General features: G+C 40.3%; 30 protein-coding genes across 30 annotated transcripts; 17 read left to right on the top strand and 13 right to left on the bottom strand.

Moving 5' to 3' along the window:
* Positions 1-2,472: 2,472 nt before the first annotated feature.
* On the top strand, positions 2,473-4,974 carry PCOAH_00032530 (Uncharacterized protein; the record flags this gene model as incomplete). Its single annotated transcript, XM_020060048.1, has 1 exon — positions 2,473-4,974. The coding sequence occupies one exon, from the start codon at positions 2,473-2,475 to the stop codon at positions 4,972-4,974; it is 2,502 nt and encodes an 833-aa protein (XP_019915890.1).
* A 1,196-nt stretch (positions 4,975-6,170) lies between these two features.
* Positions 6,171-8,822, top strand: PCOAH_00032520 (Uncharacterized protein; the record flags this gene model as incomplete). Its single annotated transcript, XM_020060047.1, has 1 exon — positions 6,171-8,822. The coding sequence occupies one exon, from the start codon at positions 6,171-6,173 to the stop codon at positions 8,820-8,822; it is 2,652 nt and encodes an 883-aa protein (XP_019915739.1).
* Positions 8,823-9,789: 967 nt separating this feature from the next.
* PCOAH_00032510 (Uncharacterized protein) lies at positions 9,790-15,156 on the bottom strand (the record flags this gene model as incomplete). Its single annotated transcript, XM_020060046.1, has 1 exon — positions 9,790-15,156. One exon carries the CDS (start codon positions 15,154-15,156, stop codon positions 9,790-9,792), a length of 5,367 nt encoding a protein of 1,788 aa, XP_019915595.1.
* Positions 15,157-16,869: 1,713 nt separating this feature from the next.
* On the top strand, positions 16,870-17,496 carry PCOAH_00032500 (Uncharacterized protein; the record flags this gene model as incomplete). Its single annotated transcript, XM_020060045.1, has 1 exon — positions 16,870-17,496. The coding sequence occupies one exon, from the start codon at positions 16,870-16,872 to the stop codon at positions 17,494-17,496; it is 627 nt and encodes a 208-aa protein (XP_019915978.1).
* A 5,052-nt stretch (positions 17,497-22,548) lies between these two features.
* Positions 22,549-25,908, bottom strand: PCOAH_00032490 (Adenosinetriphosphatase; the record flags this gene model as incomplete). The annotated part of the gene is made up of 1 exon (XM_020060044.1): positions 22,549-25,908. One exon carries the CDS (start codon positions 25,906-25,908, stop codon positions 22,549-22,551), a length of 3,360 nt encoding a protein of 1,119 aa, XP_019916030.1.
* Positions 25,909-28,299: 2,391 nt separating this feature from the next.
* PCOAH_00032480 (Uncharacterized protein) lies at positions 28,300-37,674 on the top strand (the record flags this gene model as incomplete). Its single annotated transcript, XM_020060043.1, has 1 exon — positions 28,300-37,674. One exon carries the CDS (start codon positions 28,300-28,302, stop codon positions 37,672-37,674), a length of 9,375 nt encoding a protein of 3,124 aa, XP_019915646.1.
* Positions 37,675-38,956: 1,282 nt separating this feature from the next.
* Positions 38,957-40,501, top strand: PCOAH_00032470 (Exosome complex exonuclease; the record flags this gene model as incomplete). The annotated part of the gene is made up of 1 exon (XM_020060042.1): positions 38,957-40,501. One exon carries the CDS (start codon positions 38,957-38,959, stop codon positions 40,499-40,501), a length of 1,545 nt encoding a protein of 514 aa, XP_019915959.1.
* A 935-nt stretch (positions 40,502-41,436) lies between these two features.
* Positions 41,437-43,959, top strand: PCOAH_00032460 (Uncharacterized protein; the record flags this gene model as incomplete). Its single annotated transcript, XM_020060041.1, has 1 exon — positions 41,437-43,959. One exon carries the CDS (start codon positions 41,437-41,439, stop codon positions 43,957-43,959), a length of 2,523 nt encoding a protein of 840 aa, XP_019915576.1.
* A 560-nt stretch (positions 43,960-44,519) lies between these two features.
* On the top strand, positions 44,520-45,668 carry PCOAH_00032450 (Uncharacterized protein; the record flags this gene model as incomplete). Its single annotated transcript, XM_020060040.1, has 1 exon — positions 44,520-45,668. The coding sequence occupies one exon, from the start codon at positions 44,520-44,522 to the stop codon at positions 45,666-45,668; it is 1,149 nt and encodes a 382-aa protein (XP_019915722.1).
* Positions 45,669-45,800: 132 nt separating this feature from the next.
* Positions 45,801-47,937, bottom strand: PCOAH_00032440 (DNA-directed RNA polymerase II 23 kDa polypeptide; the record flags this gene model as incomplete). Its single annotated transcript, XM_020060039.1, has 8 exons — positions 45,801-46,145; positions 46,256-46,330; positions 46,577-46,660; positions 46,852-46,911; positions 47,049-47,130; positions 47,269-47,376; positions 47,566-47,731; positions 47,766-47,937. The coding sequence occupies 7 exons, from the start codon at positions 47,706-47,708 to the stop codon at positions 46,080-46,082; spliced, it is 618 nt and encodes a 205-aa protein (XP_019915872.1).
* Positions 47,938-48,992: 1,055 nt separating this feature from the next.
* Positions 48,993-50,926, bottom strand: PCOAH_00032430 (Ferrochelatase; the record flags this gene model as incomplete). Its single annotated transcript, XM_020060038.1, has 4 exons — positions 48,993-49,698; positions 49,876-49,981; positions 50,130-50,216; positions 50,460-50,926. 4 exons carry the CDS (start codon positions 50,611-50,613, stop codon positions 48,993-48,995), a joined length of 1,053 nt encoding a protein of 350 aa, XP_019915894.1.
* A 132-nt stretch (positions 50,927-51,058) lies between these two features.
* PCOAH_00032420 (Uncharacterized protein) lies at positions 51,059-52,024 on the top strand (the record flags this gene model as incomplete). The annotated part of the gene is made up of 1 exon (XM_020060037.1): positions 51,059-52,024. The coding sequence occupies one exon, from the start codon at positions 51,059-51,061 to the stop codon at positions 52,022-52,024; it is 966 nt and encodes a 321-aa protein (XP_019916042.1).
* PCOAH_00032410 (50S ribosomal protein L17) lies at positions 51,908-53,330 on the bottom strand (the record flags this gene model as incomplete). Its single annotated transcript, XM_020060036.1, has 4 exons — positions 51,908-51,958; positions 52,269-52,478; positions 52,791-52,878; positions 53,246-53,330. The coding sequence occupies 3 exons, from the start codon at positions 53,322-53,324 to the stop codon at positions 52,292-52,294; spliced, it is 354 nt and encodes a 117-aa protein (XP_019915658.1).
* A 9,689-nt stretch (positions 53,331-63,019) lies between these two features.
* On the bottom strand, positions 63,020-65,248 carry PCOAH_00032400 (Uncharacterized protein; the record flags this gene model as incomplete). Its single annotated transcript, XM_020060035.1, has 1 exon — positions 63,020-65,248. One exon carries the CDS (start codon positions 65,246-65,248, stop codon positions 63,020-63,022), a length of 2,229 nt encoding a protein of 742 aa, XP_019915806.1.
* Positions 65,249-66,673: 1,425 nt separating this feature from the next.
* On the bottom strand, positions 66,674-68,080 carry PCOAH_00032390 (Uncharacterized protein; the record flags this gene model as incomplete). Its single annotated transcript, XM_020060034.1, has 1 exon — positions 66,674-68,080. One exon carries the CDS (start codon positions 68,078-68,080, stop codon positions 66,674-66,676), a length of 1,407 nt encoding a protein of 468 aa, XP_019916043.1.
* A 962-nt stretch (positions 68,081-69,042) lies between these two features.
* Positions 69,043-70,572, top strand: PCOAH_00032380 (Aminomethyltransferase; the record flags this gene model as incomplete). The annotated part of the gene is made up of 2 exons (XM_020060033.1): positions 69,043-69,133; positions 69,442-70,572. 2 exons carry the CDS (start codon positions 69,062-69,064, stop codon positions 70,570-70,572), a joined length of 1,203 nt encoding a protein of 400 aa, XP_019915896.1.
* Positions 70,573-71,429: 857 nt separating this feature from the next.
* Positions 71,430-74,151, top strand: PCOAH_00032370 (Uncharacterized protein; the record flags this gene model as incomplete). Its single annotated transcript, XM_020060032.1, has 8 exons — positions 71,430-72,334; positions 72,527-72,575; positions 72,718-72,786; positions 72,890-72,949; positions 73,067-73,126; positions 73,247-73,351; positions 73,498-73,718; positions 74,019-74,151. 8 exons carry the CDS (start codon positions 71,430-71,432, stop codon positions 74,149-74,151), a joined length of 1,602 nt encoding a protein of 533 aa, XP_019915942.1.
* Positions 74,152-74,500: 349 nt separating this feature from the next.
* On the bottom strand, positions 74,501-76,019 carry PCOAH_00032360 (Uncharacterized protein; the record flags this gene model as incomplete). Its single annotated transcript, XM_020060031.1, has 3 exons — positions 74,501-74,658; positions 74,783-74,839; positions 74,978-76,019. The coding sequence occupies 3 exons, from the start codon at positions 76,017-76,019 to the stop codon at positions 74,501-74,503; spliced, it is 1,257 nt and encodes a 418-aa protein (XP_019915784.1).
* A 4,062-nt stretch (positions 76,020-80,081) lies between these two features.
* On the top strand, positions 80,082-81,673 carry PCOAH_00032350 (Uncharacterized protein; the record flags this gene model as incomplete). The annotated part of the gene is made up of 3 exons (XM_020060030.1): positions 80,082-80,111; positions 80,353-80,991; positions 81,137-81,673. The coding sequence occupies 3 exons, from the start codon at positions 80,082-80,084 to the stop codon at positions 81,671-81,673; spliced, it is 1,206 nt and encodes a 401-aa protein (XP_019915702.1).
* Positions 81,674-85,764: 4,091 nt separating this feature from the next.
* On the top strand, positions 85,765-86,034 carry PCOAH_00032340 (Uncharacterized protein; the record flags this gene model as incomplete). The annotated part of the gene is made up of 1 exon (XM_020060029.1): positions 85,765-86,034. The coding sequence occupies one exon, from the start codon at positions 85,765-85,767 to the stop codon at positions 86,032-86,034; it is 270 nt and encodes an 89-aa protein (XP_019915555.1).
* A 1,355-nt stretch (positions 86,035-87,389) lies between these two features.
* On the top strand, positions 87,390-87,954 carry PCOAH_00032330 (Uncharacterized protein; the record flags this gene model as incomplete). Its single annotated transcript, XM_020060028.1, has 2 exons — positions 87,390-87,497; positions 87,676-87,954. 2 exons carry the CDS (start codon positions 87,390-87,392, stop codon positions 87,952-87,954), a joined length of 387 nt encoding a protein of 128 aa, XP_019915873.1.
* Positions 87,955-89,412: 1,458 nt separating this feature from the next.
* On the top strand, positions 89,413-89,856 carry PCOAH_00032320 (Uncharacterized protein; the record flags this gene model as incomplete). Its single annotated transcript, XM_020060027.1, has 1 exon — positions 89,413-89,856. The coding sequence occupies one exon, from the start codon at positions 89,413-89,415 to the stop codon at positions 89,854-89,856; it is 444 nt and encodes a 147-aa protein (XP_019915723.1).
* Positions 89,857-90,351: 495 nt separating this feature from the next.
* PCOAH_00032310 (Uncharacterized protein) lies at positions 90,352-102,764 on the bottom strand (the record flags this gene model as incomplete). The annotated part of the gene is made up of 4 exons (XM_020060026.1): positions 90,352-99,445; positions 99,614-99,681; positions 100,697-101,744; positions 101,887-102,764. 4 exons carry the CDS (start codon positions 102,762-102,764, stop codon positions 90,352-90,354), a joined length of 11,088 nt encoding a protein of 3,695 aa, XP_019915638.1.
* A 2,824-nt stretch (positions 102,765-105,588) lies between these two features.
* Positions 105,589-108,795, bottom strand: PCOAH_00032300 (Rhoptry protein; the record flags this gene model as incomplete). The annotated part of the gene is made up of 1 exon (XM_020060025.1): positions 105,589-108,795. The coding sequence occupies one exon, from the start codon at positions 108,793-108,795 to the stop codon at positions 105,589-105,591; it is 3,207 nt and encodes a 1,068-aa protein (XP_019916023.1).
* Positions 108,796-110,466: 1,671 nt separating this feature from the next.
* On the top strand, positions 110,467-110,916 carry PCOAH_00032290 (Nucleoside diphosphate kinase; the record flags this gene model as incomplete). Its single annotated transcript, XM_020060024.1, has 1 exon — positions 110,467-110,916. The coding sequence occupies one exon, from the start codon at positions 110,467-110,469 to the stop codon at positions 110,914-110,916; it is 450 nt and encodes a 149-aa protein (XP_019915578.1).
* Positions 110,917-112,088: 1,172 nt separating this feature from the next.
* On the bottom strand, positions 112,089-113,876 carry PCOAH_00032280 (Signal recognition particle receptor alpha subunit; the record flags this gene model as incomplete). The annotated part of the gene is made up of 1 exon (XM_020060023.1): positions 112,089-113,876. One exon carries the CDS (start codon positions 113,874-113,876, stop codon positions 112,089-112,091), a length of 1,788 nt encoding a protein of 595 aa, XP_019915725.1.
* A 1,777-nt stretch (positions 113,877-115,653) lies between these two features.
* PCOAH_00032270 (Uncharacterized protein) lies at positions 115,654-116,508 on the top strand (the record flags this gene model as incomplete). The annotated part of the gene is made up of 1 exon (XM_020060022.1): positions 115,654-116,508. One exon carries the CDS (start codon positions 115,654-115,656, stop codon positions 116,506-116,508), a length of 855 nt encoding a protein of 284 aa, XP_019915944.1.
* A 442-nt stretch (positions 116,509-116,950) lies between these two features.
* PCOAH_00032260 (Phosphatidyl serine syntase) lies at positions 116,951-119,797 on the bottom strand (the record flags this gene model as incomplete). Its single annotated transcript, XM_020060021.1, has 11 exons — positions 116,951-117,025; positions 117,199-117,322; positions 117,470-117,509; positions 117,630-117,796; positions 117,999-118,072; positions 118,191-118,268; positions 118,540-118,704; positions 118,827-118,934; positions 119,135-119,282; positions 119,400-119,492; positions 119,781-119,797. The coding sequence occupies 11 exons, from the start codon at positions 119,795-119,797 to the stop codon at positions 116,951-116,953; spliced, it is 1,089 nt and encodes a 362-aa protein (XP_019915560.1).
* Positions 119,798-123,695: 3,898 nt separating this feature from the next.
* On the top strand, positions 123,696-125,857 carry PCOAH_00032250 (Uncharacterized protein; the record flags this gene model as incomplete). Its single annotated transcript, XM_020060020.1, has 3 exons — positions 123,696-123,735; positions 123,870-124,010; positions 124,212-125,857. The coding sequence occupies 3 exons, from the start codon at positions 123,696-123,698 to the stop codon at positions 125,855-125,857; spliced, it is 1,827 nt and encodes a 608-aa protein (XP_019915640.1).
* Positions 125,858-127,258: 1,401 nt separating this feature from the next.
* On the bottom strand, positions 127,259-127,773 carry PCOAH_00032240 (SICA antigen; the record flags this gene model as incomplete). Its single annotated transcript, XM_020060019.1, has 2 exons — positions 127,259-127,669; positions 127,735-127,773. The coding sequence occupies 2 exons, from the start codon at positions 127,771-127,773 to the stop codon at positions 127,259-127,261; spliced, it is 450 nt and encodes a 149-aa protein (XP_019915788.1).
* Between the last annotated feature and the right edge of the window lie 703 nt (positions 127,774-128,476).

Raw genomic sequence — 128,476 nt, 5'->3', positions numbered from 1 at the left:
ACGAACAATTTTTGCACACCCTCCAACCGTGTGTTCCTGCCGCGTACACGCGTTTGTGCATACGCTGTCGTGCAAAAGAAGGCCCCGAGAGGATGAAAAAAATAAGCAAGCAAGCAAACGAACGAACGAACGAATAAACAGATGTGTACACATTGCATACATATGCAGATCGCCTTTGTTTTACCCATTTATTTATCGGGACAATTTACATCTCATGTGCTGCATTCCATGTTAAATTGTTTCCCATCTTATTTCCACTTTTTTCTTTTTTTTTTTTTTTTTTTTTTTTGCATCCTCCCCCTCGCCGCTCATGCGCATATTTATTATATGACCATGATAATGCATATAATTATACATTACACATTTAGAGAAAATTCCAATTTAAAAAAAAAACAAAAAAGGATTTTTTTAATTTTACGAAAATATATTACAGTTACAAAAGTGGGGTTCTTTGTGGGCCATACGCTTTCTGCCCATTTGTAGAGATCCATTGGGGAGGTTAACAAAAACGGTGGCTGCATTTTGGAGGTGGCCCGTAAGAAAGCTTTTGCTAAGTGAAATGTGCGCTTTGAAAAGGTGCCATTTTGATAAGCATATTTAGTAATTGTGAAGGGAAAAGGGGAAAATATATTCGTGCGCAAAATGGTGCCACCCCATTGGTTATAGAACAGTGCGGTTTCCAAAATGAACAACTTGCGTCAGTTCATGCGCTCGTGTGGATGTTTTTAAGATTCACTTCTTTGGAGAAGGTTTTACAATCTGAGCGAAGTTACCTCAAATTGTGGTTAACTTGCTTCGTACAACATGCATGCACCTATGCATGTTTAGGGAGACGCCGTTTAGGCGTCTCTTTTTATGTACAGCTGGATTGCCAAATAGGATGGAGAAAAAACTGATAAAGGGGTTACACATTTGTCTGTTCAAAAACGAACGGGGAAAAATATCAACTGTTCCACTTTGCTAAGCCTCACCTGGGTATGCCCCCACAGGAAGGTAACAACGGTGGCATAGACTCCCCTTTTTCCAATCATAGCAACGTAAGCTTGGATGGACAAGCGAAAAAAGGGCTAACACTGGGTACGCGCATAACGTTGTACATGAACATATACATACGCATAGATGAGCCCCACCTTTTGTGCGGCTCTTTTTTACCCTGGGCAGCAACACCATTGTGACCGCTACACACCGTTACATTGAGCACCTTCTTTAATGTTCTAGCGGCCGTAATGGTGACAAGCGATAGAACAGTAAGTGCATTTTTTTCTTTTAAAAAATATATATGGCGCTGATTAGTGTGCCATTTGTAGGGACATCTTGTATGTACTACATTTGGTGAACGATTTGTTCCTTTTCGTTCTCCACTTGGCAGTCTGAAAGTGCTTCTGTGTCTGTTTAACCGGTCAGCATACCCACGTAGCGCAAACGGGTATAACTCGTCCCTTTGCCTTCTTTCAGGCGTATGGAGTTGCAGCACTAGGCAACTGCATCAATAACGGCAGAGCAATAATAATATGCGGCACGCGAATTGGAGGGGGTTGCAACTGAAGAGGACGTATGGGCCAACTCGCAAAAGGTATGCAGTACGCAAAAAAAGGGAATACTCAAACGGACGACGTATGCACATATATATGGCAGAGAAAGCGCATGGTCTGAAGGTCGGCATAGCTCTCCCACCCTCTGTAAGTGTACTCTCTCGTTAAAAAAAAAAAAAAAAAATCACAACGAAACGTGACACGCAAAAAAATGAAGCCTAAAAAGGGCAGGAATAATGTACGTACGAATAGTGCACATAAGAGGAGGCACTCCCCATGGGGCATGCCTTAGAGTATAATTAAAGGAAGTAGGGCGAATGAGCAGTTCCATAGGAAATAAAATCCCACATGTGGATTTGCTTGCCCTTGTGGCGGAAAAAAAAGTACATGCGCAAATGCGTACATACGTATATGTACACTTGTTATGTACGCATTTATTCCCCAGTGCGCGTTTCTTCTTGACGCGTACCCCACGCAGAGGAATGCGGAAAGAAGAATTCCCAACGGAGTGAACGGCTGTTAGGTTGACCAAAAGTAGGAAGAGGTACATATGCACAAATTTGAGGAAAGGAACAGGAGGGGGATTTTTTCCGACAAAGTTGCCGCACGTTGAGTTGGTATGGGAGCCCCCTCTGGAGTAACCTGGAAAAAGAAGACAACAAGAAAGAAAAAAAAAAAAACACATACATATAGTATGTATATATGTGTAAGTGTTTTTTTTTCCGTATGTATGTGCCTGCAGCTCCATGTGAATCTCCGCTGGGGGCACCAAATCGTAGACGCAGTTTGGCCCAAGGGGAAAGGGGGTAACATGGGACAACGGCAAAAGGTACATTAATGGACATACGAAGAGAGAAAAGGAAGTGGCATTTCACACGGTGAAAGAAGTGGCAAGTAATTTGGTCGAAAAGGTTGCACGGAAGCAAAAGTGTAGTTTACCATGGAAAACAGGGAGTGCGAAATACGAATTTTGAACGGGACGAGCTGCACATTTTACAGGTATATGCACTCAGTAAAGCATGGCGTCTGGTTGGTGAACCCCCCGGAGTGTTTAAAGATCAAGGGGGAGGAAAAATGCATCGCAAAGTTTACCAAAACGATGGGAAACTTTTACGGCATTCTCCAATACTGCGTAGTGATAAATAACGAAGAGTACATTTTGAACGCCCGTTTTGACATCCCCCTTTTGGGAGACAACACGGCTTCTGCCGTCCTAGGAATGAACATAAAAAATGACAAGGCGCAGATGCTATCCCAGCAGAATTACTTCATAGTGAAGCACAGTTTTGACAATACTTATAATAGCAAATTTTTTATAAGCATTTTGGAGACGGAGGAAGGGAAGAGATTTATCGAATATCACAAGAAGAAATTGAAAAAAGGCTTGCTCAGAATTTTAAACATAAGAATGATAGAAGAGAAGGAAAAGTTAAAATATGAAAAGAGTGTGAATAACTGGGCGAGAAGAAACGAAGGAGGGAATAATTATAGTTATGCTAATGAGGAGGATAGTGTGTTGAGGGATAGGCTGATTTATAGTTCCTACCGAAATGAAGACATAATGGAAAATTTGCCTCTAAGTTTTATAGTAAATATTAAAAATTACGAATGGAAGAAAAGGCTAAGAAAAGCACACAAATCGCTATACATTTTGATAATCAATTTTACCAGGCAAACATTAACCCTATCGGATAGTAAAGGATCCAGGTCATCCATTCTGACGGAAGGAAATTGGGTTGAACTACCTAGTGAGAAAATATCCCCCATGCGGTGCACTGAATTTGGATGTAATAGCGATGGGATGTTTTCCAGCATTAACGGATTTTGTAAATACAACTTCATGAATGAATCTTGTTACTTAAACATTTTTTGGGACATCAACAGTGTGAATTCGAAGATCAAATGCAGCATTAAAAACACCACCAAGTATACTATAATTAAAAATGTGGAAATATTTAACGAATGCACTGCTGTGTTTCACATTTTGGAATATTACTATTACCCGCCGATAAAAATTTTGGAGTGTAAAGCCTTGACAAATAATATTATAAACAAGTATGGCATAACAAAGGAGAACGTGGATGCCAATTTGAGCGTCATTTATCAATGTAGTATAAATGTGATTCGCCAGTTTTGTCAATATTTGCAAAATAATGCATCGTATGATAGTAACTCGAATGAGGATTTTATAAACCCGGAGGATTTCAGAATGGGCATGTCTGACGATGTGTATGGTTGTGATGAGGATGATCTGAGAAGTCACGTTGGAGGGGGGGGCTCCAACTTTACCAATTTGGCCAGTTTAACAAGCTTGTCTAATTTTGGCAATTTGGGAAGTTCAGGACTTCTGGCCCCGTCCCCTTTGTCCAGTTTTTCCAAAATGAAGAGTTCCCTGTCGCTGTACTCCAACGCCGTCGAGGAGATGATGCACAAATCGCAGCATTTGGATAAGGCCCAAATTGCGGACGATATTATAAGTCTGAAAAATAATAAAAGGATTTACGTCCTCGACAAAAGCGGTAGCAATGTTAGCGGTAACGATAGCGGCACTGTTAACGGAGTTGTTGGCGGTAGGGCGAACTACTTAAGGCATGCCGATTTACGGGAGAGCGTAATGCAAGACAAGGGGTTCAATTTGTTAAAAAAGAGAAACGCCACCTCGAACAGTTTATACATAAACCGGAGACACACGTTCACAAATATCAACATCACGGCGGCACGAGACTTCTTCTGCTACATGCACGGAAATAATTACTCCAACAACATTCCTATAAACTCCTACTTGTATATCTCCTGGAATATAGGAAATATAATTTACAGAAATCTGTACAATTCTAGTGAAAATATAATTATTAATGCACATAGTCTGTTAAGCAGCCACAACATAAATGATGACGTAATTCTTAAACTCCGAATTGATGATAATAATAGGAGGATTTATCCGTCCAGTTTAATTCACTCACTTCTTATGAACACACAAAGTAGTATATACATTAACAATGAGTATGTCCTACTAGATATTATTCTAAATATTTTCCACCTTCTGTCAACCCATTTGTCTCCTCTCATAGAAAGGATTCTAGAAGCGGAGTATGGGAACAAATGGCTAGTGGATAGTAAAATCCCCAAAAGTAACATATGGGAAAAATCCAAAGGGAACAACGAATTAGACATAGAAGGAATTATCCACATTATTACTACCTACTGGATTGATGTTTTTGAAAAGAAAATTAAAAATATGGAAATTCTTGATAACCTGCAGAAGGCGTCCATCTTTTGGGCCAATCAGGAGATTGATCAGTTCGACCAGGAATTTGTCAAAAAGCTCATTGAAAGCTCCTCCCTCCTGTTAAAAGTTTTTGGCGACTACAGCACCGCCAAGAGTATTGAAAAGCTCTACTACAACAAGTACTCCATTTTTAACGACATCTGCGTGGAGTGACCGTCTGCGTGCAGGCCCGAGCGAAGCGGGGCCTTCCACATTTCGTCTGCCCGTGCGTACCATCAGAAGCCTTCTTCCGCATCGCATCATCACCGCATGCATTCACCTTTCTAAGATGATGAGCCATTTTTTAAATGCCGCCCCAGCCTCGAGCTTCTACTTTTTTTTTGTGTGAACATTTGCCGCAAATGGATAATTAAAAATGTTACCATTGTTTTATTCTGTTTCTCGTGGGGAAGCATCGCTTTGCCCTCCTCGCTTAATTTTTTTTTTTTTTTCTGTTATGTGGTACCTTGTTTATTTTCTTCCCCCCATTATTTCCTTTTTTTGTTTTCACTCGAATATGCAGTGTGTATCGACTTCATAATGAAGAAGAACCTGAAAAAGTCAGGTAAGAATAATCGAATAATCAGATTGTTAAAGGTTGCGTTAAAATGGAGGAGCCATGAGCACACCCCTTTTGGCGGTTAAAACGGGGGAAAATGACGGAAGGCACTTATCACCATTTGGTGTGAATCCAAAAGTGGAAAAGTGGAACTAAGCAAAATAAGGTGACGCACGAGTGGTTAATTTATTTGCGTAATGGTGCCAGTACCAGAGCGCCGTTCGATTGTTCTAACCCGAGGGAGGGTGTAACCAAGCGATAGTGTTAATGGAAAAAAAAATTGGTAAGGTGCTAACCGGTTTGCAAGTTTATGAGGCTGTCACCTTTCCACCCTAGGAGTAACTCCCCTAATGTTTGTGCATGCGGCAAGGGGAACTTAAAAGGACGTTTCTTTCTTTTTTGAAGCGTGGATTACTGCTTAGTTGATGTGTCTTCACATGGGAGTTAAGGAAACGACTTTTCCGAACAGGTTGGGAAAGCATGGGGAGGGTGAATTTCACCTGTGCACATGTAACACACGTGTAACGGTTGTGTGCCTCCCCAGAAAAAAAGGGAGGTGTATAAAGAGAGCCTTTTTCCATTCGCCCTTTTTTGGATCCTCTGTTCCGTTCTTCATTCCCATTTAGTTATCCATTTTAGGAGGATCAGTGAACCATTCGCACACACTCCTTATTTCACACTTTTGCTAATTTTCCATTTTGAGAGGAACATAATTGGGGGTATTTTTCAAAATGGGTTAACCACCCTGGGAGAATAAGGCTCGCCAGGAGAAGTATATAATTTTTTTTTTTCTAGAGAAAGTATACTAAATATGCGTGTTTTCAAATTTGTTAGCCTTGTACTAGTTTTGCCTTTTTTCAAGGCAAAGCAGGGCTGTGCAGATGTGACCCTTGAAGGGGAGTTCGAGTCTAAACTTGGTTACAATGACGAGCAAATCGTTTATAGTAAAAAACACTTTAAAGGAAGCATTTATGCGTTTGTGCCTGTTAAGGGAAAGTGTGCAATAAACGTTCAGGCAAGCACGGATGGAGTGGAGTGGGAAAATAATAGTAACATTGAAGTGCAGGATGGGGTTGCCGGGGCAACTATTTTTTCTGTGTTTACAACAGATGATGCGGTTATCGTGATTTTTAGATGTTCTAACATGTACTACATTGCAAAGAGGGGGGAAGAAAATTTTTGGAAAAATATAAAACAAGTATCTTTTTCTGATTTCCCTGTGGATGCAATTCCGGCGGTGTACTCCGGGTCTTACTTACTTATGAACAGCGAATATGAGAAGTTCATTTTGGTATGCGCGAGGGAGGACCCAAATGGGAGCTACAGTGACAGTGAAAGTGAGGTGAAGGCGGTCCCCTTTTCAGAACTACAACTGTTGGGTAGGTGCAAATTTTCGTTCGACGGGGGGGACACATGGAGGGAGGGTGTAACTAGGATATACAGCGATGAGTTGAACAGTGATGAATTAAGCAGTGATGACGCATTGGAGAATGTTAAAGAGGTGAATATCCCAGCGGAGGTAGAAGTAAAATTGGAGGTCCAAGCCACCACGGAGGAATCCCAACAAGGAGCGTCCCCCGGTAATGGTATCCACATAAGTCTAACCCAAATGGGAGGAAAGCTAGCCATAAAAGCTGTAAATATTAAAAACGATATAGAATCCACCAAGACAGTGATACTCCTATGCAACAGTCTGTACAAAAACGACCTCTACTGTGATAAGGTGAAGTTACAAATTAACGAGGAGTATGTTTTACACACATACGAAATGGTGAATGGTTACCATATGGCCGTTTTGCGTGAAAAAAATGGGACCCACATTGTACCTTCATTTGTTTACAACTTGGGCGAAACGTTTGAGCCGATTCTTCATTACAAGATTGGGAAGCATAGGGAGGATAAAAGTGATGTAGGAGGAGGAAGCCCCTTGGACAGAACAACATTCGAATTTGTTCTGGCGAAGGGGGACATGATATACCTATTTAGTAACACACTAGGTGAAGAAACAAAAGTCATAAAAATAAACGCCCCAAAGAGGAAGGCAGGGTGTGAGGTACTCCCAGATGAGGAAACCAACAAGAGGTACTCTCATACTTTTTCAATTCAGAACATGCAAAATGATCGTATTTGTAAAATGGCCACATCGGAGCTTGGAACGACGGACGATGGTTTGTTCAAGAGTTTTTACGTAAGTTTGCCCAAAGGGGTGTCCCTAAATAGTGACTGCTTTACATTTTCGTTTAGTAAGGAGCTCAAGGGTGAGTACCACACGACTGTGGTGAAGAAGGCCAACCCTGATGATGCCACCGACGAGGGGGAAGTCCAGTTTTACTTCCCATTGTACTACACCAAGTTCTTGTACAATTATAAAAAAACCTCCTGCACGTTAAGCAACGGCCTTAAGGTGGCTCTCGAGTTTGATTACCTTAGAAACATTTTAGACTTAAATTATTCCGACGAAAATGATGTCATCAAAATTAGTAGGAATGACATTGTCGTGCATGCTAAGAGGAGGTACGTCCCAGAAAAAGGTGGAGATATATTTCCCAGTGGAACTTACATAAACGCTTATCTCCCATTTGAGAAAGAATATGTCATTTCTAATTTTGTCCCAAAGGGTGTAAATCAGATTAGCACTATAACACTACCCCATGGGGCAGTTAGAAAGTTGCATTTTTTACAAGGGGGTGAAGTACTGCCATATGATGGGATCGACTTGTCGAATGTCTCACCTAATTATAAAAAATTGACAAAATATGAGCTGAACAGAAAAACGATAGATGTGATCATTTCCAATTTCAAAAGTGATGAGAAAATTATCGGATTGGTTTGCCCCGTTAGTTCAGAGGATGAGGGATTGACCTGTTTCGATAAGGTGTACCTACAGAAGGGGGTTCTCCAGAACGTTGAATTTGTGTTTGGCAGTAATGACATTTTTGTGATCCCTCAGAGGAGACTACTCCGGCCAGGTGGGAAGGAGGCCATGGAGTCTCTGCTATATTTAAACAAACGCAACGTAGACAAACTGAAGAAGGAAAAACATATTATACATTTTTTCTGTGAATGTAAAGGGAATGAGGACACAGAATCGGTGCATGTAAATTATTACATCTCTGCTCATTACGATGACGAGTTTGTTAAGGCGCAAGTGGGAAAACCGGGGGGAAGTGCCTTCATTAATGGGCACATTATGACCCAAATGGGGGAAGCGGAAAAAGTGGGTACACTACACAAGGTGGACGAGACAGCCGACTCGACCAGCTCCGATTCGGACCTTAGTCCGGAGGAGGGTGTTTTCATGTTAGGGCAGAATATGCTTCTTAGCATGCTCGGTGGTGGTAACTCAAAGGGGAATACCCACGGTAAAAACGCTAATCTATTATACACCGCCATCTGCACCTTTTTGGTTATTTTACTGTTGGCCTTTTTGCATGTAGGGTGGTTAAGCAAGAAGGGGTCTTAGTATATTCCGACGATGAATACACCGTTCAGTTGTAACGATGTGCAACACTCGTTTGGCACTTCCTAGGGAGTCACCTTTTTGTGTTAACCGTCACCTCGGCTGCATTTAACCACGTCGCCGCTGAAACTGGATGGGAATTCTAAGGGGGTATTTTTCTGCATGCTTTTTTGGTGTGCCTCCTCCGTTGTCACCATCCCACCGATGTGCATTCCTGTTCGATAAAACGCAGTTACATTAAAGCGCCAATATTGAACAAGTGCTTACATTCCTTTTTTTTTTTAAAGTGACGGATAGCTCAAAATATTGGGTTTACATTTGTTTATGCTTATTTAAACATATGACGAATTTGGAAAAGAGAAGCATTCGAGTGGATAGACATTCGAAGTGCTCATTTTAAACGTTTGTGATTTATTTAAAAAAAGACACAAATTTTATGTTAATTGGGGTCAATATAGCTAAGTTCGTATGCGTTTTATTGGAAAAAGTGGTTTACACAAAAAAAAAAAGGGGGAAAAGTAGGGCCAGGCGAAGTACGAATGGGTTAGACCAAACGTAGGGGGCCCACGCGGGGAGGGGTCATATTGTCATATATGCAAATGGAGCCATATAAAACAAGATGAATCGGGCGTGTATTCACATGTACGAACATACGTTTGGAGTGTGCACATGTGAATACACCTCTTTTTTTCGCCTGCTCGCGATGATTTAAAATTTTAATAAGAAGCGTTTCGTTGGATGCATAGACCCGACATGGACAAGATGGTGCCGTGCAGCGGAAACGCTCATTCGAAAAGGGCACCCGCGGCACACCAGCCATAACATATGTACGTACCTACGGCAGGTGTGAAAAGGAGCTCTTTCAGGAGCTGCTGGAAGAGCCTCTTCAGAATAATGAGAAGCAATCGCGTGACCACCTCTACAGGTGGCTGCTCCGATTTGCACTTGTCCATTTGAACTAAAAAAAGGGTTACCTCGAAAAGATGGTGTTGCCCTTGTTAGATTGGTTGAAAACTGAGGGGAAGTTGGACGAGTTGTTCTGCTGGAACCGGTTAACGCTGCTGTTGTTGGCCATGTTGGCGCTACCCATGATACCGGCGTTATGATTGGCGAACCCGAAGTTGCCAGGGTTGTTGTTGTTGTTGTTACTGCTGAACGATGACATGGATTGTTTGTTCTGATTTAGGGAAGAGTAGCTACTTTTCTGGAACAAGCTGTTGGACATACTGGATGGTGATGTCATTCCAGGTTTGTTGTTGGAGAGAAAACTGTTACCTGCACTTTGGAACAAATTATTGCTATAGGTCGTAGGGCTACTTATTCCTTTATTTTCACTTGAGTACATGAAGGAGGATTTACTGTTCCCCGTTTGGAACAAGTTATTACTGCTATTGGTGAGAGTGTTGTTTCCGGTCATCATTCCTACAGGTGATCTGAACTGGTTGTTACTTTGTGCAGTCAGTAAGCTATTCGTGGCATTTCTATTGGTGCTATTGTTATAGGATAAACTGTTTGCGTTACTACCGTAGGTTAGACTACCGCCAAACATACTTCCCATGGGTGTATTGTTACTACTAGGGTTATTAAACACGTTGCTATTTTTATTGCTTGAATTTGTCTGAAACAGACTGTTGTTACTGGTGCTTGAGAGGGTATTCGCACCTGTAGCAAAGATGCTACTTTTGGAGGTGCTATTATTCTGGAAGTAGTTCCCAAACTTATTGGCAGAAAGGGAATTATCCATTCGGTTACCAATATTATTGTTACTGTTGTTATTTAGGTTGTTAAAATTGGTGTTCCCAGAAGCGGTTGCCATTTGGCCGGCATACATACCACCCCTATTGAAGAGGTTTCCACTTTGGTTGGTCTGGCTAGAGTTCATTCCTCCAGAGATCATGCCGGAAGTTCCAAAGTTTTGCTTGTTCCCAAATGAATACGCGTTATTGTTTACACCCGTGGAGGTGTTCCCCATGGACGTGTTCGAAAAGAAAGTGCTACTATTTGTTGCCGTACTGAGCGTGCCCTTATTTGCAGAAAAGAAATTACTACTCATCATTTGGTTCCTGCTGGTTGGTTGTGAGGATGAGAACATGCTATCCTTCAACTGAGAGCTACCCCCACTGAGGATGTTTTTTCCAAATGGGGTGCCACTATTATTGTTACTTGCAAACATATTACTGTTGGATTGATTGTTAAGGGAAAGGAACATGTTGCCACTGTTGTTACTTTGGCTGTTCATGTTCACATTCATGTTCATGCCCATGCCGGTCGCTGTGTTGGTGCCACTGCTGAATAAGTTACTTGAGCCGATTTGTCCACTTTTCATGAATTGCGAATTGGACATATTCGCGTTACTTGAGGAGAGGCCACCGAAAAGGGTGGAATTTGTGTTGGCGTTGTTGCTTTGGTTGAACAGTCCCGTATTTGCATTCATCGTGTTGGTCGACATTCCTAACGCGCTGCTGCCACCGGTGCTGTTGAAGAAATTTCCCCTGTTGGCACTTCCGCTGGTTCCAAACAGGTTACTGGTCGAGCCGCCTGATTGATTGCCTGCTTGATTATTTCCAAACATGTTGCTTGACACGTTTTGTTTGAAGTTACTTCCGAACATGCTGGTCGAACTGTTTGTAGTGCCCCCGAACAAGTTGGAGCTGCTTCCTAGCTGGGTTGCATTACCACCAGTGGCCATCGAGTTGGTACTTCCGAACATCCCGCCAGATGAACCCCCAATAAAAGAGTTGGTTCTGTTTTGGTTAAATGTGCTTAGAGAATTGGCGGTGTTCGTGTTAAACATGTTGTTCGTTCCAAACGTGTTGCTTGGGTTGGTGCTTGGGGATATACCAAATTGATTGGAGAGGCTGCCAAACTGGTTTGTTAGGGCACCTGCCTGGTTGTTCATGCCACTCGTGGTAGATGTGGTGTTGAAACTTCCGAACATGCCACCCGAGGAGGACGACCCACCGGGAAATAGACTTCCGCTGCTCTGAGCAAACATTCCGCTAGGACTGCTACTCAGCGTGGAAGAACTATTATTCATCATCGTGCTGTTGTTAAGAAATGGGGAAGAGACCCCAAACTTGTTGGAAGAACCAAAGTTTGTCATTCCGAAAGAGGAGAGGGGACCATTACTGCTAGTGTTAAAAGTAAAATTGTTGTTATTATGAAGGGGAGTATAACTTGCGTGATTGGGAATGGGCGAACTGGTGCTCATGTTGGTTATCGACTCGGGGATGTAGTGAAACAAATTGAAGGCATTATTCGTATCCACGCGGGAGAGGTAATCAAATTTGTTGTTCTCTAAAAGTGACTTAAAACAGCAATCTGAGGCCGTTTTCAGCGCTAACAAATACTGATTTTCTTCATTCCATCGTTCATACTGCTGATTAGGGTGTGCACTATTACAAACGTTTGAAACATCGGGGAGGCTAATTCTGGAGTAGGCTGACCTAAAGTCGTAGGAGGTGTCACTTTTGGTGAACTGCTCTTCTTGTCTGTACAATTTGACAATTTTTTCAACAAATAATGGAGAGTTAAAACCGGCCACAGAACAATACTGTAGAAAATTTTTCTGGTGTTCGTCTGATAAAGGATCCAGAACAAAGGCAATAAAATGACGAACAAAATGGTCACTTAAACAAAAGTGAATAAAGAAAGGATGAATGATTGGTTTGTTTCGGGTAAAATTAATACTGTTAAAATATTTGGAAATATTTTTTTTGTTATCATTAGCGCATTTTATTATGTAAGATTCTTTCGTTTCATCATTTAGATAATTTTTTATATGATTTTCCCCAATTTTTACAACCTTCATATTTTTTTTTGCAAATTTTTCATACATTTCGAAGAGTAGCATCACATTACAGTGGATATTGCATTTAATACGATTTATCATTAGGCTTTGTTTATTTAGCGTGTTGGTGATGTGTTCCTTGTAGCTATTTGTGTGGTACGCATTATACAGCATGGTCCTCCTTATGATATTTTGCATTTGATCCTTCTTCTCTAGGATCATTTCTTTCAATTCTTCTTTCAGCAGATTCATGATGAAGCAGGACTCATCATCCGTGTTGGTGAGAAAGTTATACACATTATCTATCGGCTGGAAACGTAGAATGTCCATAGTTTTCTCCTCTGAGAAGAGTTGCGAATAATCGGTGAGAGAGCTATCCATATATTTTAGCAATCTGTTCACATTTTCTACAATGGTAAAATTTGTCATATTGTTTGTAGTTATATTATGTATCTTTTTCAACTTAAAGGACATGTTATCCAATTTTAAAACACCCTTAATGAGCATTTTATTTTTTTTCTCCAAATTTGTTATCATCGATTCATGCTGTACGGTTTCAAATTTGATATTTTCGAATTCTTTTTTATCTTCTGTAAGGTCTCTCCCCAATTCGTCCAAGTCATTTTGGATATTCTCGATCCTTTTGAGCACATTTTTCATATCTTCTGTGTCTTCTTGCGCTTTCTTGTTTAGCATCTCGAAGGAGTTTTTCCACTCCGGGACAACTTTGTACACTTCGTGAAAATTTGGCGAATCCTTTATGTAGCTCAAATTTTTACCTTCATATATGTTGTTCAGGTGGGGCACAATATTAATGATGTTCCTTGCACACAAATTCCGATGCGTATAATCACACGTCCCATGGTATAATTTGAAAACATTTTCATTTAACTCTATCATGTCGTGATTTAGGTAGTACATAAAATTGGTTAGTTCTGCTTGTGCAGGTTTCGCGTCGGCACTATCAGTGGTGCCTTTTTGCACATCGGTTAAGCTTCCCCCGCTGCTCTGTTGCTGCCCCTTTTCATTCTCCACACCATTTGTTAATCCCTCACTTTTCGTCTTGCTCATAAGATATTCATTTTTTTTTTTCATGTACATTTTTTTCCGATCATCCAGGATGTTATCTACATCGTCGTAGAGACTGTTGGTGCTTTCATCCTCCTCCTCCACCACCTCGTTCGTGCCGCTTCCCCTGCTTCTCTCATCCAGTATGACAATTTTCGAAATTTTTTCCATGTTGCTTAGAATATCCTCCGTATCATTTGCGCCTTTAATTTTCGGGCGGCACATATTAATAGTGGACGACACGAGTTTTTTAAATTCGTAATTTTTTTTGTTTTCAAAATGTTTTTCCTTTTCCCTGTGTCTCTTTTTTTCGTCATGTTCGCTGGGAATTGTGTTCACCCCGGGGGGGGAGGCAGCAATTTGTTTCTTCCTATCCAGCCTTTCCTTTTTATTATTCTGTATCAGCGCTCTAACAACTTCAGTATTTTGCTCCATTTCGTCCTGGAATTTAATCCTCCTAGTTGCTTTTGCGCGTGCAGAGCCTGCACCTTTTTCATTTTCCTCCTCATTGTGGATTTCTTTTCCCTGGCGATGAGGGATTGTTGGTTGGGTATGCTTCATCCCGTTGTCCCCTTTAGACGCTTCCATGCACGTTTTGTTGCTTCTCTCCGTGGCGAGGAAAATTTCGTTGTCCCCCTCGGACCCGCTAATGACGGAGTACAGGTCGTCTTCCTCATCTACGTCATCTACGCCATCCTTGCATTCGTCTAGCTTGCTCGCGAAATCGGAGCTCTCACCATTGAGGTTATCGTTATAACCATCGGGAGGATCTCCCTCTGGCGAACTCTCATTCGTGCAACTTGCACTTTTCGGTTGATCACTGTCCGGTTCCGCGTATCGCGCCGCTTTTTCAACAGGTTCACTACGCTCGGATGATTTATTCCTTTCGTCCCTCCCCGCCACGTGGCCATTTTTGCTGAAGGAAAATAGCCTCTTCCAGTTGTTTTTCTTCCCCAATTTTTTTCCTGACTTTTCGAGCGATTCCAAAAAATCATCATCGTTGTCTTCGTAACTGTTGGTGTCTCTGTTGAGAATTTTATTCACATACTTTTCCTTTTGATCTATGTAAGTTGCATATTCCTCCTCTGACATGGAGTCGTCTGAATTATTTTTAGCGTTACCTTGGGGATGACACGGTGGGCTCGATTGGTTGGTCCCATTTACGGAGTTAAACTTTTCGTCCTCATCGGTACGGTTGGCATTTTTCTCCACCTCTTCCTCATCGTCGTCATCATAAAAGTCGTTTTTGTAAATGGAGCTCACACATGAAGACTGGTCTGAGATGGTGACGAATCCTTCGTACGACTGGTCATTGTCCTCGTGTGCATCAATCTGATCGTATTCTCCAGTGGCGCGATTTATGTCCTCCCCCTTGGACTTCGAAATGCCATTTTTATTTTCTTTGGATTTTTTTTGATTTACATAATTCTCATATTTATTCATACCAAAGAACTTTGCGCCATTGTCATCTACATCCATAGTTCGCTGTGTATTGCGTTACTTGGCGGGTAGGCACAAAACAAAAAAAAAAAAAAAAAAAAAATTGTTTACTCACTCATTTGTATGAAAATTGAAGAAGGGTTAAACAAACATATGTCATGTGAGAAGAAGACTAGGGGAGAGGAGTTATGTAATACAAATTATGAAAACAAGTGTGGGTGGGGAGGGAAATTCAAAAAGCACGCAACTTCTCGGAAGGAAGCATGTTATGTTAAACATATGCGTGAAATCCCATTTTGTTCAATCCCCATTTGTGCATTTTAACTTAGCCTTCTCCTTTGCAGGGATGTACATTCATATATGTAAGCAATTGTTCCGCATTTACATATATAGCATACCCTTCTTAAGCATGGAACACGCACTGCTTTTCTTTGCATGTTTCTGCTTTGAGGGAAGGAACATATTGCTGGAGAACATTCACCCTCATGATGCATTCAAATAAGCATTCCTTCTTTTCATTAATCGGGATTTTAAAATGTTGTGCGATATTGCCTTTTTTTTTTTTTTTTTTTTTCCTTTTACTATAATGAGAAAGTGGGCGCAATTGTTTTTTTTTTTTTTTTTTTTTTTCTCACATAAAAATTGTACAGTACGTTATGGCGTTTAAGGGTCGCAGTGCTCGCATATGTATAAACCAAGGCAAGTAAATGTGCTTACAGGTGGAAAAATTTAATTGGCTTGGGAAAAACCTATTTGACAAGCGAGAAAAGGTGAAATGTGACGTAAACCAAACCAACGATAAGTATGTTTGTAAAAAGAAGAAAAAGGGACATCGGGAAGTATGTTTAATCCCCATTTTTTTGGAAATATAAATGTGTCCATATTTTTCCAAGCAAACAGCTTAAGAAAAAATCCCGCCCCCTTTTTTGTTGTACTGTTTGTGCCATTTTTTGCTTCCCCACTGTTCACATTACGTAGGAGAAAATCATGAATACCCCTTTTTTTTTTTTTTCAAACCATTTTGACGCTTCCACACGTTCGACCACCAACTTGTTATCATGTTATACCACCTGGACAAGTTTTAACAGCCCTTTTATGGAAAAAAAAAAAAAAATGCTCCCTTTTTCGGTCAATGTAGAAACATGCAGTGCATGGAAAAAGTTTTTCCATACGACGGAGGTGGATCCCATTTAACGCAAAACTCCGTTTAAAAGGATCACACTTAAGCATGGTTGCATGTGCAGATCCACGCATAAACGAAATTGTCTAACCGGTAATACTATTTGTCATGGCTATCTTACATAATCCTTTTCCTTCGGGGCAAAATGAACGCGCACATGGAGGTATGCACACGTGGCTTCCCCTGCGGTGGAACATTATACGTGCGGACGTAGCAAAAGTGAAATGGGCCAGACGGGGGAACCCATCCACGAGTAATGATTCATATGTGGCTCCTTTTTTGCTTTCAAAAATTGCCAATCCGTTTGGCGCAATACAGGCAACTGAAAAGGTTTGAATGAGCGTAGTGGTAATTTTATTTTTTCCCCCCATACACACACCTGTGTTAGCAAATAACCCGCGCATTGGCACCCCGTACCCCTTTTAATAGCAACTCTACTCCTCACCTATGAAAAAATAATTCTGTGCCCGAAGCAAAATTCAAGAGCAGCAAATCAGTTCTATACAAATTTCTACATACCTTTTGCAAACAAGCTTACTTTTTTTACTGGTCCCTTTTGGGTCAACAGAAGAATGGGCTCCTTTGAAGAGGCGACTCATTATGAGAGGATGTGTACCCAACATCATGTCATAGTAAATGCCATAAAATTATTTTTTCTAAAAAAGTATTCGCAAAATTGGAGTGCATCCATACACCGTTGGAAGATTGTTGAATCTATCGGGAAGAATAATACGTCTTACCTGACCTCTGCCCAGGGAGGCAGCACATATTCAAATGATGACACAACACAAGTGGGACGAAACACGTCTGAAAAAAAGACCAATGTAAACACTTCAAATGGTGAGTCACAGTTAGACGAAGACCATTCCCAGATTATGCCATATGACGAAACAGAGAAAATCCCAAAAGATGCAGAGTCGCACTTGTTTGAGAGGGGCCCTGTCGTCATCCATTACTTGAAGAAGAAAAAACAAACGAACAATCCCCACTACAACATAGACCCATCGGCCAAAACAGAAAAGATCCAAATCTACTATAACTGCGAAATGACCGACATGGAAAGAAAAATTTGTAAAATTAAAAAATTTTTGCGAAATGGAAATCCCGTAGACATTCTTTTAATTTGTGAGAAAGACAGCGACTGCGACGACGAGGTCAACCAAAAGGGAGGAGTGTGGGGAAAAAAAAAAAATGAATAAAAAAAATGAGGAGAGAACTTCCGAAGGTGGACCCACTTCGATATGCAAAGATAAAAATGACTTTACCAACTCTGCTCTGTCGCTGCACCTAAGTGAAGCGAAGTGTTCCCCACACGTGAACGTCCGAGTGAATTTCCTGATGAGGCACTTGGCCAAAATTGCAAACGTGGAGAAAACATTTTGGCATGTCCAGAACGGCAGGTGCGTCATTCTGATCAAGCTATATCCGAGGTGATCCGCTTCATGGTCCGCTTGGTGATCCCCCATATTGGAGACCTCACGGTGAACCACATTCCGAATCGCATTGAAAGTTTCCAGCAGGCACTTGCATAACTGTAGACACCTCCCCCGTACAAGAGCAGTTAGGTATTGTTTCACGCGAAGGTGTGCAGAGAACAGGGGGGAGTGCATACTGCCTTCTTATCCAACGGAGCAGATGAACGAGTGAAAAACAAACTAGTGAAAAACAAACTAGTGAAAAACAAACTAGTGAAAAACAAACGAGTGGAGGGCAAACGAACGGAAGACTCTTCATAATAATAATGAATGTAGAATGGATACGAATGAACAATGTATACTTCCATAATAACAGTAATAAACATTTAATAATAATGAACGAACGAATAAGCACACATACATATATATAGAATGATTATGGGGGCCATATGTAATACTGGTAGAATGCATGGGAAAAAGCAGTATTCCATGATATTAAAAAATTTAGGGAGAACTTTTTTGTACCATTTATAATGAAATAAAAAAAGGGAACTTCACATTTAATGGTATATCACATTTAATGGTACATTCCACACAATGTGTTACATTACATACGTTTATAACTAATGTTCCTTCTGTTTTCTTCTCTTCTATTGTTCCTTCCTCTGGGTGTTGGCCTACCACCATATACAGTAGTTTCGTCCATAGAACCTATCGTCGAACCAAGTGTGGAGAATTCTGTTAACGTGTCTTCTGTGAGTGCGTCGAAGGTGTTCCTCGTAGATCTTCTTTTTCTATTACTTCCAGAGTTGTTACGTTTATTAAGAAAGAATGGCTTATACTAAAAAAAAAAAAAAAAAAGAAAGGGGTGGTAGGTGGTAGGTGGTAGGTGGTAGGTGGTAGGTGGTTGGTGGTAGGTGGTTGGTGGAAGGAAGGTTGTTAGGGGTGTTATAATGGAGGAAGATTTTTGAAGGAAATGTGCACGGGGGGGTGCACTTTAGGGGTATTATGATGGAGGGAAGAGGAAGGTTGTGTTAGGTGGTAGGTGGGTGGAAGGTTGTTAGTGTTGGTAGGTGGGTGGAAGGTTGTTAGTGTTGGTAGGTGGGTGGAAGGTTGTTAGTGTTGGTAGGTGGGTTGTTAGGTGGTAGGGTGGTGGTGGTACGTGGAAGGAAGGTGGTATTAGGGGTGGTAGGTGGAAGGAAGGTTGTTAGTGGTGGTAGGTGGAAGGAAGGTTGTTAGTGGTGGTAGGTGGAAGGAAGGTTGTTAGTGGTGGTAGGTGGAAGGAAGGTTGTTAGTGGTGGTAGGTGGAAGGAAGGTTGTTAGTGGTGGTAGGTGGAAGGAAGGTTGTTAGTGGTGGTAGGTGGAAGGAAGGTTATTAGGGTTGTGATAGGTGGAAGGAAGATTGTTTGGTTTTACTTACCTTGTAAAAAAAGTATGCCAGTGCAGGTACTCCTATTGTGGCGACGATGGAAGATACGATTGGAGCGGTTACTGATTTGTCTTTAGAATGCTCCTGCACCCTTAACTCAGGTTCTTTTTCAGGCATTAAATTGCACTTCTGTTTCCACAGTTCCTGCGGGTTGCAATTCTTATACACTCTTTCAAATTCTAAACAATACTTATGACTACGATTAGTGCCACAGTGTTCCAGCACTCTCTTATAAGCTTCCGCAGCTTCCTTTACACGTGAACAATATGTGACCTCAGTATCACCCAGATCCGTTAATAACTTCTGTCCTATCTTACTGCTGTCGTGATAATAATCATACACTTTTTTTTCAGCACTAAAAATACTTCTATCAATGCTGTTATGATACTCAAGGGGACATTTGCCCCCCGCATGAATTTTAAACAATGCAGTAAAAATTTTTTCTATAATGTTAAAGAATGAATCATCTCTTATGCTGTCCGGTAATTGACTTCCAATCCAAAAAAATAAAAAATTGCAGCGGTCCGTATATAGGGGCTCAGACGTCCCCATGTCTGCTGCGCAGGACCAAGCTCCCATAATAGAATTCGCCTTACCACTATTATTTAGGAGTGTTTCCAGTTCATTCCGCGCTGTGGTGCTCTGTGACGTATCATTGCGGGAGTAAGTAGCTTGATTAAACTTCTTATACATTTTCATCGAAGGTAAATCATCCGGATCCTGCAGATGCAATTAAAAAAAAAAAAGGGTTCCGCCTTTACATTTTCACTATACGATGAATGTCACTATAAAATGAATGAAATATTACATGTAGACACACATGAATTTGTTTCATTTGAATTCATGGCGAAACACACACATCAATGCATTCATGTACGCACAGCAGAGAGAAAAAGTAGCCACGTGCTCAGTGCTCTTCTTTTCCTTCTTTTCCTTCTTTTCCTGCATACATCACACCACAAACCACTGAGCATCACACTAAAAACACCATTGATTGCACTTACCTCACCAGCAGAACCGTGTCCAGAGGAACCCGGATTCCAGGTACTTGTAGAACCTGGTCTTGGGCTACCAGCGAAAAGTTCTGCGGAAGGTTTCCACTCACATTCTAATTTTGACGATTCCCATCCCTTACAGTAAATTCCATATACTTCCTTAAATTTCTTACAGTACGATTCAGCGGTAGGACTATCCCAATTGTTACCACAATATTCCGCCACATTAGAGGCAGAAGGAACAGTTGGGGGAGTGTCACGGCCTGTTTGTTTATGATAATCCCCATCGCAAGATTGGTAGTACTTTTTTAATTGTTGTTCATTTGGATTTAAGTCCTGCTTGAATTCAAATTCACTCTTCTTACTATAGAAAATACCTCCTTCATCATGAGAGCCCTCCACTTTACAACTGTCCCTTGAGTCCTCTTTCGCCCATTCTGCGTAAATTATATTCATAACATTTGCGACAGAACCATTCACTAGTCTGTCAGATAACACTTTCCACAGCCAATAACGGAAGAAAGGGCAAATTGCACTGTCCCCAGAATATTGTTTTCTTACTTTAGATACATAAGAGCATGCCTTCACAATGTCAAAAATATCTACCTGAACACTATTATATGCACTTAACTCCTTCTGCAACTGCATGAGCAGTCCACTGGTGCCTATGGGGCCGTTACCCTCTCTTAGCATATCATATACCCATTCTGAATATAGAACAGGTCTCTGTCTCTCCTATAAGTTGCAATGATAAGGTATATATATACTTATTCCTACCTTCTGTTGAATTATGCATAAGAAATTACATGTACAACATCCATATGTTCACCTGGAACAGCGAATAGTGCATAGTACACTTACCCATCCCATTATGCTTCACACATATACTCCTGCTTATATGGAAACTATACTAAAATGCATTCCTTATTTGTTCCAATTGAATATATATATGTGAGAGATGCCTGCATCAGATAGTAATTATATACGCCCATTAGGCTCCCATTTCTTCCAATTTCATGCACTGCTCAACCTTTAAAGTAACAGAAGCACACACTATACATACATGAAACCCTTATACATAATAGGAATAAAGTGCGAACAATCATCAAAATCTTCTTCCTGCATACACACTTTTCTCCTTTCATCCATGCGTTATATTATTGGATTGTAATTATCCTTGTTTATACTTGCTTCTTCAGAACACTATATGATTTTGAGTACCTTCCTCTACAATTATGTCGCCCATGGAAGCGTAACTTCCTATAACATAAATTCCCTTCCTTGCACCTTCCCTATTTATGTTTCCATAGTGGTGTAAAAGGAGGTTATGAAAAATGATCAACAGGTGTATTAAGCAGTTCATAGATATAATTTATTGTTCCTTCTTCATTCCCTACACATTTGGACGTGCACATTCATTCGTATTCAACGGACAGTGTGTGGAACCATAAAATAAATGGAACAGAATATAATGTAATATATATGGTATGCACCATATGTTTAAGGTAAATATATGTGTACCTTCATAAGAATAATACCTTTTCCGTTGCACAAGCCCACCAGCCCCTACTTTCTCCCATCTATAACCTCCGCAGAATAGTAGACCCTTCTTCCTTTTTTTTAAATCCTTCGTTTCTAATATGTATATTGTAAATTATATATACCTTTAGGGTTCATGGCTTAATATTCAGACTTTAGGTTTCGAACGTTTAGGGTTTGGGGTTTAGGTTTTAGGGTTTAGGGTTTGGGGTTTAGGTTTTAGGGTTCAGGGTTTAGGGTTTGGGGTTTAGGATTTTGGTTTTAGGGTTTGGGTTTAGGGTTCAGGGTTTAGGGTTCAGGGTTTAGGGTTTAGGGTTGAGGGTTCAGGGTTTTAGGGTTCAGGGTTTAGGGTTTAGGGTTCAGGGTTGAGGGTTCAGGGTTTTAGGGTTTGGGGTTTTGGATTTTGGTTTTAGGTTTTGGGCTATAGAATTTGGTTTTTAGGGTTTAGGAATTAAGGTTTTAAGGTTAAGGGTTTAGGTTTTAGGGATTTAGGGTTCACGGTTCAGGGTTTAGTTTTGAGCTGTCAGCTTTTAGGATTTAGGGACCTGGGGCTGGAAGAACAAAATTATGTGCAGAGGAATCCCCATGATGGGGGGCTTGAAAAATGTTTAGACAATTTTTCAGAAAAAAGCATTTTCAAAAAATGGACAAAAAAAAAGGGGCGATGTGGCGGTGAAGGGGCACCAGAGAATTGAGGCAAAGGTGCGAAGAAATGACACCTGGGATCTGTAGAAATAGGACCACATGGGAGGTATAAGAAAACAAAAAAAAAAATTATGAATACTGCCAAAAAGGTAGTTCGAAAGGTGTATATAGCGAGATGTGGAGCTAAACAAAGCTACTGAGACACTCACAACAGCGCATACACCACATTTACACATTTTTCATGTAAAAAAAGAGTGGCCCCAGTTCGCAGAGCCATTCCGGATCGACCGTAGTCACATTCCGCATGAATTCCTTTGTGGTGAAAACAATTTCTTGATATACGACATAATCAGGGGTGTAGCCAATATTGTATAGAGACGAACTGGGATGCACATGGCAGGACACATTTGTCCTCAAATTGACGTACTCCGAAATGGATTTCAATTTTGCAGCGTTGTGAAAATAACCAGAGCATATGGTTTTTCTGACACACTCCCATTTATTATTACAAGAGACATTTTTCATTTTTAGCGTTTTAATTATATCACTGAGTTGTGAATATACTTCCTTGGCTTTATTGAGGGACTTATATTGAATGAAATTTTTTGAGCACCAACTTGGGGAGTAATTATGGGAACGCCATTGTAGGTAGATATTTAGTAATGTGAGATGGTCACTTTCTGGGACAGTGAATTTTTCCTTCTTCGATTCGATAGCTTCACTGTTTTCTTTGGCTTCTAAAAAAATGGCTGCTGAGGATAGCATACTAACAATGATTAGAATTTCTTTGGTGCATTCGAAGTTTTCACTATATATAACAATTTTCGAGAGAGGTGGATCCAGAGGGAAAAGGATCATTTTCTTCCCAATGTCTGTTAAATTCCCCTCATTATTTATAGCACCCAGGACCCATAATTCGTGTAGCGAATTTATAATGCTTTCCCTACTAGGTATATCAATAAAATCAAATTCAAAAACATTTTCCACATTTAGCGATTTTAGTAACAATACAACATTTGCTAAATTGCTTCTCTGTATTTCTGGAATATTATTTGGGTATAAATCACAGAGGAATGTATTTTCCGTGTATAAGCGGTAGCATATACCTGCCCCTGTTCTGCCTGCTCTTCCTGATCTCTGATTTGCATTGGCCTGCGAGATGGGCGTAATTTGAAGCACATCCATTCCTATTTTCTGATTGTACACCTTCAATTTGCAGTACCCACTGTCGATGACGTATTTTATTCCGTCCAGGGTGAGTGACGTTTCTGCTATATTTGTTGATACGATTATTTTTCGCAAATCGTATTTTTGGAAAATCTTGCTTTGCTGTTCACTGGACAGTTGGGAATAAATGGGGAAGACGTAAAATGGGTAAATCACATTTTGCGCGTCGTCCTGCGTGACGTTTTCTGTATTAAGGGGTTGTGGGCCAAAGTCGCTTTCGTCCCCACTGCAGTTACTATCGTCCGGATGATCGAGTTTATCTTCCCCTGTATTTCTGCCGGATCCATCCGGTTTATCCTTGATTATGCTTCTAATCTTGTTAAGCGTATTTTTCTTATGACTCTTGGATTCCTTATACGACTCGTACACCTCGTAAAACCGCTCACTGAGCAGGTAGCAGGTAGCATTTATGTCCTCCTGCCCCGTCATAAAAATTAGGATGTCTCCAAAATTGTTGTCATAATTATTATCAGAAATGTGAATTTCAATCGCCTTCTGCACAGCACATTCTATGTAGTCATTACATGGGCTTCTTAAATATTCTAAGTGCACCTTGAAGGTTCTACCTTGTATATTATATATGGGGGCATTTCCAAAAAATTCTGAAAATTTTTTCGAGTCGATGGTGGCTGATGTGACTAGCAGTTTTAAGTCGTTCCTCTTTAGACAGATATTTTTTAATATACCTAGGAGCACATCTGTATTGATTGACCTTTCGTGCGCCTCGTCCATTATGATGACACTGTATTTGTCTAAATCCTTATCGGTTAATGTTTCTCTTAGTAGAATACCATCTGTGACGTAGCGAATTTTGGTATCCTTCGTTGTGTTGTCCTCAAATCGGATGGTGTACCCAACTAGGGATCCTATTTCAACGTTCATTTCGTGCGACACTCGATAGGCCACTGAAACGGCGGCAACTCTTCTGGGCTGTGTACAGCAAATGATTCCATTTTTATGATAACCATCTTCATACAAATACTGCACTATTTGGGTCGTTTTTCCAGAACCCGTTTCTCCCACGATGATGATAATGTTGTTGTTGTAAACTGCATCTAACAGTTCCTTTTTGGATCTAAAAATGGGTAGCGATTCTTTCAGTTTTAGTAAATCTGCCTTATCTTGGAGAGTGCTTTTTTGCTTCTTCTTACTTTCTTGGTTGAAAATAGTGCTGTACATTTTGTCCTTCTTGTAGTCGAAGATGTCTGTATTCGTTTCGCCATCTTCGTCTAGGTCACCACTGGTCGCATAGTTTTCCGTCGAGTTCGTTTGCTTCTCCTTGTACATTTTTAGCAGTTCGCCTAATTTGCTTCTCCCAATTTCCCAGTACCTGTCCCTCGCCTTGGAATTCTCATTTTCGTTTTTGAAATATCTTAAAAATTCGCTCCCCTTCTTTGCCGCTTTTACAAAATCACAAGTTTCGTCCTTCACTACAGTAGAGTAGGAAGTGCTGCTCTTTTTCATGTCATGCGAAACGGCATTCCATTGATCAATTACGCTGTTGTGTTCATGGTATTCATTTGTTTCCCCTTCCCCGCGATCTGTGTCTTTCTTTAGTATTTCAATAAAAGACGGCGTTATGTGTCTCGTTAAAACGACCTTCCTAACTTCGTTCGTACTATTCGCTTCGTTAATTTTTTCCAGTTGTAACTTATTGTACGTGGAATGCACTCCCCCTTGTTTTAGCTTATTCAGTTCCCACAAGTTATTATCTAAATTTTTCTGATTTACTTTTTTACCTGCACTGTTCATGCGTGTGGAGAAATTGGCCAGCATTTTTTTCTCCTTCTGGCAAGTAGAATCTATATCCATGTTGTAGAACGAATCAACACAATCGTCTTCCTTGGAATACCATATTTCGTCCATAATTCGATCGTAATTTCTTTTGTAGTACTCCTCCTGCTTTTTCTTATCATCCGGCGTTCTATGGTCACTACCTCTTATGTTTCTGCGCTGTTGGTCTACCTTGGAGCGACGTTCGCCCCCGCTGCTCCGGCTGGACTCCGATTGATCATCACGCGCAGGTTCGTCCGACTGCGAGTTGGTATCCACGCTATTGGCACGCTTTTCATTTTTGTATCTTCCTTCAAAGTTGCTCTTCGTAGGAACGTTTTTTCCCTTGTCCGTTCTGGGAAGATGATTGCTTCCCCTTTTTACAAATACGACTCCCTTATCAACAGCATTCGCATTTTTAAAGACGTTCCCTTGGATGGTGCTACTACTCCCCTTCTGCTTTTCTCTGTTTATTTTTCTACGCTTAAAAGTTAAGTTTTCGCCGCATGGTTTGCTGCTTGCTTTCTCCACTGCTCCGTCTGCGTCATCAGATGAGGACGAGTTGTACAGGTAAGTTTTCGCTATCATTCGGGTAAATCAAGGAGGGCAAAAGAGAAGACGTAGTTACCAGCGTAAAACGTTGCAGCAGAAGCATCTAGAGTGTGCGCAGAAGCCCCACATGTACACTTGTTCGCGGTGGAGAGAAGCGAATCTTAAAAGTGGCTCAGCCGAATTCGCCTCTCTGTATGCTGTTGCACGGAGGTGTTCACCTACATGTATCGCATATACACAGTGCCGCGTGTGCGGGGGGTATACATGATACGTATGTATTTATATGTACATACGTACTATTTATACCCCCTTCGCAATCAATTTCCCACTCACAAAAAACTTTATTTATTTGTTTGTAGCTTTTTTAAATAAAGTGGACGATTATGTAGTGGGTTGGCTTTTTTTCATCGAACGTGTTTTTCTGCTCGCGCGCTGTGTCTGCACAGCAAATCGATTAAGACGGCATGGGGTTGAAATGAACAAGTCTGGAACGTTATTTTCAGAAATAATTTTCTCTTTTTTTTATACCTACATTGTATGACGACTTACCATTTTGTTTTTCTTTTTATGGAAAACTCGGTTTGGTATTCATTTGGTCAATCATAACTTTTGCAATTCCGTCGGTTACTTGATTGTAAGTCTGTTCCGATGGGAAGCAAAAAGGTTTCGCAGTTTGTTTCATCTCCATAAAATGGGGAAGACGCCAAATGAAAGAGAAATTGGAAAATGTATAATAAGGGGGTATATATAAAAAAAACGGGTGGACAAAAAAAAAAATAAAAGGTACTTAATGAGTGGTACTAATGTGAATATATTTATCATACGAACGCGGCTACTACCCGCGCAGCAGGCATGTATAAATGATGCCTTTTCTTCCCATTCGTAAGGTCCTGCAAGTATTTCTGCAAAAACGCATTTGAGTGGACGGCATAGTTAAGAAATAGCATTATGTAGTAAACCCCAAAGCCCCCCCTGTTCTGGAGATACGACGAAACAAGATTAAAAAGGTATTCGCCCGCGTTATTTACTCATATTTGCTGCTTTAAAATTTTACATTTCCATTCGAAAAAAAGAATTCCTTCCTCTTCTGTGAATCAAAATTTTTTACAATTTAAACATAAAAAGATTATCTTCAAATTGTAGTTACAGTTTTTGTTTAATTTGTTCCAGAATCTATCAGAAATGCGCAAATTAATATGTGGTTATTCTGAACTTTTTTTTTTTTTTTTTTAAAAAACGGATATTTTATAACGCCGCGCGGCATCATCATATATATATATATATATAATTGCATCCCGTAGATTATGTATTCGAAGGAATAAAGGGAAAAAATTGTTTATCAAAATAACTGTTAATTATGAATAATTCCTTTTTTTTTTACCTTGTTTCGTGAAAATCAGCCTTTTTCCTTTTCCTTTTTTTTTTTTTTTTTTTTTTTTTCCTTCTCAAGGATGTAGAAGTAGAAGCAGCAAAAAGTAGGCGCGCATATGCATATATACGTATATACATGCAAGTACTACGCATAATTACTACGTATATATGTAGGTACTACGCATATGTAAGTACATATGTATATATATTCTGCCTCTAATTTAAATCATAGCGTTACGTATGGCCCTTTGTACCTCAGCGTTCAATGAGCCACGCGCTTAGCCATCATAAATATATATATCAGTATAATATAAGCATTTTTATGTAAATATGTATTTTGCATATATGTACACCCCAGGTCTAATCGTGCATGCAAAGCGAGCATAATCGTATGTTCTCGCTAGCGCTATGGTATATATTTATATCTTATATATTACGAACCCGTTTTTAGTAACGAGGAAAGTTTTAGCGTTGTGTGCCCTGATGCTACCCGAGGCGCGGTACTTGAGTTAGACGCCGCTCCCTTATTGCATCTATGGCTTACCGCATGTTCGGGAAGAACGCCCCATATCGCTTTTTTCATTTTTACGTATATAAAAGTAGAATCCTTTTTTTTATGTATGCCTCTTTTTTTTGTTTGTGTTCATCTCTTTTGATATAAATAATTGAAGAGATTCTCCATATACCATATGTGGGTGAGGACAGGGTTAACTCCTGTTGCTAGAATGGTGAAGGGACACTTGAAGGTGTTCTATTTTGCAAATGTAACTTTTAATGTGTAAAAATAAAGGCAAAGTTGTACTTATGTTTTTTTTTTTTTTTTTGTTTATCTTTTCTTTGTTATTTTTAATTGGTCTTTATTTCATAATAGTCTGTCCCTCCTGTCACGCACTTTCTTATTTGTGTTGTCACCATGTTCTGATTAGTTAGAGTGCTTTTAGCTCCTTTTGTCCATGCTTTTTTAAGTAAGAGTATATTAGAGGTGACCTCAATTTTTATTCGTTGTCCCTCCTCCCCTTTTTTTTTTTTTTTTTTTGCTGATATAATATATAAGATATGGAAAATGTGTGTAAAGAACAGGGGAAAGAGGATTTGATCACCATAGACATTGTACTTACCAAATACGAGCAATATGTAAGTGGAGTAATACGAAATGAGGAATTGAGGAAGCACATAGAGAGGTTTATGTTCCAGTACAACTGCCTAGATGAATGTGAGAAGAAGTTAATTGACGTCATAAAGAAGTGTGAAAATTTTGAATGTAAAAAATTTCAAGCCCATTATTTGTTCATAACAAATATAGTAAAAGAAATATGTCACATGGAATTGATCCCAATAATATACAATGAAATATTAGAAGAGAGAAATGCCAAAAGTGAAACTTCCTACCTGAGTAGGGAATACTACTTAGAGGCAGAAAATCAGAAAGATGAAGAGGAGAATTTCAAAGCCATCTGTGAAAGGGTTTATAAAAAGTACATCCTTGTGTTTATTAAGTTGTTGTATTACTCATGCAATCTGCCACCAGATCTGCTGAACAACTTAATAAGTGCCCTCTCCTGTATGTGCATATTAATATCCAAGTATGATACTTTTAGAGAACCAAATGAGAAATTTTCAGAGCTTATATATAGAATATTTTGGAATTATTTCTCCAAAAGTTTTCATTTTCCACATGAAAGTTATTTTTCCCTGGAGGAAAATGATTTGGAGGAGGATGACACATCATCTTCCTACTACAGTGAATTGTTAAATGAAGATAGCTGCTTCCCCTACTATAATATCCATAATATTTTTAGCGATAAGAGGAGAAAAAACTCAACGAATGAGTCAGCCTCTGTTCCTGTGAAGGCTCCCGTGGCTGTGTCCGGTTCGGCTGAAAGGGAGGGCAACAATTTGCAGAAAAGAAGAAGAAGAAGGAGGAGGGAAAGAAAAATTCCCGAAAAGTCGAAAGATGCAAAAGGCGAAAGTTGCGCGAATGAACAAGCAGGAGAAAATATCAAAAAAACGGACGATCCGTTTTTTGCAGGCCCATTTCTGCCAGAAGGTGATACACCTGGTGGGGAGAAGCCACAGGGTGATGACACCGTATCGGGTGTGAACTCCACTGAAGGATGCCTTCCCGTCGAAAGTTGTGCCAATTGTGAAATTGAAAACGCAGGTGGTGACCAAGCCAGTGCTGTGCAGCTGAGCGAAACTAACGCCAAAGTGAATAAGCGACTGCGTGCACGCAGAGGTGAAAAAGAGAAGAAAAAAATAAAAAAGGATAATGGGGGGGTGGAATTAGCCAACTCCTCCACCTTGCTGAATGGGGGATGTGAAGGAAGTAGGGAGCACAATGTTCTCCATAGAAGAGGTGAGGACAACGTAAAAAGTAACAACAAGGAATTCCAAACAATGCAAGATGTAGATAAAATGATAGAGGGTCAGAGAAAGGACGCCGATGCTGCACCTTCTATTTCTCCGTCTCTGCATTGCGCTTATGGGGGTGACACAAGTGTGTACCCAATTGGTCACCCCATCGAAAAGGACCTGAATCACGAAAACGTCATGTTCGTGAATGTCCTTCTAAATGTGTACGTAAGTTTATTTAACACGAAAAGTAAGAAGAACTTCCTATTCTACCGTGACAATCAAGTGCCTTACAACGAGTTCCTTCTCGACAACGTGGAAATTGTAATTGACCAGATGAGGAATATGCTAAACAAGATCAGACACAATTTGAGTGAGTCAGTAATTTATTTTTTGAAATTGGAATTTTTAATTCTTCTGTTTTTGATAAAGATTGCCAAGAGGAACGCAGAAAGTGGCAACGCGGAGACGTCCGCCGAAAAGTTGAAGGGGCCGAACGAAACGGTTCAGGGTGTAGGGTTCAACCAACAGCGCATTGGCAGAGGTGGATACATGAACAGCGATAGCTATACTAGTGGTAATAACTATGCGAACGTCCACGGGTATGATAACAACTTTGGAAGCTCCTTCGGTGGTAGCCAGGCTCAGAACAGCAACCCGAACGAATTCCAAAAGGGTTACCAGAACAACCAGGAGTCGGATTTCTTCCCTATGTGGAGACAGAACGAATCCGCGAAAGATAGTAAAATGTATGTGGACCCCCTAAGTAATAGCAACGTGATGAACAATGTGGACACGACATCTGCGCGGAGCAGCATCGCAGGTTACGACCTCGGCGTTAATCACGAGCTGCAGGAAAGTGTAATGAGTGGCACCGGCGTAGGAAGCGACATCACCAATGGCAGCCTCTACCCAAACAGCCACAGTGCCACGTACGCAGATGGCAGTAATAGCACCCCCACTGTCGATAATAACATAAACGAAAACAGCATCGATATGGGTAACTTTTGCGAAAAATTAAATGGGGACTACAACTGTGGTATGAAGGGTAGGAACGCAGAGATTGATTGCCTACACGCCAGTAACAAATACAGTGGTGTGCTTAACGCAACGAATAGTGGAAGTCCAGATAAAGTAATAATTTCACGTAGGTATGCAGCCGCACGTGGCAGCCAAAACGGTGTGCCAAATGGTACTAATGATTGCTCTGTAGGGGGCACTAACCAGGGGACTATCCATTTCGGTAAAGATGCTCCCAAAAGGGGCAGCCCAGATAAGCTCATAAAGGGTGATACATGGAGCAAAGTAAATCGCAGTTATTGTAATGAGAGCGGTGAAGGGGCATATAGCACGCCCAACAACAGCACGTACGGTGCGTATTGCGTGCAGAAGAATGAGAAGAGTATTACACAGGGGAAGGCCCAACAGAGCGGGAATAACGTGGAGAACGACCTTGTAAGAAGCCACTCCTTGCCAGGCACCCTTAACAGTAACGAATCGGCCACAGGGATGAACGATATCTTTCTGAGCAACATGAAGAACAACCTGTCTGCCAACATGGATGGTGTTGTACACCCGGGGCAGGGCTACCCCTACGATGGGAGAAGCTTCCCCTTTTCCAGCATATATAGGGAGGAATTGGACGGGGGGGAAAACGTCCAACATGTAGAGATGGTAGGGGACGAAGAAGAGGAAGAAAGAAGGAGGAGAAAAAGAGAAATTGAAGCGGAGTGGGGAGGAGAAATTATTGCAGGAAACGAATTTCAGACAGAGTACTTAATTTTAAATCGTGATTATTTAAGGAACAGTGTAAAAAAGAGTACATTCGAAAATGTGACTGATATGATAAATAACTTATTTAGTAATAGCTTTTTGGAGATGCTGGACGTGATGCTAAAGTGTGTAGAAGTAAATTTTAAGGATGAGAATCTAACCCTAATTAATCGAATTTTTTGGTGCATGTTGAAGGGGATGAAATATTGCAGCGAATTGAACAAGTACAAAATTTATACGTTCATTTTGAGCAAAATCGACAAGCTTATTAAGAGCAAAAGGTACGAAGAGAATAACTCTACACTGAACAATTATAGCTGCTATTTTTTGCTGAACTTGATTTTTAATTTGTTTAAGAGGGATAGCAGAAGGAAAAGAAGAAACATATGGTACTTTCTGTTCGAGGTCCATGTAAATAAAATGAAAAGGAAGAAGAGTACCATGAAGGTGAACTCGGTCAAGGGGGATGATCAGAAGGCTAGCATGCACCCTCCTCCACATAATACGCTTGACGTGAATGATTATATGAAGAAGAATAAAAGTAAAAATAGCGAATTGGTTACAAAAATGCTTATAACTTCTCTCATAAAAAGTAATGAAAAAAATAAGCAGCTGAAAACGGATCAAGTGAAAAACAACAGCGTAAACACGTCGGAAAATGAAAACGATTTAATGCCTCTATATGATGGGAAGAATTTTCTAATGAATAATATAATAAATTTTTTACTTGAATGTTGTATTAGCAAAGGATGCATTGTGAGATTTATGAGCCTCAGAATATTTTACACGATGACCATTCTGTTTATCGAATTTATAAAAAACAGATCGTTAAGCTATGAAGAGAGGATGCTTAAAAATTATATCGTGAAATCGATTTATCAGAATTTCTTCCTCTGTATTTTTAACATTTTAAAAGAACCAGAAACGAACATTTTTATTTATATGAAGTTCCGAAATTTGTGTCTGAGTTTGTTATTCATTTGTTCAAAAATTCTATCGCCCACTTTTCTGAATGAGTTTTACGATAAGGTTATTTCTTACCAGCTCTGCTGCGTCGACCATTTTTACAGATGCAGGGATAGTGTTTGCCTGACTGATAGGACGGGAGAGCACTATGATGACAGCACGTTGAAAAGCATTTATGCCATGTTTCTGAGCAACGCCAAGGACCTCTACCTGTTCGCCTTCTTGATGCTTTTTAGAAATTCCAGAAATGTTATAAACTTAAAAATTTTGAAGGGCATTCTGAAGATATCGTCGGAGGAGGTTACAACGATACTGGGAAACTTGGTGTCGCAGCGAGATGGGGGTGTTTCCGAGAGGCAGGACAGGCATAACAGACAGGAGAGGAAAGACAAGGGATGCTCCACTAACGGGTCGATTAATGACTCGGTTAGCGGCAACGTTTGCGGTGCTGTTAGTGGTGCCGTTAGCGATGATGTGAACGCGTTGTCCGTGGATGGGATGGCGGATGGGACAGCCGATCAGGAAGGGGAACTACAGAACGGGCTGCCCAGCGAGGCGCAGAACGGTGGGGACTGCCCCGTGGAAGCGAAGGAACAGACTGGCATAAGGAGAAGAAGAGAAAGCAACAAAGTAGAATTGTTTCGAGTGAAAAACATAAACATGGATGACTTCCTCACGAGCGACATGCAGATAAAACTGAAAGTAAAAGAGCAGAATGAAGAAGAAAAGAAAAAAACGGCATACAAAAATTTGTATTTTATCAACATATTCTACATTGGAGAATTAAAAAAACTTAACACATACGAAAATAATTTTATCTACTACATGCTCAATTGCGTTTTTTGCTTTCTGAATATATATACAAATCGGTTCACATTTTTCTTTTACTTTATTAAAAATGAGGGTTACCATCGGAACGGCTACTTTGATCATTCCTTAAACAGTAATAGCAACAGCAACAGCAGCAATGGGAATAGAAACAAAGACATTGGGGAGTTAGGCCAAATGAATGAGCAAAAGTATGTGTTGGAATTTATCCAGGAAATGTTAACCCTGTTCAGAAATTTCTTGCACATTGTTGCGGTGATGGAGGAAAATTTAATCAGTGTAAATGTAGAAACTTTGGTGAAGAAAAAAACGAGAGGAAGCGAATTAACAAATATAAGAAGCCTTAAAAGATTGGTCATCCTAGAGTTGCAGAAGTTTTATTTCATTTTTGTGAAGCTGCTAAAAGCCCTTTTCTTACTCAACAGAATAAATGGCTCCTGTATAACCCCCTTTGAGTTTTTCTTTTTTAAATTGATACAGTCGCTAGACAATGAGCTGATAGGGGTTAACACGAAAAGGCACATTTTGAAATTTTTAAAATATTTCTCCTATAAGAAAAAGTTCAAGGATACCATCATTAGCAGAATTAACCACTTCCATTCTAAGGTGAGAAGCAAGAAGAAGAAAATTTCCGACATTTTTTCGAAAAAGGAATATAAAAGACAAGATCTGTACTCATATTCCATCAGAGGGCATGACATTTCTGCTTCGAACGCCCCCTACGGCGATGATCCAAAAGGGGATGTAAATAGCATCCCCGGAGGAGGACACAATCATCCCTATAGTTACGACAATGCTTTTAAAGCGGAGGGGGAAGTGGACGAGGAGGTGGAGGAGTCCCACGTGGATGCACCCCACCGAGTGAAGGAACCGCCTTCACTGCTACCACCCGAAGGGGCTAATCAAGACGGGAAAAAGAAGTCGACCAGGCAGAGGTCTGGCAACAGCAGCCGAAGGAGCAGAAGCAATGCGAAGAAGGGGCAACCTGGGACGAACAATTCGGAGGAGGCCATCGCGACTGCCATAGAAGCGGTGCCCAAGGAAGAAGACCCCAGTGCCAAAAATAACGATGCAGGTGAAGTAGAAAAAACGGCAAATCAACAAGGCAACGCAACCGGCGATAACGTGACCAGCGCGGAAGCGGTACCCGGCACTTGTGCCATCGAGGCAAACGATGCAAATTCAATGACAACCGTGAGTAAAAGCAAGAGAAGGAAATGCAGTAGTGCGAAGAAGGACGAAGCGAAGATTGATATTGACCCAAGCTGCTTAATCGGCATAGAGCACCCAAAGGAGGAGGAGAACAAATGGGATGCTACGAAAAATTGCAAAATAGAATGTGAAGTAAAAATGGAACCGCAAGCAGAGGTGGAAAATCCAGTGAGTAATACTACTGAGCAGGAAACTAGGAGAAGCAGATATGGTAGAAAAAGTGGCGTTAACACCAAGGAGAAGAATTTTAGCATGCTGATTGAGGAGGAGCATGAGCAGAAAAGAAAAAGCAGGCGAATGAGCAGGATTAAGAATTCAAGTGGGGGGAATGCGAAAGGGAGAAACGTAGCCAAGAAGGAGGAAGAAGTTAAAGGGGTAGGAGCAACCCCAGGAAGTGAGTTTTTGGGCGATATTCCTGGAGGTGCTCCAAGCAGGAATCAACCCCAAATGGGAAATAACAAAACATGTGATAATAACAATAATGAAAAGAATCCTGCAAATGTAACGACAGGTGGCTTCTTCCCCGAAGAGGTCGCAACTCAGAGAAGAGGAACAACCGACATTTTGACAAATGCGAAAAATGACTCAACTGTAAACAAAGTCAATGGGGAAAAACAAATTTTGGAATATACAAATGAGAAAAACTGGAGCTTAAATATTGTCCTAAACTGTAGTAGCAATATGATAGTCGAGATGGACAGGTTAAATTACCTTAGGAAGTGCAGCGCTCTAAGCAGCTACAAAGACTACAAGGTGGAAAAATTCTTCTACGATAACTTGGAGCTGTTCCTAGTAAGCATATTTATATTTGAAAAGAACACCAAATTGAACAACACGGATTTTTTTTTGGAAAATTTTGACAAAATAAATGAAGTAATTGAATTTTGCAAGAGGAATAATATCGATAGGGGGATAGAAAAAATCGTAAATCACTTATTTGTTTATTTAAGTGAAATAAAAAACAACAAAAAGTATATCCACGGATTGATAAGATTAATTACCAACACGTTGTCGTACATTCCAGTGTACAAAATTTCAGAGTCCCCCTTTTTTTTTATTTCCTTTTGTTGTCTTTTTAAACATTCGAAGAAGAAACATGTGAACAAAATAATTATCCAAAATTTTATTATCATTTGCATGAATTATATTGATACTTTAATGAAGCGAACGTACAACAGAAGGAGGTGCCGCATGTGGTTTAGGAGCCTCCTCCAGCATAGGAGAAGTGAACAGACGGAGCAGAGAACGACGCAGGTTGGACAGAATTATAAAAAGGTTGGCTCATCTCCTGTGAAAAGTCCTGGTCGAAAGGTTGCCACTGGGGTTAAGTGCACCGTGGATCAGGCTGTTGCAGGATCGGTGGCACTACCGGGGATAACGCCCACAGATGGAGCAACAGTAGTAGCAGGCGTAGCAGATGTAAGTGGCTTAAATGGCGTGACGCCCGTGGGGGATGCTTCGATCAAGGAGCAGATGAGTAAAAGCTCGAGGAGCAAGAAGGGGAGCAGCAGAAGAGGGGCGAGTGGAAACCCGAGGTCGAGAAGGAGCACCAAGAAGGGGGAGGAAGCGGCTACCCAGGGGGTAACATTGAACGAGGGAGGAACCAACCAAGTGGCCACTGCTACGGTGGATACACAAGGGATGGCCACTGAAGGGGCAAACGCCAAACGAACCAGTAACTACTACGAGAACAACTGCAGAAGTGGCCGCAGGAACAGCGGAAATGGCAGGGTATCCAATACTATGAGCGGTGTAGCGCCGAATGACTATTTCCACCCCCAAGAGGCGCTCCTTTTTCAACGGAACATGCGGGAAGAGAAAGAAATAACAGACAAGCTGCTCCTGAACCTGATTAACCTGTACATAAATTTCATGTGCTCCTTCCATTTCTACTACTTAACTTTTTACGAAGACAACTACAGCATTTTGAAGAACATTTTAATTTTAGGCATAGATAAAATATTACGGAAAAAGTCGAATAAAAAATTGACTAGCTTTGCTTTGTCATTTATCTACATTTTAATATGCCTTTTGTTAAATGTGAAGATAAAGGAGGAGTTCATATTAACGTTGAGTAGGGACAAAACGAAGGGGCAAAAGGAAATGAGAAGAAGCGAAAAAAGGGAATTTGGAAAAAAAGTGGAACATATTAGTGGAAAGAGTAGAAGCAATGAAAATAAAATGAGCGATTTGCGCGGAACGGGAGCAGCAGCAAATGACCAGCGAGAAAAGGAGGAAGAGAAAAAGTTTATAGTGAAATATTTAATTAACCTTATAGACGAAAAGGAACAAGGAAATGTAAACCAAATTAGCAAGAAAAAATTCAGGAAAAATATAAATCAAGTTTTATGTATAAAAAATGATGAACATTTGGAGAATTACAGTTTTTTTCCAAAAATGTGTTTCTACAAAAATAAAATGGACAAACATATAGATAAGGTGTTCCATGTGAAGAAGAAAGAAAAATTAGCTATTACAAGTTCGTTAAATTTGAAGGAAAACTTAAAAAAGTTAAACAAGATTTGTGTTAATTTTTCGTATAAATTTATTTTCAACCTTTTATCTGAGCCCCTAGGATTTGAAAAGAACAGCGAATGGCTCATCAGTAACGCTTTTAAGAAAGATATGAAGAAAGACACCAACTATGCGAAATATAACTTTCTTGATTATATTATGTACGCGTGTTTTTACATCATTTTTCGCAAAACAAAATTAATTAAAATGGTGAAGACAAATTATCAGAAAGTTTCGCTTGACACACAAAATAGCAAAAAAAATATGGGAAATATTAAAATGAAGTCGTACCTATATAATCAGAAGAAATACTGCACGCTGCAATTTTATTTGGCCGTTGAAATTCTGAATTTAATTTTTAACAATTTAAAATATCTTCCATTTAGTTCGATTAAGCTAATTATTGACATATTTCTGAACAGATCATTTTTAACCGTATGGGTAGATGGGAAGAAGGAAGATATAATAAATAAATTTCAAAAATTATTTCACAATTTTTTTTGCGATATTTTTTACCTACAATCTGACAAAATTAAGGAATTGCCGTATTTTGTGTATCAATATCAGAAAAGTATCTTTCTTGTAAATTTGGTCGTAAATTCTGTTGTGTGTAGGAAGAAGAAGCCCGTGGATAATTTCCTCCTTCTGGACATTTTGAAGCACTGCTTCCCGGGGTCTGATTTGGACAACCATAATAATTCGTCCGATAGGAAGAATGAAGACAAGCGGTCGGTGGAACGGTCCCACCGCATGTTACGGAGCAAGAAGGTGAACATGCCCATTTGAGGTAGAAACGTGGAAGGAGAAGGAGGGAATACATGGGGTGAGCCACACCTGAAGGTTTGCACATTGGGTTGAAGTGCCCCAGTGAACAACCTCTTCAGGTCTCTTTTGCTTATCTGTTTTTACTGACCCAACAGCTGATTCGTTACGGCACTTTTCCCACAGCGCTGGGGCCATTTGTGTGCGTTTACATATGCCAGTAGATTAAAGTATTCCCTTTACTTTTTACTGCTTACATTTGCCTATTTGTTGGCTGTGGGGAAATTTTCCCAATGCGTGGCCAAAGTTGATACTTCCACACTGATGAATTTGTTTCAAACTAATAGTACATACGGAGTGCGAATAGTTTAGGTGACTATTCGTGTCTTCTTTTATTTTTTAATCAAACATTTCTGCCTATTTGCATTTTCCCCTTTTTTAATTTTTTCAAACTTGTCCATTTGGTCTGTCAATTAACTTTTCGAATACCACACGAGGTAAAGGCAGTGACTTGCGGTGTGCGATTCACAATGCGTCGTCTCCTTTTCCAACCGTCCTACTTAATTATTGTGAACACTGTTAAGGGGTGCTACAGGTTACAAAAAGCATTTGAGCTTAGCACATTTTTGTCGTAGTTTGTTCACACCAGTTAAGGAAAGAAAAATGGCTCTTCAGAGTTTTATATTTCATTCTCCCTCCACATCTAGTGTAGGTGTGCCGATACAGAGGGCAAGGTCCCCTTTGGGTGGCGATTCCGCATGGCTCGTTGTTTTTCTGTGCGTCGTAATTGCTAAACATTTCTCCCCCCCTACGCGGCATCATTTCGTACTTTTAAACGTGCAACATTTTGGCATAAAAATGTTTCTTTATAGCTTTTATTTAAGGCGTTTATTTAAGGTGTTTATTTAAGGTGTTTATCTTTCAATTTCGAGTTGGCCAATGTAGGCACTCCGTTATAAGGCTTTTTTTATTTTTTCCCTTACACGGGTTATTAGGGACCCGTAATTTTTTCCCCCATAGGAGCAAAAATTGCCAATTGGTAACTTGTCAAAAACCTGTTCGCACGAAGTTGGCATATTGTTATATATATATATATTTTTTTAACTTTCGGTTAATTTTTTTATTTTTGAATTGTAAAAAAGGGGGGAATTTGCTGATGCGTTGGAGCGGGGAATGCTAACAAATGAATGACCTTAAAACTGTGAAGGGAAGACTCATTTGGCATATTTTTTTATCTATTTTCAATTCGTTGAAATTTTTTTTTTACGTAGTAGTTGTCCCCTCCAAATGACGATGCCAATACACAATGAAGAGCTGCAAGAACAATGCGAACTTCTTCTGGTGCAACTTGAAAAAGAAGCTTCGACTGGATGGACGGAACTTTGAAGACTCAAGAAACATTTCGATATACTTTTTGGGAGAACATGGAAATGTAGAGGTTTCCATTGGGCACACAAAAGTTATATGTAAAATAACAGGTGAAATTGTGAAGCCGTTTGATAAAAGACCAAACGAAGGAATGATAAAAGTAAATTTAGATATAGATAGTTTTACAAACGTAAATGATAATTCTCAAATAAGTGATGAATGTTTGGAAATAAGAAATTTAATTGAAAGAATTTTAAAATCAAGTAATCTTTTAAACTTTGAATCTTTGTGTATTATTCCGCATAAGAAAGTGTGGTGTTTGTTAGTAAATATTATTGTGGTAGAAAATGACGGCAATTTATATGACGCTTGCTATTTGTCTGCCTACAGTGGATTAGTACATTATCGAAACAATGAAGTAACAGTTGATAGTGTTGGAGATATTATTATCGAAGAAGGGGAAACGAATTACACCCCCTTGTCTATTCACAACACGCCTATTTTAACTACCTTTGCGTACTTCAATTGTGAAGACATATGCCTCATCGACCCGTCGATTGAGGAAGAAGAGTTTATGTCCTCCAAATTGTCGGTTGCATTGAATAAAAACGGAAAATTAGTGAGTATATTGAAACCCGGGGGATCGCCCATATCGTATGAAAAAATACTTGAAGCTATTGAATTAGCGAAAAAGAGAGTTAAAAGCATTTTAAAAATTTTAGAAGATGCTTTAGAGGAAGATAAAAATTTAAGAAATAGCTTGAAGAAGAAAAATTTACAGATCAAATATTCTTCCAATCCTGTGCACATAAAATATGATGACGCAAGGGTTCATGCAAAACCGCTCGTTATCCCCCCCAATAAATCAGTAAAAAATAATCTCAACATTGAAAAAATTATAAAGGAATACGAACAGTATATATATTCGCAGGAGGTAAAGAAGGAAGAAAAGGATAAATCAATCCATGATGAGACAACCCTAGGGGACACTACACGCACGAGTCAGTACCTCATAAACGAAGAGCTTCGAAAATTGAAGCAGAAAATAGGACCAAGGAACGGTAACGACTTTTCCTACATGGATAAGTATGATGACGATATCAGCGACATCAGTAGTAACCTCGATATGGAAAACGAAATGAACCTTAAAAATGCAGATGTGGCAAAGATAAAAAGACAAGAATTCAGCGACACCAACTCGCATTTGCATAATTTGAAAATGCAAAAAACGAGCGAGGAGCCAAAAAAGGAGATAGCTAACCCTGCAGGGTTGGACGCAACGGGTGTCGTCAGAACGGTGAATGATAGGATAGACGCCACTGTTCGCGCAAACCCCTATTTTAAGGGACAGCCAAATTTCGAGGACGATAAAAGAAACACGAGTGCGAAGAAACACGCCGACTCGAATGACGATTCATCCGACATAGACTTCTCCGTGGCCATTAATCAAAATTTGAAGAAAACGAAGAAGAAAAAAGGCTAGGTGTGCCGGTGGACTCACGTGGACGCATTTGTCTGCATCAACGTAGGGCATCTCTTTGACCCATTTTGTGCAGCTGCTCTTATTTGAAGTGGAAGGCGGGGGGTTCCCCTTTTGTTTCCCACTCTGCATACCTTCATGCGTGCTTGGCGGGTTCCCTCTTGGCAGTTGCACCTCTTTTTAATTTCCCCCGTCTTCACCTTCAACAGTTTTAATTTCTAATTTTTTCAGTTCCAAACGCAGGCGCAAAAAAAAGCGCAAAGTGGTGTAAGAAATGTGCAGAATAAAATGACCCTCGCCACGTTTCTCGTGGGGAGAAGCTTAAAAGTTCAGCAGAGGGCGCCGAACGGCTAAGCAGGTCGTCATTTTAAGGCGCCCCCCTTTTGTGAAACACATCCTGGGGGGTTGTTCTGGTCGAACGTTTTGAATCCGTCCACTCCTGGGGATGTGACATGTCTGCGCGTAATATCGTTACATGTGTAACCCTGTGGCGAACATACACCTGGGTAAACATATAACTACCGGCTTGTGGGGAAAAAAAAAAAAATATATTATGTGTCAAATGTTAGATCAACTTGCGGCCAAATATTGGGTCATTGTTGAGCACACCCGGATTGGCGAAAATGCAATCCTGTTCGCAAAATCGGAATGCTTAATTTGCCACTTCACTTTTTTTTTTTTTTTTTTAAATGCTAAAATATGTGAGAATTTTCCGAACTCGTTTCATCCTTTAATCCTAATTGGAACCAAATGTGTAAATTGAAATCCTTTAAATTGAGAAAGGGATATTTCTATATGCAATGGAAACGCCTTTGCGCGTAGGATTTTTTATTTTTTGAGGGAGAGGGCAACAAAATGGTTGTTATGGAGAAGGCGAAGTGAGGATGGAAAATTTGTTCCCCTTCTGGGTAAGCTACGAAGAGGAAAAATTTTAAAGGATGAAGAAAAGGGACGCATTAAAGTGTATGCACGCTTTGTGCGCGTTGTTCCTGCTGGGGGCTGAAGCGAATTGCAATGGAGTGAAGCTCCTTTCAGGGAAAAGCAGAGTTGCCCGTACAGTTGGGCGGGGAGGAAGTAGTGCCAACAATAGTGGTAACAGTATCTGCAGCAGCAGGAGGGGAGCCGCTCTGAAACGCCACCTCAGGGGGGATTCCCCCCAACCGGAATGCAACAAAAAGGGGAAACAAAAAAAGGTGAGGTACTTCATAACACCGGGGGGGCATCACATGAGAGACTTAGACCAGGGGACAAAAAGGAGGACGAAGCGGATCGAACGTACTAGCCAGACAAAACAATTCGCGCTACACATGGATGCGAGCAAGGGAGATCCCAACCAGTATATGTTTAACCAGATGATGGAAGGGAAGAATAACCAAGGGCAGACATTCCCTACAGGAGTAACAAACAAATATGGACAAAAAAAACCAACTGTTGACGCTGCATCGGAGAATCGCTCCCCCCTGAAGGAAGACGACGTGACGTATAGGTACGTAGAAGAAATGGAAGCAAAAAAAATTAACATCCGGGGAGTGGACATAGAATATCGAGTGTACAATTTAGAAGAAGGAATATACATTGTGGATAATGAAAATTATGAGAAAATAAAAAAATTATGGGATAAAGACGAATTAAAGAAGGCTAAGGAAAATTTCGAAGGATCTTTTAGCATAAAAAATCAGGGCATTAAGGAGGAGGACTGGATTATGCTCCCACTAGATTATGAGGAAGACAAAAACATCAAATTGGTGAAGGCAGACTTTGACAACCCCACGTATGATTATATAATAACGTACTACGATAAAGAAAGGAATTACTACTTCGAGTATAAGAGGAGAAATTATTACAAACCGTTTCGTAATACAGTGCATGAAACACCACCATACAAATCTGAGTCAGAGGAAGACAGAAGATATTATGGGAAAGAAATTATTATACCTAAGAAAAAGCTAGATAATGAAATTTTTAGGCAACCAATGTTACATGATGTTTTGACAGCGGGGTGCAATAGAGAACCGATAGGATTAGAATCATGGAGATATGTAAAATATCCATACGGAAATTTAATTGAGTATCAAAAATACAGCCAACTTTATTGTGTTAAAAAAAATGGGAAAGATAAACCCGTTATGAGGTATCACTATTTGGGGAATAGCAATTTAGCTGTTTCTGAAATTTGTCTAGGCACCATGAATTTTGGAAATTATGTGGATCAGAAATTGGCCCACGAATTATTTGATTATGCTTATGAGGAATTCCAGGTGAATTTTTTCGATACGGCTGAAATATATCCTTTACCTGTTAGCGAGAATTATTTTGGTCTGTCTGAGGAGATTTTAGGGAACTGGATTAGGGCTAAGGGGAAGGCCAACCGGCACAAGTTTGTCATCGCGACGAAGATTTGCGGCAGGACGGATAGGATTCCTTGGGCGAAGAAGTACAAGCGGGGCGGTGCAACTGGACGGGAGGCTGATACAACTATGTATACGCATGGGTTTGGGCAGGACAAACCAGCGAATGGTCAGGGGAACCCCTACCAGCAGGAGAGTAAAAGCCCGATGGAAAAGCTGGAGGAGCTAAAAAGGAAGGAGGAATTATATTTGAAAAAGGACTACGAAGCGGTGGAAAAGATGAAAGAACTGGAGAAGTGGAAGCAGAGTCAAACAGATGACAACCTGATCACACTGAGTAGGGAGAATATAATTTCCAGTGTGGATAACTGTTTGCTTAGATTGAAGACGAATTACATCGACCTGCTGCAACTGCATTGGCCAGACAGGTACTATCCCAATCAGTCTTCCGGAGATTATAGTGATGTGCTTTATGACTATAACAAGTACACTGACGACTTTGTGCCCTTTATAGAGCAGCTGCAAGCAATCAATGAGTTAAAAAAGAAGGGGAAAATTAGAGAATGGGGACTAAGTAATGAAACTCCCTTTGGGTTACTCAAATTTTACGATTTATGCAAACAGTTAAACATATCTCCACCCGTATCGGTGCAGTTAGAATACAATTTATTGTGTCGCAATGATGTAGAAAAAGGGTTTCTTGAAATTTGTAGACCCCAAAATGCTAATGTTTCTATTTTGGCTTATTCACCCCTATGTGCTGGCATTTTAACGGGGAAGTATTTAGAATACACGGATTACACGACCAAGGGGAGAATGCAAAAGTTTCCTTCCTACATGAAGCGGTTACGTGGATCCATAGCTACTTATATCATTAGGGAGTTGTACTATTTAAGTCAGAAGTACTACTTCCCCAATTTGACTGTTGCCGCCCTAAAATGGGTGTACACAAGATCCTTCGTCACGTCCACCGTTATTGGCGTGTCCGACTTTCTACAGCTACGCGAGAATTTGTACTCTCTCACGGAGGACGTACTCTTTACGGACAAACTGGAGCGAGAGATAAACGCGCTGCACTGGAAGTTCAGGGACCCCATCAGGATCATCCAGTGAAGCGCCTTAAAATGTTAGCGCCATCGAACTTGTGTACTGTGTTGTTCATTTTTTTCTTTTTTCTCTTGGCGTGCTTACGGATTGTATTGGCAGAGTAGGGCCCTCCAGGTGGGTATATGAAGCCCCCCCATCTTATTGTTTTTCCCTCCCTTTTTTTTACAAGTGTCAATGTGCATTTGCACAGTTTTGAATGGCCGACAATTCTGGATTACCTTTTCAGTGCCCTATATTTTTGCCCCGGCGTGCTGGATCTCATTCGTGGGTTACACTAATTTGTTCATTTTTTTGTGAAGCGTTTTTTTTAACAAATTGGTGTGCCCCGCTGTTTTTGCGTTTTTTTTTTTTTTTTTTTGTTTACCTCTCCACATGTTAAGCGCACAGAAGCATGCACCTATTGAGTTGTTCACCTCGAATTGGTGCTTCGCAATGGCGATGTGAAGGGGAGATCCCCATCCGATGGTTTTTGCAGCCATTTTTTTAAAGGGCAAAATTGGGGGACGCACCTTCGAAGTAAAGTTTTTATGTGACTCTTCCCCAAATGTTGCACCCTTTGCACGTTGATGCATGATGAGCTGAACATGGACGGGGGTAACGCCAGAAGCATGGTGGGTGAACGGGAAAAGGCGCTGTTTTACCTGAGCAACCACGCAGACAACATATGCAGCGTGAAATTCTGCAGCGAAGATGTGTTGATCTCTACGTGCGATTGTGGAATGGTCACCTTATGGGATTTAAATAATTTAACAAGCACAGGGAATTACAAGGTATCAAATTATAGTGCACTATATGCGTCCCTTTTTGATAAGGACCATTTTTTTGTAAAAACGAAGGAAGGGTCGGTAAAATTATGGGACATAGAGCGTAACCATTGTGCTGTAAAATTAGACGCCAACAATTATACATACGCCAAGCCGTACTCTGTAAATGGAAATATAGTCACGCCTGTAAATCACAATGGGGACATAGCCATCTATGACCTGAGGACGCAGACAAATTTGCCACGTAACAATACCCTATGCAATGACTGGGACAAAGGAAGTAGTAACAGGCTGGTCATACGCTTTAACAAAATAAAGAAAAGCGTTGGAAAGATCAAAATGATATCTTTGAATGGAAAGCAGAAAGAAATCAAATCCATTTTGAACAGCGAATTGAAGTTATGTAGTGATGTTTTGGATATTTACCCAGTTCCATTTTGGGGAGACTCATTCATCCTGGCATGTTACGAACCCTCGCTTTTTTTAATCTACGATTTTAGGATGACTAACCAGTTGGTTTCGAGCTTTACAATAGACGTGAAGGAAAATGTCCTAAGTTATCACATAAATAAGAACAAATGCGTAGTTAGTACGAGTAACAATTCTGTGTACTCCCTTACATTGGGGCAGAATGAAGAGGTCTGTTTGGTTAAAAAGGCACACTGCCCAAAGTATAATATGACTAATTTGGTGATAAGATCGGATAGTAAAGTCTTCATTTCAATTACAGACAACTGCTCTATTAATATTTGTGATTTACACCACATGGAAGTCATAGACTGTATTAAAACTTATAAGTTTAACTGTTTCAATTTTGTTGACTTCCACCCTTTTTCTGGCTTGTTCGCAGTGGCAGAACAGAATAAGGTTTCCATTTGGGCGAATCAGGCCTCCAGTTTTGAGCTACCCCCCTCCAGTGGTGACCACTCAGAGGTGGTGCCACTTGGGTGAGACTCGTCCAAATGGGGTGCTTACTGAATTCTCCTAATAGTGTCGCCCACCTTTTAGCATGTCCCCCGAAAAGTCTTACCAATTGATGAAAAGGTTAAAAAATTACCAAGTTGAGCAAAGAGTTTTAATTTTGCAGTATCAAAAACAACGGTAATGATAAAAAAATAGGTGAGAAGGGGGGGTTGTTTGTGGGAAAGCAAACATTCAAATCGGTTCATGCGTGGTGGAGAAATGCTCACAGAAGCAACTACACGCATGCTCAATTAAGAAGGCGTGAAATCGGGAACAGCATGAATGCTTGTTCACACGAAATCGTAGTAACAAAGAAAAAAACAGGAAAAAAAAAAATGACAAAAATGGATCACCAATCTTCGGGGAGATGAAGTCCACACACAAAATGGGTTCAGGATTTCAAACCACGAGCCTGTAGGTCACGTACCTACCAGCCGTTTCACTGGGTCTGATTATTTTAACAACCTGAGAAACAGAACGGGAGAGAATACAAAAAATATGATGCAGAGGGGGGATGAAGCATATGGGAAAACGGGCTCCTTGCCATTATAGCACCTTTTTTTTTTTTTTTTTACCTGTCCTTTTGCGAGGCCGAAGTATCGACACACAGGATCCACGTCTTGAATTCGAGGCAACTTGTTCTCTTTAATCTGAAAATAAAGCAGTGGGAAAATATTAGGGGAAGATGTGTAGGAATGGAAAATTCTCCTCCACACCTGCTTGAATGGGAGTACTAACATAAGGATGCATATGGTTTTTTTTTTTCCGTTAGATCAATTTTAGAATGAACATAAAGAGCGTAGAATAGTGCGTAGGAACTGCACAATTTCACTCTTCTCATGCGTTTCTTTTCCTTTGCATGTTTCTCCTCTTTGTGGTTTCCTTTATCGTTTTACCTTATATCTTTGTAGGAGGTTCCTTTTTTCGTCACTCGTGAGGGGGATGTGCCTTGGAACCAGCTCGTGCTTCGTTATGTTAACCTGGCGTGGTGGAAATTGACGAGGAACATATCATTGTTGCGTCAGCAGTTACAAGTAACAGGGTGGCCCCCTCAAAATGGACACACCCCCGTGGTACGTCTATACACCTTTTCACCTCTTCGCAAACGGGATGGTGTCGCTTTTTTGTTAACACAAATAATTTGTTAATTTTTTTTTTTAACTGTGCTTACCAACAATTCGGTGTCCAAAAAATTTTCTATAATGTGTCTCGGGGCAGCTTCCTTAATTGCCTATACAGGTGTGCAAACAGGAGATGTACGTGTGGACAGGTGGAAAAAATAAATAAATAAGAACCAGGTTCATTTTTTATATGTAAATGAATGAAGGAACAAAATTATTATGTCATGCTTGTGCGCATAAGAATTACATCTCGAGCGAAGGGCGTCAACGTATTTTGCGTCACAAGTATTGCTCTCTGAATTGACTTTTCATCCATTTTTTCCGTCAGCCTGTATGGTAACATTTTTACATAAAGTTAAAATGGTGTGTGAAGGGTGTCGATAGGTGTGAAGAGGTGACATAGCACATTATATATATAGATACAACCCCTACGGTCGTATTCATTTTAGCGTCTTTTGGTGTGTTACTCTCTCAAAGGCTTGACTCCCGTTTTCTTAATTTCATCTGCGAAGTAAACGATAATTTTGTTGTTTGCGTCGTCCTTGTGACTTGTGATGATAGTCATTCTGGATCGTCTGAAAGTGGAAGCGCGGGAAAGGGGGAAATGTTGACCATCGTACACGCTTATTTGCAAAGCAGTTTATTATTTTTAAAAAATGGGTAAAAAAGAAAAAAATTTCGGCACGTTTCTTCCAACGTGGAGGTGCATGCATTTGCAAACACCCTTTATCACACGTGTGAGTTTATTAGGTGCTCTTTCTTACAGTTTTTCATTTTCCTCAAATTGTTCCTTGAAGGTGGCAAAGTTTTCCAGCTTCTCCCTGGGTGTTATGATGTATCCCCTGTCCTCGAGCATCTCACAGCAGGTTTTTCTGCATTTGTAGAACCTCGTTATAGGGTCTTCCATTTGGTTGATTAGCTATCTGTCACAAGGTGTGGGGCCTTTTTTCCGTGCTCCACTCACGGGGTGGTAACAACTGGTTACTTTAATCTATCTTCTTTTTCCCCTCGTCTACTTATCAAATTGTTGTTCGGCTGCCAAGGCACAGTTGATCTGACAACGTTAATCCTTGGAATTTATCTTATCAATTTTGTTGGGGGGTAAAAATGGGTATAATATAAGCAGCGCTATTTAGCTATTCATTCTATGCTTGCTTTTTCGCGGGGATAATTTTTTTCCTGTTCCCTTGTTATGAGGCCATTTCTTTGTATGGGAACTTCCACTCGTTCATATTTTTTTTTTTTTTTTTTTTTTTTGCTTTTTAAGGAGAGAAAAAATTACCGTTCACCGTTCTACGCGCGCTGGTTTGTTAATCCACCGGCAGGATCATTTGGAATGCGCATTCCGAGCAGTGCTCCATGGAGAATCGCTAATTGTTAAACTTAAAAACGAATGTGGATTTATTCTATACATGTGTTTGCAATACGCGTACGCCGGTATGGCTTGCTCATTTGCACTGAGGTTCTCGTGCTCCGCATTGAAGATGACATATTGCTTTCTCCTTTGGGGTAAGCCCCCTTTCATTATTGAAAGGCGGGTTCACTTTTTTTTAATTTATTTTATTTCTTTGCTACGACGGCGTAAAGTCGCCCTATTTTGGGCAAGTCGCAAATATAACTACATTTCAGCTTTCTCTTTGTTTGCGTAGGGCTTATCAGAGGGGGCGTTCTATGTAGCAACATATGACGCAAAGTGAGGGATTTCCAAGAGGCATTTTTTTAAATAAAACATATATACCTCTAACGTTCATACTGCTGCGTGCGCGAGTATGGATGCTTAGGAAGCATGCGTTGTTCAAATTGGAGGGGGGTGAAAAATTAACGACAAATGTTGGCATTCCCGCACTCAATTCATATAACAAATGGGGTGAGAAAGAAAGAAAAAATTCGTGGCACTGGTAAATAAAACACATTTTGTGGAAGTTACCATTTGTTGTTACTTTTTATAATTTTTAGTCAAATGAAAAATGGGCGACCAATAAGGGGGTGGGAATCCCCGTGATGTGCACACCCAGCTGTGTACATTTTTTTTTTTTTGTATTGCTAATGTATGCAGCAGGGGGGTAGATCTCCTGTTGGAAAGGCGCAAATGTATAAGCACAGTATACGTATATCTATGCCCTGATTGGATGAATAAAATAGCACATCTGACGTGGAATGATGACGGATGGGAAGGAAGATTGGCTGCCTCCTACCATCCGACCATGTTCTCCTGAATAATGCCCATGAGAAAATCAATGCCCACTTTGGAATAATTTAAGCAGCTTATATATCGAAGGCGTCCATTGCCATGCTGAAGGAACTGCTGCCGGTAGGTTATTTCAATTTCTTCCAATGTCTCCAAGCAGTCAGCGGAAAAGGATGGACAAACCACATCGACGACATTACACCTGTCAGAAGATAATTGCTTTAAAATATTTTCGATGCATGGTTGTATCCATCTCTGTCCTTCTATTCTTGACTGGAAAGCTAAAATATAATCTTCCTTCTTAAGGTTCAGCTTTTTAACCAACTGGTTTGTACTCTCGATACAAAAAAAAGGATATAGGTCTCCATCCTCCACCGTTTTGGTAGGTATGGAATGGTAAGATATGATTAATTTGTCTCCTTTTCCATTTATTTTCCAAAAGTTTTGAATACACTCAGTCATACTGTTTAGATACTTTTCATTTAGACAGTATCCGGAGAGAAATCTGAGCTCTGGGATGTTATTCCACTTTTTTAAATTTTCACCTACGCAGTCAAACGTGGATGCTACTGTGCATTCGGCTGATTGGGGATATAGGGGCACTACTAGAAGCTTGTTTATGTTTTTTTCCTTCAAATAATCCAATGCTCTTTTTATGGACCTCTCTCCGTATCGCATTCCGTAGGTAATGGTAACTTTGTCCTTGTACCTGCGAGGTTGTGGAGTGGTGATGCTCTTCCCATTCGAGTGAATAGCGCGTGATTCCGCCAAGCACTGAGTGATTAGTCTTTCCCACACGAATAAAAGCAGGCGAATAGTACATTTTTGTGAATGCCCACATGCGCACAGATTCATAGGAGGGGTTTTCTTTTTTTTTCTCAGTTACATTGCAAATAAACGCTCCTTCAGCGCTGCGCATTGCTTATGCGTGTTCACGCATAGAGGGGACCCATCATCTGTCCACACATTTTTATATTTGGATAGGGACTTTCCTGCGGGGAGCACAAATAGGGTGGTGAATGCCATGCATATTTTGCGTGTCACCTTGCGTCGTATAAATAGGCATAATAATCGGCTTGGTTACCCTAAGAAGGGTGTCTTTTTTTCGAAATAATTTTTTCCCCCTTTTTTCATTGTTACCGCTGCGGAAGGGCAGTACGTAGCTGTAGAGCACGGGCAGCCACAAAAAGCGATTCAGCTTGACAACTCGCGGGTCACCCAGGAAATCTAAAGGGGTACACGGATGACCGGAAAAAGAAAAAATAAAATAATAAGTTAATATGCAGGGATGCTGGAAAATATGTGTAACGTACATGCGCATTATGGGGTGTATTATTATTATTATTTTTTTTTTTTTAAAGGAGTATTACGTACCCCCACGTAGGTGGTGGGGGCAGTAGCACTATCTAAGAGCACTTGCCGTTTTTTTCTGCCCTTTTCCTTTTTTCCCCTTTTTGGTCTTTTCCTTACTAGCCAAATATTTGAACAACGCCCAATAAGTCGGTTTCGCGGGGCTGCCCAAATTGGTTATGAGGATGCCGATTTTGTTGCGTTGGAGGCTGTTTGCTATTTTATCTTTGGATAATTTTAAGTTGTTGAATTTTAGAAAGTCCTCTATATTCATTTTTACGAACGGTACCAGCTGCGATGTTCACAGGTGGTGCGTGCGGATCAACAGGGCGGCTAAAATTCAATTCGGGCGAGCCAAAATGGGACCGCGAAATCTATCACTATGCAAATGAAACTTCGCCCAAGTTGACGCTGAAGGGATGATCTTCACATTTCACAAAGAGAGAGAATAAAATGGCAGGCAAAAATTAATTTAAGAAAAAAAAAATTGGGAAGCAAACAAATGAGGCTAAACACCGCACAAGATAAGTTGTAAAATTTGCACCTACGTAGGAAACACAACACATTTGTATATGCGCATACGTTACATATTTTTATAAAATATAACTTTGAAAGGACGCGTGAAAAAAGGTCCCGTGGAAAGTGCTGATTTGATAAGATGCTACTTCCCTTGTTGACTGAGAAGGAAAGTGGTCCAGCTAAGGAGCAGAGAACGCAGGATGAAGATTAATTTATCCGTCGGCAAAAAAAGTAGAGGCGAGGGGGCGGGACAACGGACGGACAAGGAGGAAGGCACATCGAATGGGGAATTGAAAAAGGAAAGTCGCGAAGGTGATCGAAAAAGCGATAAGGAGGGAAAGACCACAACCAAAGAAAAAAGTATGAAGAACAAAATAGGGGATTTGTTCGCAACCTCAGATGATGAAGAGGAACCATACGAACTGGAGAACAACCAAAATAAAAAATTAAATGAAGAAAAAAATAAAAAAATCGAAAAAGAAATAAGAGAGTATATTTATGAGCACGAAAATCCGGGCGAAACAAACCCAAGGGAGGAATTAAAAATTGACCACACAGACAACAAGAAGAAAATTCGCTACCTGGGTTATAGGGGGGAAGAGTTGACCAAGCTGCATGAGGATAAAGTAAACGAATTGAGGGGGAAGAAGCAGTATGGTCCCACCTATAAGGAACAGGGAGAGAGCAGAAGCGACCATCGGGGTGATGATAGGTGCAGGGAGAAACGATCGAAGGAATATTTGCCGAAACGGCCAAGTGAAAGAAAAAACAGAGAGAGGGAAGACACAGCAGAAGCCAAAGACGATATGGAGAAGGAAATCCGTATCGATGATATTTTCAAGAAGAAGGAGAGCGAGCAGAAGGGCAAGTCCAAATACATGGACGCCCTCATCGGTAGCGCCAAACGAAGGGAATTGGAAAGGGAAATGTTGATCCAAAAAAAACTCAAAATTGATACATCCAAGGAAGAAAAAGTTTTTATAACCAAGGCGTATAAAAAAAAAATGATGGATAGGGAACTAATTAGGAAGGATATGGAGCTGGAATATCACCAGGTGCAGGATGAAAATCGGCAGTCCAACTTCAACCTGAATTTGTTTCTTAAAAATATTAACGCGCCGTCGAATTATAATCGGTCGAATAGGCGTCCCCATGGTGAGAAGTAAAATTGGGGGCACAGAAAATTAACATGATCATTGTTACCTTAACTGGGGGGAGATATTTGACGAAGGGAAAAGTGCACATGCAAACAGAGAATGGGATGACGGCAAACTACGTGTAGCATGTGCACAATGGCATGTGATGAACGAATAAGGAGAGAAAAAAGGGAAATAAAAAAAAAAGGAGCCAATTAAGACAGGTCTCCCGCAAACGCATTTGTTTTCTCCCCCCTCCTGAGGATCACTGCACCCGTGGAACAGACCCTAGAATGATCAAGTCACTTCCTTATTTTCCTTGTACAAAATTTTGACGAGGATGTAATTTTTCCAGGGGCCTATCCGATACCCCAGTGGCTGAATTCGCACAATGTCTCCGATCTTTGCTTCGCTCTTTTCGTCATGGGCCCAAATTTTTTTTGTGTACCTGAAGGTCTTCTTGTACCGAACGACGTACATGTACCTGTGGGGGGCGTGACGATTGGGGGCGATGTAAAATGTGTACTATGTAAAATTTTGTCCATATAATTTTTTTTTTTTAATGTGTAAGTGCATTTTTTATGCACATTGGGGGGAACCTCTCCATGGAAACGCCCCCCTTCTCTTTTTTTTCGTGTGCCATATCTTTTACTCCTTTTTTGTCTGTTTAGCTTGACCGCGTCTCGGTGGGTAAAGACACGTTCCCCCTGTACGGGCACTCACATATGGGGATAGGCGTACCAGACTCCCTTTGCCCTCCGAGGCGCGGCCACACGTATTGCCGCATTAGACTAACCTGTCGCATGCAACTCGTATGCTCTTGGGATGCTTGTCGTTAATGACATAACCGACCATTTCGTTGTTCGCTAAATTGTTTTTAATAACTTTAGTGGGTTAAAAAAAAGGGAATATCATATGTGGTTGCAGGGGAAAGGGGATATTGAAAAAATGTAAGCATGTAAATGAGCAAATAATGGATAGAAAAAAGGGCACATGCAATCGGAGGGAGCAAATAAAACGGGACATTAACAAACTATTAACAGGATGTAATTAAAGAAATATGCTATGATATACACTGGAGAATAAACAAAACGGAGCGCTGTGGTAGCTGTCTGGAATAATAACATAACAAACAACTGACGTAATTGGCTAGTCTAATTTTCGCCATTTTTATAGACATATCGTGTGGCGCGCCATTCAGTTGTTTGCTTCACGGTATGAACAAATTTAAAAAAAAAAAAAGTATATTACATGTCCTCAAATATCCAGCCGTAGCACGTTGCCAAGCTTTGTAATGCCAGTAGGAATATATGCCGCTTAGTTTTATCATTTTTTTTCTTTTTCCTGTTTCTTCTCCCTTGCCGGTTTGCGTGGCGTAGGTGCTGGAGCGCGTTCGCTGTATAGGAATCCTCACGCTCGCGCCAATGGGTTCATTTGCTTACGCATGTGTGTGACCCCGAAGGTGATAGGAACGGAGCATATCCAGAAAGCGCTCTATGCAACCCCCCGAATAAGTGGCACATAGAACTTTTAACGCAGAGGTGTGTTGTTCAGTTGGCGTCGCACGGAAATGACGCCATGTATATGTGTATACGTACACTTCGCACTTTTACCTTGGCCCTAAATATTTGGCCATTTTGCAAGAGGGGAAAAAACAAAACGCAACAATTCTTCGCTAACACATGGGCAAACGATGACGTGTAAGAAAACGGGGAGGTCCAAAGATGTGGCAAGCGGAAATGTAAGGCCTTCCCGACAGGCACTATAAATGATTTTAAGAAAAAAAAAAAAAAAAAAAAAAAAAAAAATATGCAAATGTATAAATATGCATGTGCACAACGTACGTATGCGGAACGACATATGCTAAAATACCCCCGAAAGGTGGCAACAAAGAAAATTGTGGCAAACCGCATGCTCTATTTATTCGTGCGTTGGCCTATGCATACGATTGCAAAGATGTTTTGCGTTATATGTGAGTTGAAAAAAATGTTGCCATGAGGGTAAAAAATTGCTCCTGGTTTTATGCTTTTTTTTTAACCAAAACTGCGTTCCTTCGTTCAGTCATTATTTCTTCATGTGAATTTTAATTTTTTCTTAAACAATCTTTTATCCTTTAAGTAGTTTACCGGTGCTTGTAGGAAGATTGTAAGGACCTTGTTATAGTGGTTTAGCGTCACCTTTATTTATCGCATTTTTTCCGCGTTCTTTCGCCATTTTTTTTCTCCACCCCATCCAGCGCAACTAGTACAAGATGTTTTACCCAGGAATGTTTCGAGAGAAGCCGAAGGACATAATTTCGGACAAGTGGAAAATCATTTTGAGGGTTTCAGGCTTCCTCGTGTCATGTTACTTGATCTGCTTCCATGGGGACTTATTTGATATACCAGAAAATAACAAGCTGTCGTAGGAAGTTTCTTTCGCCCAAGGGGGAGGCCACGAATGTGGGCATGTACGTAAGTATACAAATACGGAAAGAGCTGGAGATGGTTAAAGATACAATCATGGGAAAAATATAGAGGAAGAGGAATCCCTTTGGAGCGAAGACGCAACCATGTGCCAAGTCAGTGAGCACGCCTACTCGACTGCGTTGACGCATGCCAGTATGTGTGCCCTTGTGCGAAACGATGAACAGTAGCACAGGTTATCGTAAGTTTACGCATTCCTGCAGTAAATTTTGCGTTCTTACACGTTTCCGTTTTGCTACTCCACCCTTTTTTTAAAGGTTGACACCTCTTTTTTCAAACCGCAAAGCTGGGAATCGCACCCTTTTTTTTTTTTTTTTTTTTTTTGAAACAGTGTTGTATTTCTTTGTACCATTAAGCAACATAACGCTTCCGATTGAAGTAAAATTTTCATTTTTTTAGAAAAAAATTATCTACATGTGTGTTACGATTTCTTTTCCTATATTGGAGGGGAAAAAAAGGATGTGAATTCTGCGAAGTGTAATCAGGTTCACAGGAAGAAAAGGAGGAATAGAAGGAAGAAGTACATATTATTATACGCAGAGCGGAATTAAATATGGTGAATAAAATTCCGCATATCTGGTGGTCGTATAGGTAAGTAAAAAAGATACACCACACACACAGTTAAGGACACATTCTCCACTCCACAGGTGATCAACCCTATACGTCCAAATTGTTGCTCAATTTAAGCAATTAAAATAATAAAAGCATTTTTAATTTTTTTTTTTTCTCTTTTCTTTTTCTTTTTCTTTTTTTTTGTATTTATCAGTAACTGTGTATAGGGGAAGAATACTCCACAAGACGCGAAAAGGAGAAAAAAAAAAAAAAGTACTAACCTTTTCAAAAAAATATTTAAAAAGAAAAAAAATTATAAATATAAAAACTTGTAAGAAAAGAGTAAATGAACATTTTGGATCTTCACTGAAAGGGGTCGCCCAGAAATTAATAAAATGAGGGAAATTTTTTGACCTATATTGATTACACATAAACGTGAATACTTTACTACAAAGAATTAAAAAAAAAAAGGGAAAAAAGAAAGGGAAAAAAAAAAAAAAAAAGGAAAAACGAAAAATGAAAAAAAGAAAGAAAATGCAATTCTGCCCTTCTGCATTGTATGAACTTCCCACTTGTTTATGTGTTCTGCAGGGAAATTTCGTTCAGTGCTGCATACTACTTATAATTTAGAAAAACATTCCATATTATTTATAATTAATAAAAGAGAGGAGGGGAGATCACATCCCCATCCAGATGTTACATATACGATGATACCTTACATACGAGCGTAACCAATATTGTTCTCGTGAACTGGTTCACTATTATTTGTTCTGTTCATGGTGGACTGTCTTGTGTTGTATGCACCAGAACGTACTGTAGAATTTTCGGCTAGATCTGCTGAATCAGCTATTGTTGATTCAGTTCCTGAATCATATATTGAGGTGTTTTCTGTGAGTGTATCAAAGGTGCTCCGTTCGGTAGACCTTTTTACTCTTCTTCTTCTATTGGAATTGTTACCAATCCAAGAAGACCATGGTTTATACTGAAGGGAAGTAAGGGGTGGTAGGCTGGAAGGAAGATTGTTATGGGGGGAAGGAAGGAAAGAAGAAAAGTTGTTAGGTGGAAGGAAGGGTCTAAGGAAGGAAGTAAGTGGTCCAAGGAAGGAAGTAAGTGGTCCAAGGAAGGAAGTAAGTGGTCTAAGGAAGGATGTCTAAGGAGGAGGAAGGAAAGGAAGGACTAAGGAAGGGGGGTCTACTATTATTTATATTTCACAACTATTGTTGTAGTTGTTACCTTATATAGAAAAAATGCCAATGCTGGTAATTCCATTAGGGCCAATGTGCCGAAAGCCGAAGAAAGAGAAGAAGCTTTATTTGCTTGATGGATCGCTTCTTCTAGTTTGGTGAGTGTGGATTTTACTTGCTGTTTTGCAAGCTGTTCCTCTGCCTGTAATAGCCCTAATTCAAGATCTTTCTTACAGTGTGTGTCTAGTAGTTCCGCCGAATCGCAATATACCCTATAATCTGCTTTGAATTTCTTACAATAGTCATCATTTTCATATTTCTCCTTACAATTTTGTTTCACAGCCTTACACACTGCAGAAGCATACTGACGGTAACTCAACCAGTCGGGAGTACAATTGGGTTTATCCTTCTTCAGTAAATCGTCTTCTATGGTATTGTAATCGTAGTAATACTCGAATATTGTTTTCCTTTTGTCGAAAATATCATGGTCAATGTTACGAGTGCAAATAGTTCTACATCCTTTGCCACCTGTGTCATTTCCCATAATTGAGCAGAGCGCAGCCATTTTGCCCATGAATTGAGCACCATTACTTGTACCCTGAAGTTTGTTCCATAATTGGTCTCCAATCCAATAGTATAGGGCATTATAGCGTTCATTATATAAGGGGGTATCCGCCGCCTGCATTCTTGATGCGGCATACAGGGCCTTTTTCATTTTATTGTGAAAGTCCCCTTCACTAGGGAAACCATTTAGACTATTCTCTATATTTCCTGTGTATCCATTTCCACATTTATCCGCAACCTTATCTGCGCCCGTGTCGAACACATTATAGAAATTAATCTTTGAAGGTAATTTCTCCCGATCCAGTCCCTATAAATTTAATTAGAAGAATATATATGAACATTCCTATATTTCCATTACATTGCACATGAAGTGCATTATATGTGCACCCATATTCATGTATCTATTTTAAGTAGAATAGAAGAAACAAACCAACCTTTGCTGGTTCTGGTGACATGGTTTCATATATGCTTCTATATGTGTGTATAATGTAAAATTTATATTAAACTTTCCTATATATTCGAAAGAAGGGTGAAATACAAAGGTTATACTTGTTCGACAGTGATTATGAAAGTATGCATATGAAATTTTGCACTCTGTAAAAACACTACACATTCGTTAATTTTTGAATAATAGTAATATACCACATTACATACATGTACGTATCAGAATCAGTATATGTATATATATTTAATGCATAGAAGTATGAACAAATATGTTGAAACAACAAAGTAGAGGCAAAAAAAGAAGAGAAGGGAGGATGAAACATACACCTTTTTTTTTTTCTTTACACACAACGTTCCTTTATTTATGTATTCACTGTACCACTCTATTGAATTGTGCTGTACTTTATTGTGGAATGGTTGCACTGTGATCTGTGGAATTGATTGTTCATAGATTCTTCGAAGTAGTACATTATTCGAAGAATATTGCACCATTATTATTTAGGCATGCACTTCTCACCAGTTATTAACTATATATATTAGAATGCAACTCCCTCACGACCTTTTAGGTTTACGTTCATTTCATCATGTGATATATTGTAAGTTCATGTTTCCCTTCTATTATTATTAGAAAAATCATTAATGAAATTTTCTTAATGTAGATATTCTATAGTTTATATGTACATGTGCACAGGAAGAACATTTCTTCGCTCCTCCCTTCCTACCTCATCATGCATATACATGTGCAAATGAATTTATTCATGTGTAATAGGTAGAGTGTGCACGAACTTGGGGAATTAAATGGGGAAAGGAATGGAAGAAGATATAATTAAAAGCAATTAGGTGAGTGTTATTTGTGTGAAGAGAAGAAAAATGTTCACACATTCCTATATAATAACATTTTACACCATAACAACTCCTCTAATTCATGACTTCTCAGTAGTAATAAAAGTTCCTTCTTCCCTTCTCCTTTATTCTTTTCTCTTTTCTTTTCTTTTCTTTTCTTTTCTTTTCTTTTCTTTCTTTCTTTTCTTCTCTTTTTCTTTTTCCCACTTTTTTTCCTATAATTATGATACAAACCGGTCACTTATTTGGGTGGAATGTGCACTACATACTATGTGAGCTACCTCTTTTTTGGTGCACATTGTATTTTATCACATTTATGTGTATATTCCTTCTTTTTCTATCTAATTTATACGATTTGAAAGGGTTCAGGGTTTAGGGTTCAAGAAGTGTTAAAATGGTTTAGAAGGTTAAAAGAGGGTTTGAAAATAGATTAAAAGGTTAGAATGCTTTAGAGGACGTGTGGAAGAGGAACTCAAAAGTGTTTGCACTTCCCTTCTTCATTACATTCCTTATTCATTCATCTTCCTTTCTTTGTTCCATTATGCAACTTCCTTTAACATATTTTTTATTCTTACTCCCACTTTGTATGTTAGTCATACATATGGAATGATTTTGATACATACATACATATTTGTGTGTATATAGAGTGTTATCACTGCTTAAGATTTAAGCAATATATATACACTCCTAAGAAAGAAAGTACAAAATTCCCTATATACATATTCATATTTCATATTCATCATATAATCATACACGTACCACAAATAAGCACACAAAAAAACTTCGACACTTTACTATTATATATATAACAGAACCTTTGAAGAAGAAGTTTATATATTATACATATTAAGGTGCATACATAAAAAAGAGATGGCTGATGTAAGACACTTTATTCCTTCCTTTATTTCAAAAAGGAGGAAGGAAGGGGGAAGAGGCCCATTTGAATAATGTGTGTTCACATATAATGTACACGTACAGTACATTTTATACACAATGCAGTATAGAATCATGATGAATGTGCATTATATATATATATATATATATACATATATGTATGTACATATTCCTTTTCCTGTGAGCTACAGTTATTGGTTCCCTTTCCAGGGATTATAAGTTCAAAGACCGGTATCAATAATAAGTTCAATGGGGCTAATCGGAATGGATGTAGTTGTAAAGACACTTGGTCTCAAGATTTAAGGGGTAAATTAAGCAGTAAGTTAGTAGATTACCCTGGACTTAAGACTTCCGCGGACACGTACATGAATGCCTACTGTTGCGCATGTGACATGAAGAAGAAAAATTCGCTGAATAAGGGTGATGCACCCTGCTATTTCTTTTATTATTGGATGGGGTATCAATTCTTCATGGATCCATGTAATACAGATTTAGGCGACTTCATGGGGAAAATTCAAGAAACGCTACAAGGTGTTTCTTCCGAATATAAGTGTAATGTTAAATTCAAAGATGTTGACAGTAAAACATTCAATCGCAGAAAGGACGTATACTATTTCCTCTATTATTATGAAGAAATAAAGGAACAGTTAGGGACCTGTGGAAGTACCCGTGAGCAGAAATATTCCAATTACCTAAAGAAAATTACTACAACCTATAATGCTGTAGAAGCAGATTGTAATGACAGCTCCGATGATGATTACTGTACTAAATTTTGGGATCAGCATAGAGACGAAATAAAAAATAAACTATCAGAACTGGAATGTAAACAGGCAGCTGCAGAAGAGAAAAGTGCAACATGTTCCTGTGAGGATAAGGAATCACTGACCTCCCACTTACCACATAACAACCATCTTTCCACCACGACAACGGCTATTTCTTCCATCCTTGGTACATTAGCAGTAACTGCCGCTCCTTTATTATTATATAAGGTAGATAAAAAATTTTGAGTTGAAATATGAATAATATAATTCATAGTCCATTATTCCTATATATAGACCTTTCCTATATATGGACCTTTTCTATATAGGCATTAGTTTTATATTTACGCAATATATATATAGAATGAAATGTGCGTGCATTGTATGTCTACATATCTACATCTACATATCTGCATCTACTTATCTGTATACATATATATCATATATATAGATATATGTATGTATGTGTATGTACATGTCATAATTATATACGTATATACATATATGAGTACATATATGTAGACCTACATATATATATAGGAATATAGTACTCATTTTTACGCTCCTCCCCCCATTTCAACAAATTTCCTCAGAATAATCTTATACCTCCATGGTTCCGCAACCATTTTGGAGGAAGGAAGAGAGCAGGGCAGAGCAGAAGAAAAAGAAGATCAACTGAACGCAATTTCGACACACTCACAGAAGACACTTCAACAACAGTGGACTTCACAGGAAGTTCGGAAACAGGTTCCACAATAGACGATTCTACAGTACGTTCTACTGCATACGGAAGGCCGTCTGCCACAGGAAGAACAAGAACAGGAGCAGGAACAAATGCCAATAATAATAATACACCAGGTCATCACCAAAGAAATAATATAGGTTATGGGAGCATGTAACACCTGGAAGGGAAGAAGAAGGGGAATGGAAGGGGGGAAGGAACAATAAATAAGCGCAGCATTCATACAGTGCAGGAGGCGGATGACATTTTTTCTATTTTTCCCTTTTTCTTCTCTTTTTTTTTTTTTTTTTTCTATAATCTTGATTTGCTGTCGCATCAGCTTTGTCCGTTTTGTCCGCTTCGGGGGTGAGCGAAATATGTAGGGCTTACATGGCCAAAGTATAGCTTAAAAGAGGGAAAATTTTGTTCCCAATGAGGTTTGGCTTCCCCCCCCCTTTTTTGAGCTGGGCGGTCCTCTGCGCAGGCTTTGCGCAGACTCTGCGCGTTCCCAATGAAGGATCTCCCTATCTTTTTCTTCCTTCTTTTTTCATTTTTTCTTTTTCCCCAATTTTGTCCTTTTTTTTTATTTACTCTAAAACCACTTTTGTGGCCTCGCAAACACGTCTCATGCATCGTGCAAAAAAAAAGGAAAAGGAAATGAAAAAAAAAAGAAAACAAGAAAAAAAAGAAAACAAGAAAAAAAAGAAAACAAAGAAAAAAAAAAAAAAAAAAGAAAGAAAAGGGGAAGCTCATTCGTGAGACTTTACAGAGGGGCATACTTTTTGCGGAAAAAAAAAAAAAAAAAAAAAAAATGGAAAAAAGTGAAGTGTGCAGACGGAGGGCGTTTGCTGATGAGGGTTTTTTCTTCTTTTATTTTATGCCGTTAATTTGTATTTTTTTTTTTTTTTTTCCTTCTTCCGATGCCCGAGGTTGTGCTCTCTATGTGTCCTTCGCTAGATACGTTCCGCCTCTTGCATGTTCTTCACGTGTACGAGGGTGTATTCCTTGGCTGTAATAGGAGAACCACACAGTTGCGCGGGAATGTGTGTGCTCCTCCCGAGAGTGACATTTTGTGTGATTCATCTGTTTTTCTTTTTTTTCTTTTTTTTAATTCTGTTTTGTGATACGCATAAGAAACACACACATACAAAAAAAAAAAAGAGAAAAAAAGCAGATATGTACGCGCGTACAAAGGATAGATGAAAATATAAACAGAGATGCAGATGGTCATATCTATATAGGTGTACATTTCGCAGGTACGTAATTTAGGCACGCATGCAGACCCACTTGCATACATCTCTTTGGTAATCACGTGACGGCATGTAAGGTTCGGGACACGCACGGGAAAGAGAAAGTCACGCACAGGTAGTTCGACACGCAGCTGCGCAGGGAAAGTTTTGTATGTGTACATCAACAACATGGGGAAACTGGGAATAAACATATGGAAAAGGGGAAAAAAAAAAAAAGAAGAAAAAAAGGGGGGCATGACGGTGGGAACAACGGGGGGCAGCTTTAGGGTTTAACACACATGTGCATAGTTACATGCGTGCATACTTTTGCACAGTTACACACATGCGTATAACGTACCGACGGTGGGATGGTTGTACAGTTGGACGCCTACATGTTCGCGCCTTCAGTCTAACGCTGCAATGCTCACATGCCGCCTCGGCACAGCTAACTCCTACACTACAGCAGGGCGACTTCAACAAGGAGCCTTCTACCACGACTGGCGTTAAATATTCAAAAAATTAAAAATGTGTATTGTTCATACATACGTGAGCAATTCTGTCGCCTCACAGGTTGTTCCTCCGACTCAGCTCTGCTCGGTTCGCCTCTTCATTTGGCTCTTTTTATTTTATTTTATTTTATTTTATTTTATTTTATTTTATTTTATTTTATTTTATTTTTTTTTTTTTTTTTTGGCATTATCTTCAAAATAGACGAAGGGTCTCCCACGAAATGTTCCTTCGCGACATCCTCCCCGTGGACATTCGCAAACGTGGCTTAGTCACCGCAGTCATGCACATAGAGGTATATGCGTGGGTAAGGGATGCAGATAGAGGACGAAAAAATCAGGAGAATCTCCCCCTTGGTTATTTAAAAAAAAAAAAAAAAAAAAACTACAAAACTGGGTCTCACTCGAACGGTTATGCGGTGAGTTATATAAAAAAAATATATATAAGAACGAATAAAAGGAAGGGAGAAATCAAAAGAAAAGCATGGAAGATGCAACGGAGGAGAAAAAACATACAAAACAGAAATCCACATGTACTGTTCATACACACTGGATAGAAGCAAAATGGGTTAAAGTTGGACATTCGGGTGGAAAAAAAAAAAATTTTTAAACTTAAAAATGTTAAAACACTAAAAAAAAAAACAATTGTGTGGAGAGGGGGAAGACTAAAAAAAGGGAAAAAATATGTGTACATGATAAAATGCACAAAAAAATCTGACTCAGTGGTACAAAATTTGTAATGAGACGAGGTGCTGATGGGAAATTACATCAATACACGTGGAATGTAGTCCTTCCTCCGCTCAAATACATATGTTAATGGGAAATTCCCCATAAGATGGCATAACTAAACATTACGCTGATCAGGCTAGACAAATTTGTAATTCTTGACGCACTGGAAAAAGTGCATGTAGAGTTCTTCGTAGCTGCTCTTGGAAAATATTTCTTCATTCACATTTTCGTATATGTACTTGGAAATGCCTGTGTAAATCCTCTTGGCATCAGATCTTTTGAGCTTCTGAATTATCGCGACGACGTCAAAGTGTAGATCATGGGTCAACTTTAAGAAATGCTTATGGCTAAAAAGAAGCTTAAGCTTTTTAATTTTTTCCAAAATGACATGGAAGGAGTAGTACACATAAATAATCCTGGGGCTGTTAAACATGCTAAGTAAATTCTTATATTTGACGTAAAAGCCAAACAAGAAAATGTCCTCGAAACGATAAACTTCCTTGTCATCACATGTTAGCAGTGCTCGAATTACAAATTTGTAAAAATTTAGCGAAAAGGTGAATATAAAGTTGTCTATTAATTTTTTTTTTAATATTTTTCTCAAACTTTGCAAATTATTGGAAACTTTTTTAAAATACACAATATATTTGTCCTTAAAGAAGAAATAATTACACAAACAAAAAATATGTTTCGGGATTTTAAACGTTTTGGACATGATTTTCAATTTTTCTAACAATTCGTAATCTTTTTTCAACGCTTCAAAGATGGACTTGATGTTCATTCTGTATTCTAGGATCCTTGAGCAATCGTCGCAGAAAATGTGCGTCTTCCTTACGGCTAGGAATTCTTCTCTGATTTGAATGTGTTGTTCGTGCTGCTGGTGGTGTGGCGCGTCATCGTTCGTGCCCTGCCATGAAATGCCACCGAAGGTGCTTCCTCCCCCGCAGGAGGTGCTATCGTTTGCGTCTTTCCAGGGGATGTGCCCATCCATGTCTCTCATGATAAGGGAACCTTCCGTGTCTTCCATGGAGATGGAATCCATCGCACCGTTTAGGAAGCATGAACCGTTATGATCTTCCATGAAGAAACCCTTCGCGTCTTTCATCGAAATGGTATTGCTCTTCTCCTCCTCCGGAAGGTTGTCAACACTTCCACGCGACGAACGGGCGTCCGCGTTATCCTCCTTGGGAACATCATTGTCCGAATCCTCACCACGGTGTTGACCCTTGATAGACTCACAATCGAGTTCGTAACAATCCTCAGAAGAATCAATGCTTATTTTTTTCCTTTTCTGTGGGGGCTCCCCCAATTCGTCAACTCCTCCTTCAGTGGGCTGATCTGTAATCGCCTGACCATTATTATCCTGCCTGTTTACGTGGATGTTACGCTCCCCCGATTTTATAATATGATTAAAATAATTTAAAAGCAATTTATTTGACACAGTTAAATTAATTTTCTCTGAATATACACACAAGGAATTTTTATCAACTTTCTGTTGACAAAATATGCAAATGGCATTTAAGCAGAATTGGAAATATATAGAAACCCAAGGGGCATCAAAAGTGGAATAAAATTTTTCATTAATTTTGAAAAGCTGAAAAGGATCAAACCGTTTTGTCTTCCTTTTAGGCACCATTTCATTATTTTTTATTTTAAAAAATCCTTTTTTAAATTTTTTTTTCAAATCTATTATTTCGTGGTACAGATGTATGTACAGCCAAATTTTTCTGAACCATCTCTTTCCTTCTTTTGGGGAGTTTGTATTTTGTAGCGGTCTCTTCCCTTTCGAGTAAAAATGGATATTCAAGCATTCCCTAATTGGTCGCATGATACTAACTTTTTTTACGTTTTTCTCGTAGAAGTTTTTATACTTTCTTTGTTTTGATTTTGTCTTTCGCTTTGTTGCTTCCTCGAGTGGGGGGTGCCCCAAATTATTCGCGCACTCTTCTTCGTAGGTTACCAAATCGATTACTTCCCCGTTCTGGTGGGGCTCATTTTGTACAGAGGTGCTACTCGAATTGGGATTCCCCTCAAGTGTTTCGTTTTCCTCGAAGGGGCTACGCCTATCATTTTGGTTCTCACCTAAATTCGACCCAGCTATAGCTGAAGAGGGGGGTGCCTCTTCACCGGTCCTTTCGACATTGTCTTTTACTCCTGAATTTTCCTTCGCGTCTTCCACTTCCCCTTCCCCTTCCCCCGTGTACTCCTTGTCCATCAATATGGACAGACACTCATTCATAAAGTACAAGTTCGTCTTAACATTAATCCTCAGTGAAATTATTAAATTCTGAATTTCCAGTATGGTCAAAAATTCGGTTATTTTTATTATGATAATTTCATTGTGTAGCAAATCTTTTATATTCATCTCTTCTGTGTGGTTGTAATGTAGAAGGTTTTTTTTTTCTTCGGTTGGATGCGCTGCAGTGGGTTATGCATGCTATGCATATACCGCCGGACGGGTGTTAAGCTAGCTCTATGCATGTGGATTATGCGACTGTATGTGCTTCTGGGCGTTCGAACGGATGCGTGCAGTGTTCTATTTACATACGTGCAGCATACGGTTCAAGGAATTCCAGTTTAATTTTCGGGGGGAAAAAAATGGCTCAAAATGAATCCCACCATTTCGTGCCGTTTAAAATGTTTTATTTCACTTCTCAAAATGGCGTCGTACTTGACTGCTATACCTCGTTCTCATGGGAGGTTTTTTTTTTATTTTTTTTTTTGCCCTAAGGGTAGAACGTACATAGGCGTATACTTCTTCGTCAATCCGGTTCGGCGTTTCTTCCCTGCCCTATGTTTCGTAAGGATGAATAGAAGCGTACGCTATGCGAAGGGGATGAAGAAAATGGTACCAATGATGACGACGGTAGTGATGGAAATATGCTGTACTCTTCTGTTTTCTCCCCTTTGGCGTGAAGCTGATTAACGGGTCAGGCCTGGGCGCCCGCGCCAGTTCTGTAGACTTATTCAAAAAAAGGCCATTCTACAATACGGAGGGGTATTAACATATAACCATATACAAGCGTGAGGATAAACATGCGTACAATTTTATGCTAAATCGGTTTCTTCCTTGTAGGTTCAAAAAGAGAAAAAAAAATTGGTGTTTAATACTACAAATGAGCTGAAATAAAAACGTGCAGTTAATTTTTTTTTTTTTTTTTTTTTTTCTGTGGTCCAAAAAGGCGCAGGAAAAAGGTCCGCTGAATTGCGGGGAAGGCGCGTCACTCGCATGAGTATATTAATATTATATATGTATTTACATTTGTGCCTTTTTTTTTCGGCTCTTTTTCGCCCCTTTGGCAACTCCACATCGTTACAATGTTTCGTTCAAAGTTGCGAAATTCATGTCATATGGTGATGGCACAAAGGGTGAGGCAAAAACGGATTTGCCGCTTTGTCGCATATAGCTGTTTCAAAATTTGACACTCGGAAAAACTGTAAAAAATGGAGATCGAAATTTTCTACCCTAATTGACGAAGCGCCATTTCAATTTCGCCAAATGAATTGTTTGGAGAAGACAAACAGTTGGGAAGAATTTACAAAAAAAAAAAAAAAAAAAAAATGATGAACAAATGGGGAGCAGTAACAGCTGTATGTAAATTTCGTGTTGCACATAAAAGCTGCAGAGTGAGGTGGGGCTCCCAGGACAAATACGTACAACGGGAAAAGTGCCATTTGCACGGCCGATCAGACACTCTGCTATAACCCTTGAAGGGGCGCATATGGAGAGGTTCCCAAGTTATTGCAAAGAATATTCTTTTCGTCACCAGGACATCGCACCCCAACGCGGTTACAAAAATGGCAAATTTTTAAACACCCTTTTTTGAAGCTCCAGGTAGCCGCCCTTCATATTGTAGGTAAAAATCTGCTTGTCCTGAAAATCGGATTTATTGGCCGTTTTTTGGTTTGTGCAAATTTGAAGGGTGGTGTCGGTAGAGGAATCCTGACGGGGAGATGTTTTGTTCCCCTCTGTCGAATCCACCAAAAAAAAATTATTAAAATATTTAGCAATCTTCAAAGAATCAATGCCCCGTCTGCATATGACAATGACAACTACATTTCCAGTACGTGTGGATATTTGTAGTTTGTCCAGAATTAGCTGAGTTAGTTGGTTGGAGCTGTTGGCATAATTATTTATGGATTCCATAATGTCGTAGAAGCTCCACTTGATGGAATTCTTTAAGCCGTACACATTGGCGTTGTTGTACTTACGTATGTCCAAAATGCATAAATGGTCTACAGGGAACTGGAAAAAGGAAAAATCGTTGTTCATGACCTGCAGAAAGTGGACAATGCCTATGTCGTACTGGTAGGCGGATATGCCTTTGCCACTGACGCAGGCGAGGTCAGTCGGGCTGGCACCCCCACCTTGGTAGTCGTTCCGATCGATGAACTCCCGCAGCCTTGCAGAGTCGCCCCAGGCGCAAAGACAATTTTGATTTTTTCTATTTATGTTGAGTGTTTCAAATGGCCTCCTACTGGCTAAACTATTGTACGTTAAAAAATTTTGCAAAGTTTCCTGGTGCAAATTAGCGGAAAGTTTGATCACTTCATTGGCCTGTAAAATGCCAATAATCCCAGTTACGGTGGAGAGGATTCCATTTTCATCACAGTCATTTTGTTCTGTGTGGTTGTTGAAGTTTTGCAAGCACCTATAACAGTTGGAAGTTTCTTTAGTCATATTAAAAACGTTTAACTGTCCATATAGGCCTAACGCACTCCCGAAAATTAACTTCTTTTTGTACAAAACGCACAGGTCATTAATTAAAAATCGGGTCGCAATGTTATCGGTGCAATCGACAACAATATCGTAATCCTTCACAATCTGCAATCCATTTTTTTTGTCTAAATAAAATGGGTAACATTTTATATTGGCATCGTCGTTTCCCATGTTTTTTACAGTCAATTTGGCGGACAGCGTTTTATTCATTCCGGTATGCTTTTCTGCATGTATTATTTGCCTCTGCAAATTTGACACCTCCACTGTGTCTCCATCAATTAGCCCTATTGCTTTGAACCCAAATTTGGATAAGTAAAGACAGACTGGGGAGCCTAGTCCTCCCAAGCCGATGATTAAAACCTTCGTCTGGAAAATCTTCTCCAGCGAATCACATGGAATGTCTTGTATGTTCATATACTTGGCATATTTGTCGATTATTTCTTTATCGAAGTTTTTATAAAATAAGTCTGCTTCCATTTTTTCTGCTTTTATGTAATCATGTGATGATGACACGTAGGGGCATATGGCTATCTCCACCTTGGAACGTATCCACTTTAGGATTTCCCTCACTTTTTTTTTTTTTTTTTTTCCCGTTTCCCCATTCGGCTATTTCTTTTATGTAAAACCCGAGGAGGACGCACAGTCCATACTTGATGAGTTGTTCGTTTAGGAGTTTTCCCATCGGGGAGGGGGTAAAACAAATCAATGATAAATAAACAATTGTCACAAAATGGCAGCTAATGGGAAATTATCGGAATTGGTGTAGAACTGAAATCCAAAACAAATGTTGAGTCAAACGATACAAATACAACCGTTTCGAGGAAGCAACCACGGTGCAGCTGACAGGCTAAAGAGCTAGCCGCGGCAATCTTAGCAAACTCGCGGAAATTTTTGGAAAACAAAACCTACGCACCAAATGGCGCAGCGGTATGATGAAATTAAAAAAATGGGTGGTGTTAGGGGGGCTGGCTCGTTCTGCATCCAACCATTTTGTTGCCATAAAATTTGGGGGTGCAAAAAAAAAAAAAAAAAAAAAAAAAAAAAAAGTAAATTGTAGTAGAGCGAACCGAACTGAAGCAACCAAGCCGAAGATGCGTTCCTTCTTTTGGTTTTTCCAAAAATTGTAAAAATAGAACGTGCATTATAAGTGTAACGGAGTTCCTGCGATGGGCGGGTAAGTTTGGCTGGCACGCATCAGGCAAGAAAATGGAAGGTTCCGCACGTGAGGAAGGGTGTACGTATATACGCGCGAAGTTCAGTATGAATGGTGACACTCTAACTATGACCAAACGGTCGTATGCATTTAGCCACCCTCCCCTGTTCACATAATTTTGTAGCGCCAAATGTACGAATAATAGGGCATTCATCATAGTGACTGACTCTCAAGTAACATTCCCCTCAAGAGAGAGGTAGATTTGATTTACAGAATGAGAGTAAGCATTTTCAGGAGATGTAAGAATGAGGATCCTATTTAAGCGGCAGAAGAGACTACCGGGGGTTCGGTACTTCTCATTAGGGAATAAACAAAAGGTAAGTTTCTAAAGAATGTGCTCTTTGGAGGCTGTTCAAAGTGGACCCACGAGATGATTAACCGTGGTTAGCGCAAATGTCATACGTTAAAATAAAATAACTACATTTTGCAGTATGTGTAGGGATGCATACACCCGGTGGAAATAACCGTGTCGAGCATTTGCCAGCACCGAGTTGTCCCTCCACAGGTGTGTGTGTGTGGTGGTCCTGCTGTTCACTGTTGCACCAGATTTACCACGTTAAGCAGCGCTTGATTAATTACGTATTGATGTTCTCCCCATTTTGCACTTTTTCATTTTTGTTCGAAGGAAGAAGTGAGGAAAACCATTCTGTATGACGTGCACAAAAAGAACAACGCGATTTTCAAAATCCACAGCGGGTACTACCTCCCGAATGAGTATAAAGACTATACGTTGATAACATCGCATTTACACACGAGGTCAAGCTGCTCCCTTTTTGATTACACATACAGACCAATCTTAAAGATAAGTGGGGCAGATAAAATAAACTTTTTAGAAAAGTACGTGGGTAGCGATATTAAAGGGTTATGGGAAAATGAATGTCGAATAAGTTTGTTGCTAAACGAAAAAGGAGGAATTGTAGATGACATAGTGATTATACTGAGGGAAAATCATTTACTACTATATTTAAATATACAGTGCAAGAATAAGGTGTTTAAATACCTAAACGAAAAGCTTTTGGAGAATACCAAACTGGATGTGAAGATAGAAGAGTACACTTCTCACAGTTCAATATGTATTCAGGGGAGCAAATCCGCCAATGTGCTGAATGAAATAATAGGAGATGATACCTATTTGGAAAATTGTAGCTTTATGTCAAGCAATATTACCAAGTTGAATAAGATAGACGGGTGCGTACTAAATAGGTATACCTGTACTGGTGAGGACGGCTTTGATATTTTAGTAGCAAATAAGCACGTGCAAGAATTGTACGAATGCATTTTAAACAACCCATTGGTAAAGCCGGGTGGATTAGAAGTTCTGAATACACTCAGATTGGAAAGTGGATTTTGTGTGTATGGAAAAGATATCAACGAAAATTTGACTCCCATCGAATCGAATTATAAATGGGTGCTAGGTCAGAGGAGACTGAAGGAATTAGATTTCAATGGTGCACATATTATAATGAACCAAATTAAAAACGGTACAACTATTAAGCGAGTCGGGATAATCATGAACTCGACCATCGTTCCGAAGGAGAATTCAAAAATTTACACCAATGAAAATGCGCACGAAGAGATAGGTTACATAACCAGCAGCGTTTTCTCTCCCCTGCTGCAGAAGCCAATTGCTATGGGTTACATAAAGACGGAACACGCTGCTGCTAATAGTCTTATAAAAGTGGAATGCCTGAACAAGTTGGAAGTCGCTCAAATTAGCAAAATGCCATTTGTCCCCCTGTCCATATATAAGATGTGAAGAGGGGAGTTGGGCCAGGTTGCGATACGCGAAAAGGGCGTATGTGTGACTGTGTGTGCTCATGTAATGAGCGCCCCGCTGCGTGTACCCATCTTCTGTCACCACAGCGGCATGCATCTTGCTTTTAATTATACAGTATAATGGGGATGGTACTCGACACACACGAAGTCATCATTTATATGACACAGTTTTAATTAACTTATCCTGGAGGGGGATAAACTTCCCATTCAGTACCCCCCCCTGCGATTATGAACGTCCAAAATACGAAGCATAAACAGGCTAACATTTTTTGGCCGCCCTTTTTCGTAAGCCTTTTTTCCAGTTATAAAATATGCTGTAGTTTGTTTGAACGCGTAAGCATACATTCTTTCATTTGGTAAGTTTCACTGGGACGTTCACAAAAATGGGAACAAAACTTTTTCAAAGACCGCACATTGCACGGACCACGTTACACACACGTGTGTGTGCACACGTTGTGTATTTATGGGCCTTCTCGTTTTTAATTCTCGAGTGCGCCCATGAACAATACTGCATAAATGTTTTCAAAAACTTGCAGGAATGTTTTGCACACCGTTGCTCCTATGGCTTTTTGAATTGCAAATTTGGATTTTTTTTTTGAAAATTTTTTATCGCTTTTCTACCTATTTTGAATTTTTTCGCTTGACAACTTTAAAAAAAAAAAAAAAAAAAGAAAAAAAAAAGCTAGCTGATTGTTTAACAAAAGAGGAAAAAGCTAGCTGACTGGCCAATAAAAAAAAAAAGAACGCTGATCCAACCGGTCATTTTTGCCCAATGTTCTGGCTAACGCCTTTTTAATGACGTCCTTTTTCACGTAGACACAAATATGCTGATAACAGATGGATAAGCTGAACGAAAGCAGAAACTCGACTTATTCCTTCTTTTTTAAAAATTTGTCCGTCACCGGTTTTTGTGAGGAGAACGCCCTGTTTATGACTGTGAAGGAGCTGTTTGACAATTCCATCGATGCTCTGTCCAGCGTGAAGGGGAAAGGAAAGGAAGTGCAAATTTTAATAAGGGAATACAAGAAGGAGTTGTCTCTGTACGAAATAGTATGTCGAGACAATGGAGAAGGTGCAGAGATTAAAGATTTAGAAAAATTCTCGGAGATCTTTTTAACATCCAAGGATGAGAGCAAAACAGGTGGGAAGTTTGGCATAGGGTTGAAAACAATCCTCTTGTACTCTTTCAAAACGGCTTACGGATTTTTGCACTTGAAGGTCAGAGTGGAAGAAAAAAAAATATGGGATTTTATGTTACTAATTGACAAGGATTTAAGTCATACCTTTGTACAGAATTTTAAGGAGTATGTGGACGAAGAATGGAAATGGTCCATAGAAATATCAGTCATTTTGAAGATGAATAGTACATGTAGTGTGTACGATAGGAGAATTTCTTTTTATATGATGTTAATCCTCCTGTGGAAGAAGGATATAAATATCAAGTGCTCTTGTGACGGTGTGCAAGAATTTACACACACATGCGATGAACAACAACAAACTGATGATGAACATGTGTTGTTAGACTCATTTGTCCCTAACTGCACAAATATGATATTCAGGAAAAGGAACTTGGATTCACACAATTTTAACACAAACATGTATTTAAACGTTCGAAAATCTGGAAAAGTTGATGTCAACGGGGCGGGAATACATATGGGGTTTGTCTTTTTAATTCGTTACGTGAATTCCATGCCCCTCTGGGGGAACAATGCAGCTGACTGTTCCATAACGAAAAGCTTTAAGTAAGCCAAAGGGGGGTCTCCATAAGAAGGGGTGGAGGGATGCTGGCATAGTGCGCATCAATTATGTGGGAGGATGCGTTCGTTCGGTTCGAGCGTTTTTCCCAGGGAACATGCGCCTAGTACCGCGTCAATGTGTTGTCACTCTAACGTGCTCATGTGCTAACCGGTTCGTTCCCATCTTCATAACGGCAGGAGCTTCCTAAAATTGTATGGGCCTCAATTCGGGATGGAGCTCTTCAACGTGATAAATTTTTTTTTCGCATAATTGTGCGCGGTTATGCGGGTGGGAGCATGTGCCTTCGCGTCTATGTGGGTCTATGTTCGTCTCTGTACGTGTGTACCTCTGCGCGTGTGTAACATAGCCATCTCCCCTGCACGAACAGGTCGAAAACCTCGAGGAGATATACCCGGATGAATTGATTAGCCTGGAGTGCTTTAAAGATTTAAAGGAAGTAACAACCACGGAATTTGAGGGCTGGCCTCCCAATCGTAAAAAACCATTTCGAACAAACGGTTTTACTTACCCCTGTGCACCCCTCTGCTCTGCCATCGCAGATAAGTCACACGTTTCGCGTTAAGAAGTCGGAGAAATCCACATGGGACATAATCCTTTTAGTAAAATAAAAATAAATATTATGTACGAACAAATAAGCAAACGAATAGAAGAAAGGATACTCCCATGGGAGGCGCTTTATAGACATATACCATGTTCTCATTTTTGCCTGCTAACAGGGAATCGACATTCAAGGGAGTGACATTTCCTTTGCCAGTTTGAGCAAAACCTGCATAAATGTACTTGGCGTTGTTGGCATTTCGCCGGAGAAACGTCTCATCCTACTTTTAAGAAGTTTTATTTGTCCATATGTCCATTAATCCATTTGTTTTTTTATGTTTTTTTTCTTTTTTTCCAAGGAAGGAAAAAGTCTATCCAGCTTGATAAGCAAATGCGCGCTCGGCTTATTCAACAGCGTGAAGGTGGATTTCCCCGAGGAGTTCGAGAGTTTGTCGGACTATCAGGTGATGATCTAGAGCTAGCATAAGGCACAAAAATGTCGGCAATGCCGAGCACATGAACAAAAAAAAAAAAAAAAAGTCTGACTTCCCCAATATGCTGGAAACACTTCTTTCACATTCACAATACACGCAACCAAATATTTTAACAGCTCAGACAGGCCTTAGACATATATGGTGCCCAGCTGGCTTCCTCGTTGAGCAAAATAATTTTAAAAGGACGAGACGAATTTAAGAATAAGGTGTTTTTTTTACTGAATGAGAAAAGAAAGGAGATTAACGGTGGTACTTCGGAGAAGGACAGCGGGGGGATTGCCACGCTTGGCAGCTCAAGCGAGAAGGAACTAATGGAAGAGCTGTACCATCATATCAGGTAGGCGAACATGCCTATGGAGATACCAAGGGGGGGGGAATGATTATTCACTTCACCGGGTGGCACTCCATATACTCGTGAAAGTGGCTGCTATAAAAGCACACTATTTCTGCATTTTTTCTTTTAACAAAAATAAATTATCTGATATATATATATATTTTTTTTAAACAATGGATATTAAATAAATGTTTATTTTTTTCAAAAAAAACAACGTAGTTTTAGCATGAATATGTAACATGCTGCTTCGTTAAAATGAATCACATGAAAAATTGATATGCTTGTGTGCACATAAATTTGTAGGGAAAAGGTTTTGAGTGATGAGAAGGGACACGAGCAAGCTAACGTTCCTGTGAAGGATTATTCTTCCGAAGAATCAAACGTATCAGATTACGAAGATGACGCCCGAGACGGCGATGACATGTGGCGTGAGTAACTTTTGGGTAGACAAAAAATTAAAAAAAAAAAGGGGGAAAACGGGGAGGCCATCAAAAAAAAAAAAAGAACGTGGAAAGTTGGTGGTGGGCCTTCTGGGTCATGGAATGAACAATGGATAAAAATGTGCCCTCTCCGACGTACCTTATTGACATTGTGCGTTTTCCTTTTATACATTCCGTGTCGTGCGAGCACATATATGCTAACATACGTATATCCACATGTGTGCCTTTTTTTTTTTCACATAAGACATGTTCACAAAATGCAACCCCACGCGCACCTCTCCAGTGGAGTAATTCCCGGAAGGTGGCTGCCTACCTCGACTTTCCCCCAAAAGTTGGAGAGAGCACTCACTCAATGTCGATGTTGGTGGCCGACAGGGACGAGTTCATTATGTTCAAGTTGTTCAATCTTCGCTTGGTCACGACGGAAATGTACGCAATGGCAACTACCCCCAGGATGAAGCCAATGAAGAGGATGATGAGGTTGGTCCACTGGTTGTCCATTTCTGCGGTGGGGGTGGAAAAAGGGGTGTACGTTAATACAAGCGCGTGTAAATTGATAAAAAGGTGTGTATTGTTGCAAATGGGGTAAACCCCATTTTTATGCAGCGCTGCAATTTTTTGCCTTACCATCTATGTTGGAAATGTCCTGAAGCAAAACGCCAATGTAGACAAATATACTTATACCTGAGGGGGGGGAAGAAAAAAATGAACAAAATTTTAACCGCACATATAAGGGGATGAAATCATTTGAAGGGGCACTTCTATCATTCCTCTCGCCGGTGCGCGGTTTCCTTCTCCTTATGGGGAGCTTGCTTTCCTTACTGGGCAAGGCAGAGATGGATCCCAGCGCGAAATCCCTATACTTGACGGAGGTAACACCCAGTATATAGCTAACGACAGAGGCTGGCAAAATAGGAGACAAACGAATCAACAGGACAAAAGACAGCCCATTGGAATTTATGGCTTGATTAAATGCTAAGTATATCGGATAAACCATTAGCTTCTTATAAATAAATTCGTGCATTAAATATCTTGAAATGAAAAAGCATAGTGACATTCCTAATACGTATCCAGTGGCGACCGAAAAGACGGCGACAATTATGCCCCAGAATTTGCCGTAAACCCCCGAGAATATAAGTCCCGCCCCAACACACATAATTTCGACTGACATGAACAAGGGGGACGTACAAGTGAATAACAGAATGAAGAGGAGGATACTCCAGGAACCTTGTTCTCCTACCCACTTTATAACTACATTAATTAAGTCTAAAAATTTTTTAAACTTTGTTATTAGAAATACTAGGAGAAAAAAAATGGCCACAATTACTAGTACCTTTATTAGCACTTGCATTTTGGTTCTCATTTGATTTCTTCTGGATGCCATTATTTCGTCAGGTTCTATCAAGATACGATTACTTTCCAGATCCTTATCCGAATTGTATTTATTTTCAAAATGGTAATGGGTCTCGGAGCAGTCTTCCTCGTTACTGTCGTAGTTGATATTGTTGTAGTTGCTCCTTTTTTTGTTATACATTGATTTGTTGCTTATTAGTTTTTCTTTCTCCATGGTGGAGTTGTATTTTTTGTTATTTTTGGCATAGTGGAAGTTTCCATTCATGCCGTTGGTGGCGCTGTGCGCGCCTTTATTCATGTAACCATTCATGCTGCCGTTTAGGTCGCTATTCACGTATATATTTGTGCCGTTACTTTTATTTAACAAATTTTGACCATAGCTGTAATTCATACCACTATGATAATTCTTACTCATGGGGTCTCCGTCTCCTTCTGTTTCGTTGTACACGGTATCATAGTTGTTGCTTAAATATTCATATTTTTTCCCGCTGTGATTTCCTATATTATCCATTTGAACTGTATTCAGGGTTTTCGTTTCTGGGGCGGGGGGTGGATAGTAGGTTGCTCGTCTCAGATATGATTCAGCTGACCGTTCAGCTGATCATGCACGGACCGTTTGGATGACAACTTGCTGGGCACTTCCTAAACTTCTGCGAACAGCTTATCCTATCGCGTCTGTACGCAATTCACAATATATCGTACGAACGCTCAGGCACACACACGAACGTATTTGTGGCCGCTCCGCAGCGCCAACTGATTTTGCCGACTTGTACGTATAACTCAATAACGCTTGGTGGTATAGTTACTCACATGGGCGTTAACAATTAGTACGACTGCCGGATGGGCTAACTTGCATTTTTTTCAACGTCTACAGGGGTATACATGTGTGTGTAGGGGGTACAGCAGTACTACTCATGCATTTGAGCATAATTAGACGTGTATGCCTTGGCACTTCTCGATGGCGTTTTCGCAGCGTTCATTTGTGTTTTCCACTCTGTCTAACTGCAAATGTGTGTTTTCTTCTACAAGAGTTTGCTTAGCTTGCCTTTTTTTTTTACGTGTGTGCAAGGCGTGTCAGATAGCTACGTGCGGGGACGTATCCGGACGTAGGAAGAGGTACACACGCATATGCACAAGCGAGCAAACATAAGTGAATGTGCACAAGGGAGTTGGAAATATTTAACTCCTACTGGAAGCGTCCCCCCCAGGGCTACACTTCTTGGTCATAAAAAGTGTATTAATTAAAATGGTTGAATAAAAAAAAAAAAGGGAGAAGCATAACACGATTGAAAAAAAGTGCGTAAAAAATGGGGAAAACTGAAACATTCAAATCAGTTTTCGAATTTAAATCATATCACAACAATTACTCCTCCTCATATGCATTAACAAAAAAAGGGGGGAAGGAAATCTTCGTTAAAGTGTATATTAACATGTATTACTACGTATTTATATAATAAATATTATGTATTAAAACAACACAAATGGAATGGTAAAATGCGAGGCGGAGGAAGGGGGGGGCGAGCGTACGGAAAAAAAAAAAAAAAAGGAAAAAAAGTAACGAATGAAAAGAAAATAAATCGGCGAAATGGCGATCGCTTCTTTTATCACATAAATTAAAACTAAGATGATGAAACAGTCGAAGCTGCTAAAACTACCAAAGCTAAAAAATAAAAAAAAAAAAAAATGGATGGATGGCTAAAACGTTCGCAAATAAAGCGAATGAAGTATAAATGAATACTACCGATGCGCTTGAAACTTCGAAGGGGCAAGCTGCACGTTTTCATCACTTCAGTTGCAATTTTTAAAATTAGGAATATACAAAAAAGGAAAAATAAAATAAAAAAAAAAAAAAACGAAACGAATAAAATGCAAGTGACGAACCGTGTACCAGTAAACAGGAGCGACGAACGGCGAAGGGCGAATAAAAAAATGAGCGCCGCTGCGCCGTGAAAAATTGAATCGGTTGTCCTTTTAACGGCCGCACGGGTAATTACATTGCTACAAGTATGGTAAGTAAATAAAATAATATAATAACTATATGCATATGTAGGTATGTATATATGTACTGTTAATCTCTGCGCGTAATTTTATCCGACGAAGTCGAATCATCCGGTGAATCTTTCAAGAGCTTCTTTAATTAGGCCATTTTTCTGGTCGCACAGGTTCTTATATATATGTGATGCGAAATCGCAACGTTCTAGCAGTTTTGGGGCTAATCCGCTCCAATTCCTTTTAACAGTTCGGCTACCGTAGGTTGCAATAGAAAAAAGTACGCGCGCTCATACGGACATACACACAGAGGGACGGGCATGCATAAGTATATAGTTACATTGTCTGTGCGCGTTTCACTCCTTTGTTACTTCATATGCTTCTACGCAGTTTGGAAAAGCTCAGTGTAGCGACAGATAAGCTAATCGTTACTTGTATATAGCATCATAATGCGCATCGCGTACCTGGGGACTAAGCTCATTACGAGTGAGTGTTTCGCGCGTGCCAAAAGAAAGACGTAAAAAATGTTGCTTATAATAACCACGCGGGGTGTATATACATATATATATGAATGTATATATATGTATATGCGTGCGTGTGTACAAATACAGGTGTGCCTCCCCCGTTCGGCTAAGGTCGGCTTACATTCTTCTGGAATGCCATGAACGGCGGCGAGGTCTATCCTGAGTGTCAATTATCCGCCAAATTGGCAGTTCCCCATGTCCATAAATGCTCAGCTTTTTATTTTGCGTAAGCGAACATTATGCATGAATGGCGGAAAACCTTTTCGCAGTTGGGTGAGGAAAAAATGCAGGGCTCACCCTGGGATAAATGAAAGCGGAAAAAAATGAAAAAAAAAAGGATGTACAAAGACAAGGTGGCTGTATAAAAGCGGCGTTGGAGTAAAAAAAAAAAAGAACAAATAAAAGCAACCTGAACGAAGTAGGAACCAAATGAAGGGGCAACCGAATAAAGTACCAACTGTGCGAAAAACGAACCCGTGAAAAAATTAACCCAAGCGAGGCTGCTCAGCCAAATGATCTACGCGCATGTGATTGTCTGCTCATGAATTTTCAATTCGAAAAAAAAAAAATTCCGGAGGGGGAAATAAAAACAACTGTGTCTACATATATGCGTATATAAATTGCATATGTGTTTACACGGAGAAAGGCGCACATACCTTTTGTTCTACTCCTTCATGTTAATCCTCGTAACATATGGGGGAGCTCAATGACCCTCTCAACAAAGTCAATACCTACGTACGATTAACCCGTAATTTACGCGTCTTTGCGGGCCAACTGGGTAAATGTGTAGGGCGACAAAACTGTGGGGATGTTCATTTTGTTTTAATTTATTTTGCTTATTTTTAAAAGAGTTATTTTGTTTTATTGTCCAAGGGGGTAAGGAGTAAACCTTTTTTTCTTTTTTTTTTTTATTCCCGCTATACGCGCCCTCGTCCGGCGAGCAGCCAAATGTGTAAAGGTGAATTCTCATATATATTTATATATACACTTATTTGCTCCTCTGTTCAACTGATCTTTTTTTTTTTTTTTCCTTTTCTCCACGTTCACGCTAAATTCATATAGAAGGAACAAATCGTTACTCCTTTGTCAGGGCAGAGGGAATTCCACACCAATAAGTAACTTCAACGAGTTGGATAAAAAGTTAACCAGCCAGCGCAACACGATTGGCATTTTCCGCTGGGGAAATAATTCTTCGCATTGTCACACGGAGGCGTACTTTATCTCCGTGGTGGTACATTTTTATTCAGTGTACTTAATTGGTACACATGAAAAGGGGGGGAAAAAAAAGTCATAAAATAAAAAAAGATGAAATGAAAAAATAGAAATTGAAGGGAGGAGACGCCGCCTTGAAGTAGGGTGTTGAATGGAGTACGCAATAATTTTACAAACACGTGAATGAAAAGGAAATTACATATTTTTATGTGATCCATTTCGTGGCAAATTTTCTCATGTACGCATACGTAAGCGTGCCACATAAGTACTGTACGCAAAAAGGGTATGTAAATTAAGCGAACGACGAAGAGATATTTGAAAAAAAAAAAAAAAATTAATAAATAAAATAACGCGCGTAGAAGTCCAAGCCGCGCTTTTTTTGTTGCTCCTTACACTTCTGAATAGTGTTCACCCTGCGCAATATATTGTTATTTATAGTCCCTCCTTTTCTTTATTTTAATAGACTACTTGTGCCATTTTTTCACGTGATTTTTTTCGCGCGGCGCAGTTGGGAACTGCTTTCTTCCCCTTTTTTCGTTCTCTGTTGGTTCCTTTTTTTTTCCTGTTCATTCCTTTCCGCTTCTGCTCGCTACTGTTCGCTTCAGTTCCTTTGATTCTCAGAAGTGGGAGCGAAAGTATAATGACCTTTGCGCGAAGCGGGAGTCATAACTCCTTTGAGAAAGTATTAGCGGAAAAGGAAGAAGAAAAAGAAGAAGAAAAGGAGGGAGAGTAAGAAAACGGACTCTTCGAATACCCAGCATCAGCCATATATGATGTAGTTTTTTTTTTTTGTTTCCTTCCCTGGATTGAAGTTACTTCTTCAAGTTTAAGCCCCCCCTTCGATGGCAATGAATAACATGAAGGCTTTTGTCGAAAAGGTAAAAAAATGCAATAACTAAAAAATTAAGAATAGGAGCTTTCACCTTGTCGTGGGTGGTGGCATAATGTCGGAGTGGAAAATGTAGGATGAGCTTATATTAGTGTGCAGCAGAGGGGATGCCCTCCCTTTCCTTTTGTTCGTGTGTCCAAATTGGTGCCCCTGTAGATTTATACGCGCCGTGCCCTAGTTCACCTCCCCCTGGGATGAAAACCGTGTGGTCCTACTACCCCCCTTCGCAGTTCCGAAAGTCATGTGATAACTTAAAAGAGGATGACGAGCTGTACGTAGAAAGAAAACAACTGAACTCACTTCACAACTACTTCTCCCACTCGCTGCTCTACCTGGAGAGACTAGAGAATGTTATAAAAAACATAAATATAATGATAAGTGATTTGAATAGAAGTCTAATGGCCTTCTTTGAAAATGACGTGAATCTAGAAACAATAAAACATGTGTCATACATACTTAACACATTTAATGATGTAAGGGAACAGATAATTAGCCATATTGCAAATTCTAAATTGGCCGCAAATAACACCCTTGAAAATATTAAGACGCTACAGAATTTATGCACGAGGAAGAAAAATTTAGGAGCATCCATAGAACACTATGAAAAGAAAATTAGAAAATTACAACTGGTAACCCCATCGAACCAAAAGCATTTAGACAAAGTGATTAGAAATGAAGCCAAGTTGAACATGGTAAAAAATGATTACCTAAAATATCATGACGCTATTAAGAAAGGGTTTGAAATAATTTTGGAAAATAAAACGAACAAGGTTTTATTTGATGCTCGGAAGGACTTGGAGATTTTGTTGTGTTACTTCTCCCTCATGAATTCGGTTTCCCTGAGGTTGAAGGATCCTCTAAAGGAGCTGGTACGCAGGAAGAGGAAATGAAATAAAATGAGAAGGAAGCGTCCCTTACACCTTTATTTTTGCGCATAACTTTGCGTGTATTTATGTATGTGCGCACATTCCATTGTATGTATTCCCTTATCACGCCACCCCCCCTTCTTGGCAGAAATACGAATGCCTGGACGGGAAGAAGGCCAAGTTGCCCATCGACTACAACTTCTTCCTGGAGGAGGAAGACGACATGAACATCTTCAAAGAAAAGAAGAAAGGGTACAGCCACAGCAGCAGTAGGCACAATATGCTCACTGCGCAGAATACGCAGAGTATTCAAAATACGCGCAGTATGCCAAGTACACGGAGTATGGAAAATGCGCGTAGTACGGAGAATACACGGAATATGCAAAATACACAGAGTATGGAGAATACGCGGAATAGGCAAATGAGCTGTGGGAAAAGTAGAGAATGTAACGACAGTAGCAACAGCAGTGTGAATATCAATCCGTTCGCTCGTACCCTCCCGCCGAGTTTAGAAAACAAAATGTGCAAGAAGCCAGTAAACCTTCCTACGCTACCCGAACCGGAAGTTAAAAAAGAATCCACTTTTTTTAACATTAAAAGTCTTCTAGGTGTTGCTGATAAATCAGCGTCCCCGAAGGCGAAGAGTTATTCCTCCCCGAACATCCCCCCGGCCTTTCCACAGTAGCAGGAACATGCGTGTAAAGGAGCGCGTTTATTTCTACGCAGGGTGTGTCAGAGAGAAATATTTATTAATGAGGAGGCACAAGCCCCTGGTTAGCTGCCCATAGGAGGGGGAAGAGACATGTATATAAGAATACACCCCTATAATGCAACCACCCCCTCCTGCGTTACATTCGCGTCACACCATTGCAGGTAGCTACATTACTTCGTACACACATATATGCCTGCAATAAGGCGTGCGCGCAAAAGGAAAGTCACATTTGTTTTAGTTTACGTGGGGGTATATATATGTACCTCTACGTATGCATGTTTATGAGTGTTTTTGCCAGGTTATGCGCCCTTGTGCGCATGTGATATGCAGATTCGGCCTGCCCATGTAAGCATTTTTCTGTTTTTATAATATGAATGAGTTTTACCCTAAGAGGGCCTGATTACTCATAAAAAAAAAAAAGAGCCACAACCTTCATGGGGCTGTTCATCTGTTAATCCATCTACATGCTTGTACAGTAGTGGCACAGATGCGCCCGCGTATATGAGAACGTAGTGCTGCGTAATTTTGATTTCTTTATTCTTCCCCTTTTCACCATTTTTATCCCTTTTTTTTTTCGCGTTTTCCTGCATTCGTGCATCGGCAAAAAGTGTTAGCCCCCCTTTTTTTTAATTGCAGATATGGGGGTCTTTGCCGCGTCTTGCACGTTCACTTACATATGAGAGCGCACACATGTGGACCTTCGAAGTCGTATGTGCATGTGTCTGTGTGTTTATACGGAGAGGGGAATACCTACGTACGTATTTCCCATACGCGCTTCATCCCTCCTGCTTTAATTATTACCCATAGGATGGCAACAGTAACAGCAGCATTAGTATCAGCAGTCGCACTGATCACGGCTGTTATTGCCATTGCGCGTTCTACGCCTATGCACTAGGCAGCTAATCCTTTTTTTTCGTCCCATCCATGTATTTTTCATACTTTTGTAAAGAACCTTCACATCATAGAATTTTTTTTTAAAGTTTTTATTCCGTCCTTGTTTGTCACTACGTTAACGAGTTGGTGGAAGTTTCCCGCACAACATATCACTGTGAGGATAATGTTTGCAAAGGGTGCAAGAAATTCCCACGCAAAACGTTGAGATGCGCATGTCCATTCGCGCGTGTCCGTTTTGAAGGTCATTCAAAGACGTGGTTTAAAGAAGCAGGTTTGGGAAGCATGCCCGGGGGAATTCCCCCGTATAGCACGCATAGATACATGTGTGAAAAAAAAAAAAAAAATATAATTAACATAAAATAAAATAATGAAACAGCATAATTAGTAGAGAAGAATGGGCTGAGCGCGAACATGATTCTTCAAACTCCCCTTTGCAAAGCATCTACAACCTAGGTGCAGTCCCCATGATCGGGAACATGCACTCCGGTGCCCATCGAGCTTCAGCGCTCACTTGAGTTTCTTCTTTGGTCTCAACTGATTTGTCCTTCCGCACTTTTTGTTCCTGCAGTTGGTGGCTCTTGGGTGTAATCGGGCATAGCATTTTCTGCAAATTAATTTCTGGCAGTTGTACTTTTGTGCCAATTGGGCAAGGGATGGTTCGATGGCTCCTCCTCTTAATCTCAGAACCTGTGGTGGGGGAAGAAAAAGGGAAAGGGTGTGAACAGGAGGTCACGCTGTTTTCTCGGTGGCGAAGCGAACGCAGAGGATTCCCAACAAGTATGCAAGGCTTAAATGAGCATAGCAGGGGTGATGAACGTAAGGGGACATGCATGTACACATTATATACATCTGTGTAGCTTTGTTTGGATATCCCCACGAAAAAATGCACGTTCCACTGCATAGCATTTTGTGCATTTAAAATCACTGCTCATCACGTGCATGGGAAAAAAAAATAAACGATATGGCCGTGGTGTTAAAACCGCTCGGCCGATTTCCAAAACTAAATTTGTTCCATATGTACGTGTTTGCAAATATTTATAAATACGTACACATATGTATACGTAATTTATACGTATTTTATATGTAATTTTTATGGGGGAAAATGTTTATATGTTACCAAGTGCAAGGTGGACTCCTTCTGGATGTTGTAGTCAGCCACAAACCTGACATCCTCCAACTGCTTTCCTGAATATATTAGCCTCTGCTGGTCAGGTGGGATTCCTTCCTTATCCTCAATTTTTGACTTAACATTCCTAATCGTTTCGGATGCCTCCACATCCAGGGTGATGGTTTTTCCGGTTAATGTTTTTACGAATATCTGCATTTTGGTAAAAAAGGTGACTTGACAACGACGGGGAAAACTCGCGCGGATATGGAAGTAATCCTTTTTCGTTTTTTTTTCGTTCTTTCGTTTTCTTGTTTCCCACAATATTAACGGGATTTCCTATTACATAAAATTTGGCGAACGTTTATTTTGTTAATTAAAATTGGATAATTTTTTTTTAATAAAAAAAAAAAAAAAAAAAATTCCCATATACGTTGTATTATATATATAATGATATACTTAATATTTACACGCAACAAAAATGTTTATTCCGCAGCGTGGGGGCCCTTTTTTTTCTTTTCCTTCTGCTTAAGCGCTCGCGCGGCAAAGTGCCTGAAAATTGTAAACCGTGAGCTGCTAATTATTTTTCAGAAAAGAAAAAATATTTGTCCCTACCGTAATGCTATATAGTGTAAATAATAATATAATTATTACATATTCTTGTGTTCATAATTTTGTATATGCACTAGCACTACTTGGTTATATATATAGATGGGTCATTGAAGCTACCCACTTCACGTTTGTGCCAAAAAAAAAAAAAAAAAACATTAAATTAAAGCGTTATTCTTCGTTCGCATGGCCCGATGTGGCAATATAAAAAATATAAAACATGTTGCTTAATATACGCGCATGTTTTTTTTCAAGAATTTTTAAATAAACTTTCGTCACCGCGCAATGGGAGGCGACGCAATTTAGAAGTGCATAACCTTGGGGGCATAAAAAAAATAAAAAGGGGCGGGCACAGTGAAGGCGCAGTACCAAAGAGAGTGGGTATACCTCATAAAATACGCGCAGTGCGCAACACGTATTTTTACTATATACAATAAATGCATACCATTTTTTTGAGCAATTTTAAATCCTCCGGGTTGGGGGTTAACAACATATGCACTTTCAAACAGGTTCCTTTTCGCGACTTTCCTTTTCACCGCCTTCTGGTTAACTTGGTAGCAACTTGGAATTTTTTTTTTTTTTTTTTTTTTTCTTGAAAGGCTTTGTCATATTGATCATGTAGTTGCTTCTTTGTGACTCTCCTCCCCATATTTTTAAATATTTACTGGCGAATGGGAATTCTCTCGTAGTGTCGATTCGACCGAGCAATTTTTACACATTGTAAGGCTCGACTTTGCTCCATAAGGCATTATTTATAAATAATTGGCCTAAAGTCCGTGTGAGAGAAGGACCTCTGAAGGCTAAACGGGCATTTAGAAAAAGTCCCCTTGTGAGATCAACCATTTGGTGGGGCAACCATAGTTGAAAAAAGAAAAAAAACGTAGTAAAAGCAACAGACAGGGCTAAATAAAGCATGCGAATTTGTCCACATGTTATTCCGTACATATGCTACCATTGATTGTTGTCCCAATATTATTAATGCTCCGTGTAGGACATTTTATTTCTGTTTAGTGAGCAATTTCGATGAGCCTTTTTTTTTTCCAAGCCGATGGCACCATTGCGAACGTAGGTGAAATGCCACTTAAAGAGCACCTTGCGTAGCCTGCCTAACCATAACGCACATTTCTGCTTATGCGGATGTACATATATTTATAATCACGAACGCTCGCACGGAGGGAAGAGAACGTAATTGAGCAGTAGACAAATGATGCAGCAGGTTTTGGCATTCATTTTAACATAGCTATCATTGTAAGAGAAAAAGGCTTTTCCTGCCTGCCTTTTTAGCCACCGAGTCACATTTCTGGTCAGCGGAAGGAGGCACATAATTCTGCGCTGAGGCTGCGCAGGGGGTGATGCAGAAGGACATAGGCCGGAAACACATATATGTATATGTGTATACATATGCCTATGCAGCCACGCCGCTATATAAGTCTGCACCTGAAACAGAAATAACAAAATGAACAATTCTGGTGACGCCGAAAATGGTGGCAGCGGTGACCCAAGTAAGGAAGAATGCGAAAAGCTAATCAAATCAACCACATTCATCAATGGCGCAAAGACCTTTGAGTGCTCCTCCGCGATCGCGACAGTCGATGCCATTCAAAGCAGCAGCGATGGCGTTGAAATATTCCTGAGCCATAACAAATTGTCAGGCCATGTCAAAAGTATTATGGGTCACGTGAATGATTACTTCACCAAAAAGATAAAGGAGGAAAAGTCCAAATGAAGGCTGTCCCGCCTTTGTGTTTGTGTAAACATTTATGAGTAATTTTTTGGCCCATGTTTAAGTGTATTTTTTCGTTTACGCTTATCTTATTTTTTCTGTTCATGTTTATGCTTATTTTTTAGTTTCTCTTTTAATCGCCTTTTATGGCGTTTTTTCCCCCCTTTTCTGTCTCCCCGCGTCCAAATCAGTAACACTGACATTGCTAGTAGTCGTCCACCACGACGACAGGACGCTGTTTTTTTTTTTTTTTTTTTTTTGCCCCATTTTACAACACACGAGTTGCATTTTTTAAAAATATTTTTACCATGTGTGTTATTAATGGAAAAGGAATTGTTTTAACTTTTGCTGTGCCATGCTTAAAATTGGCCAAGCTATCAAAAAATTCGTAATTTTTTGTAAAGACGTTGAAATGCTTCCTTTTGTTCGCTAAATTGGGCCCTGGAATTTGCTTTCGTTTTTCCCAAGTTGTTGGTTATGCGCGAAATGGATGGTTGAAGGATGTTTTTTAAAATTGTCCAGCTGTGCGAAGGTTACCAAAAAAAAAAAAAAAAAAAAAAAAATAGCTAAAAATGTGATCAAAATGTGGACACAATTTACCTGTTTGCAAAATGCTATGCGAATTTGTTCCTGCACATTTTCCCATTAACAAATGAGAATAAAAACATATAAACTGTTTATAAAAAAAAGAAAAAAAGTAGAAATTCTGGACATTGCGAATATGTGTGCGTAGGGCCCCCCGTAGCATTTACATCGCAATGATGTGTACAAAGTCGCGTCGTGTTTCTGTTCACAGTTATGTCGCATTTGTGTACGAAATCGCTGCGCTCTTCCCCTCCGGCGATAGTTAAACTTTTGCATTTAGACAAAATTTCGAGGAAACGAAAACTGTGGCACAACGCATAGCAAAAATGTGTAACAAAAAGGAACAGTTACACAAATTGTAGAGGGGGGCGAAAATATCAAGTTGGGTGACAATTACGTTGCGCAGGGAAAATTGCTGCCTTGCCCCCCTTTACGCTTTTCATTTCATTGTTCATATTTGTAAATTCCGTTCTTTATTCCATCTGTCCGATCCCCCTTACCTTTTTTTACTCTATGTTAATGTGCCTCGCCGAAAAAATAGACAACGTCGTGCGTGGCAAAATGCTCATTCAGCTTAAATAACTACGTGCCATCCTTCATACTTGCTACATTTTTTTTTTTTTTTTGTGTTACATAGTATGACAACTTTCACGCAATGCTATTTTTATTCACAAGTTTCTTTGAAAAAAAAAAAAAAAAGTACAAGACGGCTTAACTTAACCCTTCTTACTATAAATTCGTTTACAACTGTGCGTAACAATTTTGGCCAAAAAATGGACCGGAAGAAGGCGATGCCGCTTATCAAAAACGAGGACGAGCTGTCCAAGTGCATCGAAATACTACGAGTAAAAAGACAAGAAATTCACGAGCAAATTTTAAAGGTACAAAAATGGAAAAGTTTTGGTGAACGCATTTAGGCCCACGGGTACATGTGTTTGAGGGTGCTTCGGAGCGACACACGAGCTGATTTTTGTGAAGCTCATTAGTTGCCTGTTTCTGCCAAATTTCATCTCAACCTTTTTCCCTCACCCCCTTCTTCCCGCTTACCTCCAACATGAGGAAGAGGACAAAGAAAGAATGCAGAAGGAGATCGCCATGCTGAACGAAAAGTTACAAGAAGTGTGTCATAGTATAACCAAGAAGCTACAAACACGCTTAGAATATGACCGAACCATTAAAGAAACATCTGCAGCGTACACAAAAATAAGAGAGTCTGCAAAGTCTCTATTGCACATTTTAAAAAGGGAAGAGAATCATCTGGGGAGTAAACTATACAGTGGGGCATCGGAGGACGATTTTAAGTCACTCAGGGAATTGAGGAATATTCACCACCATTAAGAGGGGATTTTTCAAAGTTGGTTCTTTTTGGTAGAACAGTACTATCAATTTGAGAAAAAGAAAAATGCCTACCTCGATATGGAAGCAAGAAAAGGATGGGCACCTCAATCCGCGCATATGTGTGGAGACAGTTTAAATGAATTTTGTTCCCCACTGCACAGTAATTCTGTTGAGGAAAATTAGGAAGAAAGGATAAACTGGTACTGCTAGCAAGTTATAACAGTATGGTACGGAGGGCACTTCCTCTAAGAGGACGGATTTAGCATGTAACACCTGGGAGAGTAATAACTCGGAGGGAAGAAGCAGCGTAGCTATATTGATATCTTTACAAGTGTATTTGGAGAACCCACCCCAAAGGTATATAACCCCTTTGTCTATGTAGCTAAAATTTGAGTGATACTTTGTCCAAATAATGTCTGAGCTTGAAGAAAATGTTTTGTAAATTTAGGAAGCCGATCAGTTATGGATCACTCTATCGTAGAAGAATGGTTTCCTCCTTTTTAACAATTTCTAAACGGACCAAGTGCAAGTATCTTTCTTACACACACAATGGCGTAATACATCAAGGAAGGCAGGGGACGTGTCACAATTTAAAAGCTTTTTTATTCCATTTGGGGTATCCTCCCAATATTTACGTGCAATTTTTAAAGTGTACATTTTTTGCGCAAGACGATTGCATCGTTGTATGTATTTGCACGGATTTATATTTTAGTAACTCACCATTTGGCTTGTTGCTTACACCCATTTAGATAATTATGGCTTGTGTAACTTTGTCAACAGGGTGTGAACTGCTTGAGTAGCATTTAAACGACGTTCAAGTAGCGGTTACGTATCGCGCATGAATTACTGGATTATCTTCCATTTGTTAACATGAGAGGAACGCAAGGTAAAATGGGTTCCTTGTTTGAGAGATGTGTAGAGTTGCATGTCGAAGAAATGTCGTGATGCAGCACGAGTGGTGCGTCTTAGGCAGTTAAACCACTTCCCCAATAGGAAGTTCTTCCATAGCGGAAGGGGAACTCTCAATAAGCACTTGCCAAAATGGGTGCGAAACGAATGTGTGCAAAAAAAAAAAAAAAAAGAGGCTTCCACTTTTGCTATAAACAGATAGCACAGCTGTTTAGCGCTTATTACATTTCCTACACCTGTAAGGTTGGCGGAACGGTTATTATAAAAATTGCGTCGTCGATTTGCTTTTTTTTTTTTTTACATAAGCGGAGGGAAGAAGCAAATTGTTTGATTTTCCCACCTCCTTGAACGCATGTGGTATGTTTTATGTTGCGTCCTTCGGTTTTGTTGAGTCATTTTCCCATTGAAACATTTTTTCCTTTTTCGAAAATGCGCGCAGCACACAGGTAGGAGGTGAGCTGGACGCTATTTTAACATTGGCATTTGGAACGGCCATAATATTTCTTTACGATGCCCATCCGACCAGCTGCCATCGACGGGTAAATCAAGATGAACGCCCCGGGGAAGGAAAAGCGACTATCGCTCCTCATATGTCGTGTCAACATGCTGATAAATCTGCTACAAAGTAGACTGGCGTTCCCACTGATATACCCATTCAACACCACCGCACTGAACAATGAAAAGTCGCTAGACTTATACTTAAAGAAATTAAGGAAGGATGGAAACTTTAACGAAGAAGCTTTTATGAAAACCTTGGCGTTTATAACACCATCTATCATAACGCTGACGAAGTTAGTCCATGTTTTGAAGGCAGGCCATTCTTTATGTAACTACTCTGGAATGTCGACCAAGTTAACATATACGGACCGAAAGCGAAGTGCTAGTGTGTTAAGGCAACATGAGACGAAATTGCATTTATTGAAACCACAGGTGTGGAGATTGTTAAAACCTAATGATGAAATGAACACGAAACATTTGAGGTGGAGGAAGTGATCACACAAAAGGAATCGGGATCAAAGTTTGCACGAAGTTCTTTGGCGGGTCCCCTACTGGGAGGAAAATTTGGTAAAACGAAATGGGATAAAAGGAAATTTATTAAGGTGAAAAAAAATGGAATAAAACGACATGATGTGCAAACTGTTATGCGAAGTGAAAGGTTTAACAGCATGTGGAAGGTTCTTCTACCCCCCATTGCTGAAGTGAAGTGTGACGTAAATTAATTAGCGCTTCGATATGGCATGCAATTTTCCGGAGGGTGATCAAATTGGAAGAAGACCCCCTCATTGGGTGAATGACCAAATTGTGCCTTAACAATGGGAAGGTCTGGCTGAGCGACGAGATGAGAAAGGGCTCATGATATATTGGCAGCTTTCCTTTTTTCCCTGGCCAAGTAACGGAGCGCTGCATGTTGGTAGGGATGTGGGTTCGCCAAGTGGAGGGTGCAATAAAGGGGGTGCTTCCCCTGAGACGCATCCTTCCATGATGAATTCACTTTATGTCAACGCCGAGCTTCTTAAATATATCTTTTATATTTTTATGTCTGTCCAGAATTTTAAGAAATTTCATTTTAATTCTTGGGTCTCTAAGCAGAACGGGCTTATTGACAATTTTGCAAACGTCTAAATCGTTTTTATGACCATCCTCTGAGAATTCTTTCCATCCAACTAAATTGAATTTGTAGCACGTGCAGTCTTCAAAGTTGGAGTTTTTATTGGCCACTTGATTGGCTTCCCCGTTTTCGTTATCCTGCTGGAGGTTCATGTTACTAGTCATGTCGTTACTCACGTTGGCATTACCACTGGTCTTACTTTCTATATGGTTGGAAAATTGTCCTCCATACGCTACGTCAAAATTTTCATCCTGTTGCAAATTTATGTGGTAGTCATTCTCGTTCATGTTGTTCTCCATGCCGTCTCTGTTTAGATCATTTTTATTGTTATAACGGTGGAGGGCGTGATTATCGTCGTAGAGGTTGTTGGGATGGTGACTTGCTCGGTTAGACGCATTTCTTGCCAAATTATCTTCATTGGAATAATTGTTCAGTGGATCGTATGGGTTTTGTTCTTCTCCGTCCATGTCGTATCCGTGGCTGTTCAGATGATCCCGTGGGTCGTACTGGTCGTAGTCATTATGGTGGTCCAAGTTGGGGTCGTAACTCGCGTCAAAATTGGGGTCGTATTGGGGGTCGTGGTTCGCATCATAGTTGGAGTCATAGTTGGCCTCTTGTTGATACTCGCCCCTAGCACCACCCGATGCGTAACCATCTGCGCGTCTTCTGCCGGGGGCCTTCTGATTGTTCCTTCTGTTGGTTCTCTCCCCAGGTTTAGAAGCGTAAATATTATTCTTCCCCATGTTCATGCTGCTGGTCACCCCCGTAATGTCATTCCCGTTGATGTCATTAGCAATGGCGTCAACCCCGTTGTTGGTGGTGTTGTTCGTTTTGTAGACCCGATTGGCAGTTCTGTTCATATGTTTTGTGGGTGCATTTTTGGATGCTCCTTTTTGCCCACCTATGATATCCCCTTTGATGGTGCTTTCAGCAGGCATCTCGTTATTTTCTCTAACGGTTTGGTCATTTTCTTTTTCATTCTCTTTTTCGTTTTCGTTTTCCTTTCCGTTTAGGTTACTGTTGGCGTCATTTGGGGTTGCATTTGGGGTTGCATTTGGGGTTGCATTTGGGGTTGCATTAGTGGCTGCATTGGTAGCTTCGTAATCATCCACGTGCTTGGAGGGGGCCCGAGAGGACACAGTTTTTCTGTTCCTAAAGTGGTCTTCAAAGGTGTTTTTGTCACCCCTCTTATATTGTTTACCCCCTTTGGTCTGAGCAACCTGTGCATTTTTGGCATCCATTTTTTTCTTTTGCAATTTGTTCTTTTCCTCTTTCAGTAGGGTTATGTAATTGTATAGTGCATGCTGTTCGTCGATTTCTTTGGACTTACTTTCCTGTGATACGTTAAAGAGGGTGAAGCTGTTTCTGTCCTGGTCGTTTTCATTTAGATATATTTTCGACTGGATGTCAGCAAAGAGGTGTGAGCAGTGGTCGTACAACTTTTTGTTCACAGAAGGGATGGAGATGCTCGCATTCATGTTCTTCACCGTGATGAGGTAGTTGTCGTCTACGTGTTGGTGGGGCTCAAACGACTTGGTAACTTTGTTCATAACATTTGGGGCGTAAAAAACGTCGCTCAGTTTTTTAAACAGGAATTGGGTGTTTATCGTCACGTTGGCGTCGTTGAAGAGGGAGGAGCACAGGGCGCCGCAATCCTTCATATGTGTGGCGGCAACATCATTATTCGTTGCATGGTCATTATTCGTCACAGGGTCATTATTGGTGGTACCCAATTGTTCATCCTCCTCGGGTTCAGCATAGTTATCCACTTCAGCATCTACCCCATCGTCTTCCCCAGTGCGTCGTCTCCTCTTGTTGTTATCTTCTGCCCCCGGTATATGCACCGATGAGAAGTTTCTCTTCGCAGTTTGGAATCGATAAATATTCTTCAACTCACTCATCTCGTAGCAAACGAAAAGGAGAAAGGTCTTGAACGTTATTGTGGGTACGAAACATGCATTCAAAGTGAGTACTCGTTCTTTTACCGTCTTCACCTTTTGGATAAGATTTAGAACGGCAACTGATAGAAGGTGCAAGGGGGGCTCTGAATCGCCTGTTCCGACGGAAACGTTTGGTTTGTTTCTATTCATAGACGTGGATGGAGTGGCTGCTTCGTCATCCAGCTTCATTGCATTCTTGTCTGTGCCTCCTGTGGGCTCATCACCACAGTCGTCTCCTCCCTTTCCTCTTTGATTGTTCTCTCCAGTTGGATCATTAAGTGGGTCTACCCGCTCCGATTGGTCATGCAGTTTACTTTTCATACAGCTATGCAGGTTTTCCAAACTGTTCAGCAGACCGGATAGGAAGTTCCTCTTGAAGTTATCCACATTGGGTAGGACCATTGTCTTTTTCTCAAACGTGTTTACTTTGTTTGCATTTTTATCCTTAAATTCAGTACCGGTGGAATTGTTCTGCTCTGAATGGTAGTCTTCTCCCGTCTGGCGAAGTCGCTCGGTTCGGTGCATGCGGAGCATCCTGTTTACGTGTCGAGTGACTTCTGACGCATCGGGGGAAACCATGTGGTGGAGAATGAAGAGAGAATTAAAGTTGTATTCAACGATACGGAAAATTATGTTTACCATTATATCTATCACATTTATGTATTGATAAAGCTCAATAATTTTGTAATTCATGTTTTGCATGGCGTTGCATAAGCAGGAGAAGAAGTCAAGTAAGTAGGAGAGGTTCATATGCCTGTTTGGCTTTAGGTAGAAGTCGAACAGGTGAATGAACGCCATTTCTGTTTCGTCAGAAGGTATCGTCGGTATTAGCAGTTGATCTGTTTGCTCGTCACCCGGTTTTTTTGTTCCCCCGTAATCCGCACTAAAGAGAAGTGGGCGACCTTCCTTGTTAGTTTTGCACCTGTGTATGTACCTAAAGAATAAGTTGGCCAGCCCCCTCTGAACTTTGAAAAAGGAGAAAAAAAAGAAAACCCGGTTCTTCACAATTTCATACATATTTATCAGGCACAGATGTACCGTCTTGAGATCCACGTAATGAGCATATTTGTAGAGCACATTCTTTTTGTTTTCATCGTCGATCACATTTTTCGTGTTTATTAATTCGGCATAGTATTGCATAAAAAATTTGATATACTTTACGTAGTTGGGACAGGAAAGGAATACTCTCTGGTTGGGGGGGGAATCGCCGTTGGTGCTTTTGGTGGTATTCTCCTTTTGTTCGTCTGAATATGAGGTAATCTGCTCTGCTGTGTTGCGATTCTTTTGTATGAAGAGGCACTCCTGTGGCTGAAATTGTGGGCACCCATTTGGTCTTTCACATGGAGAGGCTACCACGAGGGGGTTGTCCTTTTGACTGTGCAAAATGGCGTGCTTGTTGAAGAAGATGAAAAGCACATAAGCATACCCTCGGAAAATGGTGGAGGACAGTTTGACCACACAGCGAATGAGCTCCTGGGGAAAAACGTCATTCAAGTTCCGGATCAAGTCGTATAAAATATCAAGCAACTTCTTCGATGGTAAGTAAATCAACCTTATTAACCTATTGTAATTATTTTTATAGCTGTTAAAAAAGCACATGTGGAAAATATCCAAGAGGAAGGAAAAAAAGTTGGATATCTCCTTCAACAGGTAGATCTCCTTATTGTAGGTGTAAAAAATGTTACTCAGTTGGGTGCTGTTGTAGGAATAGAAGGAGTAGAAGTTTATTTTGTTCATGCATATGCTCGTCTCGTCATCGTTATTATTCGTGTTATACATGTTTATCTTTTTTAACTGGTTCATGATGCTATATATGTGGTTGAAAAGGATCGAAAAAATGGGGATTCTGTGATTAAGAAGCAGAACACAACAATACGTGCTTAACGCTTGACCAATTACGTTGTTCGTTTTGCTGACCCTTACAATGAAGTTGATATAATCACACAGGTCTTCCAAATTTGTGTACTCCCTCATTTTCAATTCCCTTTTTATTATATATATTTTTTCCCTCTCTATTTGACTTAACCTGCTCAGGTTGATGTGCTGCTCCGCCAGGTGCTCATTTCTCCTGATCTTTTTTAGGATGTGTTCCGCACAACTTTCCTCGCTATCGTTTATGAAATTTTTAATTGCATAAGGGCACGTCACGCGGATGGAGACGGTTCTTTTTGGCGATAATAAAGCGGTGGTTTTTTTCCCTGTCGTTTCTAACCCCACCTTTGTGGAGTAATCCTCTCCCCACAAGGGTTGCTTATTGGACCTCTCACCTGTTCTGCCGTAACTTGGTCGATGGAAGTCGTTATCGTTGTCAGCACCAGGATTGTCACTATTTTGTCCCTCCTCAATATATTGGTCCTTAAATTCTTGGGACAAAAAGGAGATGCTCCCCCCACCTCCGCCAACCTTTACATCCTTCCCACTGTGCGGACGTAATGACTGCCCCTTCCCCTTCCTACAAAGGACTTTTCGTGTCGATAGGAAGGAGATTCCCTTAGTGTTATTCCCAATGTAATTCTTCGCCAAATTATCATCATTGAGTGTGTTAAAATTGTTGGGGTTATTAGAGCCCCCCTCATTTTTATTTTCTTTACTCGTTTCATCTTCTGCGTCGCTAAGGTTGAGGGATAAGTTACCTATCAATGACCTGTTATGGCGAGCATACATTTGTAGGTTGTTTTTTCCATCGGTCTGTATTACTCCTTCATAATCATCGGTCGAGTTAGCCAAATTGAACACCCGAAATTGTTCGCACAGCTGTTCATTTAAAATGCGCTTCATCACATTTATGTCGCAACAGAGGTATAGTGTTTTATCTTCATTTTCTTGAAATGCGTCATCCAGTTTGCAGTACATAACGACCCTTTCTAGGGTCCCGCTTTGGCTATCCTCGGCGTTTGAATCACCCATTTGTTCAGTGTATAATTCTTCGCTTAATTTAGTGTGTGGGTTTTCATTTCCTTCCGTGTTGAATTTATCAGGATAGGTTGTGTCAACTGTGGGTTTAACTTTCATCTGGCTGTCCTCAAGGAGTGGTTCCGCATTGTGGTGATTCGATTCACCGTCCGGGTTGGGCACTCCATCCTGTTCTTCCTTCTTACTATCTTCCTCTACGTCGCTCAAAAAGGTATCGCAGGGGCGATCCAGCTCAAGCGCGTAACGATCGAACGTTTTGCGGTTTTTCCTGCACACCGCCCATTTGTCATACGGAGAGGTGCAATCCTTTGCAGGGTACAGGTATTCGTCCTGGTTTCTATCTCCCGTTTTAGGGCACCCGCTTGGTTGTAGACCTTCCGAGTGGGCTTCCTCTTCATTGGGATTTTCACCATTTTGTGCGTTTTCTCCTGGGTTCGTTTCCACATCAAGTTGGCTAACCACCTCCGTACCATGTTCGTCATTTTTGTTTTTCTTTCCCCTTCTGCCGGTAGCCCTGTTTGCAGTTCGTTTGGTTTTGGTTTGTTTGCTCTTATTTGTGGGTTTTTCTTCTGCTGTGTTTGCTTTTCCCACCACGTCATCTTCTTCCTCTTCCTCCGACACTCCCACCTCATTCACTTCCTCCCACTCCGACTCCTCCATCTGTATGTCCTCCTCCTGCGGATCGCCCCTCTGTTGCATTTGACTCTGCTCCTCCAAGGAGGTACTAGCCTCCTCTGACTCGTAGCAAATGCCCTTCAAATTCTTGGCAAGGAAGAAGGAGTAAATGTAATCTGGGAAAATATTTTTCAAATCGAAAAAGGTCAGAATGAGGAGCATGCCAGATGTACTAAAGGAAGGGAGAATTCTTGTATACTTCAAAACGCAGCGAAAGAGGAAAGACTGGTTATCACTTGTTTTATTAAACCATAAGTAAAAAATGCGAAGCAAATAAATGACGTTATATCTTAGGAGGTAGACAGACGAATGATGATTGCACTCCGATGTGTTGTTGGATCCTAGCCAGTCGGTAAAGCTCAGCAATTTGTTCAACAGAAAAAGGAGAGAGTAAAACAATTCGCTATTTCTATACGACTTTAACGAAATAGAATTAGCATTACTTGTTAAGTTATAGAAAAAGTTTAAAAGGATATTAAGTATTGACTTTACTAGAAAGAGGGTTTTTCGTCGATTTTTTAAAATTTTGTAGAGGACTCTTCCGCTCATTTTGTTAAAATTGAGGAGAGCTAATTTGAATGTGTTTCCATTTAGGTAGAAAATACACTTGGCTATCAGTTTTATTATAAACTCGAGGTTATTTTCCAGGTAGAGTATCGTTCCTATGTTTTTAAAATCGCCGTGTTCGAGTTTGCTTACGTAATTGGCGTTGGCCAGGAAGGTTACGTCTTCCTGCTGGGCGTTACTATTGGGCATGTTGCTGTTATTTTCGTCACTGTAAATGCCCCCTTTGTGGTTATGTTTTTTCCTCTCCTTGGCGCTTTCCCCCCGTATCGGCTTATTCGTCTCATCAATTTTGTCATTTTTCACGAATATATAATTCCTGTGGTGCACTTCGTCGCTATGAAAAACACCTTGTCTGTTGAGGTAGAAGAAGTCGCCCTCTTCTTGCAGCATGTACTTCTCATCCTCTTCCCTTTCTAGTGCCCCCTTCTCTGTAGGTCCATTTTCATCATACAACTTGGAAAAGAAGTTCACATTTGGGCACAAATTCATGTAGTAGTAGAGCAAGTTCAGCTGTAGAAAAGGATACGTGGTGGAGTCGATTTTCCTATTTGGGGGATAACTCTCCGTGGGGGTATCATCCAGTTCTTCTAACAATTCTACGAATTGGTTATTTGTACTGCTGCCACTACCCAGGCGAGAGCAGTTCTTCGAGGAGTTGTTTATATAAATGTCGTTGTTCAACTTGCAGTTGTAATTGTTTAACTCCTTTGATTTCTTCAGTATGTATTTGCTGTCCTTTTCTACTTTGCAGTTTTCGATAATTCTTGTGACATTTGGTGTGTAGGTCGACTTTAGGGGGGGTAAGTCCAGGTACATTTTTTCCTTCTTCTTTATGCGCTGTTTGATTTGGTCGACCAGGCTTTCCACAGGGGCGTTTTGGTCGGCCGCGTCCACGTTGGCAGCCTCATTCGCTACTACCTCCCTAGTAGCGTTACTGAGCACGTTGAGGAGGCTACCTTCGTAGAGCTCCTTCTTCCTCCCTGGGGACATTTCGTTGAACTTTTTCTTCTCATAGCGGTAGAGCTCGGAGTACAATCCCTTCAGGTTGTCATACAGGTAGAAGTAGTGATTATAAAAGAGCTTATCATTACTTAAATAATTTTTCAGTAAAATTCTGTTTGGAAAAATATTATTCAGATTACCGAAGGAGTAGTCTTTTTCCATTTTCACTTCCCCTGTGATGTTTTTCATTTCTTCCAGGCACACATATATGGAATAACCCAGGTGGTACACATAATGCCCAGAGTCGTCATAAAAAATTAGGTTGTAAATAATTCCGACGATGTATCTAATAGTGACTAAAATACATTCATTGGTGTTACTCATTTTTTGTGATTTATCTATATCTGTTAATGTGTCTATTGGGGATGATTGTGCCCCCTTTCTTTTGCGCTCACTGTCCTTCTCTAGGCCTTCTCTTCTTTCGTCTTCTTGGTGCAGATTTGTACTATTGGACTTGCCAGTTGCGGACTCCCCATTGGGAAGTCCTTCTTCGTACAACTTTTCCATGTAGATAAAGTAATACAACAAATGAATGAGATGCAGGAAGAAGTAATAAAAATTGTCGTTGTTGAAAAGGGCCAATTTTGGGAGAGGATAGGAACTTAGCACGTTAAAGAATTTTAAATGTTCCAAAGATATGTTACCCCCAGAATTGAAGAAGAGTTCAATTAGGAGGTTCGTCTTGAAAAAAGTCTTCAAGGCACACAATATATATGAGCAGTAATTTCTGGCATTTTTCATGTCTTTGTAGTTAAACCCATCCAGGTATTGATCATCTGAAAGGTCCCTGTTTCTTAGAACGTCGTTGTAGGTGTACATGCACTTGGAGTTGTCATAAAAGAAGTTCTTCTCGTTGAATATGAAATTGTTCTTCAGATTTGGGGCGTTTCCGTTCGGGTCATCCCTTTCGAAAGGGGAGTTGCCTGGGGGAAGGTTCCCCCCTGTTGCGTTGGACGCGTTGTCAATATTGCCCCTAGAGACTACGCCCCCTTGGTCCGTTGTTTCGTCCCCTTCGGGCAGGGGCTTGATTCCACTGAGTTGAGCACGTTCGCCATAGGGGTCCTCAAATTGGTTGGCGGATGGGTCATTTTCAGTGGCCTTCTCCGTCCTACCATCCTTGGCTTCACTCGCGCTGTCATACGAATTTGATGCAGCTTCATTGGACTTTGTTTTAAAGAGTTGAATTTTGGCCCCCACATTTGTTGAAAGCTCACTAATGTCCGTGCCTTTGTTTCTGCTAGAATTGATCATTTGGTCATTGCCTGGGCCATCCGCTTGGCCTGTCATGTAGTGGTTTACCTTTCCATTGAGGTCTTTCATTTTTTTATTTATAAGTAGACATATGCTTTTGTACAATTTCTCGAAAATCGGGAAATTGTAATTTAGTAAGAAATTAATTCCACCTGAGCAGTTCAGGAAATAAAACAGAAAGTCGTTCACAGCCGTTACAAAAGCAATGTCATACGAATTTAAAAATAGGGAGCTTTTTAAATATATTTCAAATTCTTTTAAAATGTATAGAAAAAGAATGAAAAATTTATTTCGTTTTAAGTACGAAATGACATAATGATGTAATTTGTGGAGGTAATAATTTTTTTTTTTTTTTTTTTTTTCATCTAAAATAAAAATTTCCTCCTCATATGGTTCATCGTAGCAACTGTTTTTACTCTCTGGCCTGCAGCTGTGTTGAAATAATTCTTTGTGTACATTCTTCAACTCGCACATGAGCTTGGACGTGACGTTTTGGTTGAACAGCTTCTTCTCGTAGCTCCTCCTATGCACGACGATGTGCATCACGGCTCTTTCGAAGCTGCTGATGTGCTGGTACAGCTTCACTCTACAGAGGATAATTCCGAGCAGCCTCTTCACGTTGTACCTGCGGTAGGGGTGGCAATGAGGGGACACATGTGAAATACTTTCTGCTTAAGTGGGATGTGCAAAAAATGGGGGAACACAACGACGTGCAGAAAAAATCATGCCACCGGGTAGCTGCTGCTGGGCGAAACAAAAAGACCCGCGGGACTACCAGGACGGCTTGGCTTACCTCTTCATTTTGTTGCTTGAGGACACCTTGAGCAGTTTCTGGTAGGGCGTTTCTCCATCATCGTCCACCTGCATGGGGGTAGAAAAAAAAAAAAAAAAAAAAATGAGTAACAAAATGATAAACGCTATCATTTGCTGTTCGCTTTCCCTGCGCTGCTGACTGGTCAGACACGGTCTCACACACCACATGCACACGTTCACTCATCAATGTCAAATGTGTATTTTGGCCACGTCGCAATTCCTCCCACTGATGTTCCCCCCAAAAAAAGAGAAAACGAAATTGCAGAGTTGCAAAGCAGTATCGCGGTACCCGCCAGATTGGCCACATTAAGCACGCACAACCCCCCCCATTGTCTAGCTTAATAAATATGCACACTCTCATGGAGGTGCAATTTGGGGCGGAAGTTTTCAAATGGGCTTCATCTCCCCTTCGCGGACTGTTGTTCCCGGATGGGGAAAAGAAAAAAGGCAAATTCACTAAATGGCACAGCATGCTTTACGTAGCAAACAAATGAATTCGTGCCGATATGCGCTAGTGGTGGTGGTGGATAAACAACTGAGTATGCAGAACGCTGGTGCAAAAACGCAGGTGTCGAATGCGGATGAGTACGACAAAACGGAAAACAAACGAGGCATTTAAAATGCTCTCGACACGTATATCATTTGGTTGTTATATGGAGGAGAAGGAATATTATGTAATGGGAGCTAAATGGGGGGGGAGGGCTCGCATCACAATAAAACACAAAAAATGAAACAAAAAAAAACGAAAAAAAAAACTGCCTCTGTGCTCACAAAAAATATATAAGAAGGGTGGAACAACGCGCAAGGCAATCTTCCACGTGGCTGCACCAGATAGAAATAACTGTGAAGCACAACACAATCAGATGCAAATATAACCATACAAGCGCGTTTGTCTACATGGCATATACATACGAATGTACACTCAGGGGGGGGGAACGCGCAAAATGGTTGGGGCTCAGCAGGACGTATCTCTCAAAGTACATGTGCACCTCTCTCATTTTTTTTCTATTTTTTTTTTTACTTTTTTTTCTACATTATTTTCTTTTTCTTTTTTTCAACTTACATAGCTGCAAAAGTGATTCATCACATAGGCATCCGATATGAGGGCGATGAGCGATTTCAAAATGGAGGTTTTAATTTTCCAGGACGAAAAGAAGTAAACGTTATTAACACTGAGCATGTCGACTAAATTGATCAACACATGAGGACGTTGGGGGTCCATATAAATCATGTGGGAATTGAAATTCATATGTATGAGATCCTTGGCTAGCTCAGAATAAAGTGCACATCTCCTAAGTAATAACAAACACCCTAATATATCGTGCGTCTTAATTTCTGTGTACTTTGCATAGTTAAAAAGAAAGTTTTCTTGATCTTTTTTTATTTCATTGAAAATGTAGAAAATCCACATCATTCCGTATTTAATAATTTTCCTATAGGTTATGGAATTCTCCTTGGAAATGTGTTTTCTGATTTTATACATTTCAGTAAGCTCGTTTAGTATCTTTATTATGAGTTCATTGTCCGGTGGGATGAAGCATGGGGTGGAGTCATTTTTGGTGGGAGTTGTTTCACTCTCTGTTGCGCTCATGTCAATAACATCACTGGTGTGTTCGTGTTCGTGTGATTGTTTTGTTTCTGGTTCTTCGACGTTTTCCTCATTTGTTTGCTTTCCTTCGTGGGGGCTATTATGCTCGGCTTCATTTTCTTCCCCTTTTGCGGCATTTTCGTAATTTGAGTTTGCAATCTGATCCGCATTATTTTTTAGGAACTGTTCCTCTAGGAGGTCACACAGCTGCTTCAGTTGGAGCAGTTGCTGCGGTTCTCCCGTTGGGCCGATTTGACCAATTGGGCCAAGTTTGCTGTATTCGCCCCCTTCATCCTGGGCACCCCCTAACGACCAGTCAATTTTGTCGAAATAATTTCCCTCACTGGGTTGCTTCGAAATGAGCTTCTCATCGATGAGCGTGTTGATGTTATACGTCCTGATATCGACGGGTCTTTTGGGGACATACAAGTCGTCCTTTTCCAGGTCTATGTTTTCAACGTCGAGTGTGTCTTCGCTTATCTTGCTTCTTAGATTACCGTCGAGGAGGTTTTCTCGGTAGGACCTGCAAATGGGGATATATATACATATATGTGTGGCATAAAATTGTTGCTGCGAAGTAGGTTGTGTGTAAAGTGGGCGCGTTAAAAATAAGCAGGAGCAACAACGTTGCCACGATCGAGGTGACCCATCCCTGCTGCACTTACATTAACGCGTCGGTTATCTCCTCCGGTTGGCCCAAAACGATGAGAGAGAGGGTCTTGAAATTCCCTTTGATGATTATTTTGTCCACCAGGAGAGATGAATCGACCACAGAGGAGCTACTTGGAGTAGCGAACAGAAGCCGATTTTTAAAATTATATGAAACAGGAAAAAGTTGCTTATAATATTGAGGTTGGTTCTTATTTACTACGTTCACGTAGATGCACAAATTGCATTCATTAGGAGAGGGGGTAGTCTTCCCCTCAAATTCTAAATTGTTAAAAATTTTATCGTTACTGGAGAGGATAAGAATGGCAGATAACTGAACGAGATTGTTTGTAAAATTCACCTCCTCAACGAAGGAAGGGAAGAGAGTGTTTGTCACTTCGGTGTTGGCATTTTTGTCGTTACTTCGGTAAACAGTCTCGTTAAATTTGTTTTGATTTTTTATGTCCTGATCTGTTTTTTCTATATGAAATGAACAGACAGGTGTTTGTGAATTTATGAACGTGTTATAGTTAATGTTATCTTGTGCGAAGTAATTTTTTTTGTAAACTGTTGTTCTTGTGTTTTCCTTGGTACTTCTATTGATTGTAGTTTTGTTAAAGTACACTTGATTGGCTTTTATATTTTCTGCCTTCATATGTTGGTGGGTACTATTTAGGGACAAATTTCCAAAGGTCATCATCCCATGGTTCCCTCTTTTTGTCCGGAGGTCATTGCTTCTTTTATGGAATTTGTTAATATATCTGTTGTTATATAATGATGAGGGATGTTTTGCATTTCTTCCATATTTTCTGTTCCTTTGAGTAGATGGGTTTTTTCCGCCCACGCCTCGATTCCCCTCCTCCCCGTACTCCTTCTTTTCCTTGCTCAGATACATTTTTTGGAGCAATCACTAGCAGTCGTATTAAAGGAGGGGAAGTGTTTCCTCCCGACGCTTGCAACTATGTGTGCCTCTTTCCGCTTTTACGCGTGGGCACGTTTGCAGAAGCGCTGCTGTGGGGGAAATTCCCACATGTAAAATGGGGGCGTCCACTCAGGGGGATTAGGACGTGCGGCTTACGTGTACCTCCCCCCGTGCATCGGCACATACATAGCAAGTATATATGTCCCTTCTTAACTAAGGGGTGATGGTATGCGTCGAGGGGGGAAGCCCATAGCAGGCAGTACAAACAAACGCATGGAATGGAACAATACAGAGGGATGGTGTGGTGAATAAAATGTATACGCACGAATGTAGAAATGTATAAACAAATGGGGGCGCTCTTGTATAGATTAATGGGATGGGATGCTAGAAGGAAATGGGGGAAAAAAAATGCCTCGTTGAGCCTTTTCCCTTTTTTTTTTTTTTTGTTTTTCCTTCCTACAAGAAGCGTTTAACCGAAGGACCGAATCGGCAGGGTTGCACCCTCCTTGCTTTGCTAGTCCGGTGGTCAGCTCAGTCCCCTGACTGTGCGACAGCTCCACGGAGAAAAACGCCTAAGGGCCGCTTTTGCCAAGCTGTAGAATGGGGGCCAGTCATTCAGAGCCTCATTTTGCTCAGTTAATTATTTTCAGTTAAAAATGTTGCGTTTTTCGCGTATCGCGAATGCGTGGAGTTGGTATATGGTAGGAAATTTGAAAAAAAAAAAAAAAAAATGATCATAAAATGTGGATAAATAGTGAAAGGGTAGTACTTTGAAAGAACGTTCGCGAAATTTACGTGTGGCGAGTAAAAACAGGGAAGTACATAAAGGGGGTAGAAAAAAAGGTGAAAGTGCAATGCGGAGTGAGGAAGTAATATAAAGCTGTCGCAGTGGTATGCGAAGTTTTGCAGAGCTATGCAAGTATTGCTTGGAAGGAAGGAGCTCGTTCCTTTTACGACTGGGATATGCAATGTATGCATTACGACATGGCATAATGCGACCGTTCATACAGTGCATATCGTAACACTTCCATACGACATTCGCCCAGGCGTTATGTATGTGGCACAGTCGATTTGTGCTTGGCGCTCAGCGTGCCAGCATGGCTTGAAAAAAAAAAAAAACATATATAACTCATGCGGCCTACAAAATTGCGTTCGTGTTAAAAGGTACGTTTGGGCATGTATGGCTGGGGGAACGGGGAAAAAAAAAAAAAGAGTCCAGCAAAAAAAAGGCAAGGGAAAAAACGGACGAAAAAATGAGTAAAATAAAAAAGAACAAAAGTAAAGGAAAAAAGAATGCCACCTTTAAGAAGCCTTCAGCGGGAATACTTTCAAATCCACACGTTTGACACGCGCGTGTTGCTTTTTCAAGTGTATCAAAGTGGTTAAAACAAAATGGCGCAAAAGGAGCTTAATGTAAATCAAATTTGGAGTGGGGAAGGAATCCCTCCGAAGGCGCGAAGGGAGCGTATTGTTCTTCGTGATTTTTTTTTTTTTTTTTGTGTACCCCTGCAAAGCATTTCCAAGTGGTAAATTTTCTGGGGGGCACACTGGGTCCTACTGAAGTGTGTCTCGCTATTGGTAAATATTCACATGACTCGGATCACACGCGTGCGGAACGTTACTTAATTGCGAATATATTTGCACAAAAAAGGGGGGCGCGTTTTGTCTGCGTGTTGTGATGGAATGAGGAGGACCCTCTCGTGGAACGACCACGCTGTACGTTCCATATTAACATATAAATGCTCACCCCAGAGAGGGAAAAATTATTGGAATTCCCATGTGTTGTAGCGTGTCGTAGAACACAATAATATTTGGTGGCACATGTTTACGTGTCTCCATCTTCTGCGTCAATCCCCATTTGGTTATATTCTTGGAGCGGCCTTTCGCACCGTTTTAATGTGCATGGATGGTATAAGGACGTGGGAAGCAGAGAGGAGAAGCTCCATTTCTTATAAATTGTAACCAAGGCACTACATAAGCGTATTGTTCTTGCGTAAAAGGGAGAAGATTGAATGCAAACAACTGCCACAGTGGGTATCATTCGCTGCAAATTTGAGTAACACATAAATGCGTACCATAAAGGGGTTACGTATAATTGTGTAGAATTGTTTTACGTGCCTTTTTTGGGGGTTATCCCTCACTGGTTACATGTGATTAGCATGGGATGAACGAATGAATTCGGAAGTTCCTTAACCGTTATGCGAACAGACGGGGGGGAGTACCTATATGGGCTTCCCCAACGAAGTATGGTATGATTGGGAATACACCCCCTTTGGTTGCTGCTCTGATTGGAGGAGAGAAAATTAGCCCCCCTGCCGTGCTGGTAGTGAAAAATGGGAGGAAATGACGCACGGAAGGGTGGCTGCTTATGCTTTTCCTCCCTACCGTTGAGGCAGTGCGGGATAAAGTGAACACCACCACCGATGGTATAATTTTCTTTAAAAAGGTCGCTTCAAGTTTGGGGGAGTTCCCTCCATCGAGCATGCAGTGTGTATGAAATGTTGCTACGATGTGCACCTTTTTTTCAAGGTGCCCTTTGTGACATGCTTTGGAGAGGCAATAAGGAGGACGAGGTATTTCTTATTGGGGGGTTAACCCCTCCCGCGCCGTCCGTTGGGCGTACCCTCCACAGGGGAAGCATATTTCAAAGAAGGGGCGCAAAAAAAAAGTTGTTTTCATGTTAGAAAGTTGAAAGGGAAAAGGTGCACCACGCGGTGATGTCGGCACGTGGAAAATAAAACACAAACATGAAGCGGAAAGCGGGAATGATGAAACGAATGGAGAGGAAAACAAAGAATCAGGACTTGAAAATTTCCTCCAAAATATATCCAATGGTATTTGGATAGGACAAATGAGAAGCAAAATAAAGGTGTATACACTTAACGGTTAGGAAGTTTGAAATGCCTCCAATTCCTTTAACCCGTAGAGTGTTAATCTTCCGAAGGATTTCGTTCACCACTTGGGAGTCAATCTGATATGTATGTATTAATTTACTTAAAACATGAGGAGAGAAATCAAATGAATTTGCGTAAATGGAGGACATACAATGGTTGTTCTGATCCTGTGTGAACTGTTTCTTAAAATTAAGGCTATTTAAAAATATGTCGTAAAAGAAGCGCAAAATCCTCTTGTGGATATGTCTCAAACGAATTGTTATATATTTTAGATGGTCATAGATGAGGTAATATCTGAGCAGGCGAAATTCTTCCTTTTTACAATTTACGAAGAATTCTATATTTTTTATTATGTTCATTTTTTCCAAGTGGGAAATGTAACCACACATGTTTTTGTTTATTAGCCAGTAGACTGTTGGGAAGGGTCTTATGCACTTGAGCAGGGTTACCTCGTTTTGCACTTCCGACGCGTATTTTGCTTTGCTATTATATTTGGATTCTACGTCAGGTGGGAGGTCTGTTTTTTTTAACTGTTCGAAATAATTTTGTTCATAGTTTTTGATACCGTTTTCCATTTCTTTGTAGCCATCAGTTGTGGCACCTTTCGTACAACCATTCACCTCTTCATTCGTTTTTTCTATAACTTTCGTTTTGTCTTGGCATTCTTTCCACTCCGATTGGATATATGCTACGTTTGAGGGGGGTGATGCAGTTATGGCTTCCTCTTGGATTCCATTTGTGGTTTGTGTATTGGCATTGTTCGACGTAAGGGTGTCCTGCCGACAGACGGTGGCGTTCGTTGAGGTGGGACTCTGCGTGGAGATACTATCCTGCGTAATTATGGTGGCCTGTGTCCCGAAGGACGTGAATGACGTGAGGGACGTAAACGAGCCCACGGAAGTTAACTCCCCGTTGACGTTGGATGAGGGGTTCCTCTCCCCCGAAGGTAAAGCAGCTTCCATTTTATCGCCTCCCGCAAGGTCACCATTCTGAACAATGGGGCTTACTCCAAACGTTCCAGAAGATGTTTCCCCCTGTTTAAACTCCTCAAGGCGACTTTTCCTAGCATCAGATGAATCGGTTTCCTTCACCTGCTTTGTTTCTACCTGCTCATCCAGGTGGAAGGAACTACATTCAACCTTCCTGACCTTGTTATGAGAGGCATTGCAGTTAGCTTGCGAATCGAAGGATGATACGATGGAGGCAGTCTTATCGTGCCCCTCATCTGTTAAGTAATCTCTGCACGAGTCAATTTTGTGCAGCAAGTATTTGTGAAATTTCTCGTCAATTTTTTTTTCGAAGATCATTAGGAAGAGTAGGTAATCGATGGTGAGCTCGTCGAAGGGGGGATCTTCATCGGGTGCGCAGGAGGGGCTGGCCTGCAACGGTGGGGACGGATGGGCCGACTCACTCAACCGGATAAACCTCTCCGAGCTCGCGTCCTCCCCGGAATTACCGCCTCTCTCCACGCAATGACTTGCAAACAAATTGGAGAGCGGCGTCTTCTGCGAATATAGAAAGCGATTGATAAAATACAGGACGTTAATTCTCTTCTCATCGTCCAGAATTTCTAAAACATGCTCTTTATTCTTCATCTTGAGCAAATACTTTTTCTTGGCATTTTTTTTGCCATTCATTTCGTTGTCAAATATTTCTTGCTGCTCATAAAGGTCGTCGAGGAAAATGTGTTTTAAAATTTCCCTCGATTCTGGCGTAGTGAAACAGGAGTTTATAATCTGGTAGATTCCTTGATTTTTGTAATTAAAGCTGGTGAAGTTAAATGCTGTGCAGACTTTTTTAAATATTCTGGTCCAGTCGAAGTTTACGTAGAATGGGGATATGCTGATTGTTCCTATGTCTTTTTTTATCATGATTTTTATTTTGCGTAGCCCGTTGGGATCTCGGTTGAGGATGTTGTGTATTTCGTAGAAGTGATTGAAGCACATGGAGGTCTCGTCGTAAAAGTGGTTCGCACGGTTTGCATGGATTGCAGTGTTTCCATGCATTGCACCGTTTGCACTGTTAGCGTGGCTATGGTAGTTCGGGTGGTTGACCAGCTTGACGGCGTTTTCCGTGTTGGAGACTCCACTGTCCGTTGCACCCCCAGGGGATGCCTTCCCCCCGTTATTACACAGGCGTGAGTTGTACAGGGATAACTTGACCGACAAGTACTGATTGCGTAATTTGAAGTTTTTGTTCTTGTGGGGTGCCTTGCCCGCGTCTTCCCTATTGGTATTCTCACTGTAGTAGTTATAATCGGATTCATCCTCAGAGTTGCTGCAGTTGGGGTTGTTCAAGCCGAAGCACCTACTGGCTGGACCTTTAACAAATGGGTTTTTCAAATTGGTAAATAGTTCAGACGAATCGGAGACGGATAGATCCGCTTCATTGATCACTTTTTTAAAATTATTTGTAAAAATTTTGGAGTTTTCCTTTGATTCGTAGAAACAACTACAAGAGTTCTTCAAGCGAGAATTATGTATCCCTGAGTCGCTGCTATATTTACACAAATTTGTAGGAATGTTAACTGTCCCTTTTTTGGGTCTCTTCCTCTTTTTTTTGCGTCCTTTTTTCTGGTCAAATTTTACGAATCCTACATTTATGTTTAATGGCTCGTTTATGAGTTCGTCCACGCAGCACTTGTTCACGTAGTCTCCCACTTTTTTACTTTTCGGGAATTTAAAGAATTGAAATATTTGCTTGTTACTTAGGTGTTTCGAGAAGAGGGAGTCATTCGTGAAGATTTCCCCGTAGTTGTTTATCCCTTCGTATGTGTTACTGTTCTGTGCAGTGGGGCCATTTTGCTGAGCGTTTTCCGAGTCTGGCGCGAGTTTCGCTTCACAACCCGCACAGGCAGATGTGCTCGTCTCCTCCCCATTATTGCAAAAGTACTTCTTGTATATCTTTTCCCCTTCGGAAAATATTTTCCTAGACGGATTTTTAATATTGATGCGGGAGTACGAGTTGAGGATGCTTTTCAGCAGGTCGTACGTCTCCCTCTCGTGTATCTTTACGTCATTGGTTATGATAAACTTAAAAATGCAGAACAAGTCAAGCGCCTTTAGGAACTTTATTTGCAGCGCGCTCTGCTCATCGGGGATGTCGAGCATTTTAGAAAGCGTAGTTAGGAGGCGTGGTGAGCAACCGTGGAACGGACGCACGGCAGATTGTCACTTACCGGTTGCAACTAGTTCTGCCCTACGCAATACGGTTATTTCTTCACTTATAACGGGGAGAACGAATCTTCGCGAATCGTATAACCTTTGCAGAAAGTATAATATTGACCTCCCCCCAATTTGGGAAAAATAACAAAATTGAAAAAAAAAAATAAAATAAAAATGACCTTAAAACCGGTTTATTCGCTCATTTCTGTATTCGCATGGTGCTCAGCGCAGAGGGGTTAGTTGCTAATTTTGGGGTTCTTATTCGCAATTCCTTCGCGTTGCGGTGACGATAATTTCGAACTCCCCCGCTACGTTTCCCTTTGTGAACAATTCTTAGACTGCGCTAATTTTTACTCCCCCCGATTAAGTCTATGTATGTTTATAATTTACGCATATGCGAAATGATGGGAAAGGAAAAGGTATGTCGAAATGCCCGGGATGAAAAAATAAAGGATTGGGGAAAAGATAAAAATAATCAACCAAAAAATGTTAAAAATAAAAAATTAAAAATAGGTAACGTGTTTTGTTTGTGTAAAGTGGGAACGTTCGTGCACAGTTGGCAATTTTTATTTTTATACCATTCTGTTCTTTTTCTGTTCATTTTTCGTATTTTTTTTTTTTTTTTCTTTTTATGCGGCACTTTATTCACATGTATGCAGTTGTATATATTGTTCCCCCCTCGCCGCGGGGTCGATAAGTGTAAGAAAATGCTCCTACCTCATTCCATGCATATGCAATGAGAGGGTATTCACGCTTCGCACACCACTAATATATAATATTTCTGTATGCCTACATGGGGCCATGTAAAATGCGCTTATCTTCGCCCCATTGGGTAAGTAGATGCACTAAGCTTTGCGCATTAAGCGAAGGGTGTGGAACAGCCATGCGGAGTGAGACCTAAGAATCTCCCAAAATATCTCCGTATGTTATGTGCACGGTTATAGGTACTTGCACTTCCCCCTTATCGTGTCATATTTCACGGAAAGTAAATCAAAATGGTCGCTACCATGGCGGGGCTATACTGTGAGGGGGAAAAAAAAAAGTGTAGCGATAAGATCCCGCGAAAGGGGATAAAAAAATCCACCCCAAAAAAGGAGGGGGGAAAAAGTGTAAAAATTGTGTAAGAAGAGTCAAGAAAAAAGTACTTACTCGAAATTAATGAACAACGTCATGTTAGTGCAATTTTTTTGAATATCAACATGTGAGGTTTTTTTTTTTTTTTTCTTCTTTATACACCTTTTTCGTCAATTTCTCATATGACAATATTTTACACGCTTGTAACTACCCAATTTGGAAATATTATTTTTGACCCTATGTTGATTCTTCGCCCTTCTTGGGTATCTGTTAGTGCGACCCCCTAAGGTGCTTTTTTTTTTTTTTTTTTTTGGGTCACCTTATCGACTGCGTATCGCTTTTTGCAGGTCTCTCCCCGCACATTTTGGGACCCCCCTCGCAAGTGGAAGCAGTGTGCTTATTCTCCAGCTGGAACGCTCCTCCAAGATAACCACCACGCTGCCAGCACGCCTCTTTGGTGAAAGCACCCGATTTGACTAATTGACGAATTAACGACGTGACGTGATCCAATTGAAGAAGCCCTTTTCAGTGCAGACGGAAAAAATGGAAAAGAGTTTTATCATGGTGAAACCGGATGGAGTTCAGAGGGGACTGGTCGGGACCATCATTAAGCGCTTCGAAAAAAAAGGATACAAAATGATAGCATTAAAAATGTTGAATCCCACGAAGGAGATACTTAAGGAGCATTACAAGGAGTTAGCTGACAAGCCATTTTTTAACACCCTCGTTGAATACATCAGTAAAGGTCCAGTTGTTGCAATGGTTTGGGAAGGAGCCGAAATTGTAAATCAGGGCAGGAAACTCATTGGAGAGACGAACCCTTTGAATAGCAACACTGGCACCATTAGGGGCGATTTCTGTCTGGAGGTTAGCCGAAATGTAATACACGGTAGTGATTCCGTTGCGTCGGCCAATCGGGAAATTAACATTTGGTTTAAGGCCGACGAGTTGGTGCAGTGGAGTGATCACTCGAAGCCGTGGATCTATGCGTAGGGGGTATTGTCCACCTTTCCTCGAAGGTAGCCTGTGGACATTCCCACCTGAGGGGCTTTCCCCCCCCCCCCCCCCCCCCCCCTTGTGCCACTAGCACTTGTACCCATAAGAGGAACACACATGTGCACACACCCTACATGCATCCCCCCTCGATGACATTTTTACCCAACCCATTGCTCCACTGAGCTCGTCAAAATGGCGACTCCCAAGCGGCACATTGCTGTTTTAATTAATAACTTCTTACAAGGTAGTATTCCTGCCCAATGGATCTACCTATCAGTGGTGCGAAAAAAAAAAAAAATGACACATCATAAAAATGAAATAATTTCTCAGTAAGCATTTTTTTATCATTTTGTGTTAACTAATTTAGAGGATAAAAAAAAAAAAAAAAAAGTTATAGCAATAAATGGACGTTTCGCCAATAAGTCCTTCACGATGCGCACTCAGGTTTCGTTTCGATGGTCTAGCTATAATTACGAGTTTTCCTTAAGTTGCGTCAATAGGATACACACCTCTTTGCCTTCCTGGGATGCCCCTAAAAGGGTTATCCTCTTCCCCTGCAGGAATTGCTCCCCCTGTGGAACATTCCCTACTAACATGTGGCAACGTCTGGGTGCATTGCTTACTCAAAATGTTTGAAGAGGAACTTTTGATCAGTAATGTGAGTCACCTCCAGTTTGAAAAGTTTATATACGTATATATAAATTAAAACACACAAAAAAAAAAAAAAAAAAAAAAAAAAGGGGGGGAAGCAAATCTTCCGAATGAACACATTTTTAATTATTTAGGCAAACAGCTACGTGCACTTGGGCACGTGGGCGCAGAGAAAAGTGTTTTCAGCGTGGTTTGAAGTGATTGGACGAAATTTGCACGGGTGGTAGGTTCGCTTGGAAGGAAGTTCGTTTAATCACGAATAGGTTGAGCACCTGGACGAATTGATTAGAATATGAAGGATGGAATTCCCCCGCAAGGGGGTCTACTTTCTTACAAATAGGACCTAACTGTTGTAGCGGCAAAATGAATTGAACGTTTATAAGAGGTGCATTGAAAAAAACTGCCCCTCTGTTTCTGTTTCTGTTTCTGTTTCTGGGTGGATCAGTTATGCCCCAGGGGGAGATGCTGTCCAATATACGTGGTCCATGGCGCAACTGACCGCATAATTTTCCGCCCACCTAGCTCAACGCCTTGACAACCATACTAACGTTGAACTTCTTCAAGTGGGTGTACTTCTGCCCAATGCCGACGAAAACGATTGGCTTTCCCGTGAGGTATACCATGGAAAGGGCCGTGCCCACTTTATCATCTACGGTGTCAAATTTGGTCAGCAGGATCCCATCGATAGTCCTCTTGTTGGCGTTACACGTAGCATCCGTTAATGCTTGGTTGAACTTTTTCAGTTGATCGATGGCGTCATTACCAACTAATGCTTCTCCAACGAATAGAATAAAATCGGGGTTGTTGATCAGGATAAGTTTCCCTAACGATCTCATCAGGGGTTCATTATCTTGCATTCTCCCAGCAGTATCAATCAGTATGACATTGAAGTTTTCTTTCTTTGCATATGCAATGGCTTCTTTCGCAATAGCTGCTGCGTCTTTTCCATAGCCTTTTTCGTAAAGGAATACATCTAAACAATTGGCATGTGTTCTTAGCTGTTCCACTGCACCGGCTCTAAAAGTATCACAAGCGGCGATCATAATTTTTAGGTTCCCTTTCGTCTTAAGGTAGTAGCAAACTTTGGCTAGATTTGTTGACTTTCCGACTCCATTAACACCTAGGAAAACAATAGAGTATAATTTCCCAATCGATTTTGCTTCCAAAGCTGCTCTAAGTATATCCACAGATTCTTTTGGTATCAATATAGATTGGATGGTCTCCGACAGAACAGTGGACACAGTCTTTTTGACATTCATAGAGAAGAGGGTTTTCTTCTTTCCGATGAGGTTCCCCTTCATCTTTTCAATTAACGTATCACATATTCCTACTGCGACATTTTTAGAGAGCAGCTTATTTTTAACTCCTTGTAGGATTGACTCAATGTCATTTTCCTCTATCTTACTATTGTACGAGAATACCTTCAAAATGGAGTCATTTAATTTGTTCAGGAGATTATTATTGTTATCCTCATTGCCGTCACTTGAGTCTTCAAACTCTCCTTCGTACTTATTCATTTCTTGTGCATCGGTTGGATTCTTCTCATTTTTTGAGTAATCCAATTTTTCGATGTCCTTTTTGGTTATCTTTTTGCTTAGTTCCCATTCTCTTGCACTTTTTTTCTTCGTTTTAATTTTTCGCTTTACACTCGATTCATCGTCGTCCAATGTTTTGTCATCATCTTCACTTTTCTTATTGCTGTATTTTTCTCCTTCCATTTTGTGTGAGCCATGTTTGTTCTTCCCCTTCGTTTCGTCATAATTTCCATCGCTGTTGTCTGAATAGCTGTCTGCATCCGTGTGCTCGCTCGCACCTGTGTCTTCGCTGGCGTCTGCATGGCCGTCCTTCGCTTTATCGGAGCTGGTTCGTCGTCTGCCTATGCTGCCTTTCCGTCCGTCCACGCTAGCCCGCCTATCAGCACCGGCCCCCGTGCAGGCTAAGGCGGCCTCCACATCCTCGACGATTTTCAAAAACTGCTTGTCAAAGTTCAAAGGCAGGTCCAAGTCAAAGTAGTCCAAACTTTTGGGTAACAACTTTACAAAAGATTTTTTAATTTTTAAAAATAAATTCTCTACATAGGAAGAATTCTGTATCCCTTGATAAACAATGAGGATAACAACATCTACATCGTTAAGGAGCTTCCATTTGGCGTGAAATTTATTGTACTTCTTGCAGAAGTCTTCGTACTTTTCTTCTATGAGTACTTGCTTCACGATGGTTCGTATGGTAGCGTCGTCTATTTCGTAGAAGGTGTAGGACCACAGGATGAGTCCTCCCTTGCTGAATATTTTTACGACATCTATCATTTTAGCGTGGCGTAAAGTAGCGGTGCGATAACCCCCGGGAAAGACACACACGAGAGTGATTACAAACGTGGATGGGGTGCACCAACAATCGGACCCACGTGAATGTACATGTGGGCAGAACACTGAGAGGGGGGTGTACGAATATAGGCGCCGAGTAGCCCCTGAATTGCGAACTAAAAAGGTCGAACTGGAACAAACGGGGGGAAAATACACACGATGGTTAATGTACGTGCATGTATCAAATGGTACACTTGAAAGAGAACCCACTCCCTTCCTCTCTCAAAAGAAAATTCGATCTTACTTAAACGGAGTTGATCAAATGATGAGATGAACAGTAGCAGGTTCGGCAAAGTGGTACGCACAAAAATGAGACGAGTTATCCCAAAAGAAAAAAAAAAAAAAAGCGGTTGGGGGGAAAATAACAACACGGTTAGCTGCGTACAGAAAGCAAATATATACACTTAAATGTTATCAAATTGTGTGGTTCGAAAAAATTTGCAGTGCTCACCACTTAATGGTTGCGAATGCGTGTGGGCATTGCAACGCCTGAGCGGGCGAACGAACGAATAAGAGAACAAACGAAACGGTGAACTGCTCGATTACGCCTATGCATACATAAGCGCATGCGAACATGCGTACCATACGTACGTATATACATATATACATGCGCGTATGCATACATCCATACGAACGGACGTACTCACAAAAAAATCGCGCATACACGGGGATCTCCACTTTCCGACAAAAAAAAAGAGAAAAAACAGAAAGGAAGAGAAAATTTTAAGAATCACTAAGGTAAATTTTGTGAAAAAATAAAAAGGAAAAAAAAAAAAAAAAAAATCGATTTCCCCTTAAAAAATTGGCTTGGTTAAATTGTTTGACCTGACCCCGCATGTTCAGCAAAAAAAAAAAAAAAAAAAAAAAAAGGCAACTATTGGGAATACATAAATTGATCAAATTGTGGGATCTTCCTAAATGGTGTTCTAAAAATTTATATGTTTTTTTTGGGGGTGGTAGGCATCATCGTAGGACAAATTATCCAACAGAATGGTTAGTAATGTGATTTATTTTTTTGTCCCTTTCCCCAGTGACGCAACACCCCCTTCTCCTCACATATTTTGATGAAAGTTTTTTTTGCTGTACCCATTTGAAGAGCAACAAAGCTATTTCCAATTGAGGCATAAAAGAGGGTTATAGTGAATTTTTTTTTTTTTCGTTTTATTTTTATGTAGTTCTAGGTTCCAGGGGGAAAAACTTCCATTTTCGTCATTCAGGCATGTACGTATATTTGTAATAGCATGACCCCCTCAACAATCTACATTTGTAGATTTGTGAAATTGCGAAAAAGGGGGTTACAACTGAAGGAAGGACATCGCCATGTTGAGCGTTTGGTATGGAGTTGCACAACTGTCTAAAGTCACTCCCTATCCTAATGTGAACACGTTTGCATACACGTCAGATAATTTATAACGCTGGGATGCACTATTATACCACATGTTTATACATATTACCGAGTTCGCATTTGTGCATGCCCCTAGAGGAAAAACTGCGAAGCTGGTCAATGCCGTTTTAAGTAAGGAATACTTGTCCAAAGGGGCAGAGTAAGAATTGGGGGGACCATGGGAGAGGCTCTCCCTTATGTAGAAGGTGATCGTTTTCGTCTCACATCGAATTAGGATCTCATGATGCATTGGTGGTAGAACAACCTCTAGGCTTCTTCAACCGATTGGCAATCCCCACCCTTCCGAAACAGTATATCACATTTTTGCACAGAAAAATGAACCCTGATTTGGGAACACCCCTCAAGTTCACACAAGGAATAGAAAATGTGACCATCCAAATGGAAAAACCTGACCTTGCAGTCAGCAAAATAAAAAATCATATAAAGAGGTATCTCGAATTAGATAAAAAATTTTACGAACTGTTCGTAAGGGTGGTGGAAATCTCAGAAAATCTGCTCAACAATTTTAAGGGAACTTTTAAGGAAGTCAAAAAAGATGTAACCAATTATTTATTGAATGACGAGGAATTTTTAAAAAAAAAAAAGGACGAAAACTGTCTAAAGAAAAAACTAATTGCTATGGAGGAGCTGATAAGGGAGTTGTCCACAGTGGTGCTGCACGTTGGCCAGAATTGCAAAGAGTTGAGGGAGTTGTTTTTGTGTCTATACATGCTAGTATTTGAGTCTCCCTCTGATGAGGTGCCTGTGGGGGGGTCCCTCAGTGCTGACATGGTTAGCCGCTCAAATGGCATGACAGAGCCGCCCACAGTTGGAAGTCTACTGTCGCAGAACAAAATAAGTGAACACGAGTTTGAGGTGGCCCGAACAAAGGCCACATTCGTATCTGATTTTTACAGCAGCGGGGAGATTAACAAAATGGTAAGAAGGTGCCTCATGTTGTCTTCCCAACCCACGGTGTCTTCTCACCACTTAACAGAACAAATAAAAAATTTTTTTTTATTGACAGCTGTAATATTTTACCTGGAGAAGGACATAAAAGTGAGAATTAAAATTTGTAATTTAATCTCAAGTGAAATGCATATAAAAATTTTGAATATAAAAAAATGTTCCTTGATACTTATGCATAATCCGTATTTAAATAAAATAAAGCGGCTATTAAATATGTTTTAAGGATGTTTATGTAAGCAAGTGGAAAAGGGGGGGCGCGCCACAAGGTGTGGCTAAACGTGGTGGAAAAAAAAAAAAAAAAAAAAAAAACAATGTAGACTGACAAAAACATTGTTACAATTTTAATTATATCGCATATCGAATTTCACCTTGCTGGTTCGGTATATGAATGCAGCGTACACATGTGGCATGGGTGTATGTGTATAACACTCTACACACACGCTTTTTGGCACGCAGTTATGCAGACACACACATGTGCGAAGCGTAGCCCATACACCACACGTGCTACGTGCATAGGGTAATATGATATTCGATTAAAAAACTTGTAAATTTTAATAATAATTAAAAATTAATTATTAATTAATAGGGAGAAAATACCACTCAAGTGATTGCCATTAATAAGCTAACATACAAGAGGGTCAATTTTTGTGTGTGACTCAAATAATTAAATTAAGCTCTCGTTGGTGTAGAGAAGTGCTAGCGCCGATGAAACGGTTGCACCTATCGAAAGCCAAACCATCTGCAGGGGGGAGGAGGGGGGTGAGAGTTAAGGGGCACATGAGTCACTATCTGCTCCGCTATGTATATATACATGGAGAAAAGGGAATATCCACGGAAGGGGGAAGATCCCCCCCATGCGCACGAACACAGAGTGGAAGACATGTTCGAAAAAAAAAATATAATGTGTCTTACGTTAATTGTAGTAAGGTCAGACTTGTCCGACACCAAGTTGTGTTTCCACTTTATGGCCAAAGAAAGTTCTATCAAGAGCGTAATCGTTGCAGCAAAGGTGTAGTACAGGCGTTTGGGGTTTGGCCTACGACATGGATAAAAGGGAAAAGGAAAATATATGGGACAATTTGTTCATACGCAGAAGCCGTGATGTATTCACTCGTGCGGGTATATATGTACAATCGGTACGACACGTATCTATATTGCTTAATAATGAAACTGTTGTGCTTACTGTTCTGAAATGATGCGCTGTAGGTGTATGCACCCTTGAACTAAGAGGGGAGGGGGGGAGGATAGTGTGAAATAAAGATGAGTACAAATTGGGGAAATAAACTTTCAATTTCGCACCTGCTGCAGTTGTGCAACGTTTATCACTGCTCGAAAAAACTTACAAACAACTACCACGATGACTGCTTCCCGGAAGAGTACTAAATAATTCGTTTGCAACAAGTGCAATTGGGCCTTTAAAAAAAATATGTTTAAATCGTTCAGATTCGCCATCAGGCAGAAGAAAACTAACAGCATCAGGGAGCTGCTATTCGTAAACACCTTCCTTAACCTGCACGGGGGGTTAAAAAAAAAAAAAAAAAAAATTATGCACAGGTTTGTGAAAAAAAAAAAAAAAAAAAAAAAGCTAGCTGGCTTAGCTAGCATAATTATGAAGGGGCAAGTAATGACAATGGTAATAGTAGAAGAATTTTGCGAAGAGGAAAATAAACACAAAGGCATAAATGAGCTTATGCATGCGTATTCCCCATTACAGTCTATCTACAGTTGGAAATATGATGCCCTTTTTATTCGGTTTAAATTTGTCTGGAAGGTTCCAGGAAAACAGCTAAAGGGAAAGAAGGAAAATAATAATAAAACGAAGGTGAAAATGATATGGGAACGTACGTAGAAAACACCAACATACAACCTGATGGTAAATCCATGTTCTGTTCCGATTTACTTACTGGCATTTTTAGCCACTTCATAACAAGGAAGCCTATCAGGATTCCCGCCAAGTTACATACAAGGACGTCTAATATGATCTGCAGTGGTGGGTGGGGGGAAATGGACACACGTAGAGGATTATAGTGTGATGCCGGGGGAACGGAACGCTCTGGTCAATTGGCTCAAACGTGAGTTGCATCGTAGCAATGGAGAAATGAGCCAGATGTGTGTTTCTCCCTTTGTATTGTGGCTCATTTTTCATTTTTCTTCGTTCTTTTTTTGCGTTCTTTTTTTGTGCTCCTCTTTTGTGCTCCTTTTTTGCGCTTTTTTTTTGCACTTCTTTTTCCTAGGAGGACTCTTAACACTTACGTGGTCCCACCAACACTCGTAAAAGTTGGGCAGAATATGCTGAAATCTTAATTCTATCAGTTCGAATAATACGCTATTTAAATTTAACACGAAAAAATTGCGAATGGCCAATGCCTTGACGAACCAGCCTCCCAGGTGGGCTATCACGAACACGTCAAATTTGTCCTGCATACGTATGAAAAGGAAGAGAAAAAGAGTGGGCAGTAGGAGTTTGCCATATATTCATTGCTCTTTGAATGTTATGTTTTTCCTCTTTTAATGTGCCGCTTTTTTCCCTCTCCCCTTACCTTGACGTTTTCGAAGGAGTTGCAATTCTCCATATAGGACTTTTCTACTGTGTGGAATGTTATGTTCTTGAAAATGTGTTTTATCATGGATCCTACCTCACTCGTCGTCTGCACAAAAGGGGGGAAGGTGTGATATTGAGCATAGGTGATTTCGGGGTGCGAGTGCACTTGTCACTGCGTCTGAAAATGTTTCATCATTCTTTTCGCATTATCCGGTATTGTTCGGCATCGCTCAGCATCCGTCAGTCATTCTTATCTTATCTTATCTTATCTTATCTTTTTTTTTTTTCTTTTTTTTTTTTTTTTACAAAAAAGTGCAGGAACAGGACGATGGGGTAGTAAAACATAATTAGCGCATTTGTGATAATTGTTATGGTGTCTCTTTTTACAGAGTAGATGTATTTTTTGAACAAAGTTGCCACTGCTAGGAGGTTGACGAGTGCCATGAGTGAGGCTCTGCGAAGGGAGTTAGGCGAATACGGGTATGTGCATAAGGGAATAGGTGTGCACGTACATGATGGCACACACATAAACATACACACACAAGAACAAACATATTTTTGCTCCCCTCACATGTTTAGCCTCGTCCTATAGTCCCAATTGTCAGCTCCTTGCGCCAACAACAGAGTGGTCAGGAGGGAGCCTCCGAAGAAATACACATTCAACCTGCGGAGGGTAGGGGGGGAAATAATTTGTGTGCAATTTTGTATGAGTTTAAAGCTTGCAATGTGTACATGTCTGCGGTAGAGTTATACACCAAATGTTGCCTTTGAAGCCATCATGCGGTCTTCAGGCGTACAAGAAGTACAGCTGAGCATATGCATTTTTCACAAACGGGTATTCTAAAGGTAAAGCTTTATATGTGTCCTACGCATGAGTACAGATGTGCATGTGCTCATCCGTAGGTCTGTTCATGCTAAGAATTCGTTTTCTCATTTTTCTTTTTTTTCTTACATTTTTGTGTACATCATTTTGAATGCTTTGCTTGGAGTGGCGTCACGGGACTAGTCCCCTTTCGCTGCTTCGCTACTTCTATGTTTTTATCGTTTGTTCGTCCGCTATATTGCTCGTTTATTTTCTCTTCCAATTGGCTAGCCCCTTTCGAAGGAACAGCTGAGGGGAAGAGGATGGAACGTCACGCCGAAACGTTGACTTGAAATGCTAACTTTAAAGATATTTCACAAATAACTCTGCAAAGAGGGACGCAAACAAAATTGCACAGTTCGGTACTACTTATGGTGTAAATTGAAAAAAGGACTTTTTTTTTCTTTTTTTTGGTAAAAGCTTCTAACAACTTGTGTAATGTCAAATGGTACAATCTGTAGAGGACTCGTGTGACAAAAATTATCTTATATATGTAGCTGCTTCTAACCGCGAAAAAAGGTGTAACAGGAAGAACCTTGCGGCAGTGCCCATATGTATAGATAGATACGTGTAGGTTTGAATTAACACACGGTGCCGCTTATGCGCACGTGGTATTATATCTTTATAAGTGTCGTAGGGGGTAGCGGTGAGGGGAAAAAAAAAAAAAAAATTAAAATAAAATACAAAACTGAAAAAAATTAAACAGTGTTAAACAAAATTACACAAAACAAATGGAATGCCAAAGAAAGAAAAAAAAAGATGAAAAATGTATAAACGGAACGACAGAAGGAAAGAAGAAACACATGAACCAAAGCAACGATTAGGAGAAATAACGGAACGCAAAAAAATGTGGAGGTGAAATTCAGCAACTGAGGATGGTTGGGGGCGCTTAAGAGGTGGAAAAAAAAGAAAAATAAAAAATAAAAAAGCAGCAAATGAAGGGTCTTAACAAAGGTGCAGGTAGGAAGTACTATATGTATATATATATATGTATACATACTCTAGCGACTCAGGCAAAGGTGAACGAATTTGAGGGGTGTGAAACACATTTTCACACGTAAGTAATTCATTTTTCCATTTCCCAATTTTGTCACGGACAAATTGGGAGCACGCGAGGCGACAAATGTGCTTCGCGTGACTAATGCAACACAAACGCGAAAGCGAACGCCGTCACTATTGTCCTTCTGCAGTGGCAATTAACGTTTAGGGGGGGGGGGATGTCAATGTGTGCCTTGATTTATAACTAAGAGGGCAGAGTAATAAATATTCGTCAAATAATGAAGCACTGTAGGGCAGCAGAAACGAATAAAAATCGCAAAATGATTAAGGGGCAAAATTGGGTGGAAAAAAAAGAAAAAGTTTGTAACAACGCGGCGAACATTCCACAGTGGAAATAATCGCTAGTGTGTTAAATGGCTAGCATGGAGATGATTTTTTGGCGAATTTGCTAATCACACGAAAGTGATTTAGTTCTATGGAAGAGCTGTCCATTTGTAGATAGTCTTACAGGAAATTTCTGCACAATTTTGAATTTTTTTTTTTTTTTTTTTTCTTTACTCTTGTACGGAAAGTTTTTTCCTTTCTGATGGCATTGAAAGTGATTTATGCACATGTTGCGCTGTGGTAACGTGGTTCGCGTTTTACGGCAGTTTATAAGCGGGAAATGGGGGAAATATAAAAAGGCGATGTAAAAAAGGAAAGGCAAGTATGCTCCAACCGAGCGGACATACATCCCAATGATGCACAGTGCACCATCAAGTTTTGCACATTTCTCCATTTGGGCCAATTTGTTTTTCCAAAAGGCTAGCGCCGTTTTACCGGGTGTCTGAAAAATCATAGGGCGCAAAAATGGGAAAAAAAAAAGAGAACGAAAAGGAGAGGAAAAATGAGAGAGTGTTCCTTTGCCCATGTGGATTTACACATTCGTGTGTGTAATGGGAATATCTACTTTTATTTATTCACCAAGTTGTTGTCCTTTTCTTTATTTTTCCTTTTTTGGGAAAAAAATGCGGCAACATCGAATTGTAGTGTGTGTTGTGGAGATGGAAAAATTACCGAATTGATCTTCGGGCGTTTCTACCGACCGACCGAACGTAGGCAGGTTATTTAACGGAGCATCAAACCGTCCGGCTAAGAAAATTTCACAGTGGCACCCTTTTTCTGAGCAGTTTTACGAACTCGCAATAATGTATTCGTATTGGCTGGTTTGTCATTTTTTTTTTTTCCATATAATCCGATCTCCCTTCGCGCGTGGGAAACCTTCTCATGTGGTTCTCTTTTGACGCGGGGATATTTGTCACATTGGATTGGCACACAGTCTTATTTTTTTTTTAATTTCAGGGATGACCTTTCAGTTAGGGCGAACTTTTCAACGTTCTTGTACATTTTGGGGGTACCTATATGGTCCTCTTCACCATATGCGTTACACATATTGGCATGCAGTGCTAGTGTGGAAGCTGCGCAGCCGCGCCTATGTCGGTGGTCTACACAGGTACTTCCCTGTAGAATTTCCGCATCGTCCTATATAAACATGAGCGGAGATTAACCGAAGTGTTTTTATTGAAATGTTAAAAGGAGGGAGGAAGAGGTTCACTAGGTGTGTATTGGAGGACAGAGCATAGGAGAAGGGGCTACATAAGTGCATAGGATCAGGTTTTCATCCATACGTAGGTATAAATTTTTTTTTTCCCCTAGCATGTAACATATCCAAAGGCGTGTTGACGAGCGGGTCACCCCCTGGGTACACTGCATAAGTCGCTAGCTACCTCCGTATCCCCATTTTGCGTGTTGTGGGCTTCAATTCGTTCGCTACTGCGTACGTGCACGTGCTACAGGGTGTTTCGCCGTCGTAACTGCGCCGGTCACATGAATGTGAGGATTGTTGCCGTTTTTTTCTCTCTTTTTAAACTTCGCTACGATTTTGCCGCAATTTTGCTATCCTTTGATGTCATTTTATGTATTTTTTCTTTTTTCCCATTACTGGTTCCAATTCTGAGCGGACGATTGCGTGTACTATTTTGCCACTGCGCAATTTTTTTTTTTCGAATACGTTTAATATGCGAACGCAACGGCATACAATGATACGCAACGTGGCAGTGCAGATTTTTAACGTACGCATCATTATGCAGTGATGGCAATTTCGCTTAATCGTTTACAATTTTTTTTAACTGTTAGGGGTTTCGCCTTAGCGAATGCATTTTCTTTTATAATCTTTTTCCTTTTTCATTGCGTATTTTTGCAAAGCCATTTTTATATGCATGTATATGTATATGTATCTGTATACGTATGGATGTACGTTTTCCATTCTGAGCTCACCAACAATAGTACGTATCATTTTTTTCTTTTTTCTTTTTTTTGGCGTTTTCGTTTTGCGAAGAAGCTGCATATATTTATGTGTTTTACCTTCCTCTCCCTTTTTTGCATTTAATTGTTGTTTTATAATTTTGCGTGTTATCTGTGTACCATTATTTTATACTGTCATCCCGCGTGCCATCCTGCATGCCATATTTTGCTCCTCCCCTTTGGGTGTATTTTTTTTTTTTTTTTACATGAGCGCGGTTACCACGTGGGAGGTCCCCCAACAGGAATATGCATGTTTGCTACATTTTCAAGCGACAAATTTATATGACACTTTTTTCCAACTGCCAATTATAGTCCCCTCCACTCCAAGCCACTTTTCATTCCTCCTTTAGTTATATTCATTTCGTTTGTCGAGTGTATATGTTTGTTACTCCTCCGCTGTAGCAGCGTTTGGTCGTGCTTCCACAAAAAGTTGACTTTGACATTTAATGCGCCCGTTACAACGCGAGTGTACCTTGTGCTTTTGATGCTCCTCCGTTGTATGTGCCCGCGTCGATCAGCGGTTTGAAGTTTGTTCATGTGAGGAAGCAGTCCACAGTAGGAAGTCCATAGGGAAGGAACTCACCCTGTTGTCGCCTTCTTGACCCAATTGACAAATCGAAGAAGAGACAAATTATGAAATTATAAAGGAAGATTTGTAAAAACATGGAGAATAAGGAAATGGAAAGTGAAAATAACAACAAAGGTGAGTGCCCGTGGAGCATGGTGCAGCGGCACGGTAGCGGCATGTTAGCTGTGTTGTGGTGTCGGTGTTCCCCCCTTTTTGGAACACAAATAAACGAGGATGTTCTGCCCAAAACTATCCCCCCCCATTTGTAGAACCTGTCACGGAAGAGCAAGTGAAAAAGGAAGACCAAGCGACGAAGAAGGACCCGGAAAATTCCGAGGAAAATGAAATGCCACTTGCTAACAGTGTCTCCTTGGGGAAGCACCTCCTGAGCGGGAGCTCCTTGAAGAAAGGTAAGAAGCAGAGCAGGGGTCGAACTGCTCACATGTGACTGCTTGTTCTTTTGGTTGCGCTAGGTATTTGAGTAGTCCTAATTAACTGCACATTTGTCATTTCGCAAGTTTATTATGATTTCTGCGTTCAATTTATACCCATTGGTCTGAATGAACGGAATTCACATTTTGAATTTCTACCCCACCACCTCCTTCCTGTAGGCATCAGCGTGAGCGTTAGAGGAAGGGCAGCGAACGCAGGCGCCAACGCGAAGCAAGCCGGATCTGCATGGAAAAAGAAAGAGGAAAAAAACAATGAAGAGGCAGGAGAAGAGAAGGAGAAAAAAATAGACGACGAGTCCTTCCCAGATTTGCTAGAATCAACGGAAAAAATAAAATCCGAATTGTCCAAAGATAAAGATAAGAAAAAAAAACAGTTGAAAGATTTTAAAAAAGGAGATGAACCCTTTCTAAATGATAATGCTGGATTGGAAAAAATGAAAATCGAAGGTTTCCCTGAAAGAAAAAAATTTGGAATGAATATGTTTGGGGGCCAAGGGAAAAATGAGAATAACCAGAAGAAGTGGTTTGAGGGATCTGCTGATTTGACTGCAGGAAACAATAATGTTCAGAATGAGAACAACGAGAAGGCGGTTAAAAATGGTTACATTATGCCCGGGTTTAGGGGGAAGCATATGATTGGCTTTAGATGCTTTTTAAAGCGCGGGTTACAAAACCCTGCGCCACCTCCTCCCACAACGTTACCACAGGAGGAGAATTTCTTCTTGGAAAATATAGAGAACAGGGGCGGCATGCAGAAGAAGAATGCAAGGATGGGACAACAGATGGGTCAACAAATGAATCAACGCATGAACATGCAGATGAACCAACCCGTGAACATGCAAATGGGCCAACCCATGAACATGCAGATGAATTTCCCTATGAATAATATGCCACCCAATATGCAAGGAAATAACAGTCAACAGAGGAATAATCAGAACAACCTAATGAACAACTTAGAAGGGGCATTAGAACGGGGAGGAGCAACAACAGCAGGAGGGGGGGTTGACCAGGCTAATCACCGATTCGCTTCCATGGCCCCACAAAATAATCAAAACAAATTCAATGATAACGGAGGAAATATGATGAGGGGAAATAATTTCAATAGGGGTGGAAAAAACTTTACAAACAATAATAACAACAACATGCTTAATGCTGAAGACATGATGAATGCTAAAGGGACTAATAACGCATCCGCCGGACAGGGGAACAATGTAAATCACATGAGAAGGAATGAAAAGAGAGAGGACAGAAATTTCAGAAGAAGGGATATAGATACTGAAAGCAACTGGAGAGTTGCCAGTTCCGCTAATAAGAACCCTGGGGGAGGTATGAGCAATGGAGGTAATAACAGTGGAAGCGGTGTGAATACAGGCAGCATGAGTGCAAGCGGGATGAACCAGAACGGGATGACCACAAATGTGGTGGGAGGCAACTTGGGAAACGGCCAAATGTCCAACATGAACATCCAGGGTGCAGCAAACATGGCCGGAAATAACCAAAACATTTTTGTAAAGAGCAACGAAGAGGCGAAAAACAACAACGCCTTCAAGGGTGGTATGATAAATGAGGGGGAGAATGCACAAGGGAGTGTGATGGGGAACGAGATGGGTGGAGAAGGCTTTGGCAAAATGGCCAACTTTGCAAACACGAACAACAACAACCAGCAATTCGATTTTAACAGGAATTCTTTCGAGGGAGACATCGCTTCGGGCAACAACGTGATGCATTCGATGGATCTGAGAAAAGCCAGGATGAGAGAGATGAGAAATGTGAATGAACAGAATAGCAATGTAAAAGAGGGATAGAAGTGGATGAGGGGGGGGTGATTTTGGAGGTGGAATACGCAGATGAGGAACTCAACCAGGGCAGTGACTTGTTGGAAGGTGGGGATTCATCTACAAGGAGGTACGCCGGAGTGGTGAATATACTCGGACATGACGCTTTTGCTGTATTTTTTTTTTTTTTTTTTTTTTTTTTTTTCCATGACGTAGAAAAGAGGTTCCACAAATAGATGAGGATGAGTACTACGTATGTGCCAACTTCTTGAATCCCCAATTTTTTGTTTTTTAAAGAATTAAAAGTTGCAGACCAGGGGTGAGGGAGTAAGCTAAGGGGAATGTACAAACGGGTAACTGTGTAAAGGTGTTTTTAAGGCCCATGTGTAGACGCGTATGCTTCCCCATTGTTGTGTGCTTACCTGTGTAACATGTGCTTAGATTACTCGGTGTTTTTTTCCTGTCCCCTGGGGAAGTGTGGATTTGTGCAGAGCGCAAAGGTTATGTATAGGGCGTGGAGGCAGTATGCGGGAAATACGTATCAAAGCAGGCGTAGGTACTACACCATCGCGGGCGCACATATTTATGAACATACCACTGTTGTGATCCTCTGCTATCTCCAGCACGATGTGGTGGCTTCCCCCACATGAGGAAGTATTCATCTTAACAATTATAAAAAAAAAAGAAAGCATAGGAAAAGAAAGGCAAAACGAATTTATCCCACCTTTTTAATTATTTATGCAACCCTACATGCGAGCACATGTACATACGTAATGATGCCCGGTCCTACAAAACGCACAAGCACGTATTAAAGAAAGTATAAAGGGGAAAAAAAAAAAGGTGGCCGCGCGTGCGTCTAAGCATATTACCATATATTCATGCCTACGCACAGTAAAATTAAATTTCACCTCATCATTTAATTAAATGGGTATTCACACGAGAGTATGCATTAACCTACATGCGCCTGCCTACTAGTGTGCGTATGAGTTTATGTGCGTATTTATTTATGCGTGCCCACCTATCCCTCCGTCTCCTGCGCACACTTCTCATGAAGCTACAGTTACACTTTGCTTTTTTCCCCCTTTTTTTTTATTTTTTGTTTTTCCTACATTTATATATATGAATAACTATATAAGCAAAAGTACTCCAAGCGAGGTACGGAAAAAGGAAAAAGGTCTTGACATTTTTAAAAAAATATTTTTATTTAAAAAAAAAGCAAAAAAAAATATTATAAAGATAAAAAAACTATAACAAAAAAAAAATTTAATCTACATATTTTAATTCTGCAATAAAGAAAATTTTACTAAACAAATCAAAATGAAGTGGGAAAAAAAATATTTTCCGGCTTATATTGCATGCACATGAGCATAAACAATTTAATACACAAAACAAAAAAAAAAAAAAAAAAAAAGGAAAAATATTTACTACACCCTAAAACCCGGAATCTGAACATGGAACCTGTTCCATAGGTACACTTTCCTTAGGAACATCTTCCCTCGGAACCTTTTCTTCTTTTATAAATTCACTTCCCATAAATTCTTCCACAAGAATTTGTAGAAAGTCTTCCTTCGTCGAATGCAGGTCCCCTTTTTGACATTGATCTAAGACTTCTAAATGGATATCAATAATTGTGCAGCGACCCACACCACGTCGAACAGGAACCCGTTCTTTTGGGCTCTTCGTTCCCGTCGAAGCGGATCTAGGTTTTCGCTCCTTTACTAAGGTATATTCATGGGGACCACCTTTGTCCACACGATCGAGGAGTTGTTCTTCCAAAGTTGCAGGACCACGTACTTGATGAGCTCTTCTGTAACGTTTTCTTCTTTTACCCAGGAAAAAATACTAAAAAAACAAAAAAAACAAAAAAAACAAAAGTAATTATTAGGGTGTAAAATGTACCTCCTAACACCAGAACAATCAGTATAAAACAAGTACGAAGTGTACATTTAAGCTAAAAAAGGGGAAGGTGTGCACCTTTTTTTTTCTTTCCTTTTTTTTCCTTCCTCTCTTTCTTTTTTCCTTTCTTTCTTTTTATTTTTTTTATACAGCCTTCCGGTGTACCCCCCCCTGGGGTAGCTAAACACCAGGCCATATTGCTGTTCCCTAACCTAGAAAGTCCCTACCCATACACCCTTAACCTTTCATTCTACCACCCCTAACAATCGTCCTTCCTTCCACCTACCACCTTCAACCTCTCATTCTAACACCCCTAACAACCTTCCTTCCAACTACCACCCCTAAGTGCACCATCCTGCAAACTTCCCTTCTTTCCTTTTTTTTTCTTTTTTTTTTTTTCTTTTTTTTTGTATGCACACTTTAGATTCATATCCCTCTATAAAACACCTAAATACCAGAACACATTGTTGTTCTTACATCCTAAAACAGCTAAATACCAGGGCACATTGTTGTACATATACCCTAAAACAGCTGAACACCAGGCCACATTGTTGTCCTTACACCCTGAAACAGCTAAACAACCATGTCACATTGTTGTCCTTACATCCTAAAACAGCTAAACACCAGGCAACATTGTTGTTCTTATACCCTAAAACAGCTGAACACCAGTATACATTATTGCGTTTGCATCCTGAAACGGCTAAACACTAGGCCACATTGTTCTTCTTATACCCGGAAACAGCTAAACAACAA

This window comes from Plasmodium coatneyi, chromosome 11 (assembly GCF_001680005.1).
Source record: "Plasmodium coatneyi strain Hackeri chromosome 11, complete sequence".
NCBI classification, from domain to species: domain Eukaryota; phylum Apicomplexa; class Aconoidasida; order Haemosporida; family Plasmodiidae; genus Plasmodium; species Plasmodium coatneyi.
This window is presented reverse-complemented; position numbering and strand designations above follow the sequence as displayed.